Consider the following 144179-nt stretch of genomic DNA (forward strand, 5'->3'; position numbering starts at 1 on the left):
CCCTATGCACTCACTCATGGATTTAATGCATTACCACCTGGGAGCTCTCAGGGACAAGAGATGAGGCGTTCTAGAAAGACAGAAGTCAAGTGGCATTGGCAGTTAACTTTTAAGATAGGCTGTCTATGTAGCCCTGGCTGTCCTGGAACTCACTACATAGACAGGCCTCAAAGTCACAGAGATCTGCCTGCCTCTGGCTCCCAAGTGCTGAGATTAAAGGCATGTGCCACCATGCCCTGCTTTTTGTACAGGGACTGGAGAGATGGCTCAGCAGTTAAGAGTACTTGATGCTCTTGCAGAGGACCCAGGTTCAGTTTCCAGCACCCACAAAATCCAATGCCCTTGTCTGGCCTCTGCAGGCACTTACATATGATGCACTTATATACATGCAGGCAAAACACTCATGCATGTAAAATAAATAAATTTATGCTGAGAAAAATTCTAGGTTGGCTTCAGAGGAAGCCTCACAACCAACATAATACTAAGCGGATGTCTCATAGGAATAAAGGGAATAGAGAATTTCTCCAAACAAGTCTATCTGCATGAAAGTCTGGAGGTGAGTATCTAAGGCGCAGTAACAAAGATGAGTATGAAACAACAGTAAGCACCTTGAACAAATGAGACTCATGAGTGACAGGCTTGTTGGTGACAAGAAAATAGTGATAAGTGGCAGTGTCCATGAAAAGTCCTCAGAGAAGCACGACTCAGTTGCTGAAATAAGCCCAGCCTACATGAGAAACATAAGGGCTTTCAAAAAACGTCAGCCAGGTGTGATGGCCTACGCTTATGATCCCAGTACTTTAGCATTGGAGGCTGGAAGGTCAGGAGTTCAAGGTCATCCTCAGCTATATATGGAGTTACAGGCCAGCTTGTGCCACAGGGAAGCCTCAAAAGAAAAAGAAAGCTTTCAGTATTAAAAGGCATTTTTAAAATATAATGTATAAGCCTAAACAATTGCAAATTTAAGTTTGTGCTATGGACAGTTAGTGGCAAATCAAAGTCAGGGTCAGTCAGCTCCCCCACACTGCGACAAACCTGAGCCGCTGTCTGAGGAAGCAAGGTTGACTTTGGCTCGCAGCTGGTGGGTTCATCTGAGGTTGGTTCAGCTGCTTCTGAGACTACCCTGAGGTGGCAGCACATCATGGTGGTTGTCTTAGTTAGCTTCGGATTGCTGTTAGACACCAAGAGAACACCTCACCGATGGCAGCCCATCAAGGAGGGACGTCAAGGCAGGAACCTGGAGGTAGAAGCGAAGCAGACCCCGTGGAGGGATGCTGCTTACTGGCTTGCTCACTTTGCTTTCTTGAACACTCCAGGGCCCCAGGGAAAGCCACCCACTGTGGGCTGTCACATCAATGCTGTCAAGGAAATGCCCCACAGGCTTGCTCCATCATTGTCCAAGTGTCTGATGGGACATTATCTCAACTGAAGTTCTCTCTTCTTAGCAAACTCTAGTTTGTGTCAAGTTGACAGAAAGTGAGACAGCACAACTGACCTCTTTTCAACTTAACACACAAACATGTCACTAGTCAACTATCACCTCTCTTTTATCATTTGTCCCCAAGATGTCATGTCAATATTAATATCACAATATAAAACAAAATGTAACTTTAGAAGTCCCAGCCTTTAAAAAATTCAACTCTTTAAAAGTCTAAGTTCTCTTAAAAACCAAACCAAACCCAAACAATGTCTTTTTAAAGGTCCAAGTCTCTGAACTGTGGGCTCCTGTTAAATAAAAATAAAAAAATTAGTGGCATACTTTTTTTTATTTCAAAAGGCAAGAATCAGGGAATGGTCACAATCAATTCAGAGCAAAACCAGAATTCAACTGAATAAAAAGTTGAGTACTTGATGTCTGGGCTCCACTCATGATCTCCTGGGCACCTTCAGTTCTCCACTTCCCCGTCCGTAGCACACACAATCTGTCTCAGCTGAGAGCTGGCTCTGCTCTGCAGCTGCCACTGGCCTCGGTAGTCCATCCCATGGTATTGGCTATCTCCAATATTCGGAGGTCTCCACTACAACTGAGGCAGCACCCTCACCAGTGGCTTCTCCTGACCCTCCAGCACTGTCACACAGTGCCGAGCCTCAGCTGCCCTCCATGACCCCATTCATGCCTTCAAACACCACCTTTGTGACTTCGACACATTGACAAGTTTGGCAGCCACCCTGGGCCATAGCTTCTGTGTGCTAACCTGAGGAAACAGGCCCAGAAGGATTTCCCGTGATGCCGTTGGTCTTTTCCTTGTTACCACTGACTTCTCAGCCTCAGCTGGCCAGCATCAATTAAAGCAAAGGCTTCACCTCAGTAGCTGCAGTCTCCCCATCACAGCTGGTTCTTCAACCCCAGCAGACCAGAACCCTCTGAGCTCTGTGGGCCAGGCCTCCATGACGTGGTTTTCTTTAAGCATTCCTGTCTCCCACACTCCCACAGAACAGCTCACTAAGCCTTAAGTGCTCAAAGGTCCATAGTACTCACCAAACAATATGATCAGGACTCACAAAACAAAAGAAACAACAACAACAACAAAAAAACACTCCTGGTCCCAATTTCTGTCTTAGGTTTCTATTGCTGTGATAAAACAGTGGCCAGAGACGAACCTGGGGAGGAAAGGATTTATTTTGCTGTTGGCTCTGGTTCCTTAACAATTAAACTTTCTTATGAATTTATTAAACAAAGGTGCCTCCCTTACAACCCGACAACTACCCTGAACAGCAGGGAAAGGAGATTAAGGAGGACAAGAATGAAACCTTCCAGGGTATCAGTTCCCCTGGGTGAATCCCTTGACCAGTCCCTTGGGGTAATTCTAAGGGAATCTAGCAGCTCCTCTACCTGAAAGAAACTGCACTGCCCATGGCCCATGCTCCAAGGCTGGCTCTTCTCCAATCCCCTCACCCCCAACCACTGGTCTCTCTCTCTCCCTCCCCCCCTGCCTCTCTCCCCCCTCTTTCTCTTCTCTCTTTGTCTCTCTCTCTCTCTCTCTCTCTCTCTCTCTCTCTCTCTCTCTCTCTCTCTCTCTCTCTCTCTCGCTCTCTCCCCCCCCCCAGCCCCCTCCTGCTCCCTCCTCCCATCAATGGTCGGTTTGCAATACAATAGCCCTGCCAGAGTCCCCTGACCCTTGTCGTCCTTAATTCCAGGCCCAAATGGCCCCTCTCAGTCTACCACAGATATTTATCTCAGTGGGGTCTAGCCACCCAAGACTGCTGTCACCTTGGGCCCAGTCTAAGGCAAGGTCACATTCCCTCCACATTTCGCCTCACAGGTTACAGGCCATTTGGAGGGAAGTCAGGGCGGGAGCTCAAGGCAGGAAGGATCCCGGAGGCAGGAACCAAAGCAGAGGTCACAGAGGAGTGCTGACTGGCTTGCTCCTCTTGGCTTACTCGTTTGGTTTCTTATACATTCCAGGACCACCTACCCAGGGATGGCACCTCCCAGTGGGCTGGACCAATCCACATCAATTATCAATCATGAAATCACTCCACAGGCTTATCTACAGGTGATCAGGAGGAAGCAGGAAAGAACTGGGTCCTGCTGTCTCCTCCAATGGCACTTCCCCACTTCCTCCCACTAAGTCCCACCTCTTAAAGGGTCTACCACCTCCCATTATATCATATGTGTATGTTGCACGCATAGGTCTTTGGGAGTTGTTTCTAACCCAAATTACAGCAGCCAGTCAGGAAAATAACCACTGAGGAAATTTCAGAAGGAACTGTGGTAAGTTCTTCATCCCTCTGTACAGTACATGTTTTAGAACCTTAGACACTAGGGTAAAATGGTGGGGTCTGAGCTACAAAAAGGCCACAGAAATCTGCAAAGCTAGGTCAGAAAGCAGCTTAAGAAAGCAAACAAAAACACTGCAGAGGCTGGAGAGATGGCTCAGTGGTTAAGAGCACTTGCTGCTCTTCTAAGACGACCCAGGTTCAATTCCCAGCATCCACATGGCAGCTCACAATCACCTGTTAATTCTAGTTCTGGGGACGCGGCATGCTGTGTGGTGCACATACACATAGGCAAAACACCCATGCACATGACGTAAAATAAACAAAACACTATGTACCTCTCACTGACTACAGGCAAATGCAGGAGCTGATGGTTTTGTATCAAGCATTGGCAAATATTTAGAGAAAAATTTTAATGACACACACACACACATAGAATTCCATGAAGAAATTATTCTGTATGTTAACTTAAATAATGAATTTTAAAAGTGTTTTTTAAGTACATATTTTTTAAATGTTCTTTATTGGGCCAGTGAGATGGCTCTGTGGGTAAGGCACCTGCCGCCAAATCCAACGACCCAAGGTGTACACTTGGGACCTACAGGGAACAAGGGAGGGACTGAGTACTGAAGGCTCTCTGTGGTCTCCACAAGTCACCCTGGCACGTGTGCCCACACACACTTACACACGAAATAAAAATTTCAATGTGCTCTAGATTTTCTTCTGTCACTGTAGAGGTGTGTGCACGGCGGGGTGGGGTGGGGTGGGGTGGGGGTGGGTCAGAGAACAGTTTTCTGAGCCCAGTTCCTCCTCTCTTTATGGGGCTCCAGAAACTGAACTCAGGCAGCTGTGCTTGCACTGCTGGCACCTCTATCTGCTGAGCCGTCTGCCCAGTCCATATTTAGGTTTGTAAACAGATCATGAAACGTAACATCTAACTTGGGAAACTATCTGGTGAGGGCTGGACACCTGGGTCATAGACACGGAGCAGGGCTGGTGCACATGTTTATTTAAATGACATTAACCACAGTCTTCCCTCGGGCATGGCCTCTTTCCACCTTCAGGAAGGCTTCTGGGACTTCAGAGAAAGGGAAGGTCCGTTCAATAACTGGCCGGATCTACAAAACACAAGAAGAGACCAACAAGTCGATAAGAAATGCTACCCTTCCCAGGCAGGCAGCGTCTGCAGACATCCCTTGGGCCTGTCTCAGGGGCTCTGCGTGTGTCATGTCAGAGGTCCCTCTCCGTGTATCGTGTCAGAGGTCCCATTCCGTGTGTTACGTCAGAGGTCCCTCTCCATGTGTCATGATGTCAGAGATCCCTCTCCGTGTGTCACGTCAGAGGTCCCTCTCCGTGTGTTATGATGTCAGAGGTCCCTCTCCATGTGTCACGTCAGAGGTCCCTCTCCGTGTGTTATGATGTCAGAGGTCCCTCTCCATGTGTCACGTCAGAGGTCCCTCTCCGTGTGTCATGTCAGAGGTCCCTCTCCATGTGTCACGTCAGAGGTCCCTCTCCGTGTGTCATGTCAGAGGTCCCTCTCCGTGTGTTATGATGTCAGAGGTCCCTTTCCATGTGTCACGTCAGATGTCCCTCTCCGTGTGTCACGTCAGAAGTCCCTCTCCGTGTGTCACGTCAGAGGTCCCTCTCTGTGTGTCATGTCAGAGGTCCCTCTCCATGTGTTATGATGTCAGAGGTCCCTCTCCGTGTGTCACGTCAGAGGTCCCTCTCCGTGTGTCACGTCAGATGTCCCTCTCCGTGTGTCACGTCAGAAGTCCCTCTCCGTGTGTCACGTCAGAAGTCCCTCTCCGTGTGTCATGTCAGAGGTCCCTCTTTGTATGCATGTCAGAGGTCCCTCTCCGTGCGTCACGTCAGAGGTCCCTCTCCGTGCGTCACGTCAGAGGTCTCTCTCCGTGCGTCACGTCAGAGGTCCCTCTCCGTGTGTCATGTCAGAGGTCCCTCTCCGTGTGTCACGTCAGAGGTCCCTCTCCATGTCACGTCAGAGGTCCCTCTCCGTGTGTCACGTCAGAGGTCCCTCTCCGTGTGTCACGTCAGAGGTCCCTCTCTGTGTGTCATGTCAGAGGTCCCTCTCCGTGTGTCATGATGTCAGAGGTCCCTCTCCGTGTGTCACGTCAGAGGTCCCTCTCCGTGTGTCATGTCAGAGGTCCCTCTCCATGTGTTATGATGTCAGAGGTCCCTCTCCATGTGTCACGTCAGAGGTCCCTCTCCGTGTGTCACGTCAGAGGTCCCTCTCCGTGTGTCACGTCAGAAGTCCCTCTCCGTGTGTCACGTCAGAGGTCCCTCTTTGTGTGCATGTCAGAGGTCCCTCTCCGTGTGTCACGTCAGAGGTCCCTCTCCGTGTGTTCTGATGTCAGAGGTCCCTCTCCGTGCGTCACGTCAGAGGTCCCTCTCCGTGCGTCACGTCAGAGGTCCCTCTCCGTGTGTCACGTCAGAGGTCCCTCTCCGTGTGTCACGTCAGAGGTCCCTCTCCGTGTGTCATGTCAGAGGTCCCTCTCCATGTGTTATGATGTCAGAGGTCCCTCTCCGAGTTTCACATCAGAGGTCCCTCTCCGTGTGTCATGATGTCAGAGGTCCCTCTCCGTGTGTCATGATGTCAGAGGTCCCTCTCCGTGTGTCACATCAGAGGTCCCTCTCCGTGTGTCACGTCAGAGGTCCCTCTCCGTGTGTCGTGTCAGAGGTCCCTCTCCGTGTGTCATGTCAGAGGTCCCTCTCCGTGTGTTATGATGTCAGAGGTCCCTCTCCGTGTGTCACGTCAGAGGTCCCTCTCCGAGTGTCACGTCAGAGGTCCCTCTCCGTGTGTCACGTCAGAGGTCCCTCTCCGTGTGTCACGTCAGAGGCCCCTCTCCGTGTGTCACGTCAGAGGCCCCTCTCCGTGTGTCACGTCAGAGGTCCCTCTCCGTGTGTCGTGTCAGAGGTCCCTCTCCGTGTGTCGTGTCAGAGGTCCCTCTCCACATATCATGTCAGAGGTCACTCTCTATGTGTCATGTCAGAGGTCCCTCTCTGTGTGTCATGTCAGAGGTCCCAGCTTCCTCTCCTACTCACTCCATCTCATCTCTCCCAACTTTAGCCTCCGTTTCACCTTCACTCACCTCACCCCATCCTGTACTGCTGTCACTCCTACTCCGAACCCTGCAAGATCCCCCAAAGCCCTACATCCTAGCCCTGCGCCTCAGGCTGATCGGCATTTTCACTCTTTGAAAATAATGTCTTTATTTATTAGTGTGTGTCTGGTGTGTTTGTGTGTGTGGTGTGATGTGTGTGGCTATTTGTGTATGTGGTATGATTTGTGTGGTTGTGTATAGATGGTATGGGTGTGTTGTGTGATGTGTGTGGCTGTGTGTAAGTGGTATGTATATGTGGTTTTGTGTGTGCGTGTGTGTGCGTGTGTGTGCGCATGCGTGTGCGGTTGGTGTCTGTATGTAGTGTGATAATTGTGGTGTGTGTGTCTGATGTGGGTCCATGGTGTGAGGGTGGTTGTATGAGTCTGGTGTGAACGTGAGTGAGTGGTGTGGGTGTTGATAAACTTGTGCTGTCTTGTGCATATAGAAGTCAGAAAGACAACTATTGGGAGTTGGTTTTCTCTTATCTCTTCTACCATTGGGGCTGGAGAGACGGCTCAGCAGTTAAGAACACTGGCAGCTATTTCAGAGGACCAGGGTTCAATTCTCAGCACCCATGTGGCAGCTCACAACTGTCTCTAACTACAGTTCCAGGGATCCAACACCTGCACACAGACATGAATGCAGAGAAAACACCAGTGCACATAACATTAAATAGTCTATTCCTTCTACCCTGGGTCTTGGCAAAGTTGGCATCGGGCTTGCTTGGCAAATGCTATTATTACACTAAGCCATCTACCGACCCTCCCAGTTGCCTTCTGTCTGTTAGCCTATCATCTGCAATCCTGCAGTCCTGGCCTCATAGACCCTTTCTGTCCCTCAATGCATTCTTCCTCTGAGCTGCTCTAAGAACCACTGAGCCCTCCACAAACCTGTACTTACTATAGCCAAGTACAAGTCTCTGACGTGTTTCCTGCTGTACAGGAAGTTGCCAAGGGCACCCCAAGGCCCTTGCTGCATTTATCTCTGTGCTCCTCTCATACTGTGATTGTTGTTTTCTAGTCTTAAACATGTGATGGGCATCTAATTACATCACTGAATTGAAAAGCAGTAAGGTAGGCAGCAGGCGTCCTAGTGGCTCTCTGGGCTGCAGGCACTGCACTCGACAGCAGCACGGTGCTGGCAGTGGACAGCCAGCACGGTGGGGTCTGGGCACTGTGGCTATCTTTACAGTGCATCAGGACTGTCAGAGACCTCCTGGAGGCAGGTCCCAGCAACACCCTCTCTCCATGAGAAGTCTGCCTGCTCTTCCTTCCAGATGGCGAGCAGCAACAGTCACTGTCCACTCCACTGACAAGGATCAGCTGCCTAGATTACCCTTTTCTTTTGACAAAACGAGGTGAAGTCCACATGCATCTGTTGCCATTTCCTGTGGTGGGACTTTCAGAGCTCAGACACCACACGCTCCTCCTCCCAAGCGTTGAAGATCCTTCTGCACCCACAGATGACAGCAAGCCCCGAGTCACAATAAGAGCAGGAAGTGTCTTCACTGTGGGAAGACACCCCCCAAGTTATATACCTTTGCAGCAGGTGTCACTCCCATCTTATAAAAATCTGAGGCACAGAGCTGAGCTAATGTCCTGAGGGAAGCTGTGACTGGATGGATGGATGGACGGATGCCGTTGCCACTGCTCTCACCACTGTACATGGCCTGTCACTATCATCCACTACTTCTCACCTCACCCCAGGAAGGAAGGGAAAGGCAGCCTGGGAAACGATGAGTTACCACAACCTCAGTCGTGACCTGCCTTCCACACGTCAGCTGAAGATCTGGTCTCCAAACTCTGCATCCAACCCCCCACGGTGACAGATGTGGTCCAGTGCCTATGGAGGGTCACAAATTGATAATCCCCAGCACACTGAGGGACCTCAGAGCCCTCCACAGTGCTTCAGAAAAACACGAAGAGCTGACCCGAGCTGCTTCCCTGCTAAGAAAGAAAGGCTCTTGGGCTGTTGAGTTCTACATGGAACCTAAATCCAGCAGTCTCCTTAGAATTCCAGGGATGCTGTTTACCGAAGGCCACGTAGTTGCTAAGTGTGTGACCTGCACCCATACTGAAACCATTCTCAATGCCTCACGGGACAACGGAATCAAGCTCTGGGTGTGGGGAACAGAACACGTTCTCAGCAAGTTCCAGAAAGGCATGTGCACTCTTTGGAGGGAATCTCTGTGCCTTCATGTTTTTACTCTCACATATCAGACACCACCCGCCGTAGTCCTTTGTCCTACAAAGCGCACTAAGCTGCTTTCCTGCACAGCAGAGCCTAGTCCAGGTACACAAAGCAGACTCCACTCAGGAACCCAGGGCCCGAGCCACCAGGCCATGCTCACTTCAGCGCTCTGCCAGAGCCACAGGAGCTGACCTGCTGACTGGGCCACTTGCAGTGACTGCACACTTTAATCTGACTGGGCAGGCCCTTTGTGACAAAGAGCCCAACCGGGCTGACTGTGGCATAATGAGTCATTTAGCAATTCCTGTAAGTGACAATGGAGAAGAAGAAGAAGAAAAAAAGAGGCTTTCAAATTACAGTCAGGCAAAGGCCACTGTTGGCTGAGTATGTGACCATCCAGGGAGATTAACTGGATGATGAGACAGTGTCTACAAACAGCCTCACGCGGGACCTAGAATGCCTGTTTGCTAAAGACAAAGGGATCAGAGTTAACATCCAGCGAGGGAAAGAGAGGCTGCTCACGGCGAAGTGGGGACTTTTATATGATGACACTGCTACAGTCCACTTGGCAAAGGGAACTCTGTTATAAGGCAGGCAGGCCCAAAGCCACACTCCACACCACATAGACACCCGGGGCTCACGGGCAACCGCAACCGGGAGACACCCATAGCAGCTCTTGTTCAGTGTGGGAGCCCAGTGTGGGGTCTCCTGAGAGCACTTTCCTTTCCTCAAACAGGACCTAGGATCTAGCACCTGCTGCCTGGCATCCCTTCTGTGACATGGGGACACAGGAGCTTCTTCCTCCCTAAGAGTGCCCTTACAACAAGCAATATTGCTGCTTACCAGTCACTGGGCAAGCCTCGGAGGGACAGGAAAGAGCTAAAGCAGGTGAGGGCCTGAGCTAACCTGATGAACAGAGCAGGAAGCTAAAACACAAGAGGCCGAGCGGTCCATGCAGAGCTCTCAGAAGCACAGGCAGGGTGAAGCCCTGGGGTCCCTGACTATACTGTCAAATGGGATGGAGATGGTTTAGGAGTCAGCGTGTCCACTTTTCCCCAAGCTCCCCAGCTTCATCCTCAGCAGGTGCATCCCCCAGGCACGGAAGCTACAGATTTCAGAAGGTGAGGTACCTGAGGATGGGCCAAGAGATGGCAGCTGTAAGGAAGATGCAAGAACTCCTGGCCCCAGGGCCACAGTCCCAGAGCTATCTCTGGGATGGTCACAGCCGGCTTCTGTTAGCCCAGGACTTCCTGGGACTACCAGTGTCAGTGTCAGTGTCAGGGAGGAAAGTGGTTCTGAATTCCCAGGGATAAGGAAGTAGGAAGAGAGGAGTCCTGTTCTAGTTTGCTGTTTCTTGGGCATTTCTGTGACAGTAAGGCTGGAAGATGGGTGTGAGGCAGGATGGGGATGGTGGGTGAAACTATGCTCAGAGAGTTCATGTACCATCCTGAGAGCATCCAGGAAGCACCCCTCCCAGCCAGGGGAGTGGAGGAACTCGGTACCATTCTCATGGAAACAATTTCAACAGCTTAGAAAATGGGGTGGGGGGCTGGGGGGGGGGGAGAGCAGAAAAGCAATGACAGTAACACATGTGACCCCAGAGCTAGGGGCTAGATGTGGAAACACCATGAATTCAAGGCCAGCCTGGGCTACACAGCAAGACCTGGAACTTTGTTTAAAAAAAAAAAAATCAGCCAGGCTCAGTGGCACACACCTGTAATCACAGCACTTAGGGAGGCAGAGGCAGGTGGATGTCTGTGAGTTTGAGGCCAGCCTGATCTACAAATCAAGTCCAGGACAGCCAACACTACAAGAGAGGGAGGGAGGGAGGAAAGAAGAGAGGGAGGGAGAGAGGGAGGGAGAGAGGAAGGGAGGGAGAGAAGGGAGGGAGGGAGGGAGGGAGGGAGGGAGGGAGGGAGGGAACAGGAGGAGTAAAAGGAATTCAGAAGATCTGAGGCTAAGCTGCATCAGGCAAGCCGGCCCCCTTCTAGTGGTTCTCAGGATCCAACCTGAACCGGCACACTCTTCCCATGGAGAAGAATCCAGCTGCAGCATGGCACTTGAAGCTTGGATCCTGGTCTACCGCTGATGTAGTCTGGCCATCCACGAGGGGGCTGGGAAATCATGAAGCTCAGAATCACCGCATTCTCTTCTAAAGCTGTATGCCTAACTCTAGACACATGTGACCAGCAAGTAACCAAAACGAGATGCCAGCCTTCCAGCTGCACTAGCCATGTTTCTTTCTTTCTTTGCTTGCTTGTTTGTTTTCGAGACAGGATTTCTGTGTAGCCTTGGCTGTCCTGGACTTGCTTTGTAGACCAGGCTGGCCCGAACTCACAAAGATCCACCTGCCTCTGCCTCCCTGAATGCTGAGATTACCAGAGTGTGCCACTGTGCCCAGCTCCAGACACATTTCTGACAATAAGCAGTCGTGGGTCGAAGTGGCTGCCTACTGACCAAAGAGATAGACATTTCTACCACGACAGAAAGCTCTAGAGGACAGTGCGGATGGAGGTAACTATTCGCAGCAAACATGAGAAAGAGCACTAGGGCGTCCTCAGTGGAGGTTGTAGACTGAACTCAGGTTACACAGGTGCTCTTCTGAAGGCAGTAAAAATAAAGGAAAAAGTTCTGGAAGACTACATCACTGCTCAACAAGCTTGAATGGTCAACTAGAATTCTGAAAAGACCTACATAGTGAGTGAGTTCCAGGACAGGCAGGACCCTATCTCAAAAACGAAACAAAAAGTTGTGTGACGTATATATGTGTGCAAATAAGGATATGCAAAAAGGCTATAAGGGAATGGGAGTGGTACAGGCTTTTCATCTCTATGAACTTGCATGGCCTACAAAGGAGGCTCTAGGGCAGTCAGGGGACACAGTGAGACCTTGTCTCAATCAATCAATGGAAGCCAGGTGGGTGGCACATGCCTTTTATCCCAGTTACTCAGGGGGCTGAATGAGAGGATCACTTGTGCCTAGGAGCTCAAGGCTAGCAGATATATATAAAGAAATAAAGCAGCTTCCTTCCATACTTGGTCTCCAGTCATCAAGAGCAACCATCATTCCAAGATTCTCGTGCGTTGGATCAGGCAGGGTACTGGCACCACCCAAACACTCACACCCCGATTCCCTATGTCTGTGGCAACAAGTGGCAAGGGCTTTGCAGATGGGAAAAGATTACAGGCGCCCAAAGCAGATGACCTTGGGTCCACAAAGAACCTCAGGATCCTTAAGAATTAGGCAGGGCTCAGGCCACTTGAGACCACTGACTTTCAAGATTGTAAAACGGTCCATGTGTGTTACATTAAGCCATGCTATTTGTGGTGGTTTGTCCCAACCAGAAGCTAATGTGTGCATACATAAGCCAATGCACATAAATATTTTACAGCATTCTTTCCAGGAGCTGGAGGCAATAGAGAGGTGTGGGGGGTGGGGTGTGTGTGTGTGTGTGTGTGTGTGTGTGTGTGTGTGTGTGTGTTGGTGGAGGTCTCCTAACCTATGCTAGCCAACGGTATAAACATGGCTTACTTTTTGCCATAGCTTTCTTGATCCCAGCTAAAACCAGCTTGCTAAATAGTGTAACGGCAAATGCTTACTGGGCTTGGGAGAAAATGCCAATGGGCTGCAGGCTTTCAAAGCAGTCCACTACACTCAGTGTTCTACTAACCAATGCTCCTCGGAGACTAGCTCAGGAGAGTGCCTCCCACACTGGGCCCCTGGGCGTGGGAGTAGCTGCAGGAGGAGGAAACACCAGCAGGACAGACTGTTCTCTGCTGTCCAGCCTCAAGCACAGGGCTCCTCTGTTCCCTATATGATCAGTTTCTATTGTTACAGGCAAGTTAACACATGCCTAGGAAAAGCATGAGGAAACTTTTTTCTCTTATTTTTCTCTTCTGTTAGGGTTAGAAAATCTTCAACTCTTCTCTTTTATTTCCTTTGCTTTCTTTCCTCCTCCTCCTCCTCCTCCTCCTTTCTTTTTTTTTTTTTTTTTAAGAAGACAAGGTCTCACATTATAGCCCAGGCTGGTTTTGAACTCATGGCAATTCCCCTACCTGGCATTGAGGTGGGAGTGAGCCACCACTACCGCTCAACAGACTTGTAGTAATGGCTGAATAGCGAACAATGTTTTGGGCTCCACATCATCTACAGAGTTTTTGGGTTGGGTTGGGTTGGGTTTTGCAGGGAGGTAGGGGTGGGTGCCGGAGAGATGGCTCATCTGTTAGGAGCACTGGCTGCTCTTCCAGAGGACCCAGGTTCTATTCCCAACAGGGCAGCAGCTCACAACTGTCTGTAGCTCCAATTCCAGGGGATTTGATGCCCTCTTCTGGCCTGCATAGGCATCAGGCACACAAGGCATACATGCAGGCAAATACTCATACCCATAAAAATAAAAGAAACTTAAAAATTCATCGCGAATGTAAAACCTGGGGCTAGGGAGATGGCTCAGTAAAACCTGGGGCTAGGGAGATGATGGCTCAGTAGATACAAGTAGGCAGGATCCCAGGAACCTGAGTTCAGAACCAAGAGCCATGGAAAAAGCTGAGTATGCTAACAAGCGACTACAGCCCCAGCTCTAGGCAGAAGGGAAGTAAACAGAGGCAGAGAAGGCCGACCCCTGGAGCGCTCTGGCCAGCCAGGCTAGCTCAAGGTTCAGTGAGAGACCCTCCCTCAAAAAATGAGGTGGAGAGGAAGACCCTCAATTTTGTTCTCTGCCACTTTGCGCACACACACACAGCTGCATTTGCACCTGCACACATATGAGCACACAAACATACTACACACATGCAAATGCCAGGAATATTTGCAAAATGCCATCCTGCCTGAAAGCACAGTCATAGTACGAAAATAATGCTGTTATGACTGACTGCTTACTATTGTGTCATTGTGGATGTGTGGTTTCTCCATGCTTATGGTGCACACAGGGCTGACAGGACTCCGTTAGGAATACTTAATATCAGATGCTTGTGTGTGGTGGACGTGGTCTATGGATGCATGCACCACGTGTGCACACATGGAGGCCAGAGGTTGACATTAAGTATTTTCCTCTGTTGCTCAACCTTATTTTGAAACAGGGTCTGTCAATGAACCTGGGGTTAGGCTGGCTGACTAGACTGGCCAGCGAGCCCTGGGAGCTGAGCTTGCTGACATGTGCCACCATGCCTGCCTCTTAGGTGGCTGCTGCTGCTGCCTTGCTGCAAGCACTTCTGCCAATAAGCCACCTCCTCAGCCCCAGACACTATTTCTAACCAGGAAAGTTCAAGTGACAAGGAGCAGATTTTCTTCACATTCCAGAACAAGTCACTCCTGAAGTGAAACAAGCCAGATGACGAGATGACAACAACAGGGGAGTGATGAGAAAGGCGCCTTGGAAAGGGACCCTGGAGAATCTGCAAACATCAAACACAGACTGGAGTTTCAAAAGCTTACTACTTATCAAAATACTATGGGCTCAGTGACTGCATTTCCAAGACTTGAAACAGCCACTCTCACAGTTAGTACTCAAAGCACAGCTGGCTGACCCACCGAAGCGTTATTTATAAGATCAAACAAACATTGGCCCAGCTGTGCAAAGGAACATCAGTGCAGCTATTTAGAAAACAAGGAGTGAAGGACACTTTAATATACTAATATGAAATTTAAGAAAGGTGTTTAAAAACAAAAGGGAAGGTGAGGAACAATTCACTAGTCATCTGTCTTTTCTTGTTTGAAGAGAACGCCTTCGGAATTTTCAGGAACTAGTAAGGCCGGTTTGTCTAACAAGCAGAATCTTAGTGACTTAGGGGTGGAGTCAAAGGTGGTTACTTGAAATAATCTCAACTTTTGGATTTTGAGCCTTACAAATACACTTATCTACAAACCTAGGGCAGTTGGCTTAGTTGTTCTGTCTTATACACCAAGCAGCAGCTGTAGCCCCTCTCTTGGGCTGCTGCTAGCCAGACTCATTAAGCGCTCCTCAGAGCTTTGCAGAATTCAGATGTCCTTGTCCAGCTGAGCAAGTCTCTTCCAATGGCACACTTTTCAAGGTCTGTTTTCAGTCCTTGCAGTTCCCCGGTAAACAAAGGCAGTGATCCTTCACGTTCGCATTAATGCCGTGGAGTGACAAGACACCTGACATCACTGTGCCCAGAGTCACCTGTCAGCTTACACAGGCCCAGAGCTCTTCATTGTGGGAAACAGCTCCCAAGGCCAGCAGCCTGAGCAGGAAGCAGACAGTCCTCACTGGGCCTCCTCCAGACTCACTTCAAAGGCATTTTTCTTTCTCTAGTGTCCCTTCTGAGCTATTCTACTGGTTATTTGCCAATTTAATTGGTATAGATGTACAAATCACCTCTCATCTCTGTTGGGTAAATAGCAATTTCCAAGTAGAGACAAAGTCATAATGTTTTGGATACACGACAGTGTGACGAGCATATGGGCTGTGTGACAGGCGTTCGGACAAAACCCGTCATGCATGCACCCCTGGAGGACAGACCCATCTGTGATTATGGCTCCAACCTCATCAAACCCTCACGTAGTGATGGTCTCTTTCTTTGTAGCAATAAAGGAAGCATTCCTACGGGACGCGGGGGAGCCCTATAAATATAAAACGTGAGCCTGTGTCTACTCAGCATCCACCAAGACTCTGAAGCCCATGAAAGGATTCACAAACTTGAAACCCAAAGGAGTTCCTTCTAATCCAGGCTATCAGGGACCAGATCTAAGGATCTGGGGGAGGGGAGGGGTTCTGGAGGAGTGGAGTGAGGGAAAGCAGTAGTCAGGACGTACTGTATGAGAGAATAAAAAAACAGCCACTGAAGGTGGTAATCTGGGGAGCCTTTCACCCTCCAGGAGCCCCCAAAAGCTTTGTAGTACCCTAAAGAGAGAACTAAAATTCCCAGGAACATTCATTTTCATAAAGTCCCCACAGGCCAGGCAGCAAGCGGCTGTCTGTGCCGAGGCCCCTCAGCCCTCGCCCATGCCTGCACTCTTCCGAGCCCAATCTCTGCTTAGTACATACTAGCCTTGGAATGAAGGCTGAAGAACTCCTCCTCACCCGCGTATTAGGAGGGTTAGATCTATGACGGTTCTCCCTGTTATCTGGGAAGTGGCTCACCACCAGGGCAGCCTCGACACAGATGGAGGCAGTTCCCCGGGTTTACTGAAAAACTGCAAGCACCTCTTCCCTTTTCACTGAGGGCGCCATCTTTAAAGACCATTACCTAATCCTAGTCACCCAGCTCAGATGCCAGCTCTGCCACTCGCTAAGCACATACCTTTAGGAATATCATCCAGTGCCCCTCCCTGCCGTCCCCTAATCTATAAACCAAGCAGGCGGACCTAACATGGTCAGTTAGCGTGCACACTAAGCAGTTTCTCCATGGATGCACAGTGCCCTCCGCACACCCTAGCCCCTCCTCCTGCAGAGGCCCCAGGGCTGAGGCATGGCGTCCACAACACACAGTTACCCAGGAAAGGGTTTCTGAGTGGACCTACCTTTCCCGCGTCCACTAGTTCTGCAACTTCATCTAGACATGGACCGCTGGCCATGAAGAAGGCCCAGCGGTAATGGACTCCTTGCCAGAGATGCTAAGAGGAAGAAAACAGTCACGGTGAGTGTACAGCAAAGAAGATCGACTAACCGCTGCTAGCTAAAGACACTTCCTGCATGAACCAAGACAAACGAGTCATTTCCCATTTCAGTTGACACGTGACAGCGTGCCCAGGACCTTACGTGGAGACTGACGGCATGCCAATTCTCCACAGCCTTGAAGGGATAAGCAAATGAACAAGACTCATCCACGTAGGGTCAGCAAAGGAAAGCTTTCCTTAAATGACAGTCTCAGCAGTCCCATGTGCTGAGCTGCTTACCTATGGGAGTGAGGGCCTAGACCCCCAGGCATCCACGCTAACGTTAGCAGGAAGCCCAGAGGCACCAAGAGAAAAAGACCTGCTACATTTAAAACTGTTTTAGGGACAAGGGGTCACCAAAACACACTCTTAAACAAGACTTGAACCTAATGTTTCTGCTTCTGACTCGGACCGGAATAAAGACGTTTCAAAGAAAGAGTATGAAGTTGCTTTTGTCTGGTGGCTGGGTCTACCCTTGTAGTTACTGTGAATGCCAAGCCACCCAAGCGTTGTGGAAGAGAACTTCCCAAGACAAAGAGGAACAAAACTCTCACACCTAGAGGATTCACCCCGCATCTGTCTCTACCAACAACAGTTCTTCTTTGTTGCTTTTAAGACAGGCTCTTTCGTGTGGCCCAGGCTGCACCCAAATAGCGGTGCCTTTACGCTGGAGGTCAGTGGGTTACTATCAAGCCAGGGGTGAGGCCAGCTCTGAGACATCTCGCTGTGACCTGATTGCTCAGAGGTGGACAAGGACACTCAATGGGACGCTGCTGCCTCTCCTACACACAGCTGCAAAATGAGGGCAGGGGGCCCACGGAGCTCAGTCTTAACAAGCCCTCAGTGCAGGCTCTGCAGTGCTACCTGCAGGGCCAGGGAGTCTATCTGATCACAGGTGTTCTAGAGCAAACCCTCCAAAACTGTGAGTCATGACACATATAACTGCACACGTGGGTCATGAGAGATCTAACAGTACAGGGCCGTCTCAGTTTATGAGGCTAGACTCTGATGCACTGAGATATCCCCAGCATAGGGCCTACCCAGGGAATGACAAATACTGAAGACCTGTGGAGCTGGTTCTCCTACAGTCTGCTGTGGCTTCCGGGACCACACTGGAAACACTCTGGTAACTGTTGAGGGTACTAAAAGGGAAACTAAAATGCTCACAACTGCCGCATCTGAAGTCCTTCACAACCACTTGATTTGCAGCAGCAGATTTTCATGTTCTGCTAAGAGGTCTGTGTGGGTCTTCCTAGGCTGCTATAGGCTAGAGAGGAACAGTGGGTCGGGGGCAGGACAGTGAGGATTCGCCCATGCCCTGTCAGGACAGTGAAAAGGGCCTGACAAGCCATCACCTTTCCAGTGAGGAGAGGAGAGGGGAGAGCAGAGGCGCTGCACTCTCACAGCACAGCTTTGGAGGTTGACTTACAACCTTACGGCTGTACAGTTTCACACACAGCTTACGCTTGCCTTTTACAGTCTGGGATATGCAGGTTTTGGGACAAAGAACAGTTAGCACTCCTTTCTCTGCCGACAGCTAGCTTATGCTTTCCTCACGCTGCTTCAGGACACTGTCTGCATGAAGTGGAGCAGCGACAGTGGGAAGCCAGAGATCACCTCCTGCCCCTCTACACCCTGCACACGGCAGGGCAACGCACTGTGTTTCAGCACAGCTCCATACCTTTAACAAGGGGGGGCCCTTGGAATTTAAGAAACCAAAGTCTTAATTTCCAAAATGGTGCCTGTTAGGATTCTGCTTCAGTCTGCCTACCTGTGATGTCATTGCGTACCTGTGATGTCATTGCCTACCTGCCACGGAGGCATGGCCTTGCCCAGGGTCATATAAAAGGACAGGCCCACCTCACCCCTCCCTCTTACTCTCTCCTCCTCTTCTTCATCATCTTCTTCTTCTTTTCTCTCTCTCTCTCTCTCTCTCTCTCTCTCTCTCTCTCTCTCTCTCTCTCTCTCTCGTACCCCTCCCCCCTTTTCTTCTCTCCCCATGCTCATTTAATAAACTATAACATAATATCTGGCATCTGGTATCTTCTTATCTTATCATTTTCATATTTATTAAACATGAAAGCGCCCGAGTTAATTTCTAGCATAAAGAAGCACTTCAAGGGGCTGGAGATGGCTCAGCGGTTCAGAGCACTTGCTGTCCTTGTAAAGGACCTGTGCTTGGGTCCCAGCACCCACATGGCAGCTCACGAGTGTCTTCCCCTCCAGTTCCAAGGGATCCAGCACTCTCTGGCCTCTAATGGCACTGGGTACACACACATAGTATAGACACACACACACACGCACACACACACATGCAGGAAATGCACACATATGCACAAAATGAAGATAATACGCTTTTCAGAGCAGCGGTTAAGGCTGAGCACAGTGGCACAGGGCTGTAACTCAAGCACTTGGGAGGCAGGAGGCGGGAGGCAGAAGCAGGAGGACCACAGTGTCAGGGAAGCCTGGCCTCCACAGTGAAACCCCATCTGAAAAGAAAACTCAACAAAAAACATCTCACAGGGCAGGATGTGACTCAGTGGCAATTCTTGCTCAACATGCGCGAGGCCAAGGGTAACCCCGAGCACCTCATTAAAACAAAAGCAAACAATGGCAGGAAGGGGTTAGGAAGGTGAAGGAAAGCTGCAGACACTTACAGGGTGACCGCTGGCTCAGTCCACCAAGCAAGCTTTTACCATGAGGGCCTTTCTAATAATACCTCTCCTTTGGATCTGAAGTATTTAGTCTAATTAAGAACACAACATTTTGGAGGCAGCGGCATACCCTTTTAAGGCAGATCTTTGTGAGTTTGAAGCCAGCCTGGTCTACAGAGTGAGTTCCAGGACAGCCATGGCTACACAGTGAATCCCTGTCTTGAAAAACCAAAAACCAACCCAGCAAACAAACACATTTATCTTATTTTCTTCTTCATGTATCCCATCTCACCTCTAATTCAATACCCTACAATTACCCTAATTAATAACCTGAAATTGTATCTGCCTCTGTCCCTGCTGTGGTGACAAGAGGTGATACATTAAATAGGGAGCAGACACGTAAGCCCTACTCTCAGTCCTGTAATTGACGATATGTGCACTAATTCTCAAGGCCTGCACTCAGCTTGGGCACTAGAGCATCGCACAGTCTTAGAAATTGTGGCCTGTCAGTGCAGTCAACTTGACTAAAGTCCCCTAAACTCTCATCACGTCAGCAGTAGCTGGCCTTTACAGGGTCCCAGAGATAAGCAGGGTGGGGCCAGGACAGGGTGATCCAATCCCGGCAAAGGCAAGAGGCCAGCAGCCTTCTGAGCTGCTAAAATACAAGCACAGTTTCCTTAAGGTGTTTGAACCCCGCAGACCTCTAAAGGTGAAGGCCTCAGTCTGGGGACCACTGGTGTATCCTGATGCTGCCATGAGCACAGCAGGAAACTGCCTGAGTGACTAGTCTCCGCCTTTACATACAAAAGACTGTGTGTGTTTTAAGACTGGTGAGGAAGCAAACCATCCGGCCCAGGCAGTGGAAGATGTATCCGATGGAATCAAGAGGAGCAATGACAGCTGATCACAAGGCTGGCATTAACAAGAGCCTTTACGTCCCAGGCCTGGGCCACACTCCTCATGTGGACTGTCTTATTTCGTGTTTACAGCAGTGCTGTCAAGGGCACAGATTAGCAACCTCATCTTATGGGCAAAGACACTGAGCTCAGTAGAAACAGTAGGTGATGTGCACAGGGTCACACAGCTACCCAACAGAGGTCAGAATGTGAGCCCAGAGCCCATGCTGGCAGCCACTATGGTAGGCCAGCTCCAAGAGAAGAGAAAGTGGCCAGGCAGCAAACCAGTTCCCAGTAGGCACCTGCTCACTCCCACCAATCAACATGTGCCTTCCTACCTTCAATGCTTTGGTACCCACGGTGACTCCTGTCTGCAACATGCCATCAGCAATGCCCAGTCGGTCCATGTTCAGGAGGAAAGGTGTCACCAGAGTCACATAGGTGGCTCCTGACCACTTCTTGAGAAAGTTCAGAGCCCAGGTTTCAGTAGAGCCACCAACATTATCAAGGATAAAGTCAAACCTGGAGGGAAAGAATCAAATAAACATGCTGCCAGGCTGTACCCAGGTGCAGACCCTCTTTACCACACTGCCAGTTGGCTATAGGGTGTAGTCAGTGACAGCTCACAAACCATGTGGCACTGCATCCTCACGCAGTGGACGGGCTGCTTGGATGGAGGGTAGAAGGCATATCTCCTCACTTCATTTATAACCTTTTTTCCAATTGTAAAATACAACTAATTTCTTATTATAAAAAAATCTATTGGATTCTAATACTTTAAACCTTAAGAAAGACTTAAGCAAGTGGTTCTGAGTCTGGGTGATTTGGGTTAATATGCAGAGAACAGATTCTCACACCAAAGTGTCCAGGGTTAAACATAAGTCCTGGAGAACAGGGGCTGTCTAGGTTGAGGAACCCTGACATCAGCTTTGAAGACTGTAAAACGTTCAATGGCATCAATGTACTTTTCAGTATACATGACTACTTGAAAGAGAAGTATACAAGGTGTTTGCCTATAAAATTGACTTACTTTTATCCCCTCTACAGTCAGAAATGCATTCTCTTTACCTTCTGGAATGTTCTTTTTGTGTGTTTTATGTATAGCATCAGGATAATGCATGAAAAAAAAAAAAACCAAAACCGCCTCTCAGCCTCCAGTGTTACTCTGACATGCCTCATCATGACGAATTGTCAGAATAGACTCCATAGAACTGACAAATAACCAAATCAACTGAATCTTTCAATCTAACCTAATACTAATATAATCACTATAGTACACTCAAAAGAGATAGAAATCCATGGAAACTTTTAAGTAATTTCAAAACCAAAGTTCTATTTAGAAATATGCACATGTGTAAATTAGATAAACCAACTAACTGGTGAATTGCCCCTGCCTGGGCCCGACGGTTTTTCCCCTTGCAAATTCATCTGAAGGAAGCCAAGCATCAATGCTTCTAAAAGAGCTGTGGCCAGCTTCAAGGATACCAAGTCTTTCATGGGACTAAACTAAAGGAAGAAAAAAATGAAAGGCTACGGAAGGCAGGCAAGTGACCTCACCAGAGGAAAAGTTTCAATGGTATTCTTAATGCATTAGGAACAAATAAGAGGCTCTTTAATCTGGAGCAAATTTAAAACTGTATTACAGAACGGGAACCACGTGAGAAGAAGGCTCGGGACTAGCTGTAGGCTGAGTTATACCAGCAATGACGAGTGGCCTGACCTTGGATAACAAAACATCCACAGAGCCCTGCCTCTGCTTTCTCAACCATAATATGATCGGATCAGAATGAGGTTCAAACTCCTTCTTGCTGTAAAATTTCTGAGATTCAAACACCAAGAAAGCTGCTACTTGGATGACGTCACAAATTTACTATAGACAGATCAGAGGTCAACCGTTGGGCAGGGGTTAGGATTATAATGATCACCCTCACCTAAACCGTGTGGTGGTTTGACTGAGGAGCCCCTACAAGCTCACACATTAGAATGTTTGGTTCCAGTTGGTGGAACTGTTTGGGAAGGATTAGGAGGTGTGGCCTTGTTGGAGGTCTGTCACTGAGTGTGAGCTTTGTGGTTTCAAAAGCCCCTGTCACGCCCAGTTAGGGGACATGCCCCCGCCCCCACTATGGTTGTTGTCTCAGTATGTAAGCTCTGCTCCAGTGCCATGCCTGCCTGTTGCCATGCTTCCCACCATGATGGCTCTGGACTCACTCTCTGAAGCTGTAGGCAGCCATGTAATTAAATGATTTCATTTATAAGTTGCTTCGGTCATGGTGTCTCTTCACAGCAACAGAAAGGTAAGTAAGACAATGTTGAAGGAAAAGGAAGAGAGAAGAGGAAAGAGGAAGCGAGAGAGGGAGGAAGAGAGAGGAGGAGAGGGGAGGAGGAAGGGTAAAGGCCCACATGTGTAAGCCAGTGAAACCCCTACTGGAAAAGTACAACCAAGAAGGCAAAAGCACTTGCCAGAGAAGCTGAGGGGACTGTCGCACGGATCTGAGTGGCAGACTAGGTGTCCTTCGGCCTTATGCCTGTTAGGCTCTCCTCCGGAAATGAATTACAAGCACGTATACAATTAGAGGTCAATAGAGGGGAACAGGTTGGCCTTTGCCTTTGTGTGATGCTGTTCCTCTCAACAGCACAAATAGGCGGCCAATTCCAGCCCCCACTCTGCAGAAGGCAGATCTTGGAGACCTGTCACGTCTCCACCTCCCCGCACCCTACAGAAGCACACACCCTGACACTCCAGATGCTCAGCTCTGATTTCCAATCACATCAGATCTGTTCTTCACGCAGGAGCTTCATATGTACTTTTACCTCACATGAGAACAACCACTTTTCTAGATTCCCTCAATAATTAAAGCAGGAGCTTGACAGATAGCCTGGTAGTTAAGAGTGCTTCCGGCACGATCATGAGGACTGGAGCTTGGATCCCAGCACCATGTAGCAAGACCAGCATCCGACGCATGCTAAAACCCCAGGAAGCAGGAAGAACACTAGTGCTTGCTGGCTTACAGCCTAGCCAAGAAAACATGGATCCCAGGTTCAGGGAGAGATTCTGCCTCAAAGGAACAGGTGGAGAGCGAGAGTGGAATATGCAATACCTTCTTTTGTCCTTCACTTACATGGGCCCATGAACCCATGTGTCACAAACACACACACACAGAGAGTAATTAACCAAATATTATAGCTCCAGGTGGAGACACACAGCCAAGAACAAGACCAGCTGAGCTGAAGCCTTGAGCAAGTAATGTTTCTTCAAGGCAGATTCTTCCACTGCCCCACCTGTGAGCAGCTCCTCCCTAGTCAATTGTTCTCCCTCTCTCTGTTTCCGTGTTACACAGAGCACTATGCTGAACAGACACAAGCTACTATCATCAGGGAGCAGAGATGCTCAATTGAAAAAAATGCCACAATAAGATCAGCCGTAGGCAAGCCTGTGGGGCATTTTCTTAATTAGTGATTGATGGGGAGGGCCCAGCTCACAGTTGGGTGCTTCCCACCCCCCCACACACTAGCCCCCCGGCTGGTGGTCCTGGGTTCTATAAGTAAGCAGGCTGAGCAAGCCATGAGGGGCAAGCCAGTAAGCAACACCCTCCATGGCCTCTGCATCAGCTCCAGGTTCCTGGCTTTTTGAGTTCCTGTTCTGACTTCCCTCAGTGATGGACAGTGATGCAGAAACATTAACCCAAATAAACCTTTTCCTCCTCAAGTCTCTCTGCTCATGGTGTTTCCTCACAGCGATGGAACCCCAAGACAAAGTGGTACCAGGATCATGGCGTGGATCAGGCGGTGATAGACCTGACCATGTTGTTTAGGGGGTGGGGGCTGGGGTTGTGAAAGAACTTTGGAACTTTAGGTGAGAAAAGCCATTGGGTGTTCAAAGCTTGGGTGAGCTGTTCTTTAGGAGCTTGGAGGAAAAGAATGTTGAGAGCAGTGCAGACCCTGGGGGCCTGGCTTGTGATGTTCTGCAGGAAGTCTGAAAGCCCCTGAAAGACTCTCAAGACTATTTGCTTTTTTGAATTGAGAGTCCGAGGTTCTAGTTAGCTGAAGCTGAAGAACAGGCTGTGGTTAACCAGAGACCAGAGGCACTGAAGTGAAACTTTGCTTTGCTGGGACAATTGATGATAGTTTCATGAACTTTAGATTTTCAAAGAGACTGGTTATTTTTAAAGAGACAACTTTTAAAGTGTTTGAATTTGTAAGGTTGTGAGACTTTAATAGTTTGTGAAATGTTTTACATTGTGGTATCTTTATTAATGTGATCTTGGGAACAAACAAGAAAGGAAAGGTTGTAGCTTAACAGTGATGTGTTATGTCAGGCTGACAAGGGGTCAGTTGTGTTGATTAGTTTTATGTCAAGCTGGAATAATCCGAGAAGAGGGAAGCTCAGCTGAGAAAATCCCTACCTGAGCTTGGGCTATACGCAGGCCTGTAGGGCGTTTTCTTAATTAGTGGTGATGTGGGAGGGCCAGCACATTGTGGATGGGCTACCTCTAGGCTGGTGGTTCTGGCTTCTATAAGAAAGCAGGCTGAGAAAGCCATGAGGAGGAAGCCAGTAAGCAACACTCCTCGTGGCTCCTGCCTCCAGGTTCCTGACCTGTTGTTTGAGTTCCTGTCCTGACTTCCTCCAGTGAAGAACAGTGACATGGAAGTGTAAGGCAAACCCTTTCCTCCCCAAGTTGCTTTGGTCATGGTGTTTTCCTCACTGCAACAGTGACCTGACTAGAAGGAGCACTAGCCACCGAAACCTCTCAAACAGAGTGCAAGCTCTATGAAGGAGGAAGTATATCTATTTCACCAGTGTGAGGTGTCCAGAACGGTGCCTAGTAATAGCTGAAGCTCCACAAGAGGCAGAATGCACAAGGCTCTGGTGGCTGCTGCTCCTGGGAGCACCGCAGAGGGGAGCACTATAGAGGGGAGTACCGTTAAGGGGATGGAGTATCACAAGGGGGAGCGTCTCAGGGAGGAGTACTGCAGAGGGGGGAGCACTGCAGAGGGGAGCACTGCGGAGGGGAGGGAGTACCGCAGAGGGGGGAGTACCATGTTTTGCTTTCAACCTTCAAAACTACACTTCTAGTCAGTATGGCCAAAAAATAATTGGCTTCAGAAAACGGATATCAAAATAGAAAGACAAATCTTTGAAATTGTAGCCAAATACTTGTGAGCTGTTGCTTGAATTCAGTTTATCAGCCAGAACACAGTCAAGAGCAACAGGGCTTGCGGGACTTTCCCAGTCTGTCCTACCTGGCACCTTAGGCCAAGCCACAGGCTGGCTTTCAGGCGTTCTGCACACACCACACTGCTCCTTGCCAGCTTTGTTCTTAAACTGCTTTTTTCTTATTGAGCCAAACACTGCACATGTGTTCAGTAGTGACCGGAGGTTTCCTGTGATGATGCTACAGAAGGAACACACTCCCCAGTGCTGCCTCCAGATGTCTTATAAACAAGCTGCTTTAAAATCACCAAGCCATATATACAAAATAACTTCCAAACTATGTGGAAATGAACCCAAATGGCACATATGTTTTTAGACTCTTCTAGAAGATTCCAACATGACTCGAGGCTACCAAAACCCCTCAGAGCCACCCACTCACCCGCACTGTGCCCTCCTTCCCAAGGGGAGCACCCCACCACTACTCACAGTTTTAAAGTTTTCAACTGCTCTTCCACACTTCCCAACGTGTAATCAATGACTTCATCAGCTCCAAGCTTCCTTACAAGCTCACTGGCATCTTGAGAGCAAACTGCTGTCACATGGGCACCCCACGCCTTCATCACCTGCCATGGGGACGGGGAGAGGAGGAGAAAGTGGGAAAAAATGCATTTTTTAAAAGAAAAGGTTGGCCCCAGGTGCACACATTTCAGAGTAATCTCCAGAGAACCTTTGAGTCTTAATCTTAAGAAGTGCAGGAAGGACGGTAAAAATCATAAAACTTGTTGTCCAAGAAAACTCCACTAGGCAAGACAACCTTGAAGTTTATTCAGTGCCCCACCAGGATTAGAAAAAAATGGAAGTTACAAGCTTCACATTTAATGGCAAAGGGCAAGTGGCAGAGGAAGAAGAGAAACCATATCACACATCCTCTGCAGGTGACTATCCTTCTGACAAGCACCCACAACACAAAACTGCAACACCTCTTCATTTGCATCCCCAGGGTGTGTTGAGTCAGTCAGCGCAGCAGGTTACCTGGGCTGGGGCGATGGCCACATCGCACAGTGCCTGCTCCAAGGACCTGAGCTCAGATCCCCAGCGCCCATGCAAACGCCCACGCCCACTGTCCCAGTGCTGGGGAGGCAGAGACAGGGAGCTTTGCAGCCAGCTAGCCTAGCAAAATTAGTGAGCTCCAGGTTCAAGTGATAGACCCTGTCTCAAAACACAAGATGGACTCTGTGAGTTTGAGGCCAGCCTGGTCTACAGAGAGAGTTCAAAGACAACCAGGGCTACACGGAGAAACCATGTCTTGAGAAAAACAAAGAAAAAAAAACCCCAAGATATAGAGTGATGAAAGAAACACAGTGCAGTGACAATCTCTGGCCTCCACATGCATGCACATACACACATGCACATCTGGAAACATACACACAGTAATCAGCTATTAGATGCAAGGTAATTAAGAAAATAGGACATTTTCGCTACAGAACATCAATTGGGTCCTCTCCCTTGGTGTAAGAAGGCCTAAGTAGTCTCTTGGTTTTAAAACACAGGAAACATATTTTGAAGTAGACTTAAATTAAGGAGTAAATAATTCTAATGTTATTCTGCTTTAAGTATCTTTAATCACCCTCTAAACCTGACATATTCTTTTCTATAATATCATCTTCTTAGAGTTAAAAGGGAGCCACCATTTCCAACCTATTATCAGGCAAAATAATTAAAATTTATAGAGAAATTTTGGTATTAATAGTTACAGGTCAAGCTGGGTGTGGTGGCACATGTCTTTAATCCCAGCACTCAGGAGGCAGAGGCAGGCAGATCGCTGTGAGTTTGAGATCAGCCTGGTCTACATAGTGAGTCCAGGACAGCCAAGGCTTCACAGAGAAACCCTATCTCAAAAAACAAACAAACAATAGTTACAGGTCAAACCAAGTATAGTGACACACACATGCAATCCCAACACTTTGGGACATGGAGCCAAAAGATGAGAAACTCGAGGTCGTTCTCAGCTATGTAGAGTGTTCAAGGTCAGCCTACAATGCATGAGACCCTCTCTCAAAACAAATGAGTATACAAAGCCAACAAAAACGTTTCCCAGGGATTCACGGAACCGGAAAGCCTGTGGAAACTGAACCGCTGAGGAATGGTCTTTTGTGTTTGTGGTCTGTAGACGGGGCCTCTTCAGAAAAGGAGTCTGTTGCTTTTAACAGCAAGTCCTGAGTCAAAGTCGAGTATGGGAAGAGTGGAATCCAGATGAAAAGCTCATCTTGGCCAACTTTTCCCCCAAGTACATGCAGGACATTATGAAGGAAAAGAAAAAAGATGGCCCTATTACATGCTTTTCTTTAAAGACTGATATTTGCTCTATGCATATGAGTATTTGCCGTGTGTGTGTGTGTGTGTGTGTGTGTGTGTGTGTGTGTGTGTGTGTGTACACACCACATTCATGCCTGGTGTCCACAGAGGCCAAAAAGGGGCACTGGATCCAAGACTAGAGTCACGGACAGTTGTGAGCTGCCAGGAGGGTGCAGGGGACCCGTCTCTGAAGAGCAGCCAGTGCTCCAGAATGCTGAGCCAGCCCTCCAGGCTTTGCTTTCTCTAAACCCCATCAAGGCCTCAGGAAGGTCTATCATGTGATGAAACAGTTCAGCATCCCTCCTAATGTGCAGCCTTTCCTCGCCCACTCAGCACGATCTAGTTATCTTTGCGACTGACTGGAAAGTTTAGTGAAGAAGTCTTCATGAAAAAAGAAGTGAGGAAAGTCCTTAGAAGGCATTTACAACTTAGATAAGGACACAGAACAGTGGTGGTAGCCACGCAAAGGTTTCTCCATGTGCCCTGTGCAGCACACACCCTCTCCCAACAGCTTCTTGTTTAAGTCACTTTTATCTTGATTTTTTACAGTAATCAATTCCTGGCATTAAAAATTAAATAAAATTGCCAGGCAGTGGTGGTGCACACCTTTAATCCCAGTACTTGGGAGGCAGAGGTAAGCAGATCTCTGTGGGTTCGAGGCTAGCCTGGTCTACAAAGTGAGTCCAGGACAGTCAAGGCAACACAGAGAAGCCTTGTCTCGAAAAACCAAAATAAATTAAATAAATAAATTTTTAAAAATTGTCATCCAAATATGCATTTCTGAGGCATACTTAATTTGGTTGTGCTCAGTTTTTAAATGTGGCATTAAAATACAACACAAACCAAAACCAAACAAAACACTGCTTCTAAATCACAGGCTACTGTTCTATTCCTTTGTTCTCTTAGGCCTGCTGAGAATACTGTGCAAATAATATATAAATCTTAAAAATAAATAAAAAGAAAAAGCCACAACAACTATACCTTAATCCAACATATCACGTGTACATTTTTTAGTTACATTTCACACCAGAGAACTTTAAAAGATTTTTTAAAAATTCATGTTCAACCGTGTGTGTCTACGTGAGTTTGCGCCGTGTGTGCAGGTGCCCGAGGAGACCAACTACTTGCATCCTCATAACTACAATTAACTGAGCGACTATCACTCAGAACTAAACCGGAAGCACTAGGGGCACGGCGCAGCGGTACAGAGAGTCACGGACTGAGTGAAGCCGTGACTTTTAATGGGTGCAGCAGTGGCAGCAGGTGTCCACCAGTGTTGGTTCTCTAAGCCCTTGCTAGCATATGTTACTTGTTTCTAATTTATTTAATTACAGCCACCTTAGTAGGCATGACATTGGGTCTTGGGGGGCTCCCTTTAGCTGTCATACAGGGAAATAAACCACAAGAAGACATAAGAATAAAAACCCAAGGCAGGCTGACTTAAGTCAACCTGGATCAGACTTCAGGGAGTCTAACACCAGGCAGTTTATTCCCGGTGCAGTAAGCCCTGTATAATTTGGGGGGAAAGTTTCCTGGTGCACAAGGAAGCCTAATTACATCAGAACTCAACTCAGGGCAGTGTCATTTCTTTGCAGAAGATGGGGGCTAGAGAGACCTAGGGTACCTGTGCAAGCTTAAGAGCCTAAGGGTCTGGCCTGGTGTTGGTCATACAGATAGTGTAGAGGTCATTTGGGCTACTAGTCCCTCCAATGCTGGCTGCAGGAGCTAAGGGGAGCCTTTGGCTACACAGATAATGTAAGGGTCATTTAGATTACTAGCCACCCCCCATCCTGGCTATAGGAACTTGATATGGCCTGGCCCAAAGGATAACACACATCACCAGGCTTTCTGGGTGAAGAACAGGCTTTTCATCTTTCCCATTGGAAAGACACCGGAGGACCTTCACACGAGGCTCAACAGCTTCTCGTTGTGGTTTTGAGTTACAATTCCTGAGAAGAACCCTCTGCATCGTCCATGACCTTACCGGCCATTTCTATATGCTCTTTCAAAAACAGTCTATTTTGAGTTTTTCCCATGTTTTTTTCTTGGTGTATATTAACTGTACAAAATGATGTGCTTCATTGTGTTTTGTTTCCTTAACACAGATCTCATTATGTAGCCTTGACTGGCCTCCGACAAAAAAGATCCTCCCTCCTGCCTTAGTCTTCCAAGCGCTGGGAATACAAACACTTACCACATTTGACATCTTTTCTGTTTTAAAAATGGTATTGTCTTTTTGTTGTTCAGGTTTGATTTCTTTATGTAGTATGGAGACCAAACCCCTAACAGAATAATAACTTAACTTATAAATACCCCTGCCCCCACGGTGTGATAGTTATTATTGATTGCTAGCCTGACAGGATGTAAAATCACCTGGTGACAAGCCTTGGAGCCTGCCTGTGAGGAATCATCTGCATCAGATCAACCAAGGTGGGAAAACCCACCTTAAATGTGGGTGGAACCATTTCCTGGGCTGTGGTCCCAAATTGCATAAAAAAAGAGAAAGCTGGCTGAGCCCGGCATCTGTGGTGTAACACCTGACAGTGACACTCTGCGTCTTGGCTGAGCCTGGCATCTGTGGTGTAACATCTGACTGTGGCACTCTGCGTCCTGGCTGAGCCTGCATCTGTGGTGTAACACCTGACTGTGGCACTCTGCGTCCTGGCTGAGCCTGCATCTGTGGTGTAACACCTGACCGTGGCACTCCGCATCCTGGCAGAGCCCGGCATCCATAAGTGTAACATCTGACCGTGGCACTCTGCATCCTGGCTGAGCCTACATCTGTGGTGTAACACCTGACCATGGCATTCTGCATCCTGGCTGAGCCTACATCTGTGGTGTAACACCTGACCATGGCATTCTGCATCCTGGCTGAGCCCGGCATCCATAGTGTAACACCTGACCGTGGCACTCTGCGTCCTGGCTGAGCCTGGCATCCGTGGTGTAACACCTGACAGTGGCACTCTGCGTCCTGGCTGAGCCTGGCATCCATGGTGTAACATCTGACCGTGGCACTCTGCGTCCTGGCTGAGCCTGGCATCTGTGGTGTAACATCTGACCGTGGCACTCTGCGTCCTGGCTGAGCCTAGCATCCATGGTGTAACATCTGACCGTGGCACTCTGCGTCCTGGCTGAGCCTGGCATCCATGGTGTAACATCTGACCGTGGCACTCTGCGTCCTGGCTGAGCCTGGCATCCATGGTGTAACATCTGACCGTGGCACTCTGCGTCCTGGCTGAGCCTGGCATCTGTGGTGTAACACCTGACAGTGGCACTCTGCGTCCTGGCTGAGCCTGGCATCCATGGTGTAACATCTGACCGTGGCACTCTGCGTCCTGGCTGAGCCTGGCATCTGTGGTGTAACACCTGACAGTGGCACTCTGCGTCCTGGCTGAGCCTGGCATCCATGGTGTAACATCTGACCATGGCACTCTGCGTCCTGGCTGAGCCTGGCATCCATGGTGTAACATCTGACCGTGGCACTCTGCGTCCTGGCTGAGCCTGGCATCCATGGTGTAACATCTGACCGTGGCACTCTGCGTCCTGGCTGAGCCTAGCATCCGTGGTGTAACATCTGACCTTGGCACTCTGCATCCTGGCTGAGCCTGCATCCGTGGTGTAACACCTGACCGTGGCACTCTGTGTCCTGGCTGAGCCCGGCATCTGTGGTGTAACACCTGACCATGGCACTCTGTGCCCTGGCTGAGCCCGGCATCTGTGGTATAATACCCAGCTGCCCCACACATTCTGCCACCATGACGGACTGTGAGCCATAACCTTCTTTTCTTCTTAAGGTGCTTTCTTCACATTATTTGTCACAGCCACAAGGAAAGTAACTAAGACATATGGGTTGCTTTTCTTTTTTTAATTCATTGATAGTCCCCTTTGATGTATCAGGACTTTTAACTTGATCAAGTTCACCTTACTTGCTTTTAAGGTCTATTGTTTATGTTTCCAGTGTCACATCTAAGATTCTGTGGCTAAATCTAAGCTGATGGATATTTATAACTGTTTTCTTCTGCAAGTTGTATGGTTGGTGCTCTTATGTTTAAGTCTGATTCCACTTGAATTATTCTTGTGTATCATGTGGGTCCAGCTCGCTTCTTCTGTATGTGGACATCAAGTTGTCTCATCATAGGTTGAGGACACTTTCTCCCACTTAGTGAGTTGGCCATCCTTTGCTAAGAACCAAATGATGGCGCTGGAGCCGTGGCCTGTCTGCTAAGAGCCCTGGCTGCTCTCTCACGGGATCCTCACCAGTCATCAGCTCGTAACACTCCAACTTCAGGGGATCCAACTCCCTCTTCTTGCCCCTCTCTGGGCACCTGCGCACATGCGGCATAGTCTCACACAGACACACAGACACACATTAAAAAACAAAGCTGACCACACGTGTATAGATTTGTCTCTGGGTACTTAATTCTCTTCCTCCATTTTCTCTCTCTCTCTCTCTCTCTCTCTCTCCTTCCCTCCCTCTACACAAACACACACACACACACACACACACATACGGGGGGGGGGGAGGAGACTGAGGAAGGAGGGAAGGAGGGAGGCATACAGGAAGAGAGGCAGGAAAGGGTGGGGGAAGGGAAGGAGGGGGAAATCGACCTTATGGCACTATACCACTACTTAGCTGAGCTTAGTGTTAACTTTGAGATTTGGATATTTAGAACTAATTCTATTCTCTTTCAAAAAGGTGGCTACTTGGGTTTCCATGCAATTGCATATGCATTTCAGAATACACTTGCCATGTATGGGGAGAAAGGCAGTTGACATTTTTATTAGCTTTACATTGACGATGTGGATCACTTCGAAAGTGCCCTGCCTTTTTGATGGCATTCTGGCTACCGCGTTCCCCTATGTCATCTAGGATCAGCTTATTAATTTCTACAAAAAGCCGGTAACACTTTTGACTAGAGGATAGCAGCAGCTTTCGGCATATGCTGCTTACTGCAAAACGGCAGGCATCTACAAACCACAACCACGGTCCTCCTCCCAAAGGGTTTTGCCCCCCACACTCAACTTTCTTTTATTTTTCTTAACTGTTCTAATTTCTTAAACTTTTCCACGTTACACTACTGGAAAGGCCAGTGCTTCCTTTTATTATTAGAACATGGTTGTTCGGGTCACTGAAATTAAAAGGCACTAATAGATGCCCTATTTTACTGTTACTGTGTTAAAACACTGACCAAAATCAGTTTGGGGAGTAAAGTACTGCAGCTTACAGAGGATAGCCCGTCACTGAGGAACTCAAGGCAGGAAGGAACTGGAGCAGAGGCCTTGGCGGAACACTGCTTATTGGGTGGCTTCCATGGCTTGTTCAGCCCGGCTTTTTATATGACTCAGGACCACCTGGGGGCACCATGCACAGTGGGCTTGGCACTCCCACACTGAACATAAGTCAGGAAAACGCCCCCCGAACATGCTCACAAGCCAATTGGATGGCGGCAGCTACTTAACTAATGTTCCCTCTTCCCAGATAACTGTACAAAACTAGCCAGTCACTAGACTCAGCTTTTAAGGAAAAATAATTTCTAATATATGAATTTATAAATTCATATAACCAAAAATCATCCTAGTAACAAGATTAAAAATTCCTTTTACCTGTATCGCAAAAGTACCAACTCCACCTGAGGCACCCAAGATTAGAGCACTGCAATAGAAGAGAAAGTACAGCCAGTGAGACTTTAAAGATGTGACTGCCTCGGTGACAAACAATCCCCAAAGCAAATAAGTTCTTCTTCCCAAGACTGAATGACACAGACTTCACCAAGAGGCACAAATACTTAAAATGAAACATTTTCCAAACTTAGCTGAGAACACAAAATCCTAGCATACTAACAATTTACTTCGCAGGTGGTTTGGAGGTGCTTTGTAACCTCTGCTCTACAATTATTCTAGGCTAATGTTACAACTCTTCTCTGTAAGAAGGGAACTTTCTAATTCTCAGAAAAGTTGCATTCCTGAGCGCATTCCTACCAAGGTGGAAGTAACCCTGTGTTCAGGCACGTCCTGAGCTCGTCAACTGTCATAAACAGACTCACCCTCTGTATGACTTCCTGTGGAAGCAGGTGACTGTCCTGTTAGCACAGGCATCCTGAGCCCCAGGCTCTTACCTCATCTACTCGGTGAGTGGCCTTCCTGCCACATGTGACTTGGGGGCCGGGGGCCAGGGGGTGGGGGACAACTTAGACTGGAGCCCATGGACAGAGGGGTGGAGGTGAGAACAGAGGGAGACGCCCTGATGGTCTATCTAAATTGTCACTTTCCTAAACAGCAATGCACGACTAGGTGTGTACAGGCAAGAGAAGGAGACCAACGCCCCATCCATTTCCCAAAGAAGCCTGGGATCTGAGAGCAACTCAGTAGTCAAAATCCACTGCATCACACAGGCAGGATGGCTCAGTGGGTACAAGTGCTTGATGCGAAATGTCCACCTGAGATCATCAGAGCCCACAGTGGAAGGGCAGAACAGCCTCCAGAAAGTTGTCATCTTATTCTATATATGTACGTGTACACATGCATGTGTACACATATGTATACATGCACACGCATGCACACACACACACACAAACACACAGCGCTTGGACTGCATGGTATCAAATGCCTACAGCACTGCATTGAACTGCCGTTTGATGCTCTCGTCCCATTAGAGGTGGATGGACACTGCATAAGGTTGTCTGGTATCTGATGCTATATTAACTATGATGGGAGACTGTTGCATGAATAACAGTCTCCTGAAACTAAGTGATGGGAGTGCCTGCTGCTTGTCAGCCACTATCATTACATAACTACTAGTTACGGGCCCTTTGTCTTCACTACTAGACAATATAGAATTTGGCCACCTACTGCAAGCAGTGCACCGAACCTTAGAACGTGTGCGCTGCCTATAATCTTAGCCCCAGTTCATTTGTCCTGCGCCTCACTCAAACCGCAGAGGCGGATTATTACCATCTGTTATATGTTATGACTGTAATTTCCAAGCCAGCTGTTCCCTTTGAAATATAGTTAAATATAATTAAAAGAAGGCTCCCTGCAAATCATGTTCCTTCTAGAAGTAGTTTTCATCTCACAAAGCTATCAACAGTGAGGAACAGCAGCAACGCTGAAGGCGCCCGACTCCTGCAAACTCAAGCCCAGGGTAGAGCTTCAGTACTTCCTAAGTGGGGAGCGACCATTGGAAGTGCCTCCCTGCTGAGGTAGGGGCACAGCCCTGGAATCTCAGCATTCAGAAGGCTGAGGCAGGAGGACTGCAAGCTCAAGGCCAGCCTGGGTGACCCAGTGAGACTCTGACTCACACCAAACCATGCAAACAAAGAAAAGCCGTCATATAGATTATCCAACAATTAATTTACCCACAAAATATTTAACCCTGACTTTTTGCTCATTATCTAAATTAGTCAAATTCCCCTTTAAGTAGCATCAAGCTTTTCTTTTCATGTATATTAAGACAGAGAAAAGAATAGGCATTTGATCAAATTTGGAGTTGTCCGAGGCCTGGTAATTTCTGAGTCATGAGGCTACTTATTTAAGAAAATGCCTTTCTGGAGGCTTAAGACTGTTTCCCTATGGAAGCTGCAGATCAGTGGCCATGACTCTTAGAACTACTCTGGCATTAGCAGTATTCTGTGCCTGGTGGGTTTGTCTGCGTTTTTGTTTGTTTGTTTGGTTTTTTTTTTTTTTTTTTTTTTTTGGTTCTTTTGTGTAAGGGATGGGGGACAAACACATTCCAGCCATGGAGATAAAGGAGGGACACTTTGCAGAAGGCAGGCTTACTTCCGTCTTGTGTTCAATGTGGAAGGCGCTAAAGGACAGAAACCTCCTCTCCCATCCCGCGCTGGCCAAACCATTCTGGGTGCCTAGTCAGTGTGACTGCATTAAACTCATCTCCACAGCACCCTACCTACAAGCAGGGTAGTAAATGCTAACACTTGACCAGAGAGGACCAGCTGGCTCCTGGACAGGCTGCATTAAAATTTCCTCTGGTAAAGGGAAGCTTGAAATACAGTTCTTGTTTCTCTCTGAGAAGACAGGACTAAAAGGAGAGCAAATATAATGGTTGCCTGGGGTCCCACTGCCAGACATGTCTCTGACCTCCTTCCTGTCAGCTTGTCTCTTCCCCATAACCTTAATCGGAAGCAGCCTCACTTCCTAAATAAAAGCAAAATTATATCACAAAGGAGGGCTTGGCCACACCGTCAGTTCCCAATGCTGCCACCTGAGGGCGCCCTCAAAGTACAAAAAAGCCAAGGAGCAGGCTCAAGAAGTGCTGGAGAAAATGAAGACACACAATTTTCTGGCCGCACAAACCTTAGTTTTGTGCAGGGTCAAGCAGGGCCTAGTCTCTTTTCAAACAAAGTAGATCTCTAAAAGGACAGCGAGCAAAATAAATTCTAAAGCCATCAAGAAGCTGATGTTCCTGTGGCTAACCTAACCCTGAATTCTATAAAGAACCTCGACCCTAGGGAAGAATACGGCCAGCCCGCCCTCCCTCCCAAGCCACCTTCCCCTAAGTGCTCTTCCGGGAGGGTTTTCATACCTAGCTCGTTGTAATGGCCACGCCCACATGTAAATCCAACTGAAGCCGGCAGCGAAGAAAGTGTGCTGTTTGCTGTTTTATGTGAGTGGTTCACCACCTTCCTAAGGCTGGAACCTTTAATACAATCCCTCGTGTTGTGGGAACTCCCGATCATAAAATTATTTTCACTGCTGTCTCCTAACTGTAATTTTGCTCCTGTTATGAATCGTAATTAAATTTTTTTTGGAGCTAGAAGCTGGCCGAAGGGGTTACAACTAGTTTATATAGAGAACCACTGGTTCATACAGAAAAAGCACAACAAATTTGCAAAAACACTGCAATTCAAAATTGTCCAGGTTTTTAATACATGGCCCCTCACTTCCTAGTCGACAGCTTACGCTGAAGTTTCGGAGGACTGAACTAGCAGCAAATCTAGGGAACACTGGAAAATATGAATAATTATTATAATGCTATGCATTCTTCTTTGTTGTTGAGACAGGGTATTAGGTAGTCCTGGCTGGCCTCAAACTTGCAATGGACCTGAGGGTGGTCTTGAACTCCTGATCCTATCTCAGCCTTACAGGCAGGCGTCACCATACTTGCTTTCTTAAACTCTGAATCCTAACTTGTTCTGACATTTTTGCCTAATGTCTGAAGTCTCTCTAACTAAGCATGAAGATGCTCATGCGCAAGTGGCTTCTCTGGAGAGGTGGCTCAGGAGTTAAACATGCTTGCTGCTCCTCCAGAGTTCAGCTCCCATCACCCATGTCAGGCGGCTTTCAACTTCCATAACTCTAGTTCCAGATCAGACTTCTGGCTTCAACAGGTACTCTCACACATGTGGCATACACTCACACAGACACATATACACATAAGGAAAAATAAAATACATCTCTAAACAACAACAGGAATACACACACACACACACACACACACACACAGGAGGGAGTTATCCTCAAGTTTCTGTTACATCTTGGCATAAGGAGAACTGGACCACAAACGTGCAGATCTAGGCTCTGCCTCATTTCATACTTTCTAACGCAGCTGTGACAGGAGCCCCTGACTCCCTGCAAGATTAAAATGCCATCTCTTAGATGCTAATGGCTTAGAAACAAAGATGATGTTAAATCTGGCTGCATTTCCTACGGGTGAAGACAGTGATCTTTAAGAAATAAGAATGGTGCCAATGATGAACCACATTTGAGTTTCGTGCGCCACTTTAAACGTGGGAGTGCGGAGACAGGTGAAATTGCAGCTGAATTATCCTAGCACAATACACTGCTTACTTAATATGCTACGTTTCCCTACTAAAGTGGGTGAGAAACTTTGAATAAGTGAGAATAATACAGTTATAAAACAAATAAGCCAAATGTGACCCAGAGAGCCTGGACTGGGTCCTTGTCTTCTAAGCCTCTGTAACTTAAACAGACATTTCCCAGGTTACAAGACACTTCATGTATGAATTAGACATTTGAAACGTAAACACGTTTCCCATGAAAACGAAGCTATTGATACACTCTGGCAAACGCCCAAGGTGACTGTGTTTAACTCATAATGGATCAAGACCATCAGACGCAGGCTAACAATGGTTCTCTTACCTAGATTACTCAGACTCTTGGCTGATGTAGGACAGGCCCTAGGAGCAGTCATGCCTGACTAGCTCCCTGGGTCACACACAGAAGCAGACAGAGGGAAGGAACACGGACGGCAACAAAGACAGAAGCAGGATGCTCAAAGCGGGTGAAGGGACAGGTCCACTGTTAGGGCAGGGTTAGCCTTTGGCTCACACAGCAGCCCTGGCGGCGTATCTGCAGACACAGAGCTTTTATACAACTTAGCAAAACTAAGATCCGCCAATCACACCAGCAATACTAGATCTGGCTGAGAAGTTGACTTAGAGACACAGTGGTCTGTCTCTCCCGACTCATGGTGTCACATTCCCTGACTCTGGTTATCCACCCTCAACTGTGGCTCCAAACTAAAAATAAAAAAATCAAAATTATAGAAATAAATAATTCCTAAGTTTTAATAACGTTTACAATAACACATCAATAAAATGGTTCTATTTTATCTGCAGACTCATAATCCACTGGGGAATTTCTCTTTTGTGGACAAAGAGAATCTCTTGCCATTTGCTATGGATTTAGCGGGAAAACTGTGGCTCCGAGTCATTTCTGCATAGAACCAAGTTCTCACTAGCTGCTGTGGCTTAATAATGCCTTCCATTCCTCGGGATAACAGTGCAGGCCTGCAATCCCAACCCTCGGGAGCCTGAGGAGAAGAGCAGGGGCTTGATGTCAACCTAGGATCCACAGAAATAATCTACCTCACACTGCCAAGATGGCTCAGCAGGTGGAGAGCCTGAGTTTGACCCATGGAACCTAAAGGGCAAACTCCATTTCAACAAAAGGTGCCCTTTGACCTCTGTACATGTGTACAAGGGGTGCACCAACCCACTACCCCACACGAAAAAAAATTTCTAAAGAGTTTATGAGATGACCTCCTGGTAAAGATGTTTGTTGCCAAGATGGACACTATGTGTGACTCCCCCAGAAGCCACATGGTAAAAGAGAGGCCTGACTTTTGCAAATTGTCCTAAGGCCTCTACATGTATAATGTGACACCTGTTTACCACCCTCAACACACACACACACACACACACACACACACACACAATTTAAAAAATTTAAGTGCAGAAAAAGAATCTAATGGGAGGTTTATTTTCTATGAGTTGTGTTTAAAATACGAGAAGAGCTAGCTGGAGCTCAGTGGATTACAGTTAGATCTACAGACCTGTGCATTACCAAACCTAGAGGGAAGGTGGGGGCGGGGGCGGGGAGAGTGGACAAGATAACCCTGGGATGTAGAGAGAACTCCATGCAAGCCCTGAACACAGCAGCAGAACTAAAGGGCTGATACAGAAGACATAAGAAACTGCAGCTCTGGAGGCAGAGGCAGGAGGATCCCTGGATTGGGCACTTGACCCCCATGAGGGCGCCTGCAGGTGAACGTTGGGGCTCAGAGGGGATCACAGGGCAGAGGGTCCTGGTTCCTAAACCTCAAAGACAACAGCCTCCCACCCCCACCCTGGGCACTTGCAAGGTTAATATAAAGCCCAAGCTGTCAAGGAGGGTTCAACTACTGAGCTGCCAGCTTCCCAGGAAAGAAGCCATGCCTTTGCTTCCCATTGGCCAGGCCCAGGCCCCCAACTGGGCTCGCCTCCTCTTCTCAGCCACACAATTCCATGACAACAGAAGGTCTGGGCTTGCTGTCTTCTTGCTCTCCCCAGTAGGGTCAGGGTCAGAGTCGGATGAAAACCCAGGCCTCACACGAGTGGCAGAAGCAGAGTGGGAAGAAACGGGCTACCTACTGAAGAACAGGCAAGTGAGGGCAGCACAAGAAGGACGTGACAGGATTGCCAGGTGGACATTTTAATTTCAATATAAGGGCATTGTTGTGTTTTGGGGCGTGGGGAGTGCATGTTGTTAAATTTCAGCCTGTCTAATTCTATAAACAAAATTAGACTCTGCCAAACACAGTGAAGTACAACTTTCCCAGCAAGAACTGGGCGCAGGACATGGATGGCCAAGTGTGCCCACAACCACTAAATTGAACCATATCTTACTCAGCGGCCTTGGGGCTGGCAAGATGGGTCACGGGTTAAGTTAAGGCACTTGCCACCAAGTCTGAAAAGCTGAGTTTGTTGCTGGAACTCATGTGGTGGAGAAAACCACCTTCCACACACTGCCCTCTGACTTCCATATACATGCTGCAGTGTGCGCATACTCTCACACACATAGTGAATCAAACACAATATAATTTAAATTCTGTTTAAAATTTAAAAATATAGAACGGCCTTAAAAGACATAAAATTATCCCATTTCTCAGTGCCTCTCACAACTTAGATCTTCTGTTCAGACTGTCAGAGGAAACAGCAAAGCGACCACAAACAGCATGTGGCCATTTGGTGGGTTAAGAGCAGAATGTGGAGAAGTGAGTAGAACCCAGGATTCCGACTCCCCAGGACCAGAATTTAACAGATAGTGACCGTGAATGCAATAATTACCCAGAAGTCAACATTAGACTGGACATGCATAGAGACAAAACTAAGGAAACGCAGCTAGATTTCTGTCTGTGGTGGTTTGATAGGAATGGTCCCCACAGGCTTGTGTGTTGGAATCACTGGCCCATTTGGGAGTGACACTATTAGGAGGTGTGGCCTTGTTGAGGGAAGTGTGCCACTGTGGAGGTGGGCTTTGAGGTCACCTATGCTCAAGCTGTACCCAATGTGGTGCACATTCTCCATCTTCTGCCTGCTGATCAAGACGGAGAGCTCTCAGCTCCTCCAGCACCATGTCTGCCTGCACGCTGCCATGTTTCCTGCCATGATGATAATGGACCAAACCTCTGAACTGTAAGCCAGCCCCAGTGACATGTTCTCCTTTATAAGAGTTGCCTTGGTCATGGTATCTTTTCACAATGAAACCCTCAGACACTGTCCCTACACTGTTTTTTATAGAGCCCTAAACTAGCCAAAGAAACAAAAGCTCTATAGCTATACCATGCACATATCTACACAGGCCTAGCGAGTCCAGGGTTTTTAAGGGAAAGGAACCAAAATAATAAAATGTCCAATAAAGGTCTAAAAATCTAGATGATTTCCACAGGTTAGTAAGGAAGAAGGCCTGTGGTCAAATCTATTCAATTTAAACCATGTTTGAGCAAAATGGCAACTTGGAAACAGATAACCCATGAAAATTTTAAAAGGAGGCTTGGCCTTTAGAATAAAAACTTACCTTTAATTCTGAGACGCACGGCAGTACCTTAGCCACCAGACAACCTTCAAAATGTTTTTAGAAATAAAACCTAGACATGTACAAAGTCAACGCTCTATTGCCCCTCGTTAAGTTTAAAGTGTAATATTTCCTAATGGGCAAGCAGAATGGCATAGGCTTTATGTGTAATACAAATAAATAAAAGACTGTACAGCTAGGGAGGTGGGTCAGTGGGTAAAATCACCTGCCACAAAGCCTGGGGACCTGAGTTCCATTCAAGGGCCCAATGGTGGAAGGAGGGAACCAGAAAGTTGTCCTCTGATAGTGCACACCCCCGCCCCACATACACAAATAAATATATATTTTTTTAAAGGACCATGTTATTTTATTCCAGTATTGCCTACAGCTCTCTTCCTTTCTCTTACTAACTTACTGGTCCAGAATACCTGCTTTTCTACCAGAAATAAAACAAAACAAAAGTAATGATTTTCCCTGTCAACTTTCTTTGTATTAGAATTTTTTGACATGTATTTATTTCTTGGGGGAGGATGTGCGCTCTCCTTTACCACATGGTCCCAGGGAGTGAACTCAGGTGACGGGCTCAGTTGCAAGCCCCTTTATCTTCTGAGTCCCTATGTCAACGTTCTAAAACACATTATTATGTCCTTGATAAGAACAGAAGCCACCATTTTTTGAGGGCCACCAGCTTTACATGTTTCATCTCATTTAATCTTTAAGACGAAACTCAGAGAAACCGAATGAACAGGTTCCCCAGCTCGGAAGTAGCAGAATCAGCACATGAAAAGACAGCAGTCCCCTTAGCCCCAGGGCTGCACGCGGAGCCTCTGTAGTCATCTGCTCTACAGACTCTTCACATACTGTTCTTTCTTATACGTACATAATGAAGATTAAAACTTATAAGTTGGTAAAATAATAAAAAACATTTGTGTTTATAACAAAACAGGACAATCTAACAATATACTGTAATAAGCTGCATGAATGCGAGGGCTCTCTCTTGCTGTCTCCAAACACCTCACCCTCCTGAACGCACCCCCTGGGACCATGGCTGACCACAAGCGACGGAAATTACACACGGTGCAAAGATGGACGATGAGGGTGAATGAACCTGAGACTCTGTCATTGTCTCATAGCTGACCTAAGCAAGCCTATCCTGCATTCTAGTCACTGGAGCATCCGAACGAACTTGAACTCAAGAATATTCTACAGCGTTTTGTAGCCTCATCAAAATACACACACTTGTGAGCACATCCCGGCAGGGTAGAAAGCACAGGTCTCAGCTGGGCATGCTCTTTATTGAGTGTAGGAGGCCCTCACCCATTCTAGGGGTCTCCAGAGGCTCACGGAGAAAATTTTATCCCAGGGCTCAAGAGGTGGCTCAGCTGTTAAGATCCCTTCATGTTCTTGCAGAGGACACAGGGTCCCTCTTAGGGCACACACTGGATGGCTTACAACCACCTGTAACTTCAGTTCCCGGATAGCTGATGCTTTCTTCTGGCCAAGGCACCTGCATGTGTGTGGTGTGAATAAATTCGCACAGGCATACATACAAATTATAGATGTATGTATGTATACATATATATGTAAAGAAAAGAGTTTAAATGCCCTAATATCGGAGACTCCAACTCCTAGAGAGCCGACTATGCATCTTTTAAAATCCCCACTTGACTCGGCTGAGAGTCCACAGAATGAGGCTTTAAAATAAAACGTGCCAAGTGCCAGCATAACTGGTCATGCGGCTAGTGTCACCTCAGCCTGAGCAGATCTGCTGTAAGGAACTAGCAGAAAGAAAAGGGACCTTGGGATGTCCCCATCGGCCACTTACCGCTTGCCCGTGCAGTTCCTGTCGTTCAGGCCACCAACCTTGTTTATGGCAGACCAGGCTGTGAGAGCCACATACGGCAACGAGGCAGCTTGGGTATGGGTGAGTGATCTGGGCTTGTGCGAGATCTACAGTGAAACAAAGTGGTAAAAAATAAGCAGGAACTTGCAAGCCTGTATACACAGCTAAGCACATTTACCCTCCAAGGAAAGCAAGAATTTGCCCAGAGAACTTTATAAACTACTTCTGGGTTCGTGTTTGCTGTATACCCTAGCCAAAGTTGGTCTCAGAACAGTCTCCAGACAGCTCGCTCCCTGTGTGACAGAGGCTCGGGAACAGTTTGCAGGCTACATTATTCGATACAGCTTCTTCACTGATTATTTCTAAAAGACCATGCATAGGGTTCACGTCAGACCTACTACACAGAGAGATAAATTCAAGCAAACCTCAAATTCTGATAAACAGATTCTAGTTAGTTTTTGAGATCAACTGCTTCTCTTACTATAGTTTCTGGAGAGTAGTTTTTCTAGACGTTTCCTGCCCTAGTAACTCCTAATTCCTCCTCCAGGCTCCCCTCTGTGGCCCATTTTCTCAACATTAGCTCTCCTCCCTATTTACATGTGGGTCCCCTGGCTCTGTTTGCTTCGGCTTCTGTCGCGGCAGCTAAAGCTCTCCTTCTCTCCTCGGGTAGACCTGACTCACACTGGGCGGACTCCAGTATACCTGGCTCACACTGGGCGGACTCGGGTATACCTGGCTCACACTGGGCGGACTCAGGTATACCTGGCTCACACTGGGCGGACCTGGTTCACACTGGGCGGACTCGGGTATACCTGGCTCACACTGGGCAGACTGAGTGACGCGTCCTGCACAATGCCAAGTCTCCACCCTGTGGGGTAAAGATGGCTGGCGCGGCAGGCAGTGCTAACAAAAGAATGCCCAACACTCTTAACCTTCCAAAGTTCCTTAGTCTTTACTTTAGCTCTAAGTTGCCCATGAACCTAGTGTGAAAAACCGCCAGTGACTTCAGAGACGCCCGCCAGTCTTTCTCCTAAAGCTGCAGAGACAGCGAATTACCTCATTCCCACTGACCACCACAAATTCTGAGAGTGTGCCTTGTTTCCAAGGAGGAACAGCAGCCCAGACCTGAAACACACACACACACAGCTTTATCAGACACAGACATTTGGGACTGAAGAGAAACATGCAGGTATTGCCTAGTGCACGGCTACCTGGTGCGGGAGGGGAGCTCCAGGCAAAAACTTAAAGTTAACATGATCCATAAGCATTGCTGAGTGTGATTCTGGGTCCCCAGCTCAAGCCACATTGGAAAACACATTGGAGTACACCCTGCCGCATTCACCAAGCCTCTCCGGGACTTGAACATTGGCTTTATCGCTTGCTAGCTGCGGCTTTCAACTTTTATTTATTTCTATGCATTTTTGAGACAGGATCTCATTGAGTAGGCTCGAGTGACCTCCAACTTTTAATCTCATCTCAGCCCCCTTCATGCTGGACTTAAGGGTGAGCCCCTCCGTGCCCAGCTGGCTGTGAGACGTTTCATAGCAGGGCTTGCTCACCTGCAGCCTCACCTGCTTGTGCTAACTTACAGGGTTATCTTCTCCGTGAAAAGGAACCAGAGCATGGCTATTATTATGAGCTCACACCTGTCTCTTGGCATAAGCATCCAAAGTGACAAGTGACAGAAGATTATACCAAACTTTAGCTATTTCAGAACCAGCCAGCCCATAAAGTAGAAATTGTCATATAAAGACTCAAGCGAACTTAACTAAGTAGTCCTAATCCTGCATGTTTTAAAGTCTTACAATTCTTTAGTACTAAATTTAGAAAACTCAAGTATAAGCTGAGCATAATACCTTAGCGCTATAACTATAGCAATAAGGAGGCCAAGGCATTTCCCCAAGCTCAAGACAAGCCTGGGCTACACAGTGTGTCTCAAGCCAGCAAGACCCTGTCTCAAAAAACAAAAACAAAAACAAACAAACAAAAAAACCAACCAAAGCATGAAACAAGTGTTCTGGCCCCAAGGTCAATCAGTACATATATGGGGGGGTGGGTACTGGTTAAAAGTCTATTCCCAAAGGAAGCAGGAGGAGCCCAGTGGTACACATCTGTAATCCCAGGACTTGGGAGGTGGACCAGGAGGATTAGGTGCACAGAGGCAGCTTTGGAAACAAAGCAAGTTCAAGACCAGCTATACCTAATCCAAAAACCATTTTAAAAATTCAAGAGTTTGAGTGCCAGGCTTGGTGGTACAGGCCTGTAATCCTCAGGGAGGCAGAGGCAGGCAGATCTATGTGAGCTCAAGGCTAGCCTGGTCTACACAGCGAGTCCAGGACAGCCAAGGCTATGCAGAGAAACCCTATCTTGAAAAACCAAAATAAATAAATAAATAAAATAAAAATAAAAAATAAAAAATAAAAAGAAGAGTAAAGTGGAAATTTCACATTTAAAACAGGAATGAGGAATAAGAGAGCTGGGCACAGTGGCACATGCCAGTAAACCTGGCATTCAGGAGGTGGACACAGCAGCATCATAAGTATAAGAACATCCTCACTGTGGTGGTTTGAAGGAGAATGGCCCCCACAGGTTCATATACTTGAATGCTGAGTCCCCAGCTGATGAACTGTTGGGGAGGACTGGAAGGGGTGGCCTCATTGACATAGATATGTCTGTTGGAGGTGTGTCACTGCAGTTAAAAACCCATGCTAGGCTGGTCCAGTGCCTCTTGGTTCAGTATGTAGCACTCCCAGCTCCTTCTCCAGCACCATGTCTGCCTGCGTGCTGCCATGCTTCCCTCCATGATGATGGACTAACCGCTCTGAAACTGTTAGCCAGCCCTGTTGCCCTGGTCGTGGTGTCTCTTCAGGGCAATAGAACTGAAACTAAGACACTTACCTATGTAACAAGTTGAGAGCAGCCTGGCTTACATAAAATCAGTCTCAAAAACCAAGAGGGAGAAAAGAGAAAAGAGGGGAGGAGAGGGGAGGGAAGACAATAAAGAAAGGATGAACTTGCCTCGTCTCCAGGTTTGAAGTACTTGACGTCAAGCCCACATTCCATCACCACACCAGAGACGTCCCGACCCAGAGTCAGAGGAAACTCCTCTCCTTTGAGTCTCATGTGCAGAGGGTCCCGCTTCATATTGAGGGCTCTTGCTCCGTAACCACCTACAACACACAGTTTATCTGCATCTTAAACACAAGGTCAGAATGATTTTTTAAATGCTACAGGGTCACAGGCAGGCCGACGTCTCATGCTTAACATGTAGGTTCTAAAACAACAAGCTCTACAGTTTCTGCCACCACACAGCAAAGCGCAAGAACAACTTTCAAAGAAAATTATTATTATTACTATTATTTTCAAAGAAAGTTACTTTGAAAGTAGTCGATCATTAAAGCAAAAACCACAATTGCTCAAAGTCTCTTTGAAACGTGGATTGCAAGCCTGTCTTCTGGGATTTTAGAATCTTCTTTTACATACATTGGTACTTGAAGATGGCATCTTTATTAATCTGCTCATTTGCAAACTTTTTAAGTAACCCAGGCTGGCCTTAGTCATGATCCTCTTGTCTCAGCCTAAAGGCCAGGATTACAGATATGTGCCACAGATATGTGCTTCTATAAAAATCTTTTAACAACACAGACATTTAGGATTAAGTATGGTAAAGAGGAAAATGTGTAGGTTATTAAAGAAGCCACGCCTGTTATACTACCTGATACCAGCACTCAATTCTGAGTCTGACGTCTAGTTCCCATCTCCTAAAAGTCTATCTAGAATAATGATTTTGAGTAACTGTGAGGAATTTTAGTGGAAAAGAGCCGTGTCTGACCAGGTCAACTGCATTATAGCTAGTATTGGGGGGGGGGTCAGAAGAGGGAGAAGGAAATTGGTTTTGAGACACAGTGTAGCCTTGGTTGTGCTGGACTTGCTTTGTAGATCAAGCTGGCCTCACAGAGATCCATCTGCCTCTGCCCCTCCAGCTTTAGGATTAAAGGTGTGTAGTACTACATGGAGGCCAACACCTTGTTTTTAAGGATATTTACACAACTAAAATTGAAACCATTGTTTTGGCTCATATAAATTAACTACTCTATCTGCAATAATAATCCCAAGTAATAGCTGGGCCTACCTATTCCTGAGCAGTTCTGGAAGTCAAGGGAAGGCCCTTGGAAATATTTAAAGCTGTTTTCAAGTAAGACCAAAAGCAGCTAAGGGACTCTAAACAAACTAAGGACAACCCCACAGACAGTGGCAGAAGAAAGAAGTAATAATAATTGCAAAGCAATAGCTTGTATCCATGATCCAATCCAAAAGAAAAAGGAAATGCAGGCGAGTACAGAGAGCCCAGAGTAGGTGAGGGAGGGCGGGGTCAGGAAGACAAGTAGAAGGCTGGCCTCAGATGGGGGCAGTAGCCGACCATCTGCCCAGCGGAAAGCAGGTAAGAAACGGTGCTGACAGCTGGCCAGTCTGCAGAAGTCGTTTTTCTAATGAAGAAAAAGAAAAATCACGGCACATGGAAGAAAATGAAAGTTGGGATAGTCCCAGAAAAAAATCTAAGCTAGTAGTCCCTATGGCAACCCTCCCCGTTTGCCATCTGGCTAGCTAGAAGTGCAGTCCATCAGAGAACATAACAACAGCGCGTGTGAGACTCACAAGGGAGCATGCCCATTTTTCCTGCCTTGTATTTATGTCCCTCTGCTAAGATGCTGCAGTTTACTCACCGAGCCCTTTGTGCTTTGAGCAACAGAAGTGGACATTCAGCTTTGTCACAGTTTAGTTGTAAAGTTGCAAAAAGGTTTCTGCCCTTCTGAGGCCCCAAGCCAACGGTTCAGATTGTTGTCAACTGTTTCCATAATAACCCTGAGGTGCTGACAGACCAAGAGTAGTGAGGCCTACCTAACCTCACCTTCCCCCTCCCCCTCCCCAGACAGGGTCTCTCTGTGTAGCCTTGGCCATCCTGGACTCACTTTGTAGACCAGGCTGGCCTCGAACTCACAGTGATCCGCCTGCCTCTGCCTCCCGAGTGCTGGGATTAAAGGCGTGTGCCGCCACACCCGGCTCTAACCTCATCTGGGACCCAGAATGCAGCCAGCCTGAAGAGGGAAATGGAACCTGCTCAGTGACAATGGGGTTTGAGCTTGTCACCCTAGCTGTGGGTGGTAGCGTGTGCGCGCGCGCACACACACACACACACACACACACACACACACACACCCCTCAAATCCTAGTACTTGTGGAATACCGGCATTTGTCAGGTGGTATTGACACACGACTTTAATCCCAGCAGTTGGGAGGCAGGGACAGGCAGATATCTGTGAGTTCAAGGCCAGCCTAGTCTACAGAGAAAGTGCCAGGATAGCCTGGGCTAAAACAGAAAAACCCGTTTCAAAAAAGCAAAACCAAACAAGCAAAAATCGAAACAAAACCCAAAGTTTGTTATATATGCTGCTGGCTATATTGTTTTTAAATTATTTTCTTCTTAAGGGAGATAATTTTTACTCAAATATTTTCCAAAGTCATCGTTTTAGGTATCTTCTACAACAATAATAATATCTCAACAAGCATCCATGGGCTGAAAGATATCTTGCAAATAGTATTACCCTGTCCAGTAGTAAGATCCGAGATCATCTCAAAATTACTCTATAAAAGTAAAGCATGTTACAGTATTACATGATACGGCAGCCAAGAAACATCTGAACATAGCCGCTCTACTGAAATGAAACCTACCCAGCACAAACTGCGCATGCGCATCTTGTAAGCCAAAACTACCTCCAAGCCCAATGTAAAACTAAAAAATTTAAATGAAGTAAAACATCACATGAAACTAGGAGTGGCCATCATTACATCAGCACAAAACTAGAGGAGAGATGTAGCGCATGCGCCAGCACTGAAAAAATAGTTCAAAGTAGACAGTTGTGGTAAAGGTATTTTCAGCTTATTATTATTGGGCTTTGGAGACATTTGATGGCTCAGGCCTGAAACAGTGCCTACGCCAACCTAGACCCACTACATAGCTGAGAATGACCTTGACCTTCTGGCCTCTCCTGCACTATTTCTCCAACGCCTAGACTGCAGTTGTGCACTGCCACACCCAGCTTATGCAGTGCTGGCGCTCACAGCCTGAGCCGGCTCTGCACATGTCAGGAAGGTTTGCTTAACTGAACTATTACTGCAGTTTCAGGAGTTTTCCAGCTACAGTTTAAGATCCCAAACCTTTCTCCAAATTTCTTCCTCGGAAGAAAAGCTACTAGTAGTTATTCTGCCAGATAAAGAGAAACAAAAGCAATTTCAGGAATACTTTACTCAAATAGCCACAGTATTTTCAAGATAACATGTGATTACTACAGAATTCTTGGCTTTTGTTTTGTTGTATTGTTGGATGTGCCCAGGGCCTTGCATGGCTACGCAAAGGAACTATCACTGATAAAAATCTGACTAAGACATGCTTAACTGTTTTCTTTCTAAGTATTTGAAAACCAATGTATTTTACGGCCCTTTCAGTTCAGACCAGCATTGTTCTCTGCTCAAAGCCACATGTGGCAGGTGGCTGCTGTCCTCAACAGAACAGGTCTGGGGCGTCACTTCATTAAATGCAACATTCAAAATTAGAGTCAAATGACTTGATTTCCCAAAACCAGAGGATCTCCAGGTTTGGGATGTATGCATTCTGAACAAGGAGTCTACAAAAGGCTTCCTCTTGGGCCGGCCGTGGTGGCGCATGCCTTTAATCCCAGCACTCAGGAGGCAAAGGCAGGCAGATCGCTGTGAGTTCGAGGCCAGCCTGGGCTACAAAGTGAGTCCAGGACAGTCAAGGCTACACAGAGAAACCCTGTCTTGAAAAAAAAAAAAAAAAAAGGCTTGCTTCTTCTTTCCCAACAATCTTTGCGGGGCTGCATTTTCTTCATTACTTCAAATAATGTAGCATAACAACACAGAGCTATGTATGAAAATACAGCTGTAGTATTAAGCCAGGCAGCAAAGAGGTGTGCTAAAACAATGCTAAGCATCTCACTAAATTTTCCGGCTTATTTCGGAAAATCATTTTTACAAGTTATTCAATGTTATTTATTTAGGGTACAGCAAAATGTGCCAAGGACAGCTTTGTAGGGTGACTTCTCTCCTTTTAGCATGAGAGTCACAGGGATTGAACTTGGGTCTTCGGGCTTGGCAGCAAGTGCTTTTACCCAGTGAGCCATCTCACCGACATAAATAGTTCTTCTGTCTCAGCCACCCTCTTTGGAGGTAAATCCTGTGCCTTGTTTTCTACTGCCTATTTGAGTACAGCACATAAGCAACTGTTTCTCTTTCATTCCACACGTTTCTCCTGTTTTAATTGTGTATTTACTATATCATAAATAAAAATGTCAGCATTTGTACTCTACCGCATGATTCCTGGAGAAACAGTAAAGTTGGTCTTAACATTTTACTCTATCCTAACTTAATTTGTAACCAGGTAAGACACACACATACATATTTGTGTATGTACACAAAGAAATCAAGTTCGTCACATTAAGTCATATCTGAGAACTGTCCCTGAGGCATGGAATGCAACTGTAGCTCCCCACACCAGCCCTTCAGAACACTGACCCGGGGAAACATAGAGCAGCTTCCTTCACCACCGGAAGGTTACCTGCCTTGGAATCCGTGTTGACGTAGGTCATCTCAAAACATGTTCATCATCACAAAACCCAGATGAGTTTCTATAAGCAAGACTGACGATATTTTTGTCCGATTTTTCCAGAATGAATGTAATTTATAAATACAAATCAATCTGTTCACACACAGTATAGAATACTTTTGAGGAATGCTCTCTCCAAGCTGTTGAACATGGCCCAGCAAGAGAAATTAGGATAACATGACAGCAGAAGACATTTTAGCTATGGCGGGTAGAATGCAATGTGAGAATACTGTGTCCGTGTCCTGGAGGCCTCTTCTGTGGCTTGGTCCACTGGGCCTATAACAGAAGCCGTGACTAGTAGGGGAGCTAGGATGCAGGAATTATATATACCCCAATTCTGAACCGATAGGGAAATGTAAACAAACTCTGGAGCCTGTGCTGGACCTTAAATTTACCACAGCGCAAATTAACTATAGATACCACTTCGGTCCCCATTCTTGTCAGAAAGGAGGCCCTCAGACACATTTAATAAATGACTAAAGTATACCTTGGCTATTATGACTTCAAAATTTTGGAAATATTTACAGGGATATTTCCTTCAGGGCCTACAGGATTCTGGGCGGCTCTGCCTATAAGAGGTGCTTGTCACCAAGCCAGATGGCCAGTTTAATCCCCTGGGCCCACATAGTAGAAGGAACCCATTCCCACAAGATGTCTTTTGACCTCTACTTGTGCACTGTCCCACACACCAAAACACAAAAGAAATAAATGTATTAAGCTTAAATAGTTCCTTTATGCCAACCAAAACATAACCTAGTTGTGTGTGGTGGCCTACACCTGCTATCCCAGGAATGAAGAGGCAAGGCAGGGGGCTGCAGAGCAGAGACTGGTCTGGGGTATGGAATGAGTTGGAGGCCAGCCTTGGGCTAAATAGCAAGCACCCCCCCCCCCTTTTTTTTTTTCAAATCAAAAATCAAGCAAAACCACACAAATTAAACACCTACACCCCTAATAAAATTTTGATTAAAAAAAAAAAAAAAAAAAAAAAAAAAAAAAAAAGCCCGGACAACTTACTTCTCATATTAACATCTATAGGATTTAAACTGGCAGCATGGACTTTGATAATGACTTCGTTTGGATAGTGTATGACAGGTAACATCACGCTCTGAGTGAATCGAAGGACTTCATTCTTTCCATATTGATCTATCACCCAAGCGGGCATGACAGTGCTCCTCGCAGGCGTAGTACTAATGTCCCTAAACGGCGGCTTTGGAATAACTCTGCTTCTCCAGAAGCGAGCAGCAGCACATGCGCTTCTTGTAAGTACACAAGTCTTCAAAACTTCCATCCTGAGCAGGGAGGGATAGAGCTGTGTCCTCCAAAAAGAAAAAGAAGAAGAGAAAGAGACCACCTCTGCAGTGGGTCAAACTAACACACTTCAATTCAGCCAAATGCTGCCAAACCCACTGGTCAATTAAGAGGGGGAGGAGCTTTCAGAAAGGAACTCAACCTAAATGAAGCAACAAACGAAAATTGAATTGCTACTGTGTTCCCCCCACCAGAAATGCTCCGGCTAACGTCCAGGCAGCGCTCTGCCCATTGCCCCTTCTTCCTTACACTCTCCTTCCCCTTAAAGAAAGAAGCCAACAAGCAGGGAGCCCCCCGAAGGGTCCAGCAAACTGCATCTGCAATCCCGAGACCAAGCGGACTAGACGGGCAGTCTCCGATTCCCGCCGCGACCCCGCCGCGGTCTCCTTGTCGGTCCGCGCGCCCCGGCAGCCGGAGCGCGAACCAATCGCGTGCAGAGATAATCTCCTCTCGCCTGGAACTCGACCAATCCAGGCGCTCGGTGTTGAAGAGGCTCGGGAGAATCCAAGATGTCTGCGCCCATGTAACGCTGGCGGCCGACTGACTTCTTCCTCTGCCCCGGGTCCCTGAGGCATCGTGCTGACTTCGAGGACCATGCTGGGCAAGACTCTGCGAGAAGTGAGTGGACGAGGCCCGGAGGGGACCCGGGAGGGCGGAGACACTGGAGGACTCCGCGGTCAAGGTCGTCCTGGGTCACTCCCCACGGCTCGGCGCGCCAGGCCGCCTACATTCCCGAGTGGGAAGGGGGATTCGAACCCATGGCTCTTACTCATACACTACCCCCCACGCCCCCACCCCCGCCCATACCCATTCCCAGGAGTGAGAACGTCAGGAGAAATGTTTGCACCGCTGAGCCATAGGGTGGAATTACATCCTCTCAAGCTTTTTGGGGAAAGTTTCTCATACTGGCTGTTGTAGCACGTTATCTTAGAACGAAATAATTGGTGACTTTAGAAAACAACAACAGCATTTTGTATCTTGAGTGACTGCCAAAGAAACTAGGACTCCTACCATTGCCTTAACTCCTGAACACCGTGTTTGAACCCCCTGCTTAAGTTGTAGGTGGCAACCCCAAATGCAGCAGTTTGACAGCAGGTTAAAAGGCGGGTGGGAGGTGTTTCCGAGAGGCAGTGGTCACAGTTCATTTAACTCAAAAAACAAAGGCATTGTGAGTCCAAGATGTTTCAGAGAGCGCCCAGCGGTGCTCCCTCCCGACTTCACTGCAGCAGGGTTTAGAACACTTACGAGTGCACTGCCCAGCTGAGGCTGCCAGAATCGAGACTTTTGGTTTATGAATTGCAGTGTTTTGTTTTGTTTGGTTTGTTTTGTTTTACCGTGTGTGCAACTTCTCTAAACTTGTAGAAATATAAATGTTTAATTGTGTAAATCAAAGACTTTTAATATTTTCCTAAATCACACCTCAGCTTGTAATAATACTTTTCAGTATGAAATTTGTGTATCTTTGGCTTTTATTGTGTTAAGATGTTTGATTCTAAAAGTGGCTGTTGGATTATTGACTTGAGTTTCATTTAAAAATCATTAAATAAGGGCTGGAGAGATGGTTTAGAGGTTAAGAGCACTGGCTGTTCTTTCAAGGGTCCTGAGTTCAATTCCCAGCAACTACATGGTGGCTCACAACCATCTATAGTGAGATCTGATGCCCTCTTCTGGCGTGCTAGCACACATGCAGGAAGAATACTGTATAAATACTAATAAATAAATCATTAAATAAATTTTGACTTGCTTCTTCCATCTTGTACAATGTATTTATGCAAAACGATGTTCTCGACACTGATAATTATCAAGTCAAAATATCAGTAAAATGAAAAACATTGAAGCAGCAGATATCCTGCCGCCGGGGTTTAGTTCTTTATCTAAAATTAAGCAAGTATGTGCATTTATTGATATGAAAATTTGCTTTAATCTTTAATAGATAGTAAAATTATGTATATCAAAGAATTTTTAAAATATCTATTTATTTTGTGTAAATTTTGTTAGCATATATGTCCGCACACCAGAAGAGGGCATCAGATCCCATGGCACTGCAGTTTTAGATGGTTGAGAACTGCTATATGGGCACTGGGAGTTGAACTCAGGTCCTCTGGAAGAGCAGCCAGTGCTCTTAGCTGCCATTTCTCCAACCTCTCCCCCCCCCCAATTGTTTCAAAATAAATTTGTTTACAACCTATTAGTTAGACTGTCCTTCACTGCCTGTATTCATTACGTCACTAAGCCCCCTATAATCTGTTCTGTCACTTTATTATTCTTGCTCTTAGTTCGTATTCTTGCTTTATTATGGGCCACCTGCCTTTATTTGGGGCCAAACTCTCAATCGCTCCCATAGTCGGCTTACCCACTCAGAATCACTGGAGCCTTAGTTGGCTCAGCTCTAGACTTAACTTGACAGATCTGTGTGATTAAAGCCCAGAGCATATGGCTTAATGGAGTGTCTGAGGAGATTCTGGTAAACTTAATATTGAGTACCTGTCCTGCCTACCATTTCTTTGTTGTGTCTCCCTTTGGGAAGTCTCTACTTTCTCAACTGGCAGCATTTCAAAATATATTCATTTATACATATATGTATGTGTATATATATATGTGTATATTTTAAAATTATTCTACATTGTATGTGACATATATAGTATCCTACATTGTATGTGGCATATCCTACTGTTAGTGAAAATTTAAATTTGTTCCTTTTTCTTTTTTATGTAGGAGCTTATTATGTAGCCCAGGCTAGCCTTGCTAAATTTGTTCTCTAAAAGCAGTGGGGAATCCTCAAAACTTGTTTATAATACTGCCTTTTTTTTTAAATGTGGGGCTTTTTTTGGCCTGCCTTTTCCCTTTCTTAAACATCTTTGGTGGAAGAGAGATGTGTGTGCTTGCTACTCCCTTTCTGATATTGACTAAGCCATTAAGAAAACAACTTTTACTTCATGGAGAAGGAAAAAAAAAACCTACCAGGGGAGTTTCCCAAAGAAAGACCAGGAAGTTGGCTTGACATTACTGCTTTTACTTAACAACTCCCGTAACAGAAACCGTTAATGCTTGTTGTATTCAGAAGACTGTTCCGTAGTTATTTCACCAGGTGAAAATTATCTTCTGTCTACGTTGTAATGTTTCTGTGTCCCTGTCCTCGCGGCCAAAGTTTACCAATTAGAGATTGATGGATTCAGTACCCGTTCACTTTTAAATGGGTCCAGATGCCCGGGAGTAGTGAAAGATTCCTTCTCCTTGATGGAAAGTCTATCAATTGAAACTAAGTTCTCTCTTTCCTAACACCATAGTTGAGATAACTGACTGAGAAAGGAAGGTTTTGCTGGGGAGGCAGTTAGAGGGAGAAGCTTGAAACTGGGAGCCTCTGAGGCAATCTGAGAGGTGATTAATGGAACTTAGCACAGCAGAACTCTGGGACAGGGCACCAGAATGTGACACTAAATAAGCGATAAAGCCAGGTCAGGCCAGAAGCCACACCTTCAACCCCAGACGCAGAGGCATATGGATCTCGGTGAGTCTCAGAGTTTCTGGCCAGCCAAGCTGCACAGTGAGACCCTGTTTTAGGGGGCGAAAAAGCAGGGGTTGCGGGGGTGGGGCATGGACTTAGAATTACCCATATGTATTTAGAATGGTTTAACTCTTAGCTTACTCTGTCCTGGCTTGATCCCAGTGTTCTTGGAGCTAGCTCCAGGCTACTGCAATTAATCCAACAGCTTCTCTGGGTTGGCTTCTCGGGGTTTCAAAGTAAAAAGATTTTGTCTTCGCTGGTGTTCTGTTGCTGTGAAGAGACAAATGACCACAGCAACTCTCATAAGGGAAAGCCTTTATTTCTGGCTGGCTTTCAGTTTCCAAGGTTTAGGCCACCTTCCTCACAGCAGGGAGCGCGCGGCAAGCAGGCTGACTTGGTGTGGGAGAGATAGCTGAGAATTCTCCAGCCGGACCCACAAGTGGTAGGAAGAGAGAGACATTGGCTTACCTTGGACTTTTGAAACCCCGAAGCATACTTCTCCGGTGAGGTCACCTGCTCCTACACACCCACTCCGGCACAGCCCACCTCCTAATTCCTTTCATCCACTGCCACTCCGCAAGCATTTAGATTTTTGAGCCTGTCATCACAGATTTCTTCATTGTACTGTAGAGAAGTAGATTCCCAACGTTAAAAATCCATCCTTCTACAGTGTTAGTGAAAGCTTCTGTGTTCCAGGCGCATGAGGGGTTAGTTGAAGACAGATGCTCCTCCCCTGTTAAAGCACCATTTTTTTTAGATAGGAAAATAATCATAAGTAAGTTTTCATCTAAAATTAAGTGATATTGTTTCGGTTAGTGTGAGTGCCATGGAGAAAGAGTAAGATGCCATGAGAGAGTGGGTGGAGAGCTGGGTGGCTTAGGCCGAGTGGCCAGGGACAGCTTCCCCGCTTCCCCGCTCCCCCGCTCCGTGGACGATGCTTAATAGAAGCTAGGAAGAAAAGACAGCCATGGGAGGGCTGGGATGTCACGTTCTGGACAGATAGAAGAGAGAGGCAAGAGCCAGCTTGCCACACACAGAGGTCAGCATGCAGGGAGCGAGTCGGTGAGGGGACTGGAGGAAGATGACGTCAGAGGGACAAGAGGCAAGGAGAGGGTAAGGACTGTACTTCAAGTACAGGAAAGCCTCTAGACGATTTCAAACTCAGGGACACGGTGTAAGGGTTAAAATCTCCACCAGGCAAGTCCAGAGGACTCTGGTCTAGAATGCAAGTGCAGGAGCAGAAAGACGAGGTGGAAGGCTGGCAAGCGGTGGTGACAGGGACAGGTTGCTAGCAGCAGAAGTGCCGAGGGAAGGCTTGTTTTTGATGCGAGAGCTTGCTCTGGGATTGAATATGGATGGGGTTTGAGAGTCAGGACTAAGGAGCGAGTTGGCTCTGGCCTCGGCAGCTAGGAACAGGGAAACTCTTCTCAAGAACTGGCATAACTAGGAGGGGAATGTGCTAGGACGAGGGCCTCCAGCTCCTCTTCTGAAGCTGTTTGAGATCTCTAAGTGAAGGTGACAGATAAAGAAGGCAGATAAAATAGTTTAGAAATAAAATAATTTAGAGGCTCCGTGGGTAGAGAGAAATTGGTCCAAGTATAGGAATAAGTAAAGACATGTGGCCAGCTGCGCTTATCTGAGAAGATGCATGGAAAGGCCGAGAAAGACAGAGCTTGGATTTAGAGGTCGGCAACTGGAAATCAAGCTGGCGCGAAACATGCAGGCACGGCCAGGCAGGCAGGAGGAGCGCCGGGATGGTGTGATGCCTAGACACGGGGGACGGGGTCACGTGGTAATGCTGCTCAGAGGTACTGGAAAATGAAAACTGGCCTCTGACTGTTGGTTCTAGGACTGTGGACGTTGATGGTGACTAACATGCCATTTGTTCAGGGAACAGTGGAGACACTAGGGCTAGAGTGTATTAAGTCGAGGAAAAGTACCCCTAAGATACTTTGTTCTTGTGTGTGTGTGTGTGTGTGTGTGTGTGTGTGTGTGTGTTTCGAAACAGGGTTTCTCTGTGTAGCCTTGGCTATCCTGGACTCTCTTTGTAGACCAGACTGGCCTCGAACTCACAGCAATGCACCTGCCTTTGCCTCTTGAGTGCTGGGATTAAAGGTGTATGCCACCATGCCTGGCTACCTAGTGCTTTTTTAAAAATAAGATTAGGGGCTGGAGAGATGATGGCTCAGCTATTAAAGGCTGGGCTCACAACCAAAAAAATAAGGTTAGTTTTTATTTTACCTGTGTGACTGTTTGCCAGCATGTATGTCTATGTACCACATACATGTCTGGATCCCTCAGAGGCCAGAAGAGGCTGTCTAGTTCTCTGGAACTGGACTTAAAGTTAGGAGCCACCATGTGGGTGCTGGGACCCAAACCCCAGCGCTCTGAATCCCTGGCCATCGCGGCTTACTTTTCAAAGTTGCCTTTATCACCAGGCGTGGTGGTGCACACCTATAATCTCAGCACTCCAGAAGGCAGAGACAGGTGAATCTCTGTGAGTTCGAAGCCAGCCTGGTCTACAAATGGAGGCCAGGACAGCTAAAGCTACACAGGAAAACTCTGTCTCAAAAAACCAAAAACCAAACCAAAACAAAAAACAAACAAAAACAGTTGCCTTTATCAAGGAAATTCTCATTGGAATGATAGTTACTTTTTCTCCATAAAACTCTTAATGCCATCTGTAGATTAATAGGATTGATCGCTAAACATCATAGCCTTAATATAGAGAAGTGTTTTAACTTGATGATTCCGAGTATGGATTTTGGAAACAAGATCAGGTCTTGGTGGAACCCCAGCTCTGCCTCCCTCTAATTAAGCAGTTATTTTATCTGTGCAATGCCGATAGTAATGGACCCTTGGTGTGGATGCAGTGAGGTGCACAGTGTCTTGGACAGTGCCTAGAACAAAGTGCTGGGTGCTACTGATGGAGTGAGGCTCTTACACACTACACAGCTGTAGAGTCTTCCTCTTATGCCCTTTAGATTTCAGTTAGATTTTCTGGCGTGGGGGGCGGGGGCGCAGTGTCTTGCGAGACAGCCCTGGGACTCACTCTATAGACCAGGCTGGCCTCAAACGCAGAGATCCACCTGCCTCTGCCTTCCAAGTGCTGCGATTAAAGGCATGTGCCACCACTGCCTGGCTTCAGATAGATGTGGAGTTTTTTTTTCTTTTTGTTTTTTGGGGTTTTTTTGTTGTTGTTGTTTGGTTTTGGTTTTTGTTGTTGTTGTTGTTGTTACAAGGTTTTTCTGTGTAGCCTTTGCTGTCCTGGACTCACTATGTAGACCAGGCTGGCCTTGAACTCACAGAGATCCACCTCCCTCTGCCTCTGTGAGTGCTGGGATCAAAGGCATGCGCTGCCACACCTGGCTTTCTGATAGATTTTTAACAATCTTAATTACATTTACTTATTTTGTGCCTGTTTATGTGTGAATGCACATATAAATGCTATGTGGTGTAAACACGTGGAGGTCAGAAGACAACATGGCAGGAGCTGGCTGTCCCCTTACGCTTCTCCCCCTGGGTCCCAAGGGCCCAACTTCAGTCATCAGGCCTGGCAGCAAGCACCCTTATGTGCTCATCCATCTGCAGGCCCTGCTCACACTTTAAGTCAGCACGCAAAGTATTAAGTCTCATTATTGCATTTTCAAAATTATTTTTCCTATATATATATATTTTTTTTTCTTTCGACTTTTCTAAGAGTGGTTCCAAGATTTTTCAAAAATTCTAAGTAGTTATATTAATTTTCCATTGCTGTATAACGGCTTAAACTTTTCGACTTAAAGTCACATAATCTTCCCTCAGTTTTGTGGGTTGTTTGATTCTCAGCTAGGGTCCCTAGGCTGAGATCACAGCTAGGCCAGGCCTGCAGTTTTGTCTGGAGTTTGGAGGCCTCTTTCCAGGTTCCTGTCGACAGGATCCATTTCCTCACAGTCTGGGACTGGCATCCTTACTGCATTGCTGGCTGTGTGGCTAGTAAGTGAGTTAAAGGGGCAGAGGATGTGAGGTGAGCTAAGATTGAGAAGACTTTAGGATATGGAAAATGGCAACAACCAAGTATGTGGTCACTGGAGTGACATGGAGGAAGTATTTGTGTGACATCGGGTCAGGAGATACAGAGACCACCTAGCATGAACCTACGTGAACCTACGTGAACCTGAAGGGGATTCTTTTTTCTTTTTTCTTTCTTTCTTTCTTTTTTTTTTTGTTGGTGTTGGTGGTGGTGGTAGTGGTGGTGGTTTTGTTTGCTTTGGTTTTGAGACAGGGTCTCCTGTAGCCCAGGTTAGCCCCATACTTACTGTCTAGTTGAGGCTGTCCTTAAATTCCTGACCCTATTGCTTCAACCTCCCACGTGCTAGGAGTACAGTCATGAGCCATGAAACCCAGCTATGAACTCGAAGTCGGAAGTGAACCACATGACAACAGTAACAGTAGTAACAAAGATGACAGTGAACTAGGCACCAAAACTACCAGGAGCGAAAGGCGGTGCCAGGCTGCCTGTGGGCTCACACAAGAGGGTAAGGAGGGGAAGTGACATCTCTAAGAAGATTTTGGAGAGAAGGGGAAAGAGATCGGAGGACAGGGGACTCCTCCTCCTTCCCCATGGACTCTGGTACAGGATGGGTGGAGCAGAAACAGGACATCTGCTTACCATTAGCAGCAGAGAAGTTGCAGGAAGGAATACCTTTTAGAGAGAAATTTTTAAGTTGACACTGTTTTATATGTAGATGGGGCACCAGAGTTCTGTCCCAGGAGAGCTGGCCAGTTTGCATCTCACACTCCACGCTCAGTCCAGTCTATCTCAGTAGCATCTTTGGTCTCAGTTCTCTTTTTCAAGTCCATCACTGATTTCTCATATTGGGAGTTCCTAACATGCCTAATGGCCTTGCAAGTAAGTATGCCTGGACACTGGCCCTTCCTGACTGTGATGCCTGGACGTTTATTCTCATGCTAGCTGCTCAGTCAGATGGCAGCTTGACACCTTAGCCAGAAGGCTAACCAAGGGAAGAGAGAGCCCCCCCCCCCAGTCCTCGCTGGGGGAGGAGAGAGCCCCCTCCCTGAATCCTCACACGGGGCAAAGAGAGCCCCCCCCCCCGCCGAGTCATCACAGGGGGAGGAGAGAGCTCCCCCCCTGCTGAGTCATCACATGGGGAGGAGAGAGCCCCCCAGTCCTCGCTGGGGGAGGAGAGAGCCCCTCCCACCGAGTCCTCACTGGGGCAGCCTTTCTTGTCCTTCAGCGTCAGGGGCCCCTTCAAAACCTCTTCCCCACACTTTTCTCACCGCTGTCAGCCCGAAGAATTGCTTTGATGATATGTTTTAGTAGCCAAAAGCAGATCATGGGTAGACTCTTCCCCTAAATGCAAGCTTTATGGCTTTATACTTAGGAGACATGAGAATACAGTCAACACGGAGGACAAACTCTTCCACGAGAGTGGACATAGGAGTGCTAGGGAGAGGGTATTATTAAGTCACCCTGTCCTGTCCTGACTGTGGTGTGGCTTTGGACAATGGTGACCCCTGAGCTTCAGTTTTCTTCTTCTTCCTTGTCCAAGACGGTTAATAATGCCTAACTGTTGATGAGTTAACAAGACAAATAAGCTAACAGTCCTGGCTCTTGGTAAATACGTATTATTACTCCTTTCCAGACCCCTTGTCTCTGAGCTCCCATAGCAGGTGGACAGTGAAGCTGAATTTGCATGTTCTCGCCCAAGAAAGCTTGATACCATCTTTGACTTCTTGTACTTGTCATTTTCTGACCAGTGAGTTAGCTATTATTACTTCCTGCTGGACATGGCAAATAACACTCACTGCCACCCAGTAGGCACTGCTCACTTCTCAGGCATTTAAAGTTGTATATTTATTATGTTAAAGTGTGTGTGTGTGTGTGTGTGTGTGCTTCTCCTGCATTTAACCCTTTGTTCTTAATGCACAAAAAAGGCAGAAAGTCTGAGTTTATATAAGATACGTATGTGTGCATGTCTGTCATATGCACAAGCATTTTTCTGAACACCTAATGTGTCTTATCTGAAATCCCCAGTAGATATACAGATCTTTTTCAATACCATAAACGGTACTCTTTTTCCACTGTGTACTCCTTGGGTTACAGGAAGCTACTTCCTGAACCTGCTGCTCTCTGGCCTGGGTGGCTCACCTAAACTGTTGTTGTTGCTTGCCTAAGCCTAATAAGAGACAAAATTAGTCAAGGAAGCGCGGAAGATCGCTCCCCACCACGCCCACCCTCTAGCTGGTCAGTACTGCCCTGACCAGGTGGAGGGTTGGGGGTGTGTGTGTGGAGGGAGTGGGAGGGATGGGGGAGTGGAGAGGGGCATGGAGCCTCACCTCTACATTTTGTTGCTTGTGCCCCCCTCAATATGAGACTTGGACTTATACGGAACCTGTAAGAGGGTTTTGAATTTTCTACACTGTAGGTTTCTGCAGCACTGAAACAAGGCCAAGTTACACCAACAGAGCTCTGCCAGAAATGTCTCTCCCTCATCAGGAAAACCAAGTGTCTAAATGCCTACATCACTGTATCAGAAGAGGTGGCCTTAAAGCAAGCCGAAGCATCGGAGAAAAGGTATAAGCAAGGTAAATGTCAATCGCGTTCAGTTGTATTTCGTTCTTCTAACTCTCCGGGAGCAGTTTAGTGGGTGTGGAGTACCTTTCGGTAAGTAAAGCATTAAACTTAAAATAATCCCATGTTTAAAGAACTTGCCCTGAGGCATTTACTGTAAAGTGCTATATAGTGCCCAGCTATAATAATTTCCACTGCAAACTTGATTTCTGAAGTTGCATTCCAAAAAATTATCTCTTACGTCATTCTTCTAATGTGAACTCGCAAACTTGTGACCTCTCTCTCTCTCTCTCTCTCTCTCTCTCTCTCTCTCTCTCTCTCTCTCTCTGTGTGTGTGTGTGTGTGTGTGTGTGTGTGTGTATTTGGTGCCCTGGTCTGTTGGTCTCCACCTTATTCTCTTAAGCCTCCAGATAGGCTGGAGGCCAGCAAGCCAGAGTGGCCATCTGTCGCCACCTCTCACTGCACTGAGGTTACAGGAAAGCATATGTCATGTGGCCGTCCTGGGATCTGCACTCAGGCCGTGTAGTGCCAACACTGTACCTACTTAGTCCCCACCTTGTGTCTTTTAAATGCAGGTCAGTCTCTTGGAGACTTAGATGGAATTCCTGTTGCTATAAAAGACAACTTCAGCACATCTGGCATTGAGACAACATGTGCATCAAATATGCTAAAAGGTAAGTACTAACTGACCATGCATTAGTACTTTATAAAAATGGGTGGTCCTCAGCTTAAGATAGAATTCCGATGCCTCAGGCTAACCTGAGATTAGTTACAACCTTGCACGACGTACTTAGGATAGGCTATTGCCCCTTTGCTGCTTGTTCATTGCAGACGGAGTCTTTAGGCATTGGCTCTCTGCATGAACGAGCCCTGGCGATGGAGGAGCCTTTTCAGGAGGACTTGGTCCTGGCTGGCGTCATTCCTCCTGAGGACACTCGGTTCCATCAGAGTCTACTTCTCCATCTCTTAGAGCTGTGGAGTAATCCTTAGACTTATTCTCTAGCCTATCAGGCTGAAATCAAGAACGTTTAGCAAAATATTTGGATCCTAATAGGAAAAGGAAGTGGAGAAAGAAGAGGCACTCAGAATCCTACCCAAGTAACATTTTGAGCCCTCTTTCAGTAGGTGGATAGAGAATATGGGCTAGAGGGGTTTTTGGGTTGTTTCAATCTGTGGGTGGGTGATGGTGGTGGTTTGTGGTGGTGGTGGTGGTGGTGGTTGTGGTGATGGTGGTGGTGGTGGTGGTGATGGTGGTGGGTGGTGGTGATGGTGGTGGGTGGTGGTGATGGTGGTGGTGGTGATGGTGGTGGTGATGGTGGTGGAGGTGGTGATAATGATGGTGGTGGTGGTGGTGGTGATGGTGGTAGGGGGTGGTGGTAGTGGTGGTGATGGTGGTGGAGGTGGTGGTTGTGGTAGTGGTGATGGTGATGGTGGAGGAAGAAGAGGGGGAAGAGGAGGAGGAGGAGGAAGAGGAGGAGGACAGGATCTCACCATGTAGCCCAAACTGGCCTGAATTTACTACGTTGTCTAGACTGGCCTCAAAAATCACAGAGATTCTCTTGCTTCTGCCTCCTCAGCACATAAAGACCTATTTCTAACCAAATCCATAAAAATTATTCTATGACATATCATTACCCAAGAAGTAGGAAACTTAGAGCATAATGACATGGGGGTCTGTGTCACCATCCAATGTTTTCAGTACTCTTCAAGTCGGTGTTTCAGGTCAGAGCACAGTGGATGATGTCACGAGTGTGTGTGAAAAGGAGACAGTTGGCAGGAGAGAAAGTAACTCTTAGGAGGAAGCACTGCCCGCTATTTAGACCAGGAATAATTTACACCCCAAGAGCAATTGCTTAGTTAAAGTTTAAGATCATGCCTCCCGGGGCTGGAGAGATGGCTCAGAGGGTTAAGAGCACTGGCTTCTCTTCCAGAGGCCCTGAGTTCAATTCCCAGCAACCACATGGTGGCTCACAACCACCTATAATGAGGTCTTCTCGTGTGCAGGTATACATGCAGGCGAAACACTGTATACCTAATAAATAAATACATCTTAAAAAAAAAAAAAGATCATGCTTCCCCATTTGTTGTTTTCTCTCATATAATAAAAATGTTTCTCTTCAGGTTATATACCGCCTTACAATGCTACAGTGGTGCAGAAGTTATTGGACCAGGGAGCTCTACTCATGGGGAAAACAAACTTAGATGAGTTTGCTATGGGGTAAGTAAAACGAAACTTTCGTCTCTTTTTACTTAAGATCTGTGCCTTTAATTCCATTGCACGTAGATAGCAGAAGGTAGCAAGGTTCTTGAAGATTCTTTTTTGAAATACTTACTTTTATTGTGTGTGTGTGTGTGTGTGTGTGTGTGTGTGTGTGTGTGTGTGTGTGTGTGTGTGTAAGTGAATGACACATGTGCAGGTGCCTGTGGAGGCCACACAAGGTCACTGAATCCCCTGGAGCTGGGGTTGCAGGCAGTTGAGCTGCCCTGTGTGGGTGGTGAGCACCCTGCTCCACACGCTCTGAACCGCTAAACCAAGTCTGCAGCTGCTGCTGAGGTTTCTGGCATCAGCGTGTTTGTCCCAGTGTGAAGTTTTATTTAGTTGCCTAACAAGTCTGTAGACATACTGTTTGGGTTTTAGAACGTCTTTCCCTGGTGGATAATGACATTAAGTGTCCTTTCATGTGTGTGTGTTGCCATTTATGAATCTTTAGTGAACGTTTGTCCAAATCTTCTGTAAATCTGTTTTATTCGTATAGTTTAGACCCATATATTATGCATATAGTTTAGATCCAAGTCTGTTTCAGATGGGTGGTTTGCAACTCTGTTCTCCAAGTCCTTAGCTTGTCTTTTCATCTTCCATTTGTATCAGTTACTTCTCTCTGGGATACAAATAACTGACAGTCACCTCAAGGAAAGAAGGGCTTGTGTTAGTCTACAGTTTGGGGGGCGGGGATACACGGCAGGAAAGACATGGTGTCGGGAGCTGGAGGCTCTGGTCACATCGCCTGTGCAGTCAGGAAGCAGAGGGCAAGGCATGCTGCTGCTCAGCCAGCTTCCTCTTTATTCAGACATGGAATGGTTGGAACACGTGCTGCCCACAGTTAGCATGTGTCTTCCCGTGGTTAGCCCAGCCTAGACACACTCAGAGGCCCTGAGGCTGTCCCCTCTGTGTTTCTAGATCCTGTCACGTTGATAATCAGTGTTACCCACAATACTGACTGCTTTTTTTCCCCCCTCTAAAAATGTTTATTTCTTACAAGAAAGTGCCATTTCAGTACCTTCAAATATTGAACCAGGGCTATTATCTAAAACTACATGCCAACAAGAGCCAGTAGACATTATGAACACATTGGTGGAAAAACAAAAGAATGGTGAATGTCTTTATTGGATAAACTGCCTCATTACTTAGTTTTGAAACACAACTTGGATTTTCTTCCCATTCGTTGTTTCTTTTTTTTTTTTTTTTAATATTTTAAACTTTATTTGTTTTTTTTTGTTTGTTTGTTTTAAATACATTCATTTTATTTCACATGTATAAAACAAACTACATACAGCAGGGAGAACCATGTGACAATCATAAGTTCTATAAATGCTATATCCATAGTGTTTTGGCTTGAAGTAAATGACTAGCTGCTTTTTAAAGAGTTGAAATTTTAATTTTGATGAAGTCTGGCTCATCACCTTTTTTTCCTTCATGATTTATGTTGATCTATTAATACTTCCAGTAATCCTTATCCAGACCAAAATAACATATGTTTCTCCTAGGTTGTTTGTTTGTTTGTTTTTATAAATTTAGCCTGCCTCTGCCTCCTTGAGTGCTGGGATTACAGGCATGCGCCACTGCCTCTGGCTTTATTTCTTATTTTTTAAAAAAATCTACATTCTGCCTTATTGAACCAATCAAGCTCATTAATGCAGTGTTGAAGAAAAAAGTGTAGAGTAGGGAGGTGGGGAGGTGGCTCAGCAGTTAAGAGTGCTCGCTGCTCCTGCAGGGGACCTGAGTTCAGTTCTTAGTAACCATATCAAGTGACTCTCCAAACACCTATAACGCCAGCTGCAGGTGATCCAGCACCCCTCTGCCTTCCATGGTCACCTGCACTCAATGTGCGTAGATATAAAGATATATACAAATAATTAAAATGTGCAGGGGGAGGCAGATGTAAAACAGACAGCCTTGCCTTGCTGCTGATAATGAGGGAGGAAAATAGTCACTCACCAAAAGGTTTCCCCCTTTATAATTCCTTTCCCGTGTACAATGTTTGTTTAATCGCACTCCCGTTTTGTAGCGACAGCCCTTTGACTCCCATGTTGATTGTGATCTCTGAGTACTTGGTAGATACATGTTTAATGAGCTCATCCGTGGTAGTAAGCTTGAAATATTTTTAAAAATGTTTTTAGGATATTTTCATTTCTCAGCTGATCGAAATTAGCATGGCAAAGAGGAAGCAGTAGCCATGCTATGTCTCCAGCGTGGGTGTTTGAGGACACACCGTGACCTGTAGCACTTAGCTAAAAAATCATAACCTACATCTAACAGCCAGGGAATGTGAGCACGCCTAAATCAACAGCTTTCCATTGAAACTGTCTTCATAAAAACTGGAAAATGGTATGAAAATGTTCCACAGTAAAAGCTCAAAGAATGTAAAGACTAAAATGATAAAATTTAGAAAACCTATTTTAAAAAAAATCATTTGTGGCCTTGACTTAGGTAAGAATTTTCTTGCTAGAACACAGAGTAATACAAATCTATTTTAGAAACTGAAAGGTTGGCCTTTAGTAAAACTATGAACTTTTGAAATATGCTGCTTTCAAAATGAAAGGGAAAATGTTCCAAAAGATGAAAGAACTGCTATGTAAAACAGAGAGCTTCAGTTGGTGTGATGGCGCAGCGCTAATCCCAGCACCCCTGAGGCAGAGACAGGCTGCCCTCTGCGAGTTCGAGGCCAGCCTGATCTATACAGTGAGTTCCAGGACAGCCAAGGCTACACAGAGAAACCCTGTCTCAAAAAACCAAATATATACATATATAACTCAATGGAAAAGTAAACAGCTCAATTTAAAAAGTGTGTGTGTGTGTGTGTGTGTGTGTGTGTGTGTGTACACTTTTACTCAATGAGCCATCCTCACCTTGATTTTCTTTAAGTATTTATTGAGAAACAAGTAACAAAAACTCCTGAACTAAGGGCACCTCCCTTACTTTGATTCATAAATATCTTTTTCAACGGGTACAACACATAGCTTTGCCTGAGGTGGCACAGGCATTTCTGACTTCACCACACTCTTCTCCTGTGTGCCAACTGTGTGGCTACACTCCATGCCAAATTCTTGAGAGAGCACACAACCTCTTCCAAGACTCAACCCAGGTTTTTGGGTCCATACTTAACCCCCACTGCGGCCAGTTATAGTGTTGATGAACCCATGCCTGCTGAGTCAGTGCTTTGCAGTTTCTGTCACATAGTAGGGGATTGATACATTTTCATTCGCTGAGCTGAATGCGTAACTGGTTGCCCCACTATGTGGGAGAGATGGGAGCAGAAGTAAATGCTGATGGCCAACTCCGTGCGCCATGCTTTCAAGCCCAGGCTACTCTCAGTCTATGAGCAGTGCCCTGCACCACTCCCAACTGCGCCTTCTCATTCCTAGCACGGGGCCACTTTTTGTTGACTCTTTAACCTTTTAATTTTAGAGTTATAATTGTTAGTATTTTCTTAACTCCTTGAGAGTTTCTTACAATGAATTTTCATCATATCATGCCCCCATTCCTCCCCCTAAACCCTCTCAGATCACGATCCACCCCCCTTCCCTGCCTCCACCCCCTTCCCTACCTCCACCCCCTTCCCTACCTCCACCCCCTTCCCTACCTCCACCCCCTCCTACCTCCACCCCCTTCCCTACCTCCACCCCTTCCCTACCTCCACCCCCTTCCTACCTCCACCCCCTTCCCTACCTCCACCACCCCTTCCCTACCACCTCCACCCCCCTTCCCTACCTCCACCCCCTTCCCTACCGCCACCCCCCTTCCCTACCTCCACCTCACCCCCTTCCCTACCTCCACCCCCCTTCCCTACTCCAACCCCCTTCCCTACCTCCACCCCCTTCCCTACCTCCACCCCACCCCCACCCCCCCCTTCCCTACCTCACCCCCTTCCCTACCTCCACCCCCTTCCCTACTCCACCCCCTTCCCTACCTCCACCCCCTTCCCTACCTCCACCCCCTCCGACCTCCACCCCTTCCCTACCTCCACCCCCCTTCCCTACCTCCACCCCCTTCCCTACCTCCACCCCCTTCCCTACCTCCACCCCCCTTCCCTACCTCCACCCCCCCTTCCCTACCTCCCCCCCTTCCCTACCTCCACCCCCTTCCCTACCTCCACCCCCCTTCCCTACCTCCACCCCCTTCCCTACCTCACCCCTCCCTACCTCCACCACCCCCTTCCCTACCTCCACCCCCTTCCCTACCTCCACCCCCTTCCCTACCTCCACCCCCTTCCCTAACCTCCACCCCCTTCCCTATCCTACCTCCCCCCTTCCCTACCTACCCCCCCCTTCCCTACCTCCACCCCCTTCCCTACCTCCACCCCCTTCCCTACCTCCACCCCCTTCCCGACCTCCACCCCCTTCCCTACCTCCACCCCCTTCCTACCTCCACCCCCTTCCCTACCTCCACCCCCCTTCCCTACCTCCACCCCCTTCCTACCTCCACCCCTCCCACCTTCCCTACCTCCACCCCCTTCCCTACCCTCACCCCCTTCCCTACCTCCACCCCCTTCCCTACCTCCACCCCCTTCCCTACCTCCCCCCCTTCCCTACCTCCACCCCCTTCCCTACCTCCACCCCCTTCCCGACCTCCACCCCCTTCCTACCTCCACCACCCTTCCCTACCTCCACCCCCTTCCCTACCTCCACCCCCCTTCCCTACCCTCCACCCCCCTTCCTACCTCCACCCCCTTCCCTACCTCCACCCCCTTCCTACATCCACCCCTTCCCTACCTCCCCCCCTTCCCTACCTCCACCCCCTTCCCTACCTCCACCCCCTTCCCTACCTCCACCCCCCTTCCCTACCTCCACCCCCCTTCCCTACCTCCACAACTTCCCGCCTTCTCTCTCTTTTCTTCGCTTTCACTAGCCATTGGGCCCAATTTGAGCTGCTTGTATACTTCTGAGAGGGCCATTCTGGGAGCATGGAGGACATACCCAGGGCCAAACCCTTAAGAATTTTTAAAAAGATATATTATTTATATATGTGCCATATGTATGGGGGTACTCATGGAGGCCAAAGAGGATGTTAGATCCCCTGGAGCAGGACTTGTGGGTGGTTATGAGCTGCCTGGTGTGGATGCTGGGAACTGAACGCTAGTCCTGGAAGAACAGGAAGCACTCTGAGCCACTGAGCCATTTTCCCAGTTTTACAATTTTTTTGTTTTGTTTTGTTTTGTTTTTGTTTTTCAAGACAGGGTTTCTCTGTGTAGCCTTGGCTGTCCTGGACTCACTTTGTAGACCAGGCTGGCCTCGAACTCACAGCGATCCACCTGCTTCTGCCTCCTGAGTGCTGGGATTAAAGATATGCACCACCACCCCCGGCAAAACTGTATTTCTTATATGTTGCAGCTCAGAAATGCAAACTATATGGCTCTTTCAGAAACACTGTCTGTATCTCCAACAAGGCATCAGTGTTGCCCAAGCTGACCTCAAACTCGCTGTCCTTCTGCCTCAGCCTCCCAGTGCTGGGACTACAGGTGCGCACCCCTGGACCTGGCTGCTAGAGTCTTACAGTCAGACCTGTGCTCGCCATGTGGCCCAATAGTTTCAGTCCTTTATCCACGACACAGGACTTTTATTTGTACACAGTGCTGGATAGGACCTGGTCAGAACAGTCTCTGGTGGTTTGTCCATAATTACCCCAAACTGGAATTAACCCACTGTCTTTAACTGGTAAAGGAAAAGTACACAGCATGTGACCAGTGAAGCCTGTGTAAGTACACAGCTACCAAAACATACATCTAAGTAAAGTGCTCTCAGTTCATCCTGAGAATAAAATTTGAAATATTTAGAAAAAAACATTCCACTTGGTGGTTGTCTCCTCTCTCTCTCTCTCTCTCTCTCTCTCTCTCTCTCTCTCTCTCTCTCTGTGTGTGTGTGTGTGTGTGTGTGTGTGTGTGATATGCATAGGTTTGTGGGACATCTACCCTTGCAGCACATGCAGCGGCATTAGCTGTCTTTTTCTAACATATTTCATCTTCCTTCCTTTACAGTATTTTAGTGACCCTTAAGTTTGTTTTTTAGGCCGGAGTGGCTGGCCAGCAAAGCCCTGGGATCTGCCTGTCTATACCCACTCTACCTAAAATGCAGAGGTGACAGGCATGTGACCAAATCTGGCTTTTTTTTTTTTTTTTTTTTTTGAGACAGGGTTTCTCTGTGTAGCCTTGTCTGTCCTGACCCACTTTGTAGACCAGGCTGGCCTCGAACTCACAGCGATCTGCCTGCCTCTGCCTCCCAAATGCTAGGATTAAAGGCTGCGCCACCACCGCCCGGCTTTAAGTCTGGTTTTCTTTTTTCTTTCCTTTTTCTTTTTTTTTTTTTTTTCTTGTTTGTTTGTTTGTTTTGCTTTGGGTTTTGGTTTTTGAGACAGGTTTCACTCTAGCCCAGGCTTGCCTGAATTCATAGAAATCTTCCTGCCCAGCCAACTAAGTGCCAAGATGGCAGATGTGAGCTACCTCACCCAATGCTTTTCTTGAAACTTCTGACTAAGAGGGAGATTCTTTAAAAGATTTCCTAATTGTCTGGACGCTTGTGACTCTTTTCAACTGAAAGATCTTAGCTGACAAGGGACGTCATCGTTGACTGACATAGACAATCAGCTGGGATGCCACACTCCTGAGCTGCCTAAGAGCTGTGCGTGAGCCACCTCAGCCTTTTCCAGCTCACGCTACCATGGCCTGCAGAAAGTTCCCTGAGTGTTCCTGGGGACATAAAATGAAGTTTCATTTTCTAAGGCACTGCTTTGCTTCTCTGCCTCAGATCTGGAAGCACAGATGGTGTGTTTGGACCAGTTAAAAACCCCTGGAGTTATTCAAAGCAGTACAGAGAGAGGAGGCAGCGTGACCAGCAGGACGCATCGCACTGGCTGATCACTGGAGGGAGCTCGGGCGGCAGTGCGGCCGCAGTGGCAGCGTTCACGTGCTTTGCGTAAGATGCTTTCTGTCTGCTCTAAACCCAAATACACATGCACACTACATGCAAAGCCGAGCATGCACATGTATACTACGTGCAAAGCCAAGCATGCACGTGCACACTACATGCAAGGCCGAGCAGACTAGGGACTCAGACCCCAGCATTTGTAGTTCTTTTGGGGAGCCGTTTGTGTTCAGAGGTATATTGAAGTGATGTCCAGGCATGCTCAACTTTAGCCCACAATGTGAACTTCATGCATTAACACATAACTTAAAGTAACACTTTAGTTTGTCTTCTGTAGTCGCTGGTTCTTTGAAAGCGTGGCTTTGCGGATCTTACCAAATAAAACATTGACCATGAGCAGACTTCGTGAATCTTACTTTTCAATAATTTACTCTGGCATCCGTTCGCCATGTGATTGAGAGTGCTCTGGTTTGTTGCTGCTGAGCTGGTCTTGGCGACTTAGCCTTCAGAAAATCTCTATAAAAAGAAAAAAAAAAATCCCTTGGTGTGTATCAATAAGGTATTTAAATGGTGTTTCCATAAATCCGCAACTGAAATTGTCTCACGAAGCAGAGTTTTCCGCCTTCCTAGGGGCTGATTGTCCATCAGGGTTGATCAGAGCCCGCCAGCCATGTTTTAAGTCCCTCCTCTCAAAGCATCTCATTTTTTATCTAGGGAGAGCTGGCCTCCGAAAGTGTGGTCTCACAGCCCAGGCTGACCTCAGCCTCTCTGTGTAACCGACAGTGGCCTAGAACCTCCGATCCTCTTGTTCCAGCTCCTGAGTGCTGAGGGCATGGGCAGGTGTCTGACCTGTCAAACATGTCTTAACCACCTAAAGAATAGGAAATAAATATTTATTTACCAGTCTCAATTTAAGTAAGTTGAATCCGCTTTCTCAGTAACACAATCTGTACGTATTTTCCCTCTCTAGTTATTAAACTAAAATTATACTTTCTCATAGACATTGCAACCAAACATTTATTTATATATTTTAGGACAGTGGAGTTATGGTTTCCTCAGATGTTTCTTTTTCATATTCCTGAAATCTTGTTAAGAAGAAGAAGCATTTTATTTATCTCTGAGTGTTATAGCATTACGTTAATATTAATGAGAGTTCTGACAGGTTAGAAGTTCAGGATCAGGTGCGTTTTTTTCCTCGTCCCCCTTCTCAGTGTTCATCTCTTTGAATCTGCTCTGAAGAGATGGCATTTTGACACATAATTCCTATGGAAATGTAGGCTTTACTTTTACACAGCCATCGGTGAATGCTAATAAGAGACAGCATCTTTTTAAAATTATGAAAGCAACACACTGAGTTTTGTAGCTTAAATGGACTTGGTGAGGAAGGAAATATAATTTGCATCTTCTGTGGAGTGAAAGTTGCACGGTATTGTTAGGACCGTTTCTGAGTTCAAGGCATTTACTTTCAATATAATTGGTAGATTTTTTATCAGTAAAACCACCCACCAAGAGTCACTTCAGACTGGATGCACCCAAACTGTAAAGTGGTCTGCCTTTGCCTCTCTCTTGCACTGACAATCTTGAGCCACATAGAATGAGGCATGGCAGTGTAGAGTGATGTGGAAAGTCCAAGGTGTATTTAGTGAGAACAAGCTAAGGGCGGTAGATGTAACTCCTGTGGAGTAATTATTCCTTAGGCGTGGGTGTCGGCCATGCATGGGGGTGTCTGGATCAACAGGGTTATTATGGGTTCTGCAATAAGAGAATTTTTACTTCTATATCATACAACTGTAAATGCCTTAACTTTTGTATCAGGCATATACTACCCATCAGTTTTGTTTTTAAATAATTGTTTAAATTTTCAGGTGTGTTGAAATATGCATACATAATTTTGCATTTAATCTGCAGAGCTTTTTTTTTTTTTATTCTTCCATTTGGGAAACCTGAAACTCAGTACCCATTAACCCCCCCCCCCCCCCCCCCCCCCCGCCCCGCTCCCCAGGCTTCAGCAGCCTTCCCCTCACTGTCGCTGTAGAGATGACTGTTCCTGGCACTTCCTGCATGTGTGTCCTACATCTGTCAGCTCGTAACTGCCTTGCTTTGGTTATCACAATGTCCTTAAGGTTACTTTTCCTATTTAGTCTTTGTTGTTGTTGTTTTGTTGTTGTTGTTGTTTTTTAATAAGGACAGCACATATTCTCTAAGTGTCAAGGCTTGAAATGAGCATTCAGCGTGTTGGGTAATGAAAAGTTTTTCTTTTTTTCTTTCTTTTTTTTTTTTAAGATTTATTTTTTATTATGACACCTGCAGACCAGAAGAGGGTAGCAGATCACATTATAGATGGTTGTGAGCCACCATGTGGTTGCTGGGAATTGAACTCAGGACCACTGAGAGAACAGAGGTCTCTTAGCTTGCTTTTAACCTCTGAGCCATCTCTCTAGCTCATAAAGTTTTTCAAAGTGAACATTTAAGAAGTGTTTTTTAAATCAGATTATTCAAAAAATTTAAAGCTCAGTGATGATGCTGAAACATTAAAACATAGTTCACCACAAGTAAATACACAAATTGGCCTGATCTGCAACAAGTATTTTGATCATACAGGTTAAGAATTTATAATAACAAACAGACCTTTTGTTCATTAGCCCTGCTTCTTAGAAGCCAAAAACTTAAATGCAGTCAAACGTGAGCAGAAGTGTGTGCATAAAGCTCCTTAGCAGCAAAGGTTTGCTAGAAGGTATCAAGCCCTATGAAAACAACGTAGCTGCCTATGTAAGTTATGGCCCATCTCCAGCCATGATTCTAAGTGGGAGCACAGAGGAGTGGTATCTGGATTTCTGGGGAAAGTGTTGAGTTTGTGAAAGCATACTGCCTTTTGTTAACTTGAATTTTTAAAAATATTTACATGTAGTCTCAACTTTTTTTTTTAATGGCAGCAAGAGGTGATTATAAACAAACAAACAAGGATGGAAATTTAGGATTACAGGATGCTCTCCAAAAAAGAAAAACACATTTTTTTAAAAAAACAGTCATAAAGCCAGGCATAGTGGTACATGCCTACAGTCCCAGCACTCAGGAGACAGAGGCAGGAGGGAGGACCGAGTCTGCCAAAATGCTAATAGTGTTTGTTGCTGAGTCCTTGTGCTTTTCTATACCATATGAATCCTTTGAAATGAGCATAGATTGCCCTATATGATTATATGGTGGATTCTAAATGCAGCTAAAAGAATGTCATTTCTCTAAAAAGAATTCTCTTTCCCTCCCAGGGCTCTAGGATCGGACACTGGTGGGTCCACCAGGAATCCTGCTGCCCACTGTGGGGTCATCGGCTTCAAACCAACTTATGGCTTAGTTTCCCGCCATGGCCTCATTCCCCTGGTGAACTCGATGGATGTGCCAGGGATCTTGACCAGATGTGTGGATGATACAGCAGTTGTGTTAGGTATTTCTGTCGTTACATATTACTCAAAAGTCTCACCATAAAACATTATGTCCGTCACACATAAGGATTTCTCCTTGCAGGTGTACTGGCTGGCCATGACCCCAAAGACTCTACCACCGTGCAAGACCCTGGGAAGCCATTCGTGATTCCCAGCCTGGTGGATGTGAGCAGACTGTGTGTAGGAATTCCAAAGGTAACCTCCTTTGGCGAGGCAAATGCAGAGGGCAGATTTAGGAGGCAAACTGGTGGGTTTTGAATCTCTATACTGCCACTTTTGTTGGCCATGTGACCACTTCTCCCTAAGCCCAGTGCCTCCATTTGTAAAATAAGGAGGATAAAATACAGACCCTAAGAGCTGTGAAGATTAAATATGATTATCCTATAAAACAAGGGTCTGTAAGTATTCCTTGGAAAGAAAGAGACACTGTTTTGGATTTTGTAGATGATAGATCTGGGTTTTTTAACTCATCCATCATAGTGAAAAAGCAGCCATAGGCAATATGTAAATAAATGTGTCTGTGTACCAGTAAAATTTTATTTTCAAAAGTGGATAACTATAACATCTTGCCAGTGGTCACAGTTTGCTGATCCCTGGTGTAAAAGACATAGGCATATCTTTTCTAGTAAGGACCCATTAAATGTTATTGCATTTATTTTTATTATTACCATTTAGATTATACTTATGGCAATAGAAATTAATAATCTATACATGTGAGTAACAAAATTACTGATACTCTAAAGTTTAAAAAAATCAAACTTGTGTGTGTGCCTATGTGTCTGTGTATGCCGGTTTTGTGGGGTTTTATTTAAATTTTAATTTATTTAAAAGTGTGTGTGTGTGTGTGTGTGTGTGTGTGTGTGTGTGTGTGTGTGTGTGTGTTGGTGCCCCGTGTACGTTGTGTACGTTGTGCCTGTGGAGGCCATAGAGAGGGTGTCATATCCCCTGGAGCTGAAGTTATTGATGGTTGTGAGCTGTCTGACATGGTTGCCGGGAGTCGAACTCACACCCTTTGGAAGAATATCCAGTGCTCTTAATGGCTGGTCCACCTCTCCAGTCCCTTTTATTATTTAAAGTCATAGGTAGGTATGTGTACCTGCAGGTGGGTGTGTATGTATGAGTAGAAGGGCTGAGAAGCCCAGAGACATCGGATTCCTGGAGCTGGAGTTACAGATGCTGGTGAGGAGCCTGATGTAGGTGCTGGGAACCAAGCTCGAGTGAAGTAGATGCTCCTACCTGCTGAGCCCGGACTGACTTCCCACTCACTTACCCTCTGGCCTCTGTCTCTCAATCACTACAATTATAGGTGTGTACCACCCTAGCCAATTACCCTAGCCAACAATATAGTAATATTTAATATGTCTTAGAGATCTTTTAGAAAGGTAAGTTACCCTGCAGAATGAGACTTCTTAATTTTGGCACCATTGATATTTTATTCTAGAAGGTTCGTTCTGTGGTGGAACACCATCTTTGCATCACAGGGCATTTAGCAGCATCCCTGGCCTGTACGCCTATGACAAAGCACCCCTTAACCACTACAGCCCAGAATCAAAGCATCCACAGACATGCCCCTGCTACAGAGAAGTGCTACTTCTAAAAGGACGTTCATCAAGAGGCACTGTCTGTGCCTCTCTAAGGAACAAGATAGACCCAGGCTTTAGAAGTGAACCTAGTAGAGTCCAAGGCCCTGCGTTGGTGTATAACACTGGGAGTGCTGCCTCACTTCCCGATTCTCAGGACTTTTCACCCATAAACGGCGGGATGCCCATTCCCATGTAATGGCTGTGAAAAGCATAACTTGAGAGAACCTCTGAAGAGTGTCAGCAGGGCACATGATACATAGGAAGCACAGCAGACGTGAGTCCCCGTCAGACCACCGAGTTTACAGTTAACGTCAGCTAATGCTGTTCAGTACTATGCCCGCTCACATGCCACCAACGTTCTAGTCCCGGCTTCCTAGGTACCTACCAGCTGTGTTGTCAGCGTTTTAGCGTACTGCCAAAGATTTTATTATACACATGTTCATGAGTCTATCTAGACTTTCCAATTTCTGCATTTTGTTTTGTTTTCTCTAAGGAATATCTGGTACCAGAATTGTCAAGTGAAGTACGGTCTCTCTGGTCCCAAGTTGCTGACCTCTTTGAGTCTGAGGGAGCCAAAGTGATTGAAGTCTCCCTGCCGCATACCTGCTACTCAATTGTCTGCTATCACGTGCTGTGCACATCAGAGGTGGCATCGAACATGGCCAGATTTGATGGGCTACAATACGGTACAGTGGCTGCTTTGGCTGCTTAAGATACCTCAGACATTTGAAAGGTTCACGTGCTAGACAGTATAATGATCCGGGAAAGTAAATCAGTCTTTTCCTCTATTATTTTAGCATTGAGCTTACATATTCTGTTTTATGTTTGGTTCTTTGGACTGAAGGAAAAATCTTGAAGGGATTGTCTTTGTGTGCACGGGCCATCCTATGTAGAGTCTGACAATCAAAGTGCATGGAGGGATGGACAGGTGTATGCATGGAGGGATGGTCAGATGCATGCATGGATGGATGGTCAGATGCATGCATGGAGAGACGGTCAGATGCATACATGCATGGAGGGACAGATGCATGCATGGATGGACAGTTGGATGTATGCATGGAGGGACAGTCGGATGTATGCATGCATGGATGGACAGATGCATGCATGGATGGACAGTTGGATGTATGCATGGACAAATGGAGGGATGACATAAAGGTTTCTCATGGTTATTCTCATCTCTCTATGGCTAGTCCTCATAACTAAGTGGTCAGTCAGTCACAAAACAAATAAAGAAGAACTTGGACAGGAAAGCTCTCTGAGATCCATGTTGGTCACAGGACTGCTTTACTGCCAAACCTTTAGTCCTTTCTCAAGTAATGGTTCTCTCTTGTGCTCAGGACACAGGTGTGACATTGATGTGTCCACTGAAGCCATGTATGCCGCAACCAGACAAGAGGGATTCAATGACGTGGTGAGAGGAAGAATTCTCTCAGGAAACTTTTTCTTATTAAAAGAGTAAGACAGTTGCTTTAATAATTTTCCCTGTATCAAAGAATTTTTGCTATTCTCAAAACCTTAAAATTTTTATATCTAATACCTACTAGCTCAACGAGTAGAGTACGTGCCTAGATGCCTGAGGCTCCAGGTTTGATGCCCAGCACAAGTATTGTGGTAGCGAATGCCTGGAACCCCATCGCTGCGGAAGCAGAGGCAGGAGGGTCAGAAGTTCAAGTCCATAGTGAGTTCAAGGCTAGCCTGGGATGTGAGATCCTATTAACAGCAACAACAACAAAGGAGCACCAGCAATAAAGACCAGGGAGCTGGGAAGACAGTTGACTGGTAAAGAGCGTAGTCATGAGGACCAGCTCATCCCAGCTCCTTCCTAACAGGCTGGGCGTCCTGTGCATGTTACAGCCCCGGATCTGACAGGGTGGAGACAGGAAGGTCACTGGGATCTGCAGGGAGCAATAGAGGAGGACACCTGCGTGTTGAAGGAGTATTAATATTTAATGTTGATCCATATGATTACTAAGGCAGCAGTTATTATTTAACCCACTATGACATAAATAGATGACACAGAAACCTGTTAGATTTTTTTCAATATGCCTATACACTGGACCTTGGCAGAAACTAACCCCCTAAGCTATCTTTTCTAATCCCAGCCAAAATCCCATAAATACTTGCACATGTTAACTCAGAACATGGCTGATCTGACAATAGATCATATTCAAGGATCTTCTAGGTCTGTGTGATCCAGCTGGGATACAAACATGCCTTTAATCCAGGAGGCAGAGGCAAACAGATCTGAGTTCAAGGCCAGCCTAGCATAGAGCAAGTGATCAGGTAAAGAAAAGCTTAGGTCCAGGTGTGGTGGTACATGCCTTTAATCCCAAATGAAGGTAAAGTTAGTTTGTAGAAGGAAGCACCCATGTTTGAAAGTGATGTCCAACTGAGTGGCAGAAAAGGTGACGAATCAGATAAGATTTGACAGAATAGGATATGCCCAACTCTGACAAGAAGAGAGAGGAAAAGGAAGCTACTTAAGAAACAGTTTTGCAGAGGAGGCAGTTTTGCCAGGACAGTAATAGAGAGATGGGTTGCAGAGAGAGAACTCAGGTGAAGACCGAATGAGAAGAAACCAGAAGATTAGAAACCATTGTTGGAGTTAGTTTGAGGCCAAGCAGAGCAATTCTGCGCAGAGAGAGAAGCCAGATTGAATAAGTCAGCTGGGAGAAGAGTTTGAGCCAGAACAGCTGAGTTGAGCCAGCCAGCCCAGAGCTCAGAAAGAACAAGTAAGGGTGAGCTTATTAAGCAGCAAGTCTCAGAGGCTGAAAACATTCTAGGCCTAGGTCAGATTGTACAGCGGCTAGAAGCTTCCAGGACTAGGCCTAGGCCAGCAGAAGGAGGCAGTAAGCCTCCCAGACAACAATTGAGCCAGGATAATAAAAGTTACTTTTACAAAGCTGCTTCTCTGCAGCACACGATCCTCAGAGCCAGCTCCTCCCAGCCACAGCCACCACGCCTGCATCTGTAGCTCTGTAGAGCTCCGTAGTCAAATGGTGCAGGAAAGATGCGTGATGTTTCCGTAGCGTTAAAAAAAATAAAAGAAAAAAAATCACATTTTTCTCTTTCTTTATTTGGTTCTGGGACTGGAGTTGTCGTGTCCAGATTTACACTTGAGGAGCCTAAGCTGTTAAAGCAGGTTTGGGAGCCGTGAGGAGTTTTCTCCTCCCTCTCTCTGTAGCATTGACTCATGGTTACGTCTGTGTCTGGCTCTCCCCTAATCTGCTAATAGTCTTGGAACTCCCTTTAATTTTATCTCCGCCCTCCTAGACTGCTCATAAAATGCAGAACTGCACCCCGGCATGCTTCCATGTTTCTCTTGATGGGACCTGCTCCCAGGACTGCTTACTGTTGTTGATGCAGGAGGACGTGAGGCCAGTCAGCTTCCTGTTGTTGATGATGAGGCTGCTCAGCTTCCTGTTGTTGATGCAGGCGGATGTGAGGCCAGCCAGTCATGCTACACTGTAGATAGACTGAGACGTGAGGATAGAGAGGTGCAAAAGCCCTCGAGACCCAAGTTTTATCTACAGTACCTAAAAGTAACTTTATCACCGTGTACCTCACCCCAAAATAAATGCTCTGACTTAGTGATAGCCCCACTGGACAGTTTGATTTTGTGGTTATTTGGTAGAATTGCATTTAGTAGTGAATTCTAATGAATAAATTCCAGTGATAAACTTTCAGAATAACAGTACAATTGAGTAAAATCCATCTTTATAAGTTGTTAGGAATCAGCCAGGTATGGTGGCACACACCTGAAATCCCAGCACTCGGGAGGCAGAGGCAGGCGAACCTCTTAGTTAAAGGACAGCCTGGTCTACAGAGTGAGTTCCAGGACAGCCAGGGTTACACAGAGAGACCCTGTCTTGTAGAACCAATCAAAGAATCTTTTTTTTTCTTTTATTTTAAGATTTCTTTATTTATTATTATGTATACAGTGCTCTGCCTGCATGTACACCTGCAGGCTAGAAGAGGGCATCAGATCACATTATAGGTTATTGTGAACCACCATGTGGTTGCTGGGAATTAAACTCAGGACCTCTGGAAGAGCAGTCAGTGCTCTTAACCTCTGAGCCATCTCTCCAGCCCCCAAATCAAAGAATCTTAATTGTGTACTGCCGGATGTGGTGGTCAGGTCTGTAATGCCAGCACTAGCTAAGGTCTGCGTAAGTGAGTTCTAGGCCAGCCATGCTGCATAGTGAGACCCTGCCTCAAAAATAAAATAGTGATTGACCAAGAAGAAGGCTCAGTAAGTAAAGGCATTTGCCACCAAGCCTCATTGGTGACCCAAGTTTAACTTCTGACTATGACGCACATTATGGAAGGGAGGAGGTGACGCTGCCTGCTTGTCCTCAGACCTCTACTGAGCCGTTCCATTCCTCTCCCACACAGTAAATAAATTATAATAATAGTCTTGGTGGTCCCTGGTCATAAAGCTGAGGAATGGTTCTTTAGGAGCCTAATATAAGAGAATTGCCTTAAAAAAACAAAACAGCAACAGAAACCCTTCAAGATATCTTTGCATTTCTCCACAGAAATTATGAGAATTATTTCGTCAAAGCGCAGAAGGTGAGGCGTCTCATTATGAAGGACTTCGTGGATGTGTTTGACTCTGGAGTAGACATCCTGCTCACCCCCACCACCCTGAGTGAGGCAGTGCCATACGTGGAGTTCATCAAAGAAGACAACAGAACGCGCAGTGCCCAGGATGACATTTTCACACAGGCTGTAAATATGGCTGGTGAGGAAGATGCCTTAAGAATGTCGTCGTAAAGCTGGGCGTGGTGGCGCACGCCTTTAATCCCAGCACTCGGGAGGCAGAGGCAGGCGGATTGCTGTGAGTTCGAGGCCAGCCTGGTCTACAAAGCGAGTCCAGGACATCCAAGGCTACATAGAGAAACCCTGTCTCGAAAAACCAAAAAAAAAAAAAAAAAAAGAAAAGAATGTCGTTGTAGTTTCCGCTAGTGTTCAAGACAGACTCTCTGGTCTTCCATTCAGGCTCTAGCAGGATTGTTTCCTAAAGACAGGCTCTGTCTTTCTGGAGTACTGGGGTGGGGGGGAAGGGGTGCAGGGGGCAGGAGGGGGCTCTGTGTGTGGCCTGTGCGTGCATGCTGTATACATACATTTTCTCAATGAGTGAGCACTGACAAGCTCGTACCCGAATCCACACTTGTTAATATCTTGTATCAACTTCCTTCTCTCTCTGTCCTTCTACACATACCCCCACTCCCCACCCCACCCCCCAACACACACTGTTCTTAGCCGGGTCCCTTAAAAAACACCTTCCAGACATGACATTATACAGGCGAGTAAATTTAGCACAAATCTGAGAACAGACTCTCCTCCTAAACACAGCTCCACTGCCACATCTGAGAAAACTAATGAGCCCCCAAAATAATCTAAATATAGTCCAGAGTCAAAGTTTCTCGTAGTGCCAAAATGTCTTTTAATTTTGCTCTGATACCTACTTTTGTTCCTGATCTTTCTTTTAAGTTTTGCAGTGATCACCTCAGTGTGTCTGTTACTGTCTGTAGAACCACCCTGGGCTTTACTTCAGGCAGCAGACTATTAAATTGACCCCACTTCTGTTTTCTGCTTTTACTCTTCGTCCTGAAGGACCCAGGTTTTCCTTTCATTACTTCTTTCATGTTTAAAGACATCCCTCTGCCTTTCTTGTAGTGTAGGTCAGCTGGCAGCAAATGCTCTAAGCTTTTCTTATGCCGGTGTCTTGATTCTCTTTCAAAGGCATGCTTGCTGGATATGGGGTTCAGGTTCGGTTGCTTAGATGGCATTGTGGGGTTAGGGGTGGGGGTTGCTTCACTGGGGTCAGGGAGGAACAGCTGAAGGGAAAGGCAAAGTTAATGACACATGTCATAAGCCTGTTTTTCTATGTTAAGCTAAAGTTCTTTTACATAGAAAAGGAAGCCTGCTGACCACTTTCCCCAGCCACCCAGTCTCTCTGGGAAGTCCCCACCTTTTACATATTTTCTCCTAAAAGGCACCTTCTTCCATGCTTGATTTCCTGACTGCTCCCTTGTAATTGAGTCAAATAAACATTTTAGCAGGAAGCTAGTTTCCCCACTTTGGGAAACTAGGTTGTTGGCTTAGGAAGATGGCTCATGGGGCTGGGGAGGTGGCTCAGTGGGTAGAGCACTTGCTGCATAAACACAAGGACCAGAGTTCAGAACCCCAGCACCCACACGAAGCCAGGTGCAGCAGTGTGCATCTGTGGCCCAGTGCGCCCAATGGGAGGTCAGAATTCAGAACCCCAGCACCCAAGCAAAGCCAGGTGCAGCAGTGTGCATCTGTGGCCCAGTGCACCCAATGGGAGGTGGAGAGGAGACTCCTGGAAGTCACTGACATACGCCACAGTGAGCAAGAGCCCTTGTCGCAGGCCCAGAGCGAGGCAGGGGCCAACACTGAGCTTGTCTTGACATATATGTATATGTGTGTGCACACACAGACACAGACACACACACACACACACACAGAAAAGAAGATAGCTGCCAGATCATTCCTAAGCAGAGGCCATAGAGGGGTACTGCTTACTGGCTTGCTCAGCCTGCTTTCTTGTAGAACCCAGGACCACTGCTCACTGTGGGCTGGGCCTCCCCCACTTATCACTAATTGAGAAAATGCCCTACAGGCTTGCCTATAGCCAGGACTTGTGGAGGCATTTTCTCAATTGAGACTGCCTTCTCTGATGACCCTAGCTTGTGACAAGTCAACATAAAATGAACCAGTACATTGTTGAATGAAGATACATGCATGCATGCATACACACACACACATACATACATACAATTTTTTGGTTTTTTTATTCTTTGACATTTTCATACTGTGACCAGTGTGTGTGGTGTCTTCAGCTATAAGGTCTTTATTATCCAGTTTTGCTTGGAAATAAAAAGCAATGGCAACAGCCTGCATTGTTTTGGGGTTTCCTTCGGACACCACAATCCTGACCAACCGTTCAAAGGAAAGTATGCTACAGTTGGCACAGGCCTTTTGATTGGCAGTCTGGCTTCTGGGAGGAGCACTGTCCTGCATTAAGAGTAACTGCATTTAAACCTTCCCATGGATGCACATCATTAGGAAGTTTACAGAGCGGTAGGCTTCCATGTGCTTTCCAAGCATCTTTATGTTAGTTTCCCTTCCCCACCCCCTCTTATCACCCCTCCCCCCAGCCTCCCTCCTCTTAGTCTCCTTCCCCTTTGCATCACCTGTGGCCTCCAACCCCCTTTCACTCAAGATCTTCCTTCAAATGGTACTTTGAGGTTACATGACTATTTCATTCCCCGATAACCTGGAACCCTATTTTATCATCCATTGATAATTCTTGAGTTATTATCCTGAAAAGTACAAAATGTTGATTTTTCTGTCACTCCCTTTTTTGTTTGTTTTGTTTTTTTAGTTTTTTTTTGTTGTTGTTGTTGTTGATTGTTTTTTTGAGACAGGGTTTCTCTGTGTAGCCTTGGCTGTCCTGGACTCCCTTTGTAGACCAGGCTGGCCTCGAACTCACAGCTATCCGCCTGACTCTGCCTCCCGAGTCCTGGGATTAAAGGCGTGTGCCACCACGCCCGGCCTACTCCTTCATTTATTAACTAGAAGCCTTCTCTAAATGAGTTTTCCTTTTCAAAAGAAAAAAAAAGCAATATATTACAAGTGATTCTGTTATTACTGTTTTTGATGTTCAGATTGTCTAAACTTACCGAGTTACACGTGTCCTTTACACCTGACTGCCTTTAAGTTTGTACAGCACAGCAGGTGTTTCAGGGGCTTGTCCTTTTGTGCCCCAAACCTAGAATCATGACTGCTGTGAGCGATTTCTTACCTAGTGGATTGACAAGTTCATCATTGTAACCACAGGCTGTAAGACAGGCAGCTCTCGATTTGCTGGTGGGAATTCAAACGGACAGAGCTTCCTTCAGGGAAATTTTTTAAATTACATAGCCAATTATCATTTTGTGAAATAATCATGCTTTATTCAAGAAATTCAAGAATGGCAGAAAGTGTGTATCCAAGATACTGTGCACTGTGACGCTGTGTAAAATAGCTAAGCACTGAACACTGCACAAATGCCCCATTGTAGAAGACTGGTTGGGTAAGTTACAGTAAAGCCACAAGTATTAGAATGCAGCTATAAGGAGGAAATAGTGGTTTCTGTGAACTGATATACAGTGATTCCATATAAATTATTATATGGATAAAGCATGGTGCAAAAAGATGGAGATATTATTGTCATAGTTTGGGGGAGAGGAGGTCTTTTCTTTATTTATTTCTTTTTCTTTTTGAGATGGGGCTTATCTGCATAGCCCTGGCTGTCCTGGAACTCACTATGTAGACCAGGCTGACCTCAAACTCACAGAGATCCACCTGCCTCTGCCTCTGAGTGCTGAGTTTAAAGGTGTGTGCCACCACATCCGGCTATGGTAGTTTGTTTTAAGTTTTATTCTCTTCATAAGCACAGGGAGAAGGGTTCGGCTGATGGCTCTTTTTCTTCCTCAGGCTTGCCTGCAGTGAATGTCCCTGTGGCCCTCTCAAAACAAGGGTTGCCAATAGGACTGCAGTTAATTGGACGTGCGTTTTGTGACCAGCAGCTTCTGACAGTTGCCAAATGGCTGGAGAAACAAGTGCAGTTTCCTGTTATTCAACTGCAGGACCTCACGGATGACGGCACGCTGGCTCTTGAAAATGGAAAGTTAACTTCTGTTTCTCTAAACCAGTAGTAATCAAAGTATCATGTACCTGGCTGAATGGGATGCCGGGGATCCAGTGCTGCGCCTCAGGCTTGCTAGGCCAGCCTTCTGCACTGGACTGAATCCCCAGTTCTGCATCACACACTTAACATGACTCTAAGAGGTGTCGTGTTCTCTAGAACGTCAGTGATCTCGCTCAACCCTGAGATTAGGCTCACTGTCAGCCCCGTCTGTCTTGGAACTCACTTCTTCAAATCCATGTGATACTGTTATTTGTAATATTCTATAAATTAAAGTACTAAATTTTACCCTCTTGTCTTGATAAGTGTTCTCTATTTGGATTTCTTGAGCCCAAATTAGATGAATTCTCATAGAAATATTTCATTTACTCCTCTGAAGTGTCATCATTGAACATCTCTCTGTCTTTGCTCGGACACTTGTCACCTCACATTCATCAGGCTTTCTAGTTTGACAACAAATGAAAGTAGGAACTTGAATTACAAATATACTTATTTGCTTAGGAAAACTTAGAAATGTGAAGGCTGTGAGAAAATATTGAGGCAGAACCCCTGGACTGCTTTGTCTCAGGATCTCAAATTGCCTGTTACTGCCATTAACAACGTTCCTTCTTCTAGGGGTCCCCCAACTCCCAGATGCTCAGTCTGATTACACATGAAACAGTCCATGTGCCAGGCTCGCCTGTGCTCTCCCACATTCACCTGAATCCGTGAAAGAAAAGTATCTATCAGAAAACTGCACTACGTTTGGTGCTCCACATCTGTTGATTCCACATTTATAGAGGAACCACCACCAGCTGCAGATCATAGTTCAAAACTAACAGGGGTTAAAAAGACGATAATTCTAGAAAGTTCTAAGAGGCCCTGCTCTGAGTACTCGAAGTACTGTGTAGTTATCAGAGATTCTAGGTAAGCCAAGAGTTTAAAATATATGGGAAAATATGCAAATCTCTGCCATTTTACATAAGGAATCTGAATCCATTCCTCTGGAATAAATACTTAGATAACAAGAAGAAGCCATCTTCGTTGAAAGAGCTCATGTAATATAAAAAGCAAGCAAAACAACAACAACAAAAAGCCTTTTGCCCCCATCTTTTCTTTAGCTGTATCTAATTTGGGTTTTGGTTGTTTTGGGATCATGTTGATATATGTTTGTGGGGGAGGGGCTGGTTTAGCTGTTGTTTGCCTTCATCTGCTTGGTTTTTGTTGTTGTTTTTGTGTTTCTTTTTTTTTTTTTTTTTTTTTTTTTTTAGCCAGGGTCTCACAGTGTAGTCATAGCTGGCCCGAAACTCAGACAGATCCACTGGCATCCTCCTTATGGACACTGGGATTAAACACATTCATTTTTGCGTCTGTGTCTTGTTACATAGCCCATGTTGCCCTTGAACTCGTTATATGGCTCAGGTTGAACTCCAACTCCCAACTGCTGGGATTACAGGCTTGGACCACCACACCTAGCGAGATGCATGTCCTTTGAGATGAAAAGCTTTTGGAGAATATGTACTCCTGCCTGTATGTCACCCTGGAGCTGCACTGACTATTTGAAGCTGGAAACAGAAAAATGAAGCCGTTACTGCTCTCTCATAATAAATCCCACTAGGGTAAGTGATGCCCAATCTGTGTCTCTTTCTCCTCTGTCTTTACCTTAAGCCCAGGATACCTCATTGTGCCATGTCATTTGACCGGCATGACATTTAAGGTGGGGAGGGAAAAGTTAGAATCCACAGTAGAAGCATACCAGTGTGAGAAACTGTGATGTGCTTGTAAAACTTGGCATGCTGATACTACATAGAGCCAGAGGACAGGGGTGGAGGATGGGGGAGTGTTACAACACAAAAGTTGAGATCACAGAACAACCCTATGGAGTTAGTTCTTTCCTGCCACCTTTGGTAGATTCTGGGCTTTCTCAGTAAGGGCATTTACCCATTTGAGCCATCTAACTGGTCCATAGCCTGAACCTTCTAGTATAAATAATACCTTCAGAATTAGAATAACGAGGTTGAAGACAAGAACATCCAAGTTGCTGTCTTAGTTACTTTTCTTGTTGCTGTGATAAAATATTCAACAAAAACAACTTGAGGGGCTAATTTTGGTTCACAGTTTAAGGATACAGTCGTGGTGGGAAGTCAGGGTGACAGGAGCTGGAAGCAAGTAGTCACGTTGGGTCCACAGTCAAGAGAGCAATGACGCTGTGCTCAGCTTTCTCCTTTCAACGCAGTCCAGGACCTATGGAATGGGGCCAGCCTCCATTAGTGTGGGCCTTCCCACCTCAGGGAACCTTATCTAGGTAGTCCCTCAGAGGCATGTCCTGAGGCTAGCTGAGGGTAGCCTCCTCTAACTCATCCCTTAAGTGTGCTGGAGCCTTACATCCCAGGCGATTCCAAATCCTATCAAGGTGACAGCCAACACCAACACATTTGCCTCAGACTCAGAATTCTGTCTCAGCTTCCTGGGCACTAAGTTACAGCATGCAGTGCCACATCCGGCTACTAGGAGACAGGACAGTTAAAAAAAAAAGATGGTCCCAGCAATCAGAGGCTGTTTAAGATATGTAGCTTGTATAAAAGTGAATAGTTGAAGAAATCAATAAAGTGAGTAAAGACAAAGGCAAGAGATACAGCCAGGCTTAAGTCAGTATAGTATAGTATTTTATAGGATAGTGTATAGTATAGTATAGTATAGACTATAGTATAGTATAGTATAGTATAGACTATAGTATAGATAGTATAGAATAGACTAGTATAGTATAGACTATAGTATAGTATAGTATAGAATAGACTATAGTATAGTATTTTATAGTATAGTATAGACTATAGTATAGTATAGTATGGACTATAGTATAGATAGTATAGAATAGACTGTAGTATAGTATAGACTATAGTATAAACTATAGTATAGACTATAGTATAAATAGTATAGAATATAGTATAGTATTTTATAGTATAGTATAGACTATAGTATAGGCTATCGTACAGATAGTACGGAATATAGTACAGTATATTTTATAGTATAGTATAGACCATAGTATAGTATAGATAGTATAGACTATAGTATAGATAGTATACAATAGACTACAGTATAGTATAGACTATAGTATATAGTATAGTATAGTATAGTATAGATAGTATACAATAGACTACAGTATAGTATAGACTATAGTATATTATATAGTATAGTATAGTATAGTATAGATAGTATACAATAGACTACAGTATAGTATAGACTATAGTATATTATATAGTATAGTATAGTATAGATAGTATACAATAGACTACAGTATAGTATAGACTATAGTATATAGTATAGTATAGTATAGATAGTATACAATAGACTACAGTATAGACTATAGTATATTATATAGTATAGTATAGTATAGATAGTATACAATAGACTACAGTATAGTAATAGACTATAGTATATAGTATAGTATAGTATAGTATAGATAGTATACAATAGACTACAGTATAGTATAGACTATAGTATATTATATAGTATAGTATAGTATAGTATAGATAGTATACAATAGACTACAGTATAGTATAGACTATAGTATATTATATAGTATAGTATAGTATAGATAGTATACAATAGACTACAGTATAGTATAGACTATAGTATATAGTATAGTATAGATAGTATACAATAGACTACAGTATAGTATAGACTATAGTATATAGTATAGTATAGTATAGATAGTATACAATAGACTACAGTATAGACTATAGTATATTATATAGTATAGTATAGTATAGATAGTATAGACTATAGTATAGATAGTATACAATAGACTACAGTATAGTATAGACTATAGTATATAGTATAGTATAGTATAGTATAGATAGTATACAATAGACTACAGTATAGACTATAGTATATTATATAGTATAGTATAGTATAGTATAGATAGTATACAATAGACTACAGTATAGTATAGACTATAGTATAATTATATAGTATAGTATAGTATAGATAGTATACAATAGACTACAGTATAGTATAGACTATAGTATATAGTATAGGTATATATAGTATAACAATAGACTACAGTATAGTATAGACTATAGTATATTATATAGTATAGTATAGTATAGTATAGATAGTATACAATAGACTACAGTATAGTATAGACTATAGTATATTATATAGTATAGTATAGTATAGATAGTATACAATATACTACAGTATAGTATAGACTATAGTATATTATATAGTATAGTATAGTATAGTATAGATAGTATACAATAGAGTACAGTATAGTATAGACTATAGTATATTATATAGTATAGTATAGTATAGATAGTATACAATAGACTACAGTATAGTATAGACTATAGTATATAGTATAGTATAGATAGTATACAATAGACTACAGTATAGTATAGACTATAGTATATTATATAGTATAGTATAGTATAGATAGTATACAATAGACTACAGTATAGTATAGACTATAGTATATTGTATAGTATAGTATAGTATAGATAGTATACAATAGACTACAGTATAGTATAGACTATAGTATATTGTATAGTAGTATAGTATAGATAGTATACAATAGACTACAGTATAGTATAGACTATAGTATATGTATAGTATAGTATAGTATAGATAGTATACAATAGACTACAGTATAGTATGACTAGTATTTATATTATCGTATAGTATAGTATAGATAGTATACAATAGACTACAGTATAGTATAGACTATAGTATATTGTATAGTATAGTATAGTATAGATAGTATACAATAGACTACAGTATAGTATAGACTATAGTATATAGTATAGTATAGATAGTATACAATAGACTACAGTATAGTATAGACTATAGTATATAGTATAGTATAGATAGTATACAATAGACTACAGTATAGTATAGACTATAGTATATTATATAGTATAGTATAGTATAGATAGTATACAATAGACTACAGTATGTATAGACTATAGTATAATGTAGTATAGTATATGTATAGATAGTATACAATAGACTACAGTATAGTATAGACTATAGTATATAGTATAGATAGATAGTATACAATAGACCTACAGTATAGTATAGACTATAGTATATTGTATAGTATAGTATAGTATAGATAGTATACAATAGACTACAGTATAGACTATAGTATATTATATAGCATAGTATAGTATAGTATAGATAGTATACAATAGACTACAGTATAGTATAGACTATAGTATATAGTATAGTATAGTATAGTATAGTATAGTGGGGAATCACCCAGCAACTTTCCTGATGGGGCAAAGCCATGGGATTTAAAGAGCAGATGAGCCTGCCTTTGACTGCTGCGGCTGCCATTTGGCACTAGATAACACACCTGAGCTTCTGTACCCCATCTACAAATAAGGGTTTAGTCTCTGCGGGGTGGGTTGCATTTAAACGATGCTCTGTGAGCGCCCAGCATGAGGCCTAACAGGCAGGCATTGCATAGTTTGTAGTTATGAGACAAGGGCTGAAATTGTGGACTTGAGCTCTTCCGACAGAGGCAGTATGGTAAAGTAATGACATGGGTCAGCTTTCCTGGAAAGCGTATATACACACCTCCCTGGTGTTCTAGCATCCTCTGAAGGTACTTTAAAATGGATAGACTACATATTTTAAATGATTTTATATTTTTACTACAGAATTGGCTATCTCATGGTTCGGAAACATGGAGGTCGTCAAAGACCCCTGGCTCTGAAAACCAAACCAAGAGCAGGGCTGGATGCTCCACAGAGCTGGATGCTCCTCAGGGCTGGAGGCTCCTCAGGGCGGAGGCTCCTCAGGACTGGATGCTCCTCAGGGCGGAGGCTCCTCCAAAGTGACCACTCCATATCCTTGCAGGGAAAATTTTTTTGACAACTAAATTCTTCTCCATGGAAACCATGTCTTAATCCAGCCTATAGACAGATAGCTGAAGCTCAGAAATACTGTGTCTTAGCTACAATTACATTATTGGGAAATTTTTAAGATAAATGCTACTAAAAGACCACTGGCCTATCCATCAAGGGAAGAAATTAACAAAGCATCATAAGCATCTAATCATAAGCAGTTTCACCCTGTGGAGTCTTCCAAGATAAATTAGTTACAAGAAAACGGAAAATGGGTAAGAATGGTGGAAGCTTTCTGCCAAATGATACCCGGCAATTTTAGCATACAGTATAGAATATTTTTCTGATTTCTCCAAGAGGATAAATGCACTGAAAGTACCCAAAACTGGCTCCAAGTCATTAGCATACCCACTACGAGGAAGCGAGTTTGAAAACTTCAAATAACAAAGAATTCTAATTCTAATTCTCTACTCTAATTCTTCTATAGACAATGTCTAAAGACGTTTATGGTTTTAAAGTCACATGCAAATTGTTCTTCATGGAAATGGCCAGTAGGATCCGAGCCATTGATTCAGCACTAAGGTGGTTTGAATGGCGAGACACTATAAAGTGGAAATTTGGATCTTGAACTTAATTGTATTAGAGAACAGAGAGAAAAATTAGTAAAAATGATCTTTATTCTGGAAAGTGTTCACCACTGGATGAGGGACGTTAACATCTATGGGTGGGGACAGCAAGAATGATTTATTTGAGGGCTGAAGATGAATTCTGTAGCCAACAGGAAAAGAGGCAATTGAGTAAGAAGGTGTTTGCGAAGTCAGATGGCAGGTCAGAAGATGTTTGTATTGGGTTTCTTCTTCACTTCATATTTTATTCAAATATGTAAAATGCAAGGCAGTCAAGACCCACCTACCCACCACCTGTGAAGCTAACACTAACATTTTACATTCATTAATCTGCATATATGCATATATCAAAGTATGCTTCTTATGTGTATCATACTTTGAATCCAATATATACTGTTTTATGTATAATTTACATACTATAAAATGCACACATCTTAAGTATACAGTCCCCGAGTTTGCCATCTGCACTAACCTGTCTAATCCAAATTCCTATTAATCTATATATAGGCCATTACTATCAGTTTGTCACCCCAGTAAATGTCCTCGTGACTCTCCTGTCCATCTGTCCCTCCCTCCAGGAGAAGCCACCCTTCTGATTCTTATTTCCCAGCACAGCTTAGTTTTACTTATTCTCAGACTACATGGGTGTAATTTCCCTGACGAAAATGCAAGGTTTCAGCCTTTGAATTTGACTTGAGCTGTTTTAACAAGTTTTACTAATTATGAATAGAGTAGATATTCTGAGTGGGAAGGCAAGGGGACTTAAAAGGCAGAATAAGAGAGGAGAAAGGCCATGTCACCTCGTTATATAGTAGTATATTGTTAATACTTACAGAGTAGTTTCTTTGACAAAAGGATGATTCGTGAATCGGCCAGCACTCAGAGCCGTAACGGATTCAGAGGGTTCACCAAGGGGCAAGCTTGCAGAGGCTGGACGAAGTGCCGTGTGACACTCTTCCTGGGTCCACATGAACAAACATCTACTCACCCCAGATAGCATGTCAGTGACAGGCCAAAGAACAGATACCACCTAAGTCCAACTCCATCATCCAATCAGTCTTATTGGGGGCTCCTTACAGAATCCTGGGTAAGCAGTAAACACAGGAGCAGAAAGAACTCAGAAAGGCTTCGCTAAAGCCTACCTCATCATGAGTGGCTGCTCACGGAAGCTGGAAACCCAGACACTGAATGACTTGGGGGAAGCGCAGCGAGTCTGAAAATGAGCAGCTCTCTGGCTCTCTACCTCCTCCAGGAGGCTCCGCTGCTCTGAGCCAGTGTGGGCGGGTTGGCTTCTCTCGGGAGTGTTTCTCAGCACGCCAATCCTTACTGCTTGTATAAGCTAGGAGAGGAAGGGGTCTAGTGACTCTGGTAGGTTTCAGGAACTTCCTGAAGTTTTTGCGTTGTTTACTTCCTGAACTCAGTGAGCTTCCCCGCAGGTTGGAATGATTCTCTTCCCCTCAGAACACCCCGTCTTAAGGAGCTTCCCTCCAAGAGGGGAAGATTTTTATGGTTGAGGAAACTGCTACCCAAGAAGCGCCTGATTGCCTCCAACTAACCACCTGCTGTACGGGCATGGTACGATAAAGCTTTCACTTTACTGGAGTATGAGCTAATAGGAAGTTCCTAGTTCTATAACCAACTGCATCTGAGGCTCTTTTTTTTTTTTTAATTCACTATAATGTTTCCAAGCTACAGTCTTCCACGCTTTCCAAACAGATCTAGATATACAGCCCCCATGACAAGGACCTTTTCTTGTTTTACTTTACCAGTATGTATATATGTTTGTATACAATTCCATTATGTGTTAATGGACTAGTATCTGGCCTCACCCACTGGGCAACCATCACCCCTGACTCCAGAACTTCTCAGAATCCCACACAGAAGCTCTGTGTGGTGGTGTGGTGGTGTGCCCCTCACCATGCCTGGGCAAATACACTTTACTTTCTATCTCTGTGAACTTTGCATGTTCTCCGCATCTTATAAGGTGTGATCTCCTGGCTCTGACTTCCCTTACAGTACAATATGTCCGGAGCCATCCATGTGTGGCCAGTACCGGCTTCTCTTTTCTCCTTACAGAGCGGTAGTCCGTGGTTTAGTAGTGATGCCACATTTCCCTTAGCAATCAGTGGACACTTGAGCTGTTACCGCAGCTTTGATATTAAGAATAATGCTGCTATGAAGATGTACGTCTGCGATGTTTTTCTGTGTCATGGACCACGCCTAGGACCTCACGCATGCTAGGCAAACACTTTACCACCCAAACCATTTAACTTTTCAGAGGAACTGGTCAGCTGTTTTCCAAGGTGGCGGCAGCAGTAGACATTTTCACCAGCCGTCTGTGTGGCTTTTCAGTCAGCAGCATCCTTGCCGGCTCTGTTTGTTCTGATGTGTCCTGATGACTTTGCCCATCTTAGAAGGTAGCCCATCATGGTCTTAATTATTACTTCTCTGATGGTGAGTGACGATGAGTACCTTCCCCCTGAGCTCACCAGCCCCCTGTGTACTGTCTGAAGAAATGTCTATTCAAGTTCTGTGCTTAAAGTTGGAGTTGCCCTTTTTGTTACATTTTATTTATTTACTTTGAGAGGGCAGCGTAGGGAGCATGGGTACCACCACACACCTGGAGGGGTCACAGGACAATTTGTAGGAGTTGTTTCTCTCCATCACCATGTGGGTCCTGGGGGATCAAACTCAGGTCATCAGGCTTGGAAGCCAGCACCGTTATCCTCTCAGCCATCTTGCTAGGCTTGGTTGTGGGGATTAAGTCATGTTTTCTACTTAATGAGTCTCAACTTAATAATGCTATCAAAGCAATGTGCGTTCATTAGAAACCATGCTGAATTTTGACCTTTCCCCCTCAGGTAGCAGTATGCACTGCAATTCTTTCTCAGTCTCTGTCTTCCTGTGACTGAACAACAGCAGGAAACTGCCCTTCCCAGACTGCCATGATTCTCTGCAGGGTACTGTCTTGCTAGTTCCAGCTTCAGTGTTCCATAGATTAGGAATATTAAATATATTTTACATTTATATAGGTTCGCGAGGATGTGAAAATCACTGTAAGTCAAGAAATGTGCATGCGCGAGCATGTGTGTGTGTGTCTGTGTGTGTCTGCGTGTGTGTGTCTGTATGTGTATCTGTGTGTGTCTCTGTGTGTGTGTCAGAAGTCCTCAATAACAACCACAATGATTTTCTCCCACCCTGTGAGTTGTCTTGACTTTCCTGATGACTTTTTGGAAGCATTGAAGTTTTTATTTTGATGAAACACAATTTATCTATGGGGCTTTTGTGAATTTTACCTTAGATGTCATGTGTATCTGTTTTTATATGTTGCCCCGGCCTGCCGGCATTCAACTAATGCTCGGGAGGAAAATTTTCCTGTATAGAGACAGAACACTAGACACGAAGAAGGGGGCAAGTCTGCATTCTGATCAAACCCCGTTTATTGAGAACTTTCACAGAGTTTATATAGGCATAGAGGCATGGGTATTTGTGTAAGCAAGGGTTGCTATGGATACCTAACTCTGGAATGCTCCAGCAGGTAGGTGTCTACCTTTACAGCTGCTATAATTGCAAGAGAAAATTTCCGGAGAAGTCGTGAAGGGTCTGGTTAGTCAGGAAAAAGCTCCCGGAACTGCTGCTCGCAGGCAGCTGGCCTTTAATCTAATCTTATCAGTAGTCTCACCGGAAAAGAAATAGCTCGGGGGTCTAGAATGACCAGCCCCCACAATAAACCACAACAGGTGTCTAACTGCCGACCTACGACAAGGTCAGCTAGTTTCTGGTGAATGGCAGACTTCTGGAGAAATAGGAACCTAGGTTCTGACAAGATGGCTGAACATTGGCCATGTAACCCGTCCCCTACAATGTGTCAGTAAATAATGAAAGAATGGCTCCCACTTCTTTTAAATATACCACTTAGTTCAGTGCCTGCCCTTCACACCCCCCTCCTTTTTTTTTTTTTTTCAAGACAGCTTTCTTTGTGTAACCTTGGCCATCCTGGAACTCATTCTGTAGACGAGGCTGGCCTCATACTCAAAGATCCACCTGCCTCTGTCTCTCCACTGCTGGGATTAAAGGTGTGCATCACCACTGCCTGGCACTCCCACTATTTTTATTGTCTAACTGCTTATATACCTTAGGTTTGATCTGGGGCCATCACTGCATCCTTGTTGTTTCTCAAGGTGACCCTAAGTATAACATCCATAAGGAAAGTGGTACCCAGGGTTTGGCTGCTGCCTCACTTTGTGTCAACAGGTATCTCTGAGGCGATTGGCAAGCCTTTCTGGAATCGGAGCCAGCAATGGGAGAAGTATGACTAATGGCATGTGATCCGGGCTCACTCACATTGTCTCCGTTTCTGCTGACATCACCTCTGCTCTGAACAAAAGTGCTCTTTCAACACGTTGGCAATACAGTCCTGGGAATCATACGCTGTCTTTTTGTTTTTTAATCAAATATCCCAAGGTTTTTCTGCTTTCAGCCCCTCTGTGGTTTGGGGGTGGGGTCGGGGCTCTTGTGGTTGGTTTGGCCCATGCACCGCAAGTGGGACTATCTATATTGATGCTCTGGGGTTTCTTTTCTCACAGTATGCTCAGAACGATAGCTGTTCATTACCTCCAACCCCTGAGTGACTAATGGTGACGGAGTTTGCAACATTTCTCTGTGAACCTCCCCGTTGCCTCTCTTGGGCTCAGTATAAACCGAGGGTCTTGTGCATGCTTGGCAGGCAATACTATTACTGAGTTACAGCCCCCGGATGGGACAAAAGGAGAACTGTTGTGAAAAACAAGGTGCCTTGTAGAATTTTGTCAACACAGAGACTTCTGAAGCCAGACATGTGTGAGTTTATGCCCACATACGAAACAAACAAGTGAACTCCAGCTGCGGTGATATTCTCTAACCAGAGCACTCTCTGATCACACAGATTGAGGGCTTAGTCCCCACAGCTGCCTTCCTGTGCCCAGACAAGCGCTTCAATGTCCCATAGATTAGGAATAGTAAATATATTTTACATTTACAGTAGGTTCATGAGGATGTGAAAATCACTGTAAGTCAAGAAATGTGCATGCACAAGCATGTGTGTATGTGGTGTGTGTGTATGTGTGTGTGTGTGGTGTGTGTATGTGTATGTGGTGTGTGTGTACGGTGTGTGTGTGTGTATGTGTGTGTATGTATGTGTGGTGTGTGTGTGTGTATGTGGTGTGTGTGTGTATGTGGTGTGTGTGTGTATGTGTGTGTGTGTGGTGTGTGTATGTGTATGTGGTGTGTGTGTGTGTGTATGTGTGTGTATGTATGTGTGGTGTGTATGTGTGTGTGGTGTGTGTGTGTGTATGTGTGTGTGTGTGTGTGGTGTGTGTGTGTGTATGTGTCTGGTATGTGTGTGTATGTATATGATGTGTCTGTGTGTATGTATGTATGTGGTGTGTGTGTGTGTGTGGTGTGTATGTGTGTGTGGTGTGTGTGTATATATGTGTGGTGTGTGTGTGTGTGTATGTGGTATATGTGTGTGGTGTGTGTGTATGTATGTGGTGTGTGTGTATGTGTGTGTCTGGTATGTATATGGTGTGTCTGTGTGTGTATGTATGTGGGGTGTGTGTGTGTGGTGTGTGTGTATATGTGTGGTGTGTGTGTATGTGGTATGTGTGTGTGGTGTGTGTGTGGTATATGTGTGGTGTGTGTGTGTGTATGTATGTATGTGGGGTGTGTGTGTGTGTGTGTGTGTTTCATTCTATTAGTTCTGTTGCCCTAGAGAACCCTGACACAGATTACAAAGAGAAATTAGTTTTGATGGCCTGCCGAGAAAGCCCACGGTCAAAACCTTACAGGTACATATCACAACATACTTGATTTTCACTAAATACCCTTTCTGACATTCACCTTGTACAGTATATGAATTAACTTTGAAATTCTTGCCTTATTTATTTTATTTGAGATAGGGCTTTCCCATGTTGCCCAGGTCATGGATAAATGAGCTCAGGACAGCCTAGCCAGTGTTGGAATTACAGGCATACACTTACCAAACTCAGCTGAACTAACTGTTTTTGAAACAAGTCAAGTAATTTCTATTTTTTTAAAAAAAAAAATCAAGGGGCTGGAGAAATAGCTCCGTGATTTAGAGCATTTGTTGCTCCTGCAGAGGACCCAGATTTGATTCCTGACATTCATACGATGTGTGCAACCAACTGTAACTCCAGCTCCAAAGGATCCAATGCCTTCTTCTGACCTCTGCTGACTTTAGGCATATACATGGCACATACATACATGCAAGCAAACACACATACGTATAAAATAAATAAATTATTTTTAAATCCCTCAAAGCCTACAATTTTCAAAATTGCATCTTCACCATCTTATTTCCACCTCTGCTCCCAACTTTATTGTTTGCTATTGTTTTGTTTAAGATGAGAGATGTCAAAGGTGTATAGGTGCTAGTTTCAGGCTCATTGTAATAAGCTTGTTGAGAGGGTTAGAATTTAGCAATTTGCTTAATAAGTGTTCTCACAATAATGGAGACCTGACATAAATGCACTTAGTACTTGCTAAGACATAATTTTATATTATTTTACAAAATCAAGCTGAGCATTGTCGCACAAGCTGTAACCCAGCACTTGGGCGGTAGAGGCAGGAAGTTCAGGATGTTATGTCATTCTCAACTACATAACAAGTTGGAAATCAGCCTATGAAAATGAAACAAAACAGAAAAAAATATGGAAGAAAATAACTAAGCAAATAAAAATACATAAAAAACAAACAAAGTAAAAAATAAAACAAAGCAACAACAAAACCCTCAAAAACAAAAAGCAGTCAATGTGGCCTACAGAGATTCCACAATGTGAAAATAAAAGTAGGCAAAAAGATGAAATGCTATTGAACTATGAGATTTCTCTCTCTCTCTCTTTAAAATATAATTTACCTATTTGTATTTTATATACATTGGTGTTTTGCCTGCATGTATGTCTGTGTGGGGATGTCAGATCTCATGAAACAGGAGTTACAGCACTCTTAACCACTGAGCCATCACTCCAGCCCAGCTATGAGATTTCTAACTAGAAGAGTATATCGCTGAGTGGAACAGAACCTTCTGGTGCAGAGTTGTCTCTTAGTATGCAGGGGTTCTGTATCATGCTTTAGCTAAGCCAGCTGTACATTTTAGGAAGACCAATTGCATCTGTACTGAACCGAGGCAGACTTTTCTTTTCACTACTCTCTTGAAACAATGTAGCTGTTTGTGTAATATTTGCATTGTATCAGGCACAGGAAGTAATCTAGAGGTGATTTAAACTTTATGGGGGACATTAATGGCACACACTAAGCTGTTTCATATAAGGAACTAGAGCATGCTTTTGGTCTCTGCAGTGGTCTGAAGATAGACCCCCATGGACTCTGAGGGACAGCTCTAGTGGCCCCATCAACAGCTAAGGCAGGGAGATCTTGTTACCCCCTCAGAGCCTGCTCCCCTCTTTGTTTTCCTTAAAAGCACCACTACTTATCTTGTTTTAAAGTGTCTAACTTTAAACTCCAGCACAAATCCTATCACATATGCCAATAGGAAGGGGATGTAGGCTTCAACCGTGTACTGTGACCTTTCAAACAATTTAAATCTCCTCTTCTTCCTCCTCCTCCTTTTCTTTTCCTCCTCCTCCTCCTCCTCCTCCTCCTTCTTCTTCACATAGGCCAATTTGCGCTGCCCAAATATTCTTGGATGTGTGCCCTTCCACCGGCATGTGCGTAATGGACTACACCTTTATTCTGCTGTTATTTTTTGAGACAAGGTCTATCTACATAGGCCTCGCTGTCCAGGAACCTATTCAGTAGACAAGGCTGGCCTTGAACTAACAGAGACACAACTGCTTCTGCCTCCTGGGAGACTACAGTCTTACAGAAAACTGAGCCTTCCCTGGTCAGCTGCTGACAGTTGCCAATAGTACCTTGGCCAGGAGTGGAACTTCATGCCAAACTGCAGCGCCCACGCTGCAATTACCCCGACGTATCAAGTGAGGGACTGTCGGTTGAAGAATACTCCAGACAGCAGGTCATCTGTTCTAAGAGAATGCCGTTTAATGAGGAGGGGCCAAGGCCTTTCATACAGTACAGAGGCAGGTGGAAAAATACAAGACGATGTAGATGGGAAGTCCCCAGGACAAGAGGAACCATGTAACCAAGGTAACCAGGGTGCAAAACAGGAACTTGTGGTCATCTCAGTGAGACACAATGTTCACAACAGGAGGCTGCCAGGACAGAATAACAATTGCATACTGTCCAGGGCATGGCCCCAGGGGGCCCAAGCCTAACAGGTCCCAACACCCAACACCCTCTTCATGCTGGATTTGGTCTGGCTTGCGCTTGTATACTGATAACCACTGTGAGCACAAATGTGCAGCTGCTCTGCTGTGTCCAAAACACTGTTTCCTTAGATCATCTACCACCTCTGCTTCTTTACACACCTTTCTTTCTCTTTTTCACCCCTGAGCCTTTGGAGGAAGGGGTGAGAATCAGATGTTCCCTTTAGGGCTGAACTTTCTACAGTCTCTTATTTTCTGCACCATTGGCCAGTTGTGGGACTCTGTCAATCATTACAACATGTTTTAGGGGCTGGAGAGATGGCTCAGAGGTTAAGAGCACTGTCTGCTCTTCCAAAGGTCCTGAGTTCAGTTCCCACTAACCACATGGTGGCTCACAACCATCTGTAATGAGATCTGGTGCCCTATTCTGGCATGCAGGCATACATGGGGGCAGAATACTGTATAAATAATAAATAAATCTTTAAAAAAAAAAACGTTTCCATATAATGCCAATTTTGCAGAGGGCTCTATCAGGCAAACTGTCACTAGTAGGTCCTGCCCTCATCTCCCTGATGTTCTGTGTCCAACAGCAGCAGGTCTGGGTCCCAAGGCCCGCAGGTTGGTCCAGGCCCTGCTTAATTCCAGATGGGAATAGATGGACCTCAAGATCAGAGGGTAAATGTGTCTGATTTGCTAGGGCTAATGGTGCCAGGATACTTAATCTACATACAGTGGTACAGTGCTTCAGTAACTCAGGGCCTTTATCATGGGAAGGAAAAAAAAAACAGTACTTAACTATCCTATGTGTGAGGGGGTGGTACCTAATTATATCTAAGGGCCATTTGCTGGAGGTTAGGATCTCAGTACTGGGTAGGGTACTTCTGGGAATTTCATATACTTGTTATCAGGAAAGGGTCTGGCCTGTGTTTTCTTTTGGAACTATGTTACTTCCCTTACCAGATCTGGGGTTACCAGATCAGGTGGAGTGAGAACCTCACTGAGAAATGAGTCTGTCTTTAAGACCAAGTAGGAAACATCCATCCAGAGAAATCAGACCTCGACCTTACCCAGCAGAGTCCCACACCTCCCCTCTTCTTTGCTAAACCACTAGACTTTCTTGTCTAGCCACTTCCTCATTTGTAAAGCTGGCCTCCCAAAGTCTAGGTCTTTTTTTTTTTTTTTTTTTTTTTTTTTTTTTTTATGTAGTTCTTTGTTTTTCTTTTTTGAGCTAGGGTTCCAGCCCTGGCTGTCCTGGACTTGGTTTGTAGACCAGGGTGGCCTCGAACTCACAGAGATCTGCTTGCCTCTGCCTTCTGAGTGCTGGGATTAAAAGCGTGTGCCACCATGCCAGCTCAAGTCTAGCTCTTTATTTGGCCACTTCCTCATTACTGAGGCTGGCCACCAAGGCCCAGCTTATCTGGCTACACTAACTAATATGTCCGATCAGGACTTAACAACTCACCTTAACATGGACTTCTGCTTTTCTCTCCTTTAGACGCACCTCTGCAGAGCTGACGGCTGCTGTTTCCGCCTGATTGAGATTCAGACATCATCTCTCCATCTTGCTTATCGCTTGGAATCTCTTTGTGTTGAAAAGTGGTGTTTGGGTGTGGTCTGCACATTAATCAGGGTCTGGAAGGGAGCTCCCCACAGTGCATGGGTGTCTTCAATAGTAATAGGTTCTCTGTATGACTGATGACCTATCTAACCACAGGTTCTTGGCCTGATAACAATGGCCGGGTATGAGCTTCGTCTTGTGGAACAGGCCTTAAGTCTAATCAACAAGTGGTTATTCTCATGATGTTGGTGCCGCTGTTTCATTAGCGACCGTGTCTTGTCCAGCCAGTCATCATTGTCGCTCACAGGTTTGCAGCTAGGTGTGCTTGATGCTTACCTTTCTCCTCTGGCAACTTGTGTAACGCCTTCTAGCACTATGAATGGATTAGCCCATAGGAATGACATTTCTAGGTGTGTACCACTTTGATTTCAACATGTTCTATGATTCAAGTGTTAAAATAGGTGCCACACAACATACATGGTATAAGATTTATTGTAGAAGCATGGGGAGAGAAGGAAAGCGGGAAGGGGTGCCCCAGGAGGACAGAGAGGAAGACAGAAAGAGAGTAAGACAGTAAGAGAGACAAAGCAACAGATGACAGGTTTGTCCTTTTTATCCTGGGCCCTGGTGGGCAAGTGATGACATCAGAGGTTGCTAAGCAACCTAGAGGCAGGCTTGTGAAGCTGCTTATATGCTAACAGCAAGTATATCTTATCTTCAGCAACAGAGTCTTGCTATCAAATTCTGGAGAATGACAAGGAGCACTGGTGATAGCCCATGATGTATGAGGTCTTTGGTCTTTGGGACATTACTGGCCAGCAACTCAAAAAAAGAAAAAAAGAAAAAAAAAAGAAAAGAAAAGAAAGAAAGAAAAGAAAAGAAAAGAAAAAGAAAGATAACATTTTCCTAGCATTGACCTTTTTATTTGTCAGCCTCTGGTGTCTAGGGTGTGCACTGTTGCCATGCTACAGGGTAACTATAGTTTAACTAGTTTTCATGTATGTGTGTAGTTGTATTTTAGGAAGTTTCTACAGCAGTAGGTTTTCATATGACCTTTTGGCAGGTACTTTTATTTTCCCCTTCCAGGTTCCCTCTTTTATTGTTTCCTGCTCTTCCCCACCCCAATTTATTCCTTCTTGTTCTACAATTCCCCCTTTAAACCTTTCCACCAGGTCTCCATATCCTTTATATTGAAAGCCCCTCTCCATGACCTCTTAGTGTTTTCCTGACCTGTGTATTATTTTAAATGAAACAATAAATCTAACGCTCAAAGCTAACATCTATCGATAATAGAAACCATGCAACATATGGCTTTCTGGGTCTGAGTTTACCTCACTCAGCATGACTGATTCCAGCTCCATTCATTCATTTCCCTGCAAACTTCATAATTTAATCTAAAAATTTTGTGATCTATGTATTACATTTATTAAGTGTTTTACATATATATATATATATGCGCACCATGTGCCTACAGTGCCCATGAAAGCAACAAAAAGGCATTGGATTCCCTGGACCTAGAGTTACAGTTGTGAGCTGCCATGTGGGTGCTAGAAATTTAATCTGGATCTTCTGGAAAAGCAGCCAGTATTATTAAGCTATCTCTCCAGACCCCAATTCTGTTTTATTTTTGATAGCTGGGTAATATTCCATCATGTACATGAACCACATTTTCATCCTCCATTCATCAGGTGATGGACACCTAGGCTGTTTCCATTTCCCAGCTATTATGAATGAGCAGCAATGGACAAGAATGAGCAAATGCCTCGAAAGTGAGGTATAGAGAGAGCACTTTGAGTAGTAGCTGATACAGCACCTAAGAGCAGTGTAACTGGAGCATCAGGTGGGCCTATGTTTAGCTTTCTGAGGAAACATCACCCTAATTTTGACAGTGGCTGCACCAGCTTGCATGCCCACTAGCAATGAGAATATGTTCTCTTTTCCTTATGTCACCAATATTTGTCACCATTAGGCTTTGGGTTGTTTGTTTGTGTGTTTTCAGTCTTAGCTATTTTGATTGGGCTGAGATGAAAACTTGAAGTAGATTTAACTTGCATTTCCTTGAAGGCTATGGATAATGAACTTTTAAAAATCTATCATTCATATTTGATCTTTTGAGAACTCTTTTTAGTTCCATACTCGACTTTAATAGCATTGTTTGTCTTCTTGATGCCCACTTTTTTTTTTTTTAACTCTTTATATATTTTGATACTCACCTTCTGTCTGATATATAGCTGGTAAAGTTTTTCCCCCATTCTGTGGACTTCCTCTTTACTAGTGTGATGGTGTCCTTTTTATATAGAAACTTTTTAGTTTCATGAGGTTCCATGTGTTAATTGTTGACCTATTTACCTGTACTATTGGGATCCTGTTCAGAAAGCCCTTTCCTGCACCAATGAGTTTGAGTGTATTCCCTGTTTTTTCCTCTATGAGTTTTGTGCAGAGTAAGAGATGAGGATTGAGGTTTATTTTTCTGCATGTATATACAGTTTAACCAGCACATTTGTTCAAGATTATGTCTTTTCTCCAGTGTGTATTTCTGGCTTGCAAAGAAATGATCCCATAACTTTTAAATTTGATCTCAGGCAAATTCTTGGGATAAAGGCAGAAAACAGCCTCATTCTTATTAATATCACAAGAAGAGTCTCTAGCCCAAGTCCCTTCTGAAACCACTTTTCCAGTCCAACATCCCCAGGTTTTCCACATCCCTCCAAAAACAACATGCTCAGGCCTATCATAGCAATATCTCACTCCCTAGTGCTAACTTTTTCTTAGTTACTTTTTTATTTCTGTGATAGAACATCATGGCAAAGGCAATTATAAAAGGGTTTATTTGAGGATCACATTCCAAAGAGTTGAGTCCTCCATCACAGAGACAAATGTGACATCAGGCAGACAGGCATGCCTCTGGAGCAGCAGCTGAGAACTCATATTTCAGGCTACAAACAGGAAAACTCAGTATGAAATAAGTCTTTTGAACCCACAAAGCCTGTTCCCAGTGACACACCTCATGACCACACTTCCTAATCTGCCCCAAATAGCCACCAACTGAAGACCAACTATTCAAATGCCTGAGACTCATGGGGAACATCTCATTCAATTCAGCGTGCTTTGTTCATTAGCTTGTGTTCTTCTGCTACTTTCCTTAGAATATTCATCAGCTGTAGGAGGTGGAGTCTTTAGGGTCTTTTAGAGAATCACACCACTTGAAAAAAAACTTTAACCTCTTCTTTCCCTACTTGTATCTCCTGCTTTGTCTTCACTTATCTTCTAGCTAAGACTTCAAGAACTAAATCCAACAGAAGAGAGAGTGAACATTCTTGTGTTGTTGCTGCTTTTAATGGAAGTGTTTTGAGAGGTTGGCTTTTTTTCCGTCTAAGATGATGCTGCCTGTGGGTGTCCTGTATATTGCCTTTATGTGTTGCAATCTCCCCACTGTATCTCCATTTTCTCCAGGACTTTTAGCATGAATGGATAAATTCACCTTTGTCAAAGGTCTTCTCTACATCTAATGGAATCATGAGATCATCTGTCTTTTAGTCTATTTATGTGGTAAATTACATTTATTAATTTGTGTATATTAAACCATCCCTGTATCTTTAAGATGAAGCCAACTTGGTCACATTGAAAAAAATTATAGTATGTTTTTGACTCAGTTTTTCAGTATTTTATTGAGAATTCAGTGTCTATATTCATCTGAGATAATGGCTTATAATTTTCTTTTTTTGCTGTGTCTTTGGTTTTTTTTTTTTTTTCAATTTTTTCTCTTTAATCAAGATAATGCCGGATTCATAAAAGTAATTTGGAAATGTCCTTTCTTTTCTATTTTGAAGAGTAGTTTGAGAAGTGTTGATGTTCATTCTACTTTGAAGCTTTGGTAGAATTTTGTGCTGGACTGTCTTTAGTTGGGAGATTTTTAATTACTGTTGCTATCTCTTGGACCATATATATATAATTTATCCATCTCATTATATACTTTCCAGTTTAGAATTATGTATATATTTTAAAGTATGCCCTCATGACTCTCTGAATTTCCTCAGTATCTGTTGTAATGCTTCTCTCTTTGTCTTTAATTTTATTAATTTGGGCTATTTCATCTGATTAATTTGGCTAAAGATTTGTCAATCTTATTGATCTTTCCAAAAAACCAATCCTTGATTTCCTTGTGTTGTTTTTGTTTGTTTCTATTTCCCTGATTTCTGCCCTGATTTTGCTTCTCTCTTCCCTCCTACCGTCTCTGGGTGTTGATTATTCTTGTTTTTCTGAAGTCTTCAGGTACCTAATTACTTGTTAATTTAAGATCTCTCAAGTTTTTGGGTGTCTTTGTGGGCCATATGTTTTCCTGTTAGGGCTGCCTTTATTTAGCCTATAGATCTGATAGTTTTGTGTTCATTTTAATTCAATTCCATGAAATTTTAACTTTCCTTCCTGACATCTCCCTTCATCCAATTTTGGGTCAGTGTGTGTGTTATTTACCTTCTATGAATTTCTTTACTTTCTATCCTTATTTTTGTTACTGATATCCAGCTTTAATTCATGGCAGTCAGACATAATAAAGGATGTGATTTTAATTTTCCTATTTATTTTGAGACTTGCTTTGTGTTCTAATATTTTTGAAGACAGTCGCATGTGATGCTGAGAAAAAAGTATATTCTTTAATCTTTGGATGGAATGTTCTGTAGATGTCTGCAAAGTTCATTTGATTTACGATGTTGTTTAACTGCAGGTTCTTAATTTAGTTTTTTTCCAGATGGCTGGTCTGTTTGTGAGAGTGACGTACTGAGGTCACTTACTATCTCGGTGTTTGTTTTGATCTGTGGTTTTAAACCTAATAGTTTTTATTTTATGAAATTGGGTGCTCCTGCTTTTGATAAGTATACGTTTATGACTATACCATACTGTTGTTAGATTTTTTTCCTTCAATGAGTATAAAATGTACCTCCTTATCTCTTCTGATTGGGCTCAGTTTGAAGTCTTGTCACAGACATGAGGACAAGTTGTAGAGATTTTGCTTGACAGAGTTCCAGAGAATTCCGACTGTCCAGCATCATCTCTAGACATAGAGAAAGTTATTAAGGCTTTGCTTGACAAAGTTCCAAAGATATCTCGCTAATCACAATTGCACTTAAATATTATGTATAGTCCAGGTGTGATTTTGTCTAAAAATCTACCTTTTCTCCTAAAATTGTCTTTTTCTCTTTTTATTTCTCAGCTCTAAGGAAATTCATACAAGGAAAAGTTTTTCCCACAGAGAATGTTGAAAGAAGGCATCTGTCTAAAGGCTTGAGCCAGCGATAGAGGTTTTTGCTCTGACTGTGAGCACCCAAGCAGAAACTACGTGAAAGGAAGTTAAGACCTTGAGAAAACAGTACCTGGCTAGATACTGTTACCTGTAGAAAAGTTTCTTTAGACTCTGCTTTGAGAGCAATAGAAGATGGACTTGGCAAATCATGCTTTACAGATATTTTACAATAAAGGACAACTTGGCAGTTAGCCTAGGCTTGGATAGCACAACTGTTGGTTTGGGACTGGGAGTACGTCAATTTTTTTCTTTATTAGAGAACATTTAGCTCGAGCTATGTTGCTATGACAATCTTGTAAACATGATGGCTTTAGCCCAGGGAAATTTTTGATTAAACTTTCCTGAGTATTGTTTAAGAAATAATAATCAGGATATGCTGACCATTGCTTAGAAATTGATTGATTTTTTTTCAGTATGCTTTATTGTAGGCTATATAGAATGTTTGTATTTCCTTGTTAGACTATTCTCTTGCTTTATTGATTTTTGAATGCCCTGTTGATTGTAAAAGGTGAGAAAAATCATGATGTAATATGCAATGAAAAAAATTGAACTTCACTTTAAATAAAATACTGGTGTTGGCCCAAAGAGAGCCAGACAGTCAACAAGCAAGACAGAGACAGAGACAGATAGATAGTAAGCATAGGATAGAGACAGAAAATAAAGTTCTTCTGGGCTTTAAAACCTTCAATTTGTATCACATATGCCTGGGTCTCCAGTATTTGTTTTTCCTCTGTTCTTCAACCTCTCCTCAACTAGTTCCTCTAGCTAGTTGTTCAACCAATGGTTGGTTTCCCTTAACCAGCTGCTCACCACTTGCTCAATTCTCCCGACTGTGGATCCACCAAGACTTTCTCTTCTCTCCTCCTCGCTGTTCTTGGAGCTGGTCTGCGGGAGCAGCAAAATCTATTTTATTAGATATTAGAATAACTATACATGCTTGTTTCTTACTTATTTCTGCTTCGAATATTTTTGCCATCCTTTTATCCTAAAGCAATGTCTGCCACTGGGTGTGAGGTGTGTTTCTTGGAGTCAGAAAAAAATAGACCCTATTTCCAAATCCAATGCTAGTGTTACAATATAATGTATCTGTTCGGCCTAGGAAGCCAATAACTGACACAAAGAGACTGAAATGTAATTCAAACTGTAAGCACAACCCTGGGCAGAATCTACTGCTACTAATGTAACAATAAACTAAAATAAACTATTGTAATCCTCATAACCTACATATATTCCAAGCATTTGCCAATCTATTCCTTCTTGGGCAGCTTCTCTCCTCCAACTCCCTCCGTCAACTGTCAACTGTCAACCATCAGCTGTCAACTCCCGGCTCCTCCCCGTCTCCAGGAAGTCCCACCTTCCATTTCCTGTCCTTCTGCTCAGCTGATTGGCTAAACAGCACTTTATTGACAGTTGTTACATCCATGCAAGACATTGCTCCACAATTCCCCTTTTCAGTCTAATTAAAAAAAAAACTTTTACTTGTACATTTATATTATTACACCCATATACATTATACACACACAAGAACCACAAAACAATTGTTATATTCATGCTAAACTCATAATGTTTTGCTGTCTTCATCCCCATCAAAGACTTGAGAAGGAATAAAATTAATTACCTGAGTAAACAGGAAGTGCAGATTAACAGCTTCCAAAATGAAAAATTGACAGGGACACTTTGCTGCCTGAACAGTCACTCAAAACTCTCTAACACGTTGAAGCATCATCTTCAGCCTTCTAGGCTGGTATATCTAACAGACATATTTGTGCAGCAGGGACTATTGAGGACTCCACCTTCATCCAAGCTTATTCATTTCATTCAGAATTCTGCCTGTGACAGAAAACAAGGACATTTTTGCCCACTGGCTGGTTTGTCACATCTGAAGCCATCTCCATAAGGAGGTTCCTCGATGCTCGTTACCTTCTTTGAGGCAGGCTGGGTGTTACAAGGAGTCAGGCTGTCTGATATTCAAAGAATCCTCAAAGCAATAATAAAGAAAAAAAAACTTTAAATGCAATACTGTAGGTCTCTGAGGTTTTTGAAGACCTTATCTAGATATTTTACCTTATCTATCTATTGAACCTAGGATGTATATTCTTGTGATAAAATTGATTAGTGCAATGAATTAAAATTAAACTTATTTTACATCAATATACAAATTCTATAACAATGAATTAAAAATCGCCTTGTGAGTAACAATCAAGACCTTAAGTTGAAGAGTAAATTCAATAATCTACCTTTTGTCCTATCACCCCTATATATTTCTGTATTCTCAGAGAAAAATCCCTAAGTCTAATCTCGTTCTCTCTTTGAATAAAACCAATAATAACATAATCAACTCCCAATGAAAATAAACATCCATAGTCCAAAACCTCACCTAACCCCCCTTAAGGGAAATGGGACATCTTTCTCTTGTAAGGCTTCTTCCAGCTGATTTGGGACAAATAATACCTATGTAGGGACACAAATAAAAATGGGAAAATGGTTAAACAAGCTAGAGATAGCATTTGTGGTCCAGTCTCCAAATGTTGAGAAATTCTAGGCTTAATAAAAGTCCTGTGTGGGACAGTCTGAAATGCTGGACCAATTGGAATCGCAAACTTTCTTCAAAGCTCTACTGGGAGCTGCTCTGTTCTGATGATGAACAGCAACCAAAGCGCTTGGGGCTGGAACATGAGGAACGCAGGAAGTCAGCATCTCAGCATGCTGGAGCATGAATCCTGTTGGGTCTGGTCCAGCATCAGTGTCCAGTTCTTTTGCTCAGAAAATATATAATTCCTCACAAGCATTGTACAGTTCTAAAACTATAAGTGCATGAGGTGTGCAGGATGCACAGAACAATCGAGGCTGGTTCTGTAGTTTGAATTCATGTACGTATAGACTGACTTAAGTTAGCAGTCTTCCTTTCATCCAGGTCTGTTTTATTTTGACCTCTTTCAAATAGGAAGTATAATATTGCCATTACCAAAGAACATACAATCATTATTTAATTGAAATAAAAACAAGATGGTATAATTCTAAATGTCCTTCTCTAGGCTCTATGGCACCTGATGGATAGGCCAGGTGCTACTTGTCTCCCGAGAAAACGTATCCTGTTTTAGAGACAAACTGGTTGCCCTGGGCAAAAGAAAAGGCAATAAACTTTAAATAAACTTATGCATACCCTAGGCATCTTGTACCTGGGTTTTTACATTTGTTGAAGGTGTTTTTGCCTCATCCCTTCTCTCCATTGGGGATGGATGCTTCCACCTTTTAAACTTTAAATAAACTCCTCCTCTACAGGAAGTCCAGCTTTCCACTTCCTGTCCTTCTACCACCTGATTGGCTAAACAGTGCTTTATTGACAGTTGTTACACCCACTCAAGACAGTCCTCCACATGCTAGTCTGCTCTTTGTTTTTGTTTGTTTGTTTGTTTGTTTGTTTGTTTCAGGGAGGTTTTATGAAGTCCACAGGTAAACTTAAATCCACTATGTAGCTAAGGATGACTTTGAATTCATGACCCTCCTGCCATTACTTCCCAAATGCTAAGATTATAGGCATCTCCTGCCACACCTGGCAACACATGCAGTTTCTTCTTTGTAGTAGTTGTTTTAGCATTCTAGACAACTTATCCTGGGAAGATAGATCAGCTGGCAAAGGGCTTGCTGCATAAACCTGATGACCTGAGGTCAGTCCTTTGGACTCACAGTGAAAGGGGAGAGTGATATCCCCAAATTCATTAGCTGACCTCTAATTAGGCCTTAGCTGGACTGACTCAATGAATAAACTAATTCATTTAAGTTACCCTGTCCACCTTGCCTCATCCAGCCACATGGCCAGCTATCATGCCCACCCTTACTGACAGGCAATGTATAATTGAGGAGCTGGAGAGAGAGAGAGAGAGAGAGAGAGAGAGAGAGAGAGAGAGAGAGACAGACAGACAGACAGACAGACAGACAGACAGACAGAGACAGAGATATCAGATGTTAAGAGCACTGACTACTCTTCCAGAGGATCCGGATGTGGTTTTCAGCACCAACACGATGGCTAAAAGGTCTTTTGCTCCAGTTTGAGGGGATCTGAACCTCATTGCCAGCCTCTCCAGGCACCAGACACATATATGATACACAGACATACATCCAAGCAAAATGCTGAAGCTATAATTACATGAGAGGGCTGTTGAAGACCTGCAGCTTATGTCTCCTGGTGAAGAAAGACCTGAGCCCCAGTTGGCCTTTAGACCATAAAAATAAAGACACCAAGACCTTTTAATATTCCAAAGCTTAGGCCTTAGCTGGACTGACTCCCAACTAATTCGCCTAAGTTATTCTGTCTACCTTGCCTAATCCAGCTACATGGCCAGCTCTCCTCCCAGACCCACAATCATATCTGTCTCCCTTCCTGGCAAAAGGTCTTTCTCTTTCTCCTTGCCAGAAATCTGCCTTCCTCTCTCTCTCAGGAAGTCTCCCCCTCCCCAGCTAATTGGCCAATCAGACTTTTATTAACAGCTTCTACATCCATACAACACACAGAGGCCCATGTTCCAACCCCAGCAATCAGCAAAACTTGGCAGCATCAATCATGTAGTTCTGGTTTTAGAGTCAAGGATGAAAGAAAGGGGTTATGGAACCTGCCTCTGTGACTATGGAAAGCTGCTGAGGCCAGAGGTGTGACACGCAGGGCATCTATGTGTGGAGGCCCAGAAAGGCCATTGTGTGAAGCTGTGAAGGTGAAACCTAGATTGCCTTGGACACCCCAAAATGTGGATATGCCAGAGTTGTGGATGCCTGCCAAGGAGAGCTACTAACTGGGAGTAGAATTATCTCAAGATAAAGAAGTGCATTGCTGTCAACAAAGCTGAAAAGCGGGAGAACTGAAGAGTGCTTTGACATTGTACGTGGAGATGCAATGTTTGGACTTTTCCCAGCTGTTTTCAGTTCTTGCTTTGGTCTAGCATTTCCTTAATAAGCTCCCTTTCCTTTCTTTGGAAATTATAACATATTTCTTGTGCCCTTATAAGTTTGAAGCATGTGGTCTTCTTTTTTCTTTTGATTTTACAAGAGATTACAGTGTAGAGATTCCATGAGTCTCAGAAGAGACTTTAAATTTTGGAATTTTTTGTTTGTTTGGTTTGTTGGTTGGTTGGTTTTTGTTTGGTTTTTCAAGACAGAGTTTCTCTGTGTAGCTGTGGCTGTCCTGGACTCACGTTGTAGACCAGGCTGTCCTTGAACTCAAAGAGATCCACCTGCCTCTGCCTTGAAGAGTGCTGGGATTACAGGCATGCTTCACCATGCCCAGCTACTTTGAACTTTTAAACAAGTTTGTGACTCTTATAGTCTATGGGGACTTTTGAAATTTGACTGACTGTATTTCTGAATTATGGTATGGCTACAAGCTTACGGGGGCCAGGGAGTAAAATGTGGTGATTTGAATAGGAATGGCTCCATAGACTCATATGTTTGAATGTTTGGCCCACAGGGCACTATTAGGAGGTGTGGCCTTGTTGGAGGAAGTGTGTCACTGGGGGTGGGAGTAGGGTTTTGGGGTCTCTTATGCTCAAGCTATGCCATGTCTGGCATACAGTCACCTTCTGATACCTGCAGATCAAGATGTAATGTTGTTCTTTTTCTTTTTTTAATAAAATTTCAATTGTTTGATTTTACCAATAAGGACTTGGGAGCTAGATGCTGGGGTGAAGGTCTGCTATCTCAGAGAGACAGAGAAAGTACCCAGGTGACCTTCCTTCTCAGCCAATGTCCTAGAAACCAAAAGAAAGGAAGCTTTCCCTGTCCACACCATCTTGAAGAAATACTCAATCTGAACATCCCTCCTTTCTACTTCCTGTGTGTCCCTCTTTCCATCCTCCTGACTTCCTCTTACTCTTTATGGTTTTTTCCTATGTTTACTCCCATTTGTGACAGGCCCACTGTCTTCCTCCTATTGTGTGGTCCATCAATGGCAGAGAGTATACATTGTCTTTTAATTCGAGCTCTAGAGACCTTTGAAACTCCATCTTACCCTCTTTGTCTCCTGGGTCTTCTGTCCTTGCCCCCTTCTGGCGGCTGTACAGCAAATGTCTCTTGTGCATCTCTTTACCTAGCCCCAATATTCCCTGGATTCCCAAGAGCCCCAGTCCTCATTATTTTATACCCTTTTTACATTACACCCTAGTATCTCACAGGTTTTCAGACCTCAGAGTCAAGTTTGGGTGACTGAAACAGGTTGACCTCTGAAAGGTCCCTTTCTGCCTTAGGATGCCCGTAGTTTCTGTCAGTTACATGATCCACCTCTACAGGCTAGGCTCACTACTTTGTGAAACTGCAGGACCCCTCTTAGCCTTGCTCAATGTCTCTCGCATTTCTGTGACCTCCCAACACCACAGTGAGTTTTTCTGCCCAAAGAAGTAAAGACTTTTGGTGCCCTCTCTACGTTACCTATCTCCCAATGTGGTCGGATGTAACACATCCTCAGACCACCGCCCCACTCTTCCTCTTTCTCCTGGCATCACTGATTCTGGGTCCAACACAGCCCAGGATTGGCTCACAAGCCTCAGGCTTGCCTTCCTGCCTCCCACCCACCCACCCACCCACTTAGGTTCTGTCAATGTGAGGCCACCAACTTCCATTTGAATCCTGTGACTCCACCTGGCCCATCTCTGGATGAAACCTGGACAGTATTGTTGCCTTTTTCTATGCCTCTTTGCTCAAATCTCTGGAACTGGGTGTTTCCTGTGAAAATGGCAGAACAGGTTGGGTTTTGAGCTGCACCTTAGGAAATGGGTCAGGAGTTTGGTGGTCAAAAAGGAGGATTGTTTTGACCACGTCGCCTGGATGGGGAGACCTGGTGGCACTCAGAGAAAGGATAGCAGGTTACCAAGAAGAGACTTGATACCCTATGAGCATATACAGGGGGAGGAGGTCCCCCTCAGTCACAGTCATAGGGAAGGGATGTAAGGGGAAAGTGGGAGAGAGGGAGGAATGGGAGGATACAAGGGATGGGATAACAATTGAGATGTAATATGAATAAATTAATAAAATATATTTAAAAATAAAGGAAAAAAGAGAGAAAAAGGAGGAATGTTGGTGATAAACACAGTGGAGACAAATAAAACAACACAAGAGGATAATTAGCCCTGGACACAGGTTTATAACCCCAGCTACCCAGGAGGAGAGTAAGAAGAAAGGCATCAGGTTCAAGAGATGCCTAGACACATAGTGAGTTCAAGGCTTTCCAGATCCTATCTCAAACAACAACAACAAAACAAAAGCACATTAGGCATTATGGCACATGTTTATAACCCCAGCAACTGGGAGGTGGAAGAAAGGGGTTATACTCTGATACACAGAAAGTTTGAGACAAACACAAGCTACACAAGACCCTGTTGGAAAAAAAAAAAGAAAAAAGAAAAGAAAAGAAAAAAGAAGGGGCAAAAAAAGAGAGAGCTGGAGGCATAGTTTAGAAGTAGAACATTTGCCCACCATGGGTTCAAACCCCAATACTGGGGAGCAAAGGTTAACTATTCAAACTTGGCAGAGTTACTATGGCAAGATCAGGGCCCCTGTGTTAGTCAGGGTGACAATTGCTGTGGTGAAACGTCATGACCAAAAGCAACTTGAGAAGGAAGGTGGTTTTGCTTATGATTCCTCATCACTGTTCATTACAGAATGAAGTCAGGGCAGGAACCCAGATGCAGGAGCAGATGCAGAGGCCACAGAGGAGTGCTGCTTACTGGCTTGCTCAGTCTGCTTTCTTATAGCACCCAGGACCACCCCACTCATCATGGGCTGAGCCCTCCACATCAAACACTAATTAAGAAAATGTCCTGCATGCTTGCCTACGGCCTAATCTTAGGAGGCATTTTCTTTCCCTCCACTTTGGTGACTTTAGTCTGCCTGTATCGAGTTAACAGAAAACCAGCCAGCGCAGCCCTGGGTGACAGAGAGAAGCCTGGAAAAAAGAAAAAAAATCTGGATGGGGCAGCTGCACAACTGAGCTGGAGGAATTGGTCCCTCCTGTCTCTGAGTCAGGGACCATACTCCCTTCTTTAAAAAAAAAAAAAAAGTCCATCCTGCTACAAAGCAACACTGTCCTCCATGATGAGCCCTGACCTCTGCCCTGGCTCTAGACCCACCACTGGGTTGAAGTCATAACAAGACTCAGCTTAGGGTGAGAGGAGGTACCAGACACAGCTTCACGAGCTGGCCAGCAGATACTAGCAGTGCCCAGAGGAAAGTGCACAGGACAGGAGCTCTGATCTCAGCAATTGGGAGCTGAAAAAGTGTTTCTGTCAATGAGAAAAGAATAGTTTGCTGGGGGCTGTATCAAAACACACAGGATTCAGTACTCTAGCAAGACACCCGAGAGACAATTGGGAACACTCTTTTCTGGAATACTGGATTTAGCATTCTAGCAAGGCACTTGGGAGATAGTGCAAACACGCCCATAGGAAAGCTCCCGGAAGCCAGTGGTCCTCACAAAGTGAGGAAGAAATGCCAGAACAGCTTTGGTAGGTGGCAGAGAGAAGACCCCACAGCTCTGAGAAGTAGGCAGGCTAGAGTTATGTGTACAGTGTGCAAAGCACAGCTCCTGTGACAGGACCCAGTGTACACATGACTTGCCTAAGCAACAATGAAGGCACTGGTGAGAGGTCCACCAGCATCTCTAAGAGGTCTGTGGCAGCTCCCCTCTGAAGGCCAGGGATGATAAGCTGAGCATGCTGATAGAGCCTCTTCGATCTGCTCGCTGCTCCCATCCCACATGCATAGAACACGGAGGGCAGCACAGTGCTTAATCAGCAGGAGTCAAGTGGATGCAATTATCACAAGGGTGGGGACAGCTACTTACGGAGCCTGACCTGCAGAGAAGAGTGGAGACAGTTAGTGGATGTAACAGTATTGGGAAAACTACATGAGTAGCTGAAAAAGATATAGCTTATGCTGTGCACAGTGAAAAACAAAAGGACACCAAGAACGAAGGGTGACCGCAGATGTGCCAACAAAAATGGATGACTTGCCACTTTCAAGCACTGAACTAGTGTTGGGTCCTAGAACCCATCGATTTAAAGTGGCTGGGGTGAGAAGGCACACACAAAGGTTTCCCAGCTCTTCCCTCTAGGGAATATGTGTAACTCTATATTACTGTTGAGCACAGAGTTCATGACGATGACTTCCTATTTACAAGGTTCTAGTAGTGGCTCGGTTCTAGATCTTCCACTTGCCCTCTTGACCTTCTTAATACTGTTTGAGCAAGGGGTTTGCATTTGCAGTTTGTGCTGGGAACCTGGTTTTAAAACGCACGTGTAATTGGTTGTGGTGGGGCTAGGTAAGGACAGGGAAATGAATAGAGTTCTGTTCTAGGAGACAGCGAGTCTGCTAGGTCTGCAGAGCCTCCCACAGCATTTCCTGGTTTCTGAGTATATGTTTAAAACATTCTTGATGATTGACATACCTCAACTCCTTTCTTGGTCTGTGGAGTAAAACCTGTCAGATGGAAAAATAGGCAAGAGGAAGGCTCTAAAACCATCATTTTCTCTCTCTGGAAGGCTCTGAACCCATATCTATCTATCTATCTATCTCTTATACATACAGAGAAGAGGTGAGGACTTAAAATAGTGTATCATAGAGGGCTTGTCAAAAATTAATGACACATTAAAACCTTTAAAAATGCACAGATAAGGGCTAGAGAGATGGGTCAGCAGCTAAGAACACTGGCTGCTCTTTCTGAGGACCTGGGTGTGGTGTCCAGCACCCACATTGCAGCTCACAACCATTTGTAATTAAATTCCCAAGGGATCCAATGCTCTATTTTGGTGCTCCAGGGCTTTGATTCAGACATACACAGATAAAATGCACACACACACACACACACACACACACACACACACACACGCGTATCAAAGAATCAATTTTAAACTTTAAAATGCAGAGGCATTGGAACTATAATGTTGCTATTTAATTTGCTATAAACAAAACTAGAATTTAAAGGACAACAATGGACTATTTAGAACTATAGTCCATGGGAGGTTCTGGGCTCAATTTCCACTCTGCACAAAATAAGAGTGAAATTACCCCCTCCGACTCCACCAAGGCTCATGCTTTCAAACTTGGTTTCCAGATTATAGCCTTTGGGATAGTGATTAAGGGATTTGGCCAAATCAATGACAGATCAACAATGGATTCAGAACCTGGAGACATTATGTGGGGGAGGAGAGAGGAAAGTAGGTATGGGGCTGGGTTGGAGAAAGGTCACCGGGAGTTTGCTCAGAACTTTGTCTGTCCATCTACTCTCTATTCACCTTAAGGTGAGCAGGTTCACTCTGCCTTCTGCTGCCTGTCAACACAGGGCCCATGATAATGGAGGGAGCAGACAGAAGCCTCTAAACACGTTTGCCCAAATAAATCTTATCTCTTTTAAACTGTTTCTCTATAGTATTTTTCACACCAGAGGAAAAAAGTCAATAACACAACAAAATTCCACCAAGAAGCAGCCAGGACTAGAGCTGCTGCCCTAGTCATGGCACCCTTGGTGGACCCTTTAAAGTGAGTGTGCATGGAGCCAAACCTCAAAGAGACAGAAGTGTAGACCAGCTCTGCAGTGCTGCATTTTCTGTCTCATAGTTTCCGAGCTCAGGCCTTTTGTCATGTAGAATGCTTATCTTCTTTCTGTGGTCAATGTCCCCTCATTACAGGCATAACTCTTGACTCCCAGGAGGAACACTACAACAATGTTTCTAGTTCTTTGCTACAACAATGTTTCTTCAAGCCCTTTGCTATAACAATGTTTCTAATCCTTTGCTACAACGCTTCTTCAAGCCCTTTGCTATAACAGTGTTTCTTCAAGCCCGTTGCTACAACAATGTTTCTAGTTCTTTGCTATAACAGGGTTCTAGCTATCTGTTACAATGCTTCTAGCTTTTTGCTACAATGTTTCTACTTCTTTGGGCTTACATCACACAGACAGGGTCAACTGTGGTCACATGTTTTGTATCTGCCAGGTTTTCCCCCCTCTGTATAGTCATCAGTTCCCACTTTGTATGTGATTAGTATCTTGTGCTGAAGTAGTCCGATAATTTACCATTACTGACTGCTCACCAGATCTTCCCACACCATCCTTAGCATCCCCTGAAACTTCTTCTCTACTAGCTACCAGGTACTAAACAAACAACTCACTTTCTCCCTATTTCTTCCTCTGCTGTATTTATCTCATTGTGGACCCATGGTATCCTATTTTAATAAATATTAATTCTCACATTCTTGGGTTTTTTAAAAAGAAGACTTATTTTATTTTTTATTCATGTGCTTATATATGCATAGGTGTCAGCAGAGGCTTGAAGAAGACATTGGATCACATGTAGCTGTGATTACAGGCAATTGTGAGCCATCTGATGTGGGTGCTGAATCTGGACTTGAGTCCTCCGGATGAGCAGGAAGTGCTCTTACCCACTGAGCCATCTCTCTAGATCCCTTTTCTTTTTTCTTTTTTAACACTCAAATTATTTTTTATTTGGTCAGGGCCATCTATTGACGAGGCCCTGGCATTCTTCTTCATGGCCTCCTCATTTACTGAGCACTTTTTGTTGTTGTTGTTGTTTTTCAAGACAGGGTTTCTATGTGCAGCCTTGGCTGTCCTGGACTCACTTTGTAGACCAGGCAGGCCTCAAACTCACAGCGATCTGCCAACCTCTACCTCCTGAGTGCTGAGATTAAAGGCATGCGCCACCACCTGGCTTTACTGAGCACTTTTATTTTGTGGCACAGGAGACAGATTCCCTGACCCCCAACCAGGGGACAACAGTATTTAAGAAACAAGCCGTGGGAAGGGACAAGTGATGGTTAATCTTAATTGCTAGCTTGGGGCACCTAGAATCACCATGGAAACAAGCCTCTTAGGAAGTCTGTGAAGATTTATGTAGATTAAATTAATCCAGGTGGGAAAACCACCCTAAATCCAAGCAGCCTCATTACCTAGGCTGTGGTCCTAGACTTTATAAGAGCTGGGTGTGGTGGTGCATGCCTTTAATCCCAGCACTCGGAGGCAGAGGCAGGCAGAGCTCTACAAAGCAAGTCCAGGACAGCCAAGGCTATACAGAGAAACCCTGTCTCAGGGGGGAAAAAAACCCAAGTGTGTCAGGGGGAGCCAAGTGAGTGTGTGCTTTCATCTGGCCTTGCTTCCTGGATATGGATGAAAGCAACCAACTGCCTGAAGCTTCTTTCGCCTGACTTTCCTGACAACATGATGGACTGTACCCTCAATTTGTGAACCCAAATAAACCCTTCCTTGAGTTTCTCTAGCCAGGGATTTTGTTGCAGTATTGAGACAGGTAACAGATTCCTGAAGTTTCAGGGATGTGGGTTGCTGGGACGAGCTCAGACTGCAGTGTTTGCATGGCATGCACCTTTACCCACTGAGCCAGCCCCCTCCTTTTTTTCCTCTTTCTCTTTCATGCTGCAGGCTTTCCCCCAAATACTTGGCCTTTCTTGGCCATCGGTTAACACCCGAGACAGCCCCTGAAAACCTTTGACTAGAAGATTTCAGTGACATGGAAAAGGAAAGAGTTTTTCTGGTAGAGTTTTTCTAGATGATTTGGGAGTCAATTTGAACAACAAAAAAAAATTTTTTTTTGTCTTCAATGGTGTCTTCAGTTTTTAAAATTCCCTTTAAAATATTGACTTGGTTATTATCATTGTATGTGTGCATGGGTATACGCATGACATGCCTGTGTGAGCGCGCACACAGGAGCACACATAGGAATCATAAAGATATCTTTCTTGGGATCTGTTCTCTCCTTCCACACTGACGTGGGCTCTGGGGATTGAATTCAGGTTGCCAGGCATATGAAGCAAGCACAGGGTGAACTTCTGCCCTCAGTTGTCCTACAATCCTGGACACTAATGAATGACTCTGGCAGAGGAGATCTAACATGCCCTTTATGGCAAACTGTCAGGCAATCATGGTTTTGGTTTTTATTGTTTATTTGTTTATTTTGGTTTTTTTTTGGCCTGCTACCTACAGTTGTTGGGCTTTTCATGTGTGAGCAGTGAACAAGCCAGTGTGTGGGCTGTCCCTAGGCATACTCTAAGGTCTCAAATTAGCAGTTTCTAGTTGGAGGTGATTGCATGTCCTTTAGAAAACATTTGGCAAATATTAACAAAACTGGCAGGGGTGGGGGGTGGAGTACTGGCATTTGGTGGGTACAGGCTGGGTAAGTTGCTAAACACCTCCCAGCACACAGGACAGACTGCTTTCTGGTGGTGTCAGGAATGAGGAAGCTTGTCCTGAAATTGTTCGGTGTAAGCACCTTCAGGTTCCAGTTTTCTGATACTGCTTGTTGGACTTTGTTGTTGTTTTGGTTTGTTTGTTTGTTTGTTTTGTCCTGTTCATTTTTATTTTGCAGTTTTATGCCTTCTACAAAGCATTGCTATCATTGAAGAGGGATTTGCTATTATAATTGTTCCAGAACTTGCACAGTGATATTTAAATTTATATTTGTTGAAAATATGCTAATTCCTATTAAAATACTGGAATAGGCAACTATTTAGTGCTGGGGGGGAATGTGTTAACCACAGACTGGAGTACAGAATACAGATAGAATCAGCAGGAAATGGGCTTTTATGTCTTTTGGAACCTTCTGAACAATTGCTGTGAAGCTGTGAAGTGTTGTAAGCAGAGGAGGAAAGGCAGCAACAAGTTCAGCTGAAACATAAAGATACGTTTAATCTTCACAAGAAGTTATTAAAATTTTTGCACAACCTTCCCTGACCTTCTGTACTTCTTGAGTGTGGATATAAGCCAGTGGTAGAACACACGCCTTGGATTCCACCCACAACAGCAGATGAGCAAAAATAAAACAGTACACATGCACTTTTAGCCCCTACTCTCCTAAGACTTAATATCCTTATTATTTTCTCTGGGGGATGTCATTTGTGTAAATTGAAACTGGATTACAAAGAATTTGCTGCATTTACTCTGAATGTTAAGCAGGAAGGCAGTAGGCCATCAAGAAAGAGATAGCTGAGGTTAACAGAATAGACACAGGGTGGCCCTTCACTTTTTAAAAAATTAGCATACAAGGTAACATACTTCTTAGTGACATTTCCATATGTACTTGGTTTTCATCCATATTCTCCAATCCCTCCTGTTCCCTCACCTCTCCCCTCCTCATATGTTTCTGTCCATTTCCTTGTCGCCTAGGTTCTATTATCCCTCCCCATTTCATTCCTTAAAACCTCTTTCTCCCTCCTGTGCTCCTCCTGTTAGTTTCATGACCTATACTCAAACCAACTCCTCCATAAACACACATAAGCAACAATCACAAGCTAGGGTCTGCATAGGAGAATGAAAGTGCAGTATTTGTCTTTCTGAGTCTGGGACACCTCACTTAGTATAATAATCTCCATACACATCCATTTTCCTGCAAATCTCATAATTTCACTTTCCTTTATGGTTGAATAAAAGCCCATTGTGCCAATGTAGTACATTTTCATTATCAATTTATGGTGACATAAGTCTGTCAAGGGTCTTGCTTCACCTGTGGTTTGCTAGTTACTCTTGGTGGGGACATCTGCCTTTTTTCCTTGCCCTCAGCAGGAGGCTTTCGCTGCTTTCCTATTTTGGACATGATTGACTCCTCCCTAGATCCCCTCTGATCATCTGTTCCTCTCATAGAATGTGTTCTTGACTGTTCTCATAGATTGAACTCTCTTCCTTCTTCCGTTGCATACAGTATTTCTTGGAAAATCTTCTGACATGCTGGTTTTCTTTTCATGAGTTGCCTTGAATTGTGCTTGTCTTGAAATGTTTGTTTTTCTCCATCAATTCTAGGAGATAATTTTTCTGAACACAGCAATCTTGATAGTTATTGTTTCTTGGCTCCTAGAAAGGTAAAATATGTTGGTAAAAGATCTGTTATTATTCTCTTTCTGCCTTTGTGGCTGAGCTGGCGTTTCTTCTGTCTTAATGTTCTATTGCTGTTAAGAGACACCAAAACCAAGGCAACTTATTTAAAAAAAAGCTTTTAATTGGAGGCTTGCTAAAAATTTCAGAGAGTTAATCTGTGATCATTATGGCAATGGAGATATGACAACAGGCAAGCAGGCAGGGTGATGGAGCAGTAACTGAGAGCTTACATCTTATCCGCAGGCAAGTAGGCAGAGAGAGGGAGAGAGGAGCGGGGGGTGGAGAGAGAGAGAGAGATGAGAGAGACAGAGAGAGAGAGAGACAGAGAGAGACAGAGTCAGAGGGAGACTGGACTTGGCATGGGCTTTTGGAATTTCAAAGCCCAACCCCAGTGACACATCTCCTATAACAAGGCCACACCTCCTTATCCTTCCTAAAGAGTTCCACCAACTAGGGACCAAGTATCCAAATATAAGAGTCCATGGGGGCCATTCACATTCAAAGCACCACATTCTCTCTTACAGCTGTTAGTATGTTAGTATGCTGTTCCTTTGTTTTGTTCTTTTAACATCTTGATTATATTAAATGCCCCTTGTATTTGGAGGTTTTTGGGGAATTGTGGCTATAATTCTAGTGACTATGTGATCTGAGTCTTTGGACTTTACCTCATTTCCTTCCTCCACCATCTGTATTCTTGGGTTTGGTTTCCCAGCATATTCTAGAGTTCCTTGAAATTTGGAGTCATATTCACTAATCTTTTTCACCCCCTGTTCTAAAATTCATTCTTTTGCCTGGTCTTATCTGCTACTGCTAATGCAAGAGTTGGGAAAAGAGAGATTTTCATACTGCTGGAAACTCAAATGGGTGGTTGAACTCAGCATGCCTAGGCAGAGAGCGGAGCATAGCAAAACTGCAGGCCCAGCAACAGGAAGTGGGTGAAAGAGTCCAGGTTGAGAGAAATACAATGTCTCCCATTCCCCTGTCTCTGCCACTGCCCAGAGGAGCAAAGCACTGGGACCACAAGAAGACCACAACTTGACACCCGGTGTAGGGACCATGGGAATAGCACAGATTTGACACCTGGTGTAGGGACCATGGGAAGAGCACAGAGCTTAACACCTGGTGTAGGACCACGGGAAGAGCACAGGGCTTGACACCTGGTGTAGGGACCATGGGAAGAGCACAGAGCTTGACACCCGGTGTAGGACCACGGGAAGAGCACAGGGCTTGACACCTGGTGTAGGGACCATGGGAAGAGCACAGGGCTTGACACCTGGTGTAGAACCACGGGTGTAGCGCCCTGACGGGAGCAGCAGAGCCTGAGCAGTGCAGCCTCAGACAGCAGCAGAGGTATAGTAAGGAAGCCTGAATTTGAGAAGGTCTCTGCACTCTCCACCCTCACCCCTGTCATAGCTGGGACAAGCTACAAAAGGATCAAAATCAAAGAACATGTATGGTAGAACTTGCTACACTGCCTGGTTGATGGAAAAAGATGAACCTAGGCAGGCAGGCTAGTAGTCCACACAGCCTCAGAGCTTCCAGGTCAGAAAGCCTGACTGTACATCAGAGACAGAGCTGTAATTTGTAACATGGGAAATCAGTCAATGGCAGTTTGGCAGAAAGTGACCTTTGGTCAGAAAATTCCTTCACAATGAGAGTGATGGCGCCCACCCATAATTTCAGCACTTGGAGAGTTTCAGTCTCTGTGAGTTTGAAGCCAGCCTGCTCTACAAAGTGAATCTAGAACAACCAAGGCTACACAGAGAAACCCTGTTTTGAAAAAAACAAAATGAAGCAAAATTCCTTCACTATGGAAGAATATACAGACAAGTTATTTGAACTACCGAGAGAGAGTAGGAGATATCTGTGAAGTCTGATTTTTAAAGAAGGAAAAAAGAAAGACAATGTAAATGGCTACATAGTGAGATCTTGTTTCAACCAAACAAAACAAACCTAATTTTGAAAGTCTAGTTAAAAGTTGACCTGGATGAGGTATATAGGTTAGTGCTAGAACTTGTGTTTAGTATTGTATGGTGCCCTTGGATCAAAACACAACAAAGAAGTAAAGATGGAGGAAAAGAAGGAAGGGGGAGGAGTGAGGGAGAGAGGAGGGGAGAGAGTAGAGGAGAGAGGGGGGATAAAGAGAAGGAAGAAACAGAAGGGGAGGAAAGGAGAGAGGAGAAAATGATTATTTCATACTAGAAAGCTGGGACTTTGAGAAATTAACCCATTACTTAGAATGGAAAACAAATTAGGTAAATGAACCAACCATTGCAGGAACAAGAATGAGTCCTGCACATTTCTGCAAGTAAAGCTTGGGGGTTTTATAGGTCATCCCTAGGAAATATAGGTTAAAGTGAAACATCAGGGAACAATTAGTAAATACATTCTCTAAGATATTTTTCTTAATTTTTCATTTAAGCTTTAAAAATGATTTTAACTAATAAAGTTATTATTTATTTTTAAATGTTACATGTAATGGTGTTTTGTCTGTATGTATGTCTGTGTACCATGCATGCTGGGTGCCTGTGTGGCTAGAAGAGGGTGTCAGATCCTCTGGAATTGGAGCTATAGATGGTTGAGAACTACCATGGGTTCTGGGAATAAAATTTGGGTTCTCTGGAAGAGCAGCCAGTGTTCTTAACTACTGAGCCATTGTTCCATCTCCTTAGTCAATTGCTCCTCCGCATCCTGCGGGAGCCTGGGCTTTGTCGGGTACTCTCCCAGGAAGCTTGGGCTCCACGGAGCACGAAATCAGAAGGCATGCTCTGGAAAAGGTCAAAGAAGCTCAGGGCTCTGAAATCTGAGCCAGGCAGCCTAGCCTCGGTGAGTCAGGGGCTGCTCTGTGAGCAGCTGATAATGACGGCTCACTCCGAGCTCCAAAACCAAGAGAGGCATAGCCGGCAGCCCGCTTTTGTCTGGGTAGACAAAAAAGAACAGCCAGCTGCTTGCCCCCACAGGCGGGCACTGTAGTGGGCAGTGCGGGTCTAGAAAGATGGTGGCAGCAATCTCTACTGGCACACTAGTGAATGGTGGAAGCTCACGGTGGCCAACAGTCCTTGGGGTCCAACGATGAATTCTTCAGGGAGAAGGGGAGGCCTTCCTTCCCCGGAATAAATGACGAGTACCAGACGATCTTTGATGAAACAGATTATGCTGGCCCCGTTATTTCATGTGAAATAGGGTATTTAAAAACCTCGAGCAGTGGGAAGGGCTTTGAGGATGAATGCATGGGATTTGTCAGGGCTAGCGGTGCCAGGGATACTTGATTTGCATGCAGTAGCACAGCCCTATCATAAGAAGGAGAGCATAGTACTTAATTATCATCCTATCAGTGGGAAAAGAACGCCAGGTACAGTTAAAGGTTATTTGCTGAAAGCTAAGGTCTCATTAGCATAGGGTGGGTGTTTTGAGGAATCTCCAGGTGCTTGCTCAAAGGGTTTCTTATTAGGAAAGGGTTGGGCTTGTAATCTCCCTGAGGGCTGTGTACCACTCCTTAGAGGATCTGGGATTCCCCAGATCAGGTGGAGAGGGAACCCAGCTGAGAAAGGGAGTCCATCAGCTTCTACTGAGCTCAGAGGCAATCCGGAAATGCCAGACCTCGACCTTAACGGCAGGGTCCCACAGTCAATGATCAAAATTTCCTTTTTATAGAACACTTTTTTTTTTCCTTTTAATTAGAAGTCACATATTTGTTGCTCTGGCGTTATCAGATGTGTCTTTGTCCATGATTCCAAAACCATGAGAGAAGGATCCCAGTAAGTAAAACTTGCTGATATTCAGTATTATATAATTGCTTCAACTGTGTAAATAATTCCATTTGCCATTATGTGGTGATAAGTCAATGTAAGCCTCACTCATTACAGTGTTTATTATGGGATAATCATGAAACTAAATTATTTAGGTAGCACTTGGCAGAAAAGGAGGGCAAAATGCATCTCTCACTGACGCTTTTTCCCCACTGCTGTAAAGAATGAAAGTGGAAATAATCAAATCAAAGATCCTGGCTACTGTTTCATCAGTTTTCAAACCATTAAAGCATGTCTTCCACTTGAGAGGTTACAAAGTCTCGCTATGACCTAGGAGTGAAATCTAGAGCCCTTGTCATCTCAGTGATGAGGAAATCTGTCTCCCACATGCCTCATCCCTTCCAGTCACTCTCAGCTGAGGCACAGCGTTCATTACATTTTTAATATGTGTACTGATGAGCAAACTCCCTGACTAAAGGCAATATATCTATCCTGTCAAGTGCTCAGGGAGCAAATGAGAGACAGAAGTAGCAAAGTGAAAATGTTCCCAATCTTGAAAAAAGGAGTATTTTTTTATTATTAAGTATATCAATATTTTTGTTTAAAAAATTAGAGTATGCGGGTGAATTAAAAGAAGACATTTGTAGCTGTGTGTGGTGGTGTGTGCCTGTAATCCCAGCACTCAGGGAGGCAGAGGTGGTGAATCTCTGTGAGTTTGATGCCAGCCTGGTCTGCAAAGTGAGTCCAGGATAGCCAAGGCTACACAGAAAAACCATGTCAAAAAGAAAGAAAGTAAGTAAGAAAAGAAAAGAAAAAGAAAGAAATTGGCAATCTTATCATCCAGAGAAAATATGGATCTCTATTGTTTAAATTTCCACACTGCTGTGTAATCTTATGTACCTTAGTAAGAATTGGAAATAATACAGGGGAGAAACTATAATAGAAACAGCATTAAACCCTGTTCCCCATTTTAGACTTTAATCTCAGAGATTGTGACATGAGCTGGTTTCAACTGTAATGTGACGCATTCCCCCACCCCACCCACCCCCTCTAGGAAGCAGGGGCTGAGAGAGGGGTAATGCTGAGATCCAACCCAAAGCCTTGTGCATGCTCGCCAACTCCATCAAGGAACCACAGACACAGTTCGAACCTGTCGTCTTTGAAAAGCAAAGCCTGTGCTGGGTTTTGCACAACAATCAAGGGTAGCGGTCCTGTTGAAAGTCATCCTACAGGGAAACTGTAAGGCAGACAGCCATGGCAACCAGTCCTGACCTGGCCAGTTGGCAGTGTCACACGACAAGTTGCTCTATTCTCACCTTTGCCAGTGCATTTGCTTCTAATGATACATAAGTCAGGAGAAAAGCAGAGCCTGGGATAAAGATGCCTGAAACAGCAGCCATATTGGTACTGTCCTGTTTGATGGTCTCTCTGTACAGTTCCTTCAACGATGTACAACACACTCCTATTTCAATAACCTCAGACTCTAATAGAATGGATGCAGGGAAGAAAGAATGCTGTCTTCTAAACCCAAGATAAGCAATGAAGTACTATGAACTGGATTGTGGCCTTCCCAAATTCAAATGCCAAAAGGGCTTTAAAGAGGTGAGATTAGATGAGGTCACATGGGCGGGTTTATCGCAATATGACTGGTGCCCTGGTACCACACCGCAGCAGTGTGCGCACTGAGGACAGTATATAAAGTGACTGCGAAGGTGGCTACCTACAAGGCAAGGAGAGAGGCCACAAGGGACCCCAACTCTGCAAGGGATACCCCAGCAGACACATTGATCTTAGATTCCTGGCCCTTCCCCCAACCGTGAGAAAATAAAATTATTTTCATTCAGACCACACAGTTTGTGGTTCTTCCTTACAGCAGCCTGGACAGATAAGTATACAAAGCAGAAAAGAGAACATCTCCCTGAAGAAATAGCTAGACTTCCCTCTTGCTGTACTCCCTCCCCTAGCCTTACAAAATGAGGGGATGGGGAAAGATGCATCTGAAGTCCTGTAACTGCCAAGTGATTAAACCCAGAGCTTGGCTGTTTACTATCAGTGTTGTCTTCCAAAGGTTATATCTTAAAGGTCATGTCTGATGTGCATGTATTCTCCCTTTTAGCTCTCGGGTGATGCTCGCCACAGTCATGTCCCCTGCCAGATCCATAATTGGCTTTATTATTTCCTAAATGTCAGTTTCTGATAGAAGTTGTTTTCAGCCTCAGTGTTTCTGGCAGAGGAGGTGGAGGTGGAGGGGCCTCTCGCTGACAGAGCTGCTTCTAAGCACGTCATCTCCTGTTTTCCCTGGGTAAAGTCTACAACAGGAGGAAAGTCCTTGGGACAAACTCTGGAGACAGACTGTGAAATAACAAGTGGAGCATGATTCTTTGCAGGGTGATCTTCAGGCATTACTTGGCAGTTGAAAGCCAAGCTCCCACTCTGTGTCAAGTATCTGGGCATTAATGCCCCCCATGCACCCCCCCCCCACTCCCTCTATGCTCCCCCCACCCTCCCCCCACCCATGAGACAAATGCTGCTTTTAGTTTGATGACAACACAGCCTGAAAGTGCCACATAGAAGTCTGGAAAGGAAAAGGAAAAGAAAGGGAACAAGGACTCAATCACCAGTAAACTAAGTACAGAACTGGGGTGACAGGGGGTCCCTGTGGGAGGCAGAGGCAATGGGAGATGTCTTGAGCTTCTCTGGGCTGAAACCTCAACAGGGGCCTTCTCGGGTAGCCCTGTTTCTGATAATGAGATGAAAAGATGGCTAATGAATTCTATCCATGTTCCCTTTTCTCTTTTGTCGCTACTCGGCTGCCGTTCTTTATATTTAACTGTTCCTCCAAGTGAGTCCTGTTAAACTGAGGTCCCCTTAGATGGCACCATTAGGGGACAGTAGAACATGTATGAGGTGGGGCCTTGTGTGAAGTCTTCAAGTTACTGGGGGTGAGATTTGAAGAGACCAATGGAACCCCAGCCTCTCCTCGTTAGCTTCCAGGCTTGACCACATACTCCAGGGGTGATACACACACTCAAACAGCGGAGTCATTGGCCACAGGTAGAAACCTTCTAAATGATTGGAGTCTAAGCTCTCTCTTCATTTCACGTCAGAATAGTTCTACCTAGAGCAGTGGTTCTCAACCTTCCTGAGATGCGACCCTTTAATATAACTCCTCATGCTGTAGTGACCCCCAGCCATAAAATTATTTTGTTGCTACTTCATAACTGTAATTTTGCTACTGTTATGAATCTTAAAGTAAATGTCTGATATGTAGGATATTTAACATATGATCCCCAAAGGGGGGACCACAACCTGTATAGATTAAAAACCTCTACAAAACCTTAAGCCAAAGTAAACATTTCTTCTTTACATGTTGATTGTCTTGGGTATTTTGTTACAGTAGCAGAAAACTGACTGATACAATGGAGCACTGCCAGCTCCCTAGAGAAGAGACATACCCTTAGAACAAAAGTGCTGAGCTTTCCACTTCTAAGACAGGAGGGAAAAGAAGTACAAATGGGCAGAGCTCAAGCCCTAGCTATGAAACTATATTGAACGTGGGATGACACTAACTTCAAATCTAGCCCTGTGCCAAACCCTCATGGAGAGCACAGAGAAAGAAGCCTTGGTTTGGAGCAGAGGAAAGACGACCGTGAAATGTGAGTTGGAAACACAATCCCATTATTTATGCTAATGACATTTGGAATCCAGGCCTATGGGAAATAATTAGGAATTAGGATCATGGTGAGATCTCCATGATGGCAGTGGTGCTTAGAATGACAATAGCCTGCATAGGTTCACATGAATGCTTTGTCCACAGTTGGTGGAACAGTTTGGGAGGGATTAGGAAGTGTGGCCTTCTTGGAGGAGGGTGGGCCCGTGCCACTCCCAGCTCTCTCTCTCTCTCTCTCTCTCTCTCTCTCTGTCTCTCTCTCTCTCTCTCTCTCTCTCTCTCTCTGCCTGTGCTTGTGGATCAGACATAAGCTCTCTGGAGTCATACCTGCCTGCAGCTATGCTCAGTGACAGTGACATGGTGGCCACACAGTCGCCCTTTACACCTCTGAGTCCCAGGAAACTCTTTCTCCTATAAGTTGCCTTGGTCATGGTGTTTTGTCATGGCAATAGAATAGTAACTAAGAAAAAGGGGAAGGGAGGCTGAGCTATCATACTTGGTGTGATGTGACATCTTACTGTGCTATTGTGCCACCTGGGGCCTTCATCAAAGGCTCAGCAGGTGCTTCTGGTACCACGCCCTTGCATGCCCCAACCTCCAGACTCAAGAGCCAAACAAACTACTTTTTTTTTTTTTTTCTTTTTTTTGGTTTTTTGAGACAGGGTTTCTCCGTGTAGCCTTGGCCATCCTGGACTCACTTTGTAGACCAGGCTGGCCTCGAACTCACAGCGATCTGCCTGCCTCTGCCTCCCGAGTGCTGGGATTAAAGGCATGTGCCACCATGCCCAGCTCCAAACCACTATTCTTTAGAAGTAACTTGCTTCTATTTTATTTTTTATTTTTTTAAAAATATGGTAACAGAAAAGAGAATAAGAGAAATAATCCAGAGTCAATTAAATCCAAACTATTTCTCTGGGAAATTTTTCTTAGTCTATTCCCATGGAAGGAGGGGGTGGGCAGCCTAGAAAAGACAACATAGTGGCAGTGATGCTTTGAGAAACAGGAGGAGGGAAAGTAGTGAGAAAAAAAAAAACGATGCCATTGATAGAGAAACAGAGAACCCACAGAAACAAACTTCTGGGTAGACTCACACTCGGACCTTTGGCCGTTATAGGCTAAGAAATGCCATGGTTTGAATACGGAATGCCCCTCCCAATGGTGTACGGAAGGCTTAACTCCTGGGCAGTGACCTTATTAAAAACTCGCTGCATCACAAGGAGGTTAAAGCTATGAAAAAGTGGTCCGCTGCTGGATGGGCTGCTAGGTTATACCAGTTACTTTTCTGCTGCTGTGATAAACCCTACAGCCAAGGCAATTTAAACAAGGAGTTTTATTTTGGCTTGTAGTCCCAGAGGGTTAGGAGTCTGCCATGCTGGGCAAGCTTGTTAGCAAGCAGCAGGCCTGGCAGCCGGAACAGGAAGCTGAGAGAGCACATCTTATACAACAAACGCGGGAACAGAACTTGAAGTGGGTGGGGCCAGGCTATGAAGACTTAAAGTCAAGCTCTAGTGACACACACTTCCTCCTCAAGGCTTCACCTCTTAAACTCCCTCACACAGCGCCGCCAGCGGGTGACAGGATGTTCAGGCTGCTGGGAACATGGTTTTGAAGAGTAGTTCTTCTCGGTCACCCCCTGCTGGTCAGATACTTGGCAGTGAGCTACTCCCTGCCACAAAGCTTTGTCTCAAAGGCCCAGAATCAACCAGCATCAGCCAAAATACATTTTCCTTCCTCTAAACTGTCCCAGGTACTTTTATTTTGTCACAGAGACAGGAAGCTAAGTAACGTAGGATATATGACGTGATGCGCTTGTTCTTTTGCAGATCCCGCATGAACCCACGTGGCAAGTGAGTCTTACCACTGAGCCACACCCTCCCTAACCCCAGCCAAGAACTATTTTAGAAGCAAGTAGACTCGCAGGTGGTGTTTCAGTTTACATCAACAGCTAAGTGGCTGTTTTCAGGGCTCTCGGGCTCCTCTTGGCTGATCCCAGGAGGGTTGGGCTTCCTTTGTGTTGTGACTTCAATCCGTGTTAATCCTTTTCATGGGTGGGCCCAGTGGAACAAGCTTCCTGATTCACTCTGCCCTAGTTTCTTATTTTTTAATATTGGAGTGATGTTTTTGAGCACTGTGTAAAGGCTGTCTTTGTAAATGCAAATGCTGACTTCTGTACTAGCAGAGATGCAGACAGGACTTTAGTACTGTCAAGCATCACCTGTCTCGATGTTTTATAACCATTGTTCTCCATCGCCTTCTGATTGGTTGAATAAAGAGCTGACTGGCCTATAGCAAAGGCAGGAGAGAATACGCAGGACTTCCGGAGAGAGGCGGCAAAGGATTCCCCCTAGGAGACATGGAGGAAGTAGAAAGTATGAAACTGAGGAGAGGTAAAGTACCATGTGGCAGAAAGTAGATTAATATCAATGGGTCAACAGAGGTCATAGGAGCTACTTGGGGACAACAATAAGCTAAGGCCTAAACACTGAGGCACAGGGATTAAGCAACTCATCCAACAGTGGTTCCATAAACATACACTTCTGAGCCTGGCAGTGGTGGTGCACTCCCTTAATCCCAGGACACAGGAGGCAGAGGCGGGTGGATCTCTGTGAGTTCAAGGCCAGCCTAGTCTACGGAGTGAGTTCCTGGACAGCCAGGGCTGAAACAGAGAAACCTTGCGTCCAAAAAAGCAACAAACAAACAAATAGCCAAAAAAAAGTACATTTCTGAATGCTGTCACGCTATTCCTTGAATTAAATGTTTTTTTGTGTGTGGGGGGGCTTGGGGGGGGGGGAAGACATGGAAAAGAGCATTGCACATGCATTCTAGGCAAGAAGTAAGGGGAAAAAGATTAAACTGAGACACAGTAACTACTGTATATGGGTGACAGACCTCAGGCCAGTAAGGTCTCGTGACATGAGCATGTTGGCTGGGGTGAGTTTGTGGCTAGGGGCTTGTGGATAGGTTTTATGAAGAACGGTTCCTCTTCTGATGAGATGCGCATGAGGGGCTGTTTGGTTGGTTTTGTTTTTATATAAACTCTCTTATCCACACTGACATGCATCAATTTTTAATCTCTTGCAATAAAAGAATTATCTAGGACCTTTTTCGTGTATATCACATGTAGAATGGCCAAAGGAGATTGTCACAGAATAAAATGTTTCAAAGTGTATTTACTGGCCATGCAATTTTCTACTCAGGAAAACATAGGTTTCCTGGCAGATTTCATATTAGAAGAGAAATGAAAGACCATGCCAGGAAACATGAAGTTCTCAGGAAGTAATTTAGTTATAAACATATTTCCTTAATAGGATACAATTCGATTCCCTCATTACCTTTTGACAAGAACAGTAAGCTTAACACTGGTTGTTTGGTCAGTGATTCGTGGGGCTTTCTCAGACAGATGTGCACTCTTATGGGGGAACACAGCAGCTGTCACCATCCATCCTTATTTTGCTGATGGGACCCAAAGGGTTTAGCAACTGTCTGAGATCACGTGGACAGTGGGAAGCAGGCTCTGTCTACAGCTTCCTGGATCGGGGCTATGTCTACCACTGTTTGCGTTCATTGTTAGTTAGGGAGCTCTTCAAGGGCCTGTGTGTATCAGCAAGTCATTTGGTTGAAGGACAGTTAGTTCCTTTAGGGACAAGGGTCCTATGACCTGAGGAATATTCTAGCTTGGTATATGGAATCTTTTGGGTTTACAGAGACTGCTGGAGTCTCCTTCCTGGCAGCAAAGATGACCATATAATATATGTTTTTTCCCCCTCAGCTGTGGCATAGCACTCAAATGGCCAACTGGCTGTTATTAATTGCTTCTTCTGTTAATCCTGACACATTGCTCACAGCTTATACTTGCTATCTGCTCAGAGGGTAGTGAGGCCAGTGCAAGCCTTCTAATGCCCCTCCCCCAACTAAGAGGCTTAGCCATTTTTTGTATTTATTGTGTGAAGAACAAGAAGAATGTCTATGTATGTATTTGTGTGTTCACATGCACCCACACACACATGTGGAGGCCGGGGACCAACATAGGCTGTTTCCCTCAGTCATACCCTGCCGTATCTTGGGAGACAAGGTCTCTCACTGGGCCTGGAGCCTCCTAAGTTTGCTAGGCTGACTGGATAGAAAGCTCCAGGGATCCGCAGTCTGCACCTCCCAGCTTTTTACCTGGGTGCTAGGATCCGAACTCAGGACCTCAGGCTTATGTGGAAAACACTTAGCCAGTGGAGACACCTCCCCAACCCCGATGTTTGTGTTCTTTTGAAGTGTTTACAAGTTTAGATTATCACCGAAGAACTTTACATATGTCAACCATTCTAACAGGAGTTTAACTTCAAAAAAGAAAATTCAAAGATAGAAAAAAGTCCTAATATCAGTTCAAGTGGCAAACTGAATCGGGGGGAATGGCACAGCCTATAACCTTGCAGTTTTATAAACATAGCTGGCCAGGAAATTGAGGTGGGAGGATTACAAAGCAGAGCTCAATTTGGGCAATTTTATGAGACTCTGCCTCAAAATGAAAACATTTTAAAGTGAAGAATAAAGTTCTGGAGAGCCAGGTATGGTTAGAACACTCCCAGCATGAGGGAGTTAGAGGCAGGAGGATCTCTATGAGTTTGAGGCCAGCCTTGTAGAGTGAGTACCTGGACACCCAGAGCTTCATAGTAGAGAAATCTTGCCTCAAAAAATAAGAAATGAAAATAAATAGTTTGGAGAGATGCTCAGAAGTGAAGAGGCACTGGCTGCTCTTGTCAAAGAGCTGCGGTCTGTTCTCAGCACCCACACGGTGCTGTAGCTGCACTCCCAGTGGATAACAGTGCCCCCTTCTGGCCTCCGTGGGCACTGCGCACATATGGTAAACAGACATAAATGCTGGCAAACACCCAGAGACATGAAATAAAAACAAATCCTTTAAAACTTGAATATGTGAATATGTAGTTCATTTATTCTGTACACATCTATCATGCCCTGATTCAATTCTTGGTATTTCATAAATACACAAACAAATAAACAAACAAATCTCACTGACCTTCCAGGTTTGTTGTAGGACTGGCTCGTTGGAGAACCCAGACAAACGCCAAAGAGGCTGTGTATGTGGAGAGGCAGAATACTGATGCCCTGCCCCTTCGGGGTTCCGTGTCTGCCTCTCTTTTCTTTGATGGAGAGAAACAAGGGGCTGGCTCCTAGGCGCACAGGGTACCAACCTCATGAGCCCAGAGCAGCACAGCATTCCTTTCATTGAAAGGCCTATAAATGCTTCTTCCAGAAAGCCTGCGGAAAGAGCATCACAAGCCCACCGTGGGGTGCTTGGCCCATTCTTCTCTTTTATTATGCTCTGACCTCAGATTGAATGTAACGCATTATCAGGACCTAAAGATATAGTTACCTGGGCTGAAGAGATGGCCCATGGTAGCTAAGAACTCATACCGCCCTTTCAGAGGGCCCAAGTTCAACACCCAGCAGCCATGTCGGGTGGCTCCCAACTGTAACTCCAGCACCAGGGCATGTGATCCCTCTGACCGCTGTGGGCATCTGTGTTCCCGTGAGCATGCATCCCCACATACACACACACACACTCATAAGTTTAAAATAAATCTTTTGAAAAACGGTACTGAATGAGGTCCTGTTCACAGAATTCCTGAAAGCGTTTGCACTTGATTTACTTAAATCTAGGAGAATCAACACAACTTAGTGTGCTTCTTTGCATCAAAACAAGTTTTTATAGAAGGATCCAGCCTGAATTAAATTTATTTCCAAATGGGCCTAAGGGATTACTAGTTAAGATGCAACCCTTAGAGGGCCTGTGGGTTAGCCCAGAGGATAAAGGCAGTTGCTGCCAAACCTGATGGCCTGAGCTGAATCCCTTGAAACCTATATTTTGCAAGGAGAGAACTACATGCACTGGTACGCGCGCGCACACACACACACACACACACACACACACACACACACACACACACTCACTATTAAAAAAAAATAATAACCCCCTTAAAATCACTGTATGTGTGCCTTAACCTCAGAGTCCAGGTCATAATACAAACAAACAAACAAACAAACAAACAACAATAACAAAAATCTCCCTACTAAGCGGATCCTTTTAAAGAGAGTTCCATCTTCCACCCCACTCCACCCCACCCCCCCCCCACCCCCCACGTGCAACTCTCTCTTGGGAGCTTCAGGCTCCCATCTACTCATTGCTGTTCTGAAAGCCTGGAACAAATGGCATTTAAATACTGGGCGAGGCTCCGTCTCTAGCGTTAATTGCCAGGGTAACTCACATCTGCATTTATTTCTTCCCCAGTTCCCTTTTGCCAATGGGTTTGGTCCATAGGGAACTGAGCTTTCTGTCTTACTCTCTAGAGACTCCTCTTACAATCTCTGTTAAAGCTACACAACATGTCCTCAGCCCCCCCAAGATGCTAAATAGACTGGGCATGGTCAGTGTATTATTTTAAGGACCTTGATACAACTGTCATTTCTGATCAGATTTGTGTGTATGTGTGTGTGTGTGTGTGTGTGTGTGTGTGTGTGTGTGTGTGTGTGTGATCCTAATCAATGCTAAGCTCCTTGGCCTCTGTCTACTGAATACCAATAGCCTTCCTCCACCTTCCCTCCTGCCCAGTTAATAGGCCCTGATTCAGGATTCTTCACTTATGACTTGACTTAATGCACTCAGAAGCCATGCTTAGAAATTAGGCCCGTAATGACCCTTCCCTGGGATGCCCATCCATGATGTTAGTGCCATCAGCGAGTCGGAGTTCACACGCAGCCACATGATCCCACTCTTCACCAGGCACTACACACTTCAGAGCTTAGATATATTGTGCACGCTGTGAACTTGGGAGTGCTTCTAACTTATGACAGGTTCAGCGGGATGTAATTCCATGTACATGTCAAGGGGGGATATGTAATGGCTCGACTATGGCAAATGTTCCCACAGGGACACATATGTTTTAAGCTAACAGTTCTCAACCTTTGCAGGGTTTGGGGGGTGTTGAACAACCCCTATCACAAGGGTCACCCAAGATCACCAGACAACACAGATACTTACAGTAGCAAAATTACAGTCAGGAAGTAGCAATGAAAATAATTTCATGGTTAGGGGGGGTCACTGCAACATGAGGAACCGTATTAAAGGGTCGCAGCAGTAGGATGGTTGAGAACCACTGTTCTAGAGAGGAATTGCAACTTGGACTGCAGAGGGCCAAGACTCCACGATGCTGGCCTCTTTCCCGTGGCTGTCATGGAACTCCCCACTGAGGCCTGAGTCTTGGGGCTACTTGAAGCAATTCCATTTATGCAAAGTAAATCCTACTGATTAATGGCATATTGAACATAATAGATTTTTTAAGTAAATGCTTTCATACATTCTTTCACTAACTCCTAGCAACAGAGGTATGGAGTTAGTACCTGTGTGAGCAACCCCACTTAAGAAGGGGGAAACTGAGGCCAGTGGGTACCCAGAGAGCCAGCTGAAGAGCAAGATGTGCAGAAGCGACATTTGGAGCCGTTCTCTCGCCTGGCAAACTCTCCTGGCACTCTTGCAGACAATATGTTAGGCCAGGACTCATTACATCAGATAAAATCCAAACAGACTTTGTGGGTTTAATGGCTTTTGAAGACTTTGTGAGCCGGCATAAGTTGCCTCCTTTCATTTCATATTTTTACAGACACCAGGGGAATAATAATCATTTGAACAGTTAAATTGATTTAGGGACGTGAAATCCACTTTTTCCCCCCAAGTCTTGAAATTACTTCAAGTCATTTGCCACTCTGGCTTCCCAAGCCCCATTACCTGCCCTTAGATTTCTTTTTAATTTTCCAAACAAGATTGCATTTTATATTTCAGATATTACTCCGAACAAGAACAATGAGCAACTCGACAGCCAAAACGCTCAGAAGGAATCCAAGTGAATCAAGAAAAAAAGAGAGGTGGGAAGGAACAGCTGGAAATGTAAGCATTTTCTAGACCCCTTGAAAAGCCACAGTGCTCTGCAAAATACCACTTTGATGGCTAGTTTAAAAGAAAAATCACTGGGTATGCTTTTTATGCACTAGAAGAGGCACAGAAGACCCTGGTTATCCTCAGCTCAGGACCAAGACTTTTATTTTATTTTTGGTTTTCGGTTTTTTGAGACAAGATTTCTCTGTGTAGCCTTGGTGGTCTTGGACTCACTTTGTAGACCAGGCTGGCCTCGAACTCACAGAGATCCGCCTGCCTCTGTCTCCCAGAGTTCTGGGATTCCAGGACTGAGCCACCACACCTGGCTTTTAGGCTCAGGGTCTGGTGCCAAGAGAAGTTTTCAAATGGGACTCTCTCCGTGTTGCCCCACTTGTGGTCACCAGTGAACCTCCCTCCCCAGCCTGCCCACCCCCCAGTAGCCATATCAGCACATCCCACAAGAATTCTTTTTTAAACTGTCATTTACCAAATGTCTTTTCACACAGACAGAAACAATAGGGAGTTCTGAGCCTTGGCTCTGTGTTTCCTCAGCAGCTGAGCCTGAGCTAGCAGCAGGTACAAACATGAAGACACTAATCGGGAGGCCACAGGGAAGAGCATCTGTGGGGAGTCCCTGGCCAGCCCCTGACTGCTTTTGTTGGTTTGTTTCTTGTGGTCAGAACTCATTACCCTAAAATCTGGCACTCTGGTATTTATGAGAACAGATAGGCAGGAAGGTGGCCTACCCACTCCCTCGCTTTGGTCCCTGAAGCAGGTTCTAGATTTTCACTCAAGAAGTCTCTCAGGACACAGGGACCGAAAGGTGGATTTGAATGGCCAGGCCTTGCTAGTTTCTGCCCTAACTTCATTACCAGCGCATAGCATTCCCCTCGCTCCTCCATGTCTGTCTCCTCAACAAACTTAGCATAAAAGCCTGTGCGGCAACACGCACCTATGATCCCAGCACTTGGCAGGAGGATGGCAAGTTTTAGGACAGCCGAGTTATATTGTGAGACTGTTTCAAAAAACAAAAGCTAACAACAACAAAAAAATGACATTTTCTTTTTTTTCCTTTGGCTCTTTATTTCTGAAGGATCCTGTGTCCCATCAAACTCCCATAAATGAATTGATTTGCTTTCTCTTACTTGTCCTCCCCTGCTTCATGGGCCCAAGACGGGGTAGAAAAGTCCATTTGTTCTCCTGCGCTTGGGCAAGAAGCCACAGCGACCCAATGCTCTGAGAGCTCCTTTGTGGTCTGGAGCAGATGAAACACAGGCGTAGACTAAATGGCGGCAGAAGAATAAGATTAGGCTATGAAATATCATTTACAATTTGAGAGCAACCACAGGACCCTGTACTTCATGGTGCGCTCCAGCGTGAGGCACTACCATGCCCTGAAAGCCAGCCAGCCCCAGCCTCTGCGAGCCCGGCTTTGCTCTCTGCCGATATCATAAAAATACGGAGCAGACTTCTCCAAGGAAAGGAGGTATAAGAATTTTAATGAGCTTACCTTTGATAGACTTTCGTGATTTTTCAAACTAGACAATTGCAACCCTTTAAAAGCCAGTAAAATCATTTTGGTCAGGTGCAAACAGCACTTTCAACTCATAAACGAGCAAGGAGAATAAGGGAATCCACATCAGGATTGGCCTGAAGCATTAGCTGTGGGGTGTGCCCAGGGAAATCGCCCTTGACTCCTGTCGGGGCACGTGGCGAGGAGGGGGGTTACTGAGAGGTCATTTTTAGTTTAAGAACTAACTAATCTAGCAGGAGTGGTGCTGGCGCTTGTCTGTGATCTCATCACTCAGGAGGTTGAGGTGATGGTGGTACATATGAGGTCAGCTTGGGATACAAAGTGGCATCCCGTCTCTAAACAGACAGGTAAACCAACAAAGCTGACCTCACTGATCTAGGTGTGACCAAGCCTTTCCCTAACAACCTAAAACATGCAAGTGAATGGATACATGGCCTTGGAGCAGTTTCCCTAGCTAATACAGGTGCTCAGGAAAAGATGGCAGTAGTCAAATATATGAGAAGTGCTCTATTTGGCTCTTTCTTATAGGTTCCTAATACATATTAGCCTATGGAAGAACATAGCCAGGTGACTGGTTTAAAGTGGGCCTGGCAGCACATGTCTTTAATGAGAAAGAAAGAGAGAGAGAGAAAGAGAGAGAGAGAAAGAGAGAGAGAGACAGATAGACAGACAGACAGACAGACAAACAAACAAAGACAGAGACAGAGACAGAGACAGAGACAGAGACAGAGACAGAGACAGAGAGACTGATTTATCAGTCCCAAACATACTTGTCCCTGAAGCCCTTTGCTAAAGAGCCATTAACAGTTCCATGGCCCTTGACCCAGCCCTCGGCTGCTCCCCTCTCTCTTTGGTCCCCACAGCTGGGCTTGTACCCAAGGTTGTGCAGCCTCATCTGGCTTCTGATGAAGACGGAAGTGAGGTTTAGCCAAGAACCCACTCCACAGCTCGATGGCTCCAGGCATCGTGGTCCCCCTCTTCCATCACAGAAGATGCCTGCTTCTAGAGTAAAATCCACAGCTGCTGGTTATGGAAATAAGTAAACAGAGTCTGGCGTTTGGTTAGTTGATCACCAAGTGAAGTCTGCTTATTACTTTAAAACGACTTTGTGTTTCCTTTCCTCTTTCTTCACATGGGGCTGTGCTGCCAAGCATGTGGGAACACCTGCCTGTGTGTGCACAGCCTGGCTAACTCAACCGTTCAGCCACTTTCCTTGCAGGTCATGTAGACGCTTGAGGTCACCGACTAACTGAAATTATATATTGTTGCCACCCAGCCAACATACCTCCAGTCTGTCTGTTAGAAACAGGTGCCCAGGAGGAAATGTTTAATTTTTCCAGAACGCCATTGCTCTGGCAAACAGGTTTTTTTTTTTTTTTTTTTTTTTTTTTTTTTTTTTTTTTTTTTTTTTTTTAACCAAACTGTGTCTGTTTATGGAATGAAATGAGAGGTCTAATTCTTTCTGCCTCAGGGTCTGTCTGCCGCTGGCTTGCAGCAACGACTACCCACAGTCCTTGGCCCTGAATCTTGACAGCGGTCTTGCCACTTTGCCACTTCCTCTCCCAGCAGGAAACCCTGTTCTGGCTCCTTCTGGAAATCAGCTGCCTTTGGGTTATTTGAAACTCTTTTTTCAAAGAACACCCTTCATTTTAGCAATGAGTCCTGCTTTCCAGGGCCTGGGCTTGTGGAGTATGTGAGTCTATCTTCAGGGGGTGCTAAGGAGACACCCTGTCTTTCGGAGTCACCCTTGTCAGGAGACTGTCACCATTTCTACAGTCAGTGTTGCCATGGTCCAGGCACTTCAGGCTCTAGCCCCATCCCTCCCCATCCCACAGTTCCCAGCTCCTATCTCTTTACATTTCTGCCTATTTTCTGGTGCATTTACACGGTCCTGACTGGTGGATAGAGAATGCCAGGCACACTGCAGAATCAGATAGCTCTAATTATCAGCTCACCAAAAGCTGCGATGCCCTGAAAAGTGAGGCTTAGTTCTCAACAGATTGCATTTGTTCCTTCTGTCATAAGTATCAACTGTAACTGTGTACCAGAAGGTTCTAGGCCTATGTGCCAGGTGGACAATGACACAATCCCTGCCTTTGTGTTAATGAGGGAGGCAGATAATAAATAAAACAAGCAAAATCTATAGAGAGTGATCAATATACAGAAGAGAGAAAAGTCAGGGACTCTCTGGTGGAAGAGCTGAGGTGGCCATGGCTGGGGCGGGCTACGCTGGGAGAAGGCCAGAGCACTTCTCTGAGGAATGAGAGAGCAGGAGATCTGTGACAGATCCTCAAACCCAGAAGGATTTTCTGATCTTTCTCCAGGGGGCCCTAACACTCTCGTTCGAGAGATGCCCTGTTGTCTAAGAGGAAAGGAACATCCATTTCCCCTAGTGTCACTTACCAAGTCAGCCTCAGGTCATAGGCACAGACTCCACAGCCCGTGGTCCGGTCTTATCTCACACAACTGTCCACCTCTCCATCAAGACAAGCCTGAAATTGCACACATCAACTCTTTTCTTTATGTTCGTTTCCTTTCAATGCTGCCCGTGCATGTAACATATTAAATCCTTTTATACTTTGTTCTTTGAATCTCTCTTTGTTCTTTGGCCCTCAGCCATGATTCTCAGGGAGTCAGAGATTCATCTTTTTTTTTTTTCCTCCCTTATATAAAGAAGAGGGAAGTTTGTCATGAGCTCCTGGGGTGAGAATATGTTTCACATAGTTAGCATAAGGCTGCCATGAGAATTTAAGTGTTTGTGAAGTATCTGGCATTTAGCTAGCACTGAATGGTAGTGTGTTTGTCAGCTTTTTGTTACTATAAGAAAATGTTGGAGAAAGGTTTCTTTAAAAAGAATAGAAGTTCATTTTAGTTCATAGTTCTGAAGGTGAAGAAAGGTCTAGGGGCCGTGCCTGATGATGGTCTTCTGGCTGACAAAAGTTTCAAGAAGGTATAAACATCACGAAACAAGAGACAAGGAATAGCATGCCTATTTACCCCACCCCCTTTTTTCTGAGACAAGGTTTCTCTGTGTAGACCTGGCTGTCCTGGATTCACTTTGTAGACCAGGCTGGCTTTGAACTCAGAGATCTGCCTGTCTCTGCCTCCCCAAGTACTAGGATTACACGTGTGTGCCACTCCCTCCTTGTAAGGCCAATAGGAGCCAGTCTTAAGGGCCCTACTCTATGCCCTTATTTGACCCTAAGCACTCTCAAAGGCCTCAGCTCTAAACATTCCAGTCAGATTGTTTCCATGCTGATGCTGTGGATGAAACACCTTCATGAGTTTGGAGGATGAGGGAGATGACACGGGCCAGATTTGCATCATAGCAGCTTGTGAGGGGCTTGGAGGTTGAGCCATAGAAAGGTGTAGGGTAACCAGAAAGACTCCCTGACTTCTGACTTTGACACACACCCAGACACACCCAGACACACACACACACACAAACACACACATATACACACAAGCACACACACCTGCACACACATATACACACACAAACATACATACACACACAAACACACATACCAACACACACATATACACACAAGCACACACATCTGCACACACACACACACACACACACACAAACACACACACACACACACGGAGACAGAGACAGAGGCAGAGACAGAGAGAGGACCCAAGACAAGCACCTGGAGACTGCATACTAGTCTTCATGTTACTGGAACTGCAGGAAAGAAACTGCCTACACCTCATACTTTGCAGAAAACATTATTCTTCATGATGCAGGTGTAAAGCACTGTGCATCTTACTGTTCTCGATTTGCTGTTTAGAATATTCACTTTTGTTTATTGGAAGGCTTAAGAGAAAAATCTTGCAATGTTTATGTCTGTAATTTGCATAAAAACATTTAATAATAGCTGGGGATGGTTGCACCCGGCACTCGGGAAGCGGAGGCAGAAAGATTCTTTGTTCAAGGCTAGCCTTGGCTATGAGAGGTGAATAAGAAGGCAACTTGGGCAATTACGGAGATTCTGACTACAAAAATGTTCTTTAATATTTAAAATGTTTAAATTAAAATTTTAAAACAAGTCTTACTAATAAGTTATAATAAAACTTGCAGTAAATATTTCCTATGATACTTTTTTTGGGTAAATTTAGTATTTTGGTACAATAAATTGTATTAACAGATTTTCTGTTATTGGCTCATTCTGGAATTCCTAGAATAAATTCTGCATGGTCTAGGATGATATGGTATTCTTTGAAAATGTTATTGTATTTTATCTATAATATTTGTACCATTTAAAATGTTTAATATTTTTATTAAGATAACTAGTATGTGTGTATTTCTTCATTGAGAGGCAGAGGTTTACAGTGTTGCCCAGACCAGTCTGGAACTAATGTTTTTCAATATCAGCCTCTCCAGTAACTGAGGCAACAGGCATATGAATGAACTTTTAAAAAAGAGACAAGTATTTCCAGAAAACTTAACAATACAAATTACATTTTGTTTGTTTTTTGTTTTTGAAACAGAGTGTCTCTGTGTAGGCTTAGCTGTCCTAGACTCACTTTGTAGACCAAGCTGGCCTCAAACTCAGAGATTCACCTTTCTCTACCTCCCTGAGTGCTGGAATTACACTGCACCCAGCTAACAATACAAAATATTAGTCTATCTCTGTAACCATTTGTTTTCCTGCTTCTAAATCACATACTTACATAGCTGTTTCCTGACATTTCTATTTTTAATATCATACAGAAACTTTGGGATTATGTCTAGAGAGATTTTAATCCAGCCATAAGGCTGGAACACAGACACTCCCTTAATAAATTTAGTTTGGAAGCCCAGGCATTGTGGTGCACACCTTTAATCCCAGCACTTGGGAGGCAGAGGCAGGTGGATCTCTGTGAGTTCGAGGGCTAGCCTGGTCTACAAAGAGAGTCCAGGACAGGACTCTGTTACACAGAGAAATCCTGTCTCAAGAAACAAAAACAAAAAACAAAGCAAACAAACGGGTTAGTTTGGAGAAGGAAGCAACAATGTTTGAAAGGGATGTCTAATTGAGGGGCAGACAGAGTGACAAATCAAAGGAACATTTGACAGAATCAAATACACCCAACTGTGATGAGAATAAAGGAAAGAGAAGCTATTTAAGAGCAGTACAGTAGAGTTGCAAGAGTAGAGCACAGCAGTGGGGTCAGGAAGGAGGAACAGTGTTACCTGGAGAGTTTTATAGAGATAAGTTGAAGAAAAAACAACCTAGACACAAGTAAAGACAGAATGAGGCAGAGAATGAGATGGAGCCAGAATATTACCTCAGATTACTAGAGTTAGTTTGAAGCCAAGCAGAGCAATTCAGTCAAAAGCTGAAAGAAGCCAGTGTGAATCAGTCAGCTAAGAGAGAAGTTTGAGCCAGAAAAGCTGAGTTGAACCAGCCAGCCAGAGTTCAGAAAGAGCTAGAAAGAGTGAGTTTATTGAACAGTTTATTTCAGTCTCAGAGGCTGAAAACATTCTAAGTCTAGATTAGATTGTACAGAGGCTAGAAACTTCTAGGACTAGGCCTAGGTTAGCAGACAGAGCCAATAAATATACAAAATGACAATTATACCAGGTGAATAAAAGTTATTTTTACAATTATGGGATGTCGTGTTTACACCCAGGTATACTCACACTTAAATAGTATATACTTTTCCAGTGTCGGGTAGCTAGTTTATCATAATTTTATGTTATTGGTATCTACTTTATATCATTATGATTATAAATTAACAAGTCATGAAATGAACTATCATTAGATTTTCTTTTTGTACAACTCCTGGCTTTCTGTAGGAAAACAGCTTTTCCTACTTTTTAACTTTTAATTTTCTGTGTATCAATCACTAATTCACACTCTGTGGTGGTTTGAATGTTACTGGCCCTCATAGGCTCACATATTTGAATGCTTGGTCCCCAGTTCATGGAACTGTTTGGGAAGGATTAGAAGGTGTGGCCTTGTAGGAGCAGGTATGTCACTGGGGAAGGTATTGAGGTTTCAGAAAGCCCATGCCCTCCCTGTCTCTTGGCTGTG

The 144179-nt window shown here is 44.8% G+C and overlaps 2 protein-coding genes and 1 long non-coding RNA gene across 3 annotated transcripts; 2 read left to right on the forward strand and 1 right to left on the reverse strand.

Moving 5' to 3' along the window:
- Positions 1-4711: 4711 nt before the first annotated feature.
- On the reverse strand, positions 4712-51929 carry Rtn4ip1 (reticulon 4 interacting protein 1). Its single transcript, XM_051164293.1, has 9 exons — positions 51547-51929; positions 45870-46021; positions 43908-43976; positions 42834-42958; positions 33302-33350; positions 25829-25965; positions 20529-20712; positions 16506-16598; positions 4712-4838 (listed from the first exon to the last, which is right to left on the reverse strand). The coding sequence occupies exons 1-9, from the start codon at positions 51818-51820 to the stop codon at positions 4731-4733; spliced, it is 1191 nt and encodes a 396-aa protein (XP_051020250.1). The 5' UTR covers positions 51821-51929; the 3' UTR covers positions 4712-4730.
- On the forward strand, positions 5055-6486 carry LOC127205114 (uncharacterized). Its single transcript, XR_007832588.1, has 4 exons — positions 5055-5092; positions 5252-5280; positions 5385-5413; positions 6442-6486. It is a non-coding gene; the product is annotated as an uncharacterized LOC127205114 (long non-coding RNA).
- Positions 51930-52306: 377 nt separating the features above from the next.
- Qrsl1 (glutaminyl-tRNA amidotransferase subunit QRSL1) lies at positions 52307-84867 on the forward strand. The gene is made up of 11 exons (XM_051164372.1): positions 52307-52458; positions 61774-61933; positions 62495-62593; positions 64041-64137; positions 70938-71105; positions 74318-74493; positions 74574-74686; positions 76568-76760; positions 77412-77529; positions 80613-80818; positions 84583-84867. Exons 1-11 carry the CDS (start codon positions 52435-52437, stop codon positions 84801-84803), a joined length of 1575 nt encoding a protein of 524 aa, XP_051020329.1. The 5' UTR covers positions 52307-52434; the 3' UTR covers positions 84804-84867.
- The last annotated feature ends 59312 nt before the right edge of the window (positions 84868-144179 follow it).

The sequence above is a fragment of the Acomys russatus genome, chromosome 21 (genome assembly GCF_903995435.1).
Source record: "Acomys russatus chromosome 21, mAcoRus1.1, whole genome shotgun sequence".
NCBI lineage: Eukaryota > Metazoa > Chordata > Mammalia > Rodentia > Muridae > Acomys > Acomys russatus.

Excerpts from the sequence above, each read along its gene's own strand:
- Rtn4ip1 (XM_051164293.1), bottom strand. The coding sequence starts at position 51,820 with ATGGAAGTTTTGAAGACTTGTGTACTTACAAGAAGCGCATGTGCTGCT. Across the intron at positions 43,977-45,869 it reads ACTTCAAACCTGGAGACGAG|GTCTGGGCTGCTGTTCCTCC; the intron begins GCAAGTTCATCC and ends TGTGTGTTTCAG. Across the intron at positions 33,351-42,833 it reads AGGAACTGCACGGGCAAGCG|TGCTCTAATCTTGGGTGCCT; the intron begins GTAAGTGGCCGA and ends CTTCTATTGCAG.
- Qrsl1 (XM_051164372.1), top strand. The coding sequence starts at position 52,435 with ATGCTGGGCAAGACTCTGCGAGAA. Across the intron at positions 64,138-70,937 it reads TTAGATGAGTTTGCTATGGG|ATCTGGAAGCACAGATGGTG; the intron begins GTAAGTAAAACG and ends TCTCTGCCTCAG. Across the intron at positions 80,819-84,582 it reads ACAGGCTGTAAATATGGCTG|GCTTGCCTGCAGTGAATGTC; the intron begins GTGAGGAAGATG and ends TTTCTTCCTCAG.